General features: G+C 43.6%; 1 protein-coding gene across 8 annotated transcripts; it reads right to left on the reverse strand.

The window, feature by feature from the left end:
• Nucleotides 1–15,952: 15,952 nt before the first annotated feature.
• On the reverse strand, nucleotides 15,953–95,416 carry FGFR2 (fibroblast growth factor receptor 2). Of its 8 annotated transcripts, none has more exons than XM_071445987.1 (18): nucleotides 95,007–95,416; nucleotides 90,465–90,721; nucleotides 75,602–75,868; nucleotides 74,805–74,879; nucleotides 67,711–67,880; nucleotides 61,591–61,714; nucleotides 44,427–44,617; nucleotides 43,444–43,591; nucleotides 39,334–39,530; nucleotides 31,312–31,463; nucleotides 28,570–28,691; nucleotides 27,841–27,951; nucleotides 26,893–27,083; nucleotides 23,916–24,038; nucleotides 22,576–22,646; nucleotides 20,698–20,835; nucleotides 19,812–19,917; nucleotides 15,953–16,260 (listed from the first exon to the last, which is right to left on the reverse strand). In XM_071445987.1, exons 1-18 carry the CDS (start codon nucleotides 95,177–95,179, stop codon nucleotides 16,096–16,098), a joined length of 2,781 nt encoding a protein of 926 aa, XP_071302088.1. In that variant the 5' UTR covers nucleotides 95,180–95,416; the 3' UTR covers nucleotides 15,953–16,095. The 8 variants fall into 8 exon arrangements, with proteins under 8 accessions (XP_071302088.1, XP_071302082.1, XP_071302083.1 ...); XM_071445981.1 differs by lacking the exon at nucleotides 43,444–43,591 and adding an exon at nucleotides 41,729–41,873 and having other exon boundaries at nucleotides 31,312–31,462; nucleotides 39,327–39,530; nucleotides 90,465–90,718; nucleotides 95,007–95,413; XM_071445982.1 differs by lacking the exon at nucleotides 43,444–43,591 and adding an exon at nucleotides 41,729–41,873 and having other exon boundaries at nucleotides 95,007–95,413.
• Nucleotides 95,417–144,179: the final 48,763 nt, after the last annotated feature.

The following is a 144,179-nucleotide window of genomic DNA, read 5'->3' on the forward strand; positions in this document are numbered from 1 at the left end:
TGTTCCCCTGATGCCTGAAGGAGCTGGAGCTGAGGCTAGATGGAGTTCAGAGGAATAAAGTGAATATTTATTGAGTTGCCTTCAAAGGCCACACCCTGGCAGTGCACAGATGGCCCCAAGATGGAAGCAAAAGAGCTTGGTCATGAGATCTCATTTTTAGAAGTTTTAGTCCATTTGCATATAGGAGTTACCTGTCCAATTAACAGCTTCAAATAATGAAGTTTCATCCTCCTTTCTTCCTTGCCTGCCCTCCTCTTTTCAGTTGTTTGTGCTTTGGGCCTGAAGTTTGAGGAGATTGTCCTTGAGTCTCCAGCTAGAGCAGGATTGTTTTGTCTTCACCACCCTGTGAAAAGATCCCAGTAACACTTATAAATATAAAGCTAAAGCTGCACACCAAAAGAGAACAGAAAAACTTAAAACCTAAGGTATCACTCTGGCAGCCTGGTCAGAGCTGGCAGAGGTTTTTGAAGGCACAGCCCACGTGCATATCTCCTGTGCAGAAAAGATTCTTTGTTCCAAGCTCACTGCCTCTTCTTCCTCTCTCCAATTATCTGCACCCAGCTCTAACTTATGGTGTGTGTGCTCTTTGCACATTTCCTCTGCTTAGAGAAAAAAGAAACCAACCCCCCCCCCAAAAAAAAAAAACTCCCACACCCAACAAAACCACTACTTTTATGGCCATAAGCCAGGTCTTACACTAAAAATGAGATTTGTATTAAAACCAGCAGCTAGGTACCTTAATTCCTATTTTCCAGTGTCCTGTGATGTGCAGAGCAGCTATGAGCTGTGCTACATTTGGGGTGCAATATTGCCTTATTTCACAGGACCCTTTGCATGTACCCTCTGTGCCTTGGTACAGGGGTTTTGCTATATATTTATTTCAAGTCCCAGTGTAGCACAGAAATGGGGAAAAGCAGAAGCAAGGATTGAACTCTCAGTGTGGAAGGGGAGGTTTTAAGCAGGATCAGCCCAGGAGAGACTTTCAGGAAGAATAAAAGAATGATCAAAGTATGGAACTTCCTCAGGACTTGGTTTGTTAACGCTACCACGGGTTGGTGAACGTGAGGTATGAAAAACAAACAGATCCTTTAGCCATGTGAGCAGATTCCAGGAAAAATCACCCAGACTGAGCCTCTGCACACGGCAGAGACCTCACAGCTCCACGTTGCTGCTTGTCCCTTGTGGACAACCCCAGTTTGCATAAGAAAATATTCATCCCTATAACCGCCTCCTTCATCATCATTCCAAAAGTTTTATGGCTTTATGTGAGTATGGTGGCATCCCTTATCAGCAAGAATCACACTTTTGGACATGGCAAGCAGCAAGTTTTTAGGTTTTAAAAGCTGGAAGGAAAGTGACTTTGGGGAAAAGCCTCTGGGAATGGGGTGTAGGTAGACAATGGTGGTGGTGGTTGCTGTACCTAAACCTCAGCAGGTTCTCCTGTCTCTTCTCAGGTGCCCTTCCCTGTAAACCTGCAGGAATCCTCATCCCCAGGCTCAGCTTTCCAGGGAATGATGAGGACAGGAGAGGAGAGACAATTCCAATTCCTTTGTGGAAGAATTTTAAGAATTTAGGCAAATATTCACCAGAAACAAGCCAGAGAGCTTATTTCACCTCAACCATTTAGAAGATGGAAGGAGAAAGGTCCCAAATACCTCTGAGGTCTCAACAGTTCCTGAAATATCCAGAAAAAAAGAAAAAGAAAGAAGAAAAAGGACTTGAAAATGCAGGTTTCAAAAATAGCTGACATACTTTTCTCTTTGCCTATAGTAAGCACAAGCCACAGGAGCAAGTTGAAACCCTGCCCTTTCTTTGACCAATTATTCCAGTGAGGCAAAAAATTTTCTCCCTCCAAGGTGAATAAACTTCAGCCATAAGTTAAGTCCTGCTTAAATATTGACACAGACCAGTATATTCTCCACTACCCAGTGTTTTGTTAGCAATTAAAGTATTAGATAACAAGGCACATGTACACAGCTGGATGGAGAAACCTCAAATTTCTGAACAGCGGCCCAGTTTCAAGAGTCGGCATGGAGTCCAAATGACCTTTATCTTGCCAGTGTTAACAAATTTAGATTAAGTACACAGATACCAAATTCCTTGCATGATTTATCGACTGTGTAATGCTAATTTTTGCACCCATACCATTTGTACAGGCTCATTTTACTCAGCCCTGTATGAAGTACCACGTCGAGCACGTGGCAGTGCTGAAGATGAATAGGGAGGTTGGGTTTTTTTCTCGGACTGTTTCCCCCTCTAAAATAACCTGTGAACACCCTGATAATTGGAAATTCACAGAGCACACCTTGCAGGGCAGGTGGGCAGAGGGGTCACCAAGATGCTGCAGAGCAAGGGCTCTGAGTGGGATGGAGCAAGGACCTGCTTGGGTGCTGCCTAGAAGGTGAGGCCAAGGTCCTTCTGCATCCTCAGGAGAGAGAAAGAGAGATGACAGATGGAAACAGCAACTTTCATTCTGTAAATCAGAAAGGAGTGAGAAGGCTGACAGTGGAAACCGATCTGTCCTGCTTTATTCAAAGCAATGCTAAGCACTAAACAACTGGCTTTGACATGTAGGTAACAGTGAAACTCAGAATATTGCTCTACTCTCCAAGGTTTAAAGCTCTTGTTAGAAGCCTTGTTATGACATCAAATTCCAAAACAAATGCATCTATTTCCAGATGTCCACCAGTAGTACTTCAATTAAATCTGTGTTTGTCTATGTGCATCTATGTCTTTCTATTCAATGCTCTGAAATAATTACATTTTCATTTGTAGGTCAAGTCTGGCAGTCAGGATGTAGCAACATCAGCCTTCCTCCAAAAATAAAACCAGTTTTAAAGGCTTCTGCTTTCACACCCTCCCCTCATGATCATCCCAGCATCACTGTTCCCTGCCCACCACTTGCACCAGTACAGCATTTTGCAGTGGTCTGATAGAAAGTGCATTGGTGAAGTCCTAAAAGTTACAAAACTGAAAGCAAAAATGTGGGTGCAGCCATTGTCCAGAGCTGTGACTGTAGAACAGGATTCTCAAGGAGCCCTTGCTTGGCTGGGTGATCTCACACCACTCATTGCACAGGGAACTCTCTGCCAGCTGATCTGGTTCCTCACTAAGGCATGGAACAGCTCCTTGTATTTCAGAATAATTCATTAGTGACCCTCTCAGCCCTACAGCATTTCACTCTTCATATCACTGTATGAAAACCCAGCCCAGCTCTGTTTCATGGGGTATTACTCTTAAAGAACAGCAGAGCAGCCCTGCAGTTAAAAGTGGAATATTTATCCATACTCACATTGATAAGGAGAGGCAGTCATAAATAACATTTCCATCCTGGTAAAAATAAGGGTTTTAAGCATGGTGCTTTAGTAGCTGTGTCTTGCAGGCTGGAACATGCTGTGTCTCTGACTCTCCTTTCTCTGAAAACTCAGAATAATTTTTAAAATTAACCAAACACAGGTCTGTATAAAAAGAAATCATTGAGGTATACAATTCCCTGAATACAGCTGTGAGGTCAGGAGGTCAGACACATGCTGTGTGCCAACAGCAAAAGGTTAGAGTGGATTTTTAAATCCATTATGCTCAAGAGTATGTTCAAAATCATGAAGAAAAGGTTTGCTTCTTACTTGATATCCTCACAGCACATGAAAATCCTGAACACTAAACATGGATTTATATCAGAAGACAGCTTCTTTATGACAGAATTATTTTGTAATCAAATGCCACAACCAGATACCACAAGAATAACTTAATGATGTAGGAACACAGAGCTGGCACAAAATAAAGTACAGCTCACAACCTCAGGCTGTGTAAACTGATGCAACTTCCTTGGTTATCCATTTATACCTTTTTATTCATTTACTTTGGTAATTCAGAAACCCAATTTAAGATTTAATATGATCTCAGGAAAGAATCCATAACCCTCAAACATCTGCAGTGATAGTCAACTGATCAATACAATGATGGCATTCACATGAATTTCAGCAGAGCACAATTGAGGGCTTGTGCTGAGCTCTTGGATATGTGTGATAAAATATTTTGGTTTAAATCCCTCCCCTCTGAAAGCTAAACCTAATCTAGCAACTCAGGATTCTGGCTTCTCCAGAAGGATAAAGGAAAACAGATTTACCAGGCTGCAGTTGGGAATCTCAGTTTTCTGCCTCATGACAGTCAGTTATTCTAGAAACTCAAGTTTATCTGTCGGGCTTTGTGCTTATTTAGGAGTTGAATGAACAACCTGATTTCTCAACTGAATGTTAGAGACAATAAAGTGTTTGACAGGTTTCACTTCCTTGACTGCAGAGACTCCATGAACAGATTACAACCTGGGTTTGGATGCTCTCCTTAGGAAAACCACAGCAGGAATATTTTCTTGTATTTCTTTACTGCCCATCTTTCATCAGTTTTTCATGGAGCTGCTGAACTCTCTGTGCTGGAGCCATTTTCTGTGACACTGATCCACCCCTGTCTCCCCAGATTTATTTCTCAGCCGCTGCTGCCAGGTCATTGTGCCCCATTGCCTCACAGCCACACTCAGCCTGTGTGAGACAGCCTGGGGACAAGCCCTGGGCACAGCCTGCACAGCAGCACACAAACATCACCTGAAATAACAGAAACTGCCCCCGGTGCCAGCAGAAATCCTGCTGTAGAGCCCAAGTGCCCTTTTCCACTCCCACACCATCACCTGAGATCTGCCCCTCCTTTGGCATCACAGCCTGATTTCAGGACTGGTGTGACCACTCTGTGGATGAAGTGCAACCTTCAGCAAAAGGCAGGAACAAACACATTTTCTATGCTTTTTCTTTTTCCTCCCAGAATTATTCTCCTGCCATGCTTACAAGGCAAAACTGGCAGCATCATTCCCTTGCTCATTGTCACTGCTGTGATCTGACAGAAGTGCTGCACTCACTTTTTTCTCCTTTCTTTTTTAAGTGTTGGGCGAATATCTGCAGTACGAAAGTGGCAAATACAAAATTCAACTTCTGCTGATGCGAATTATTTTAAAGGCTGCTTTTATACGTGGTCAGGGACGGCAAGGCTACAATGCTCTTGGTGTGTGAGGTCCAAAGTAGGAAGAAAAAGTGAATTCACTTCAAAACCTAAGCAAATACTCATGGAATATTTTGGCAACTGTTCACCAGGTCTAGTCTGCATCACATTTTTAATCTGTGTCCATTTCTCATTGCCAAACCAGTGAGACAATCCTGCTGTTTAGTGTTGTCCAGAAAGGACAACATCTTTGCAATGCAGAATTTGGAAGGGGATTAAGCAAAAAAAAAAAAAAACCCTCCAGAATTAGTTGCCAATGGTAAGTGATTTATTTATATTTGTTTTCTCCTCCTTGGCACATTTTTGGCTTGAGCACTGTCTGCATGAGCACGGAGGTGGCCCCAGTCAGGTAACCCAGACCCATCCTGCCACTGAAATAATAATGATGAGAAAGAATAAGCAAAACATGTAAATAGAGCACACTTTAGCTCTAGCAAATAATTTACAGTATGATCAGGAGTGACTGAGAGTTAACAGGAGATAATAATTGCCCTTCTGCACTAAAGCATGCTTGCTCCCTCTCCTCATCCTCATGGTTTTGATTACCTTAGGATAAACAGATTGTTCAGGAGGAGATAAACTAAGGACAACACCTTTGAGTTGGGAGTCTGGTTTATGTCCTTAACCAGTGAGTTTGGCAACTACACTTTGTTATTTATGTCCCCTGATCCCAGTTTGCATGCCAGGATATAAAAAATCCCAACCAAAAAAAACACATATCAAAAAGCTTGTCAGTCCTGTGGTGGCTGCAGACATGGCTAAATGGCTTTGGATGCCTCTTTAAACCCCCACAAGTCCTCACTGGAGTTCCTTTATTGCTGCTGGCAGAGGAGGGTGCTTCATCCACTGGATCCTTTCAGACTCTGAGGTTGCTGACATTCTCACTGCATTCTGTGCCAAGTTTGTATTACTATATCTGTAATTTTAAAAAAAATGGTTTCAGGCATCCAGATATCCTGCTGGTCATATGTGCAATTTGGAAGCAAACATCCAATGAGAATAGTTTCTCTAAAGGCAGTTCCAGTAAGTTTGCATTAATTTAGGGGTATTTTGCATGTAACTCTTAGATCCTCAATGTCAAAACTACATTTTTTTTATACATTCATTTTCATCTTTATCTAAAACAAAATACAAATTGAGGAGCCAGTCTTTTCTGATACAAACAAGAAGCTGCTGGGCTGTGTATGGAGAGTACTTCTACCCCAAGAAGGCAATTACTCCACACACTTAATTCCAGCCTTATCAATTAACTCCTTTGATGGAAGGAATTTTATCTAGTGGAAACTGGACAGAGATTTGGTCTGAAAACTTCCAGCATTTTGCCAATGAACTCGTTGCAGGGACTCTACTGTGCATATCCAAGGTCTCCAACTATTTAAAATTTAACAACTCCTCCAACCAAGTGTAAATAAAACACAACAAAAACTGTCCAGCAAGTTCAGAAATCACATTGAAGGAGTAACCCCTCATCCATTGAACAACTTACCCCAAATCTTTCTTTACCAAATATTCTTTTAAGTCTAATTAGGGGATCTGAGCAGAACCCAAATTTCTCTTCTAGAGCAAGTCATTGCTCAGACATGCCAGTAAGGACAAGGATATTGTGGTAGTACATGAAGCTCATCAGAACCTTTCATAAAATTGGGAAAAAGGAAAACCAGGAGGTTTTTGTGCCCTATCTGCAAAGCTCAGGGACAGATGTGCCAGCAGCAGATGATGTTGGTCAGGGAAGGCTGAACACGAGTGGGCTCTTTTCATTGCCTGCCAAAGCAGAGCAGCCTTGGAATGTTCCTGTAGGAAGGGGAAGAATTAGAAGTGTCTCTCTGAATCCTGCTGTTCCAGCTGCTTCTCAGACTTCTGACTTCAAACTACAATCCAGCTGCTGGTATTTTCATTCCAATTAAGTTCTGAGTGTTTTTTAAACAAAATATTTTCACAGACTGACTATTAAACGATTTCATCATGATCTGATTTCAAGCAACAAATGCTTACTGAACTGCAGAGACCGAGTCTGAGAGATGAAGAAACGTGTTTTTGGAGATTATAAAAATGCTAAACGGATTTAACTTGGCAAGCAGAGGCCTGAGAGCTCAATTTGACTCAAGGGATGCCAAAGTATTGAGGGCTGTGGTAAACAGTAACCCAGACCTCCTCCATAAGCTGTCCATTAATAAGGGACCTGAGGGACACATTATAAAATTAACAATTGGAAAATTTAAAACAAATCCAAGATTCCAGCTGAGAGTGTGCAATGTCCAGGTTATATGGTCAATGCAGTAGCTGTCTTTAGGAGATCATCTTGCAGAGAACCTAGAAGTGAGTTTTTTTGTTCTAAAACAAAAGTGAAATGCATTTTTAGGAGGTAAAGTAGGAACCAGTAACACCAGGATGAGAGCTGCTTGCTACTGAAGCCATAGTGCTGATGTGGGTCTGGCAGACCTATCTTGGGGAGCTTTAACAAGGATGGGGTTCCCTTTTGGGGGAAAAAGCAAATGAGGGGGAGCAGATTTCCCCCATCATCTGCTTGTTCCCCTGGTGCTGCTGCTGCAGGCAGAGAAGCTCTGCTGGGTGGTTCTGCACCACGAAGCAGAGAAAGTGTCCATAGGGAGAAGAAAAGTCTTACAAGCAACAATCCTGCCAAGGAGTTGGATTTGGAGTTGCAGGGCCTTTCTGGGCATGGAGCATCAGGAGCAGCAGCTCCTGTTGGACTCCATGGTCCAGGACTCTGGGCAAGAATTGGATCTCGACCAGCACAAGGTGAACACTCACCATCTTACAGGGTCACTGCAGGATTCCAGAGAATCCAACACTTCTCTATCAGTTATGGGGAAAACATCACCATCTGGATTCTGCAGCCATTCCATCTCCAGGAGAATGCTGCTGGCTTTTTTCAGTGTGCTTGAAGCCAAGCATTGCACCCTCCTCACCTCTCTAAGAACAGCATAAAATGGGGATTTAGAGATGGAGACAACTTCTCCACCACTTTACCCTGAAACCATGGGAAGCTCAATCATATGGCTCCTAGCAAAAGGCCAATTTTAATGGCAGCAAATGTCCTTGGACTCTGCTGAGAGAGATCCTTGTTCCTTTTTTAATGGTGAGTCTGGAGCACTGGCTCCACAGCACAATCAGAAGAGAAGTAATTAAGACAAAGATGAGTTTGTAAGGAAAAATAAATACACAAAAATGGGAACTGGCCTTTGTTGACTATCAAACACAGAAGCAGGTTCCAGAAACACCATATGAAGTGACCTAACATATGGATCAAGTAGAAGGACAAAATCCTTTTTTTTTTTTTTTTTAAGTTGTTTGCTTATTGCTGTGGAAGTTGATTCCCTTTTTTTCTCCCCATTCTCAGAAAACTGTCAGGCTTTTCTCCACTGGGTAAAGAAGTTCCTGGGACATTGAAGCTTCCCAAGTGTGTATAGAAATATATTCTTTTGTTTTTTGCAAGAATCAACCTAATATGTGAACTGCATAGGAGCACAGGCACCATTACTTGAGTGTCTTTCTCTTTTCATATTATATGAAGAGCATATAGTAATATTCATATGTTTGTACTGGCAACAGATATAACAAAAATATTGACATTTGTTAATGTGTGCAAGCTCAAGGAATACCAAGCATTTCTCCTCAAAAGAAACACCATGGATGGAAGAATAAAATTTTACCTTTTTTCTGTTTCATTTCCTGTGTATTACAGCTGCTTTGAAGAAAAAGGATAGCTACAAAGAACAAATAAATAAATAAATGACTAAGTGAAATTAAGCTGCTTCTGGTTGATGGTGACTAAGGCTGTACACAGCAGCACAGTGGAAATCAAGAACTCCAGAGCTGATTAAGAAAGGGTTTACAAATGCAGCAGGCAGCTCTGTCATGTTTGCATGGAATCTTTGTTGTTAATTAATGAAGTGGGAATGTTCCCCCTGAAAAGGAGCATGCTGTTCATGTCTGCTGTGCCTCTCAGAGCAAAAGCAGACACTGGGACTGCAGAAACCACACAGATTTAGCGATTTACCACTCTGGCATCTGATGCTGCTTTTACCCCCGCTTCTACCCCAGGACTGAAAGTAAACCCTTACAAGCTTCTCTTGGCTCTTTTTTTTAAAAAATCCATTTAGAAACTTTGAGGGTATATTTTGAGAGGCTGGAAACACCCAGGAAAAACCTGGAAAAACCTGGAAAAACCTGAAAAAACCTGGAAAAACCAGCATCTTTGCTTTGTTTTCACTCCAGGCCTCTCAAAGCCCCAGCTCTAGTGACGTCTGAAAAGGATTTTGTGAGCAGAATCTGGAAGCTTCAGCCCAGCTGATTGATTGTGTTTAATTGCCTTTTGGTTTCATCAAGCCAGAGCCATAAATCTGCTCTGTGTCAAACAGAGGGAGTCGATTAATGGGGCAGTGGCTGTCTAGTCAGGTTACAAAGAAATCTCAATGCAAATACAATTTTTTTTCCTTTTTTACAAGAAATCTCCATCGCAAATACAAAATATGGGTGTTTGAGGATGTGTGGGTTTTAAACTACTGAACCAAAAAGTCAAATGAAGGGCAAGCAAAGAGGAAAAAAACCCCAAACACCCCACTACTTTTAACTCAAAATAATAACATTTTTCCTTTTTCACCATTTTACCATTTTAATCTGGTTAGTAACATTTTTATTGACCCCCTCAGAACCCTGTCATGATTATGTCCATTATGTGATTACCAAATATTTATATAGCATTACTCTCCTGATTTAAAAACCTGCAAACAGGTTTTTTTAATTTCTTTACAGAATTTCTTGTACAGACCTGGTGTGCATACATAATTAGAAATAAATATAGTATTTTCAGTGAAAAATATGACAAAAGGGCCACTTAACTCTAAAGAACAAATCAACAGATTATGTTTCATTGACCAGTTGATAAATAAATATTACAACTCCACTGACATGACTGAAGTCTTGGATTACATCAGCTGAAGAAGCCCCACCATTTGTTATAGCAGCTGTCAAGGAACAAGTCTTGGAAATTTTAAAGGAGAGAGAAAATACCAATTTGAAAAATATACAGGCAAATTTTTACTACTTACAATTCCCAGCAGAAACCCAAATGTTTGGGGTTTTTTTTTTTCTCAGTTGTCTGACCTGAAAAATGCAAATACTTTTAAAAAAGAAACTTACTGAAAATAACCGAAATAGACTCAAGAGAATAGGTAAGAATGGGGAGTATTCATGAAAGAAAAAGCTTCAGCTTTGTCACTGCAGGCCAGGATTTCCCCAGGAGGATTTGTGGTGGTGGAAAATTATTCTCAAGTGCTTTTGGCACCCAGGATTTGGCACATGACCCTTGAGACTCTGGGACCATGTAAGAAGATGAGCCCCAATTTCCCCAGCAGGGTCACACCTGCCCTGTCCAGCCTTCTGGACACACAGAGCCCCATTCCCATGGCAGAGCCCTCACTTACTGAATTTGGTATTCAGCAGGCAATTCGTGCATCTCTGGGCCAAGAAACTTTTGGAATAAGAAGTCCTGCATGCTGCTGAGAAACCCTAAAATAAATTATAGTTGTGCCAGGGAAACACATCTAGAGAAAATATTGCACCTTGGCTACCTTCTCTCAGATGTCTTTAAAACAGTTTTGGGGGAGTATTGATTTTTTTTCCCGCCATAAATTGTATTTCCCATTGGTTTCTGTATAATGGGCCATGGATTTCCAGCAGGACACCAGGGCTCCTGTTTGCTGGCCTCTTTCTCCACCCTCTCAGACAATTCAGAGATGCCCCAGCAGAAGAGAGGAGCTGCTCCCCTGCCACAGAGAATTGTTATTCCTCCCTGGAAATGAGGACTTGGGAAAAGCTTTCCCAGTATTTCACTATTTCAAGGAAAAGAACCTGGTCCCAGCACCCAGGGCTGGGCAAGGGAAATGGGACCAAGACACTCACAAACCACCCCAAAACCATCCTGGCCCCTGGCCTCCCTCTGGTTCCACTTCTCCTCTGGACAAATCCTGGAGAATCAGGAAAAAACCATCAAAACATTGGTTGATAGTCTGAGCAATATGGAAATCTTTGATCCTGCAAAGTGTATTCTTCAAGGAAACCTCATCTTCAGCCTGAACTGGAAACAAAACATTTGAAAAGCAAAATTATTTGTGGTAACTGGATGCCAGTTAGAGCTAGTCTGTTCTGGTTTGACAAAATCTAAATACTCCATTTCCTACTCTGACATTTTATGCCACTGTTTACTATTAAATAGCTGCAACTTAAAATGGCTTCATTTCCTTCTGAGTCTTTATCATTCTGATAAAGTCAAAATACTCCATCTGATAAAGTCAAAATTCTGATAAAGTCAAAATACTCCATCTTCTGCAGGGCACTCTTGCTCTAGAAAGCTTCTGACAAAACACTGCACAGGAATCCAATCCCAACATTTTTGGCCAGCTGTGATAATCACAAACAAGCCAGGACCTGACATTTACCATCCTTAATAGAGGGGGATCTCTCTTGTTAAATGCATCACTAAATTGAATTTACTGAACAATACATCCCACTGACAGCCTCCACTTGTGCCAGCACAGCTTTCCAGGACTCTGCTGCAGATCTGGGTTACCTTTGGCCAACAGCACAGATTTGCAAAATCACAAAGTTTCAGCTGGAAAGGACCCCGGAGATCATCTTGGCCAACCTTGTGTTGAAAGCAGGGCCTTAGATGAGGTTATCCACGGCCCTGGCAAGCCAAGTTCCTGAATATCTACAGCCAGGAAGATTCCACTGCTTCTCCAGGCAGTTCAGTCCAAGTGGTCCCAAAGTGAAGAAATTGCTCCTAAAATTCAGATAGAAGTACCCTGAAGTAACTGGTACCTCCTCCCCTTGTTCTCTCAGCGCTGTCTCCATCTTCTCCCTCCTCTAGGAGCTCTACAGAAAAGGTTAACAGGCAAATCTAATAAAAGGGGATAAAAAAGAACACTTGCTCCACAAAATCTGCTGCATTTAAGCTGCTTGTAACATTCAGGACTCGTGGCAACAAAATCTCAGGAGTACAGACATTTTCACAGGCAGTCTTTCCAAGAACAAACTGTTGGAGGCACCTTATGCCTCATCCCAACAACCTTATTACATTTACTGTGGAAAAATCAATGACTTTTTTCTAATTGTTAGATCAAATTATGCAAGTACAGAACTTCCTGATTATGGAATGGACAGATGACCTTTCAAAAACAGGTGTTGGTTGGATTTTTTTCCCCCCTTTCTATGGCTGGGGGTATTTTTTAATGAATAGCAACTATTTACTTCTTTTTTTTTCCTCAAGTATGTTCGGCCACTTAAAAAATGTAAAGAAAACTAAAACATAATAAAGTTACTAGGACCTGTCTTCTGACAATATTTTCCTTTTCCTAATCAGACATACACATAAAATTTCCTGCACTACAGAAAAATCTTTAAAACTCATCACTGGTATTAACCTTCTCTTGGTTTAATTTATCACGTTGAGATCATTGAACCTTTCACTAAAATGATGCTCTCTAAACCTCAGGGTTCTGTGGTGCTTTTTTCTCAAGGGCTAGACATGAAAATTGCTGCATTGTGCACACAGCCTTGCTCATCTTGCTTCCAGAAATAAAACAGTCAATTTGTTTGTCTTTAGACAAATATGAAACTCCCAGCACAGCTGAACTCTTTTGTAAAGGCAAAATGAACCAGATATTGGATGGTATAACATCAACAGAAGAAAGAACAAGCTGTATTCTAATCTGATGCATACAGCCTGTGCTATTTGGTATATTACAGCCAAAAATTGCAGTCTTGTCTGATATATATCACCCCTGCTACTGGCTAAATTACAGTAAAAAAGTGGAAACCCTCCAAAACAGGCAATATCAACTTGTTCACGGATTTGAGCTGTAAGAAACCGCATTTCTACATTATTGTTCCATATATTACACAGAGTTGATTCAAATGAATACCTAAGGGAAGGACAAAAACCAAGGAGATGTTGAAGGGAACTGATCACACACAGAACACAGCCCTCATTATCCACATGTATCAGTGTAAATCCACTTCCTGACAAAATGCACTGCTCCCATTAATGGCAACTTTACTTTCAGATGAGACAGCAATCCCAAATCCTCAAGCCTTCTATTCATGAACGACCCAAAGGTAGGATTTTGAACAGGTTTCAGTGCTGGATTTTATTTTCTGGTGCCTACTTTCCTCTTGCAACTCCACACACGGAGGATAATCTGCTTCTCCCCAAAAACTGAGGCTTCTGTGCCCTGCCCTAGAGCCAGGGTTTCCACAGAAGGAGATCAGACAACAGCAGAGGAGAAGAAAGTCTTCAGATAGCAAGAAAGAATAAAAACTTAATCCAGGGATTACAGTATAAAATTAGGAAAAAGACATAACAGACTTCAGATAACATTTGTGGAACTGTGGAATACCTCCAAGGTGCAAATCTAACTCTTTGAGAGCTAAGAAAATGAACATAGAAAACCCAATTCACCTGTTTGAAACAAAATCAGGGCAACAAATAAGTTTCCATTAATTAACAGCACCTTTCCACCACATTTCTGTACATTTTCAACTGTTTTTATAAAAAGGTACCAAAGCAGAAGAGATGCACTTAAATCCATTTCAATACAAGCAGAGCAAGATTCAAGATCCTCTGAGAGCCTTTAAAAAAAAATCTTAAAACCAGACATGTGTCATTACAGCCATTGTGGTTTCTGTCACAGTAGCCACCACTGCTGCTGATTGGAATAGAGGTTGTGGGGAAAGGAAATTATGGTTTCCAGTGAAAGTCAATGGGAATCTTTCAATCAGATAATTCTTAATTGAAAACCACCAGTTTTTAACAGGAATTTTTAGAAGAAGTTTCTTAGTGTTGGCATGGGGTTTTCAGTCAGAGTAGAAAGAGGCAGAAAGGAACCAAAGAACAGTTTGGTGTCTGAAGCACTTCCAGAGCACATCCAACATCCCTCTCCAGGCTAACCTGCAGCAATGTGACCAAAAAGTTCTGCCTCAAGCACAGGCTGTTTTGGGGTGTCTTCCTTCTGCTTTCAAGCTTAAAAAAAAAAAAGGAAAAATACAACAGAAGACTTTTGAACTCTTGCCATGACACCAAACTTTTCCCCTCTTTGCATCTGTTATGATTTTTTAAAAAATCTCCCATGCAAATGGTTGTCCAGCTCCCCTTGAATGAATCAGAAACCTCAATAATTAAAGGATACAGCCTAAATAAAAAGAGAACATACTTTGGGTCTGCACTATGAACACTTCAAGCCATTTTCCACCAAAGACTGTATATATGTTTACTCAAATAACCCATGCTATTCATGAGTAGACTTTTAAAAGACAGAGGCAAAAGCATTATTCCTGAAAGGATTGCTTTGTGATATAGGATCTATGATAAGGCCCAAAGGAAGCTTTTCTGGATGTGTTCCATCGCTTGATGTTCAGGAAACCATTTTGTATGACACAAAGGATTAGGAAAAATAAGCTGCATGACATTTATTTTGTAATTTTAACATTAATATCTGTAGAAACATTTTATTGTCAGTACAAAAGTTAACAGATTTTAATACTTATTTTACCCAATTAAAAAATTATTAAAAAAAAAAAACCAAAAAACAAAACAAACACACCACCACATTAAACAGTGAAATTTGCATTCATATTCCATGGCCATATCAATGTGAATGTTCTGAAAGTAAAAATACAAGATTCTGTAAAAAAGATGCAAACAACAGTGATATTCTAGCAGCGGCCAGTGCTACACCTACTGTTATGGAATGGTTCAGAAGGAAATACTGGAGTCAGCATGAATTAATCCCCTAAAAAGATGCTGATATTCCTATGGCAAGCTGTCATTATAAACAACTTCTCTCTTTTTAACTTAAGTTACAATAGAGGGATAAAGGCAAAAGATCCAGGCCAAAAGGTCTGGAACCTATTATCCAACTGAGGCAAGAGAATTGTAGATAATTTGATGCATGTGCAACTCAGGGTAGAAGCTCAGCTCCTTTTAGAGCAGTCTGTTCTGCTGTGCCTATAGATCAATCCATGTCTCTCCTTACTTTAAGAACCTTCTTCAAAATGTCCTTTATTTTCCTTTTTTTGTTTTTTTTTTTGGAGTGGAACGACTCTGCTTTTTGGACCTTAAAGGAAAAAGACTTTCTTGTTAAAGGATTTGGTTGTGATAAGAATAATCAGCTGACACTGCAGTTTTTAAACACAAATAAATCAAAAGTTTAATTTCCCCAAATTAGTTATATACTGTAAATATTTCTTTTCTTAAAGATCTGAAAACTAGTAAAGTCTGAGCAATATATCTACTAGTCCTCTGTGCTGCCTGCATAGAAATGCCATTTAAATTACAAAAACACAACAACCCTATAAACGATTAACTGTTTTGTACATTACCAATTAGTTAATAAATTAATGATATACCATTTTCCCTGAAAGCAAAGTATTTTCCACCTTTGGATGGTGAAAATTAAGAAATTCTGTGTAAGAACAGCATTTAGCAAATAGCTGTTAAAAAAGAGACTAATTTGCTAGGTGGATTGGGACATCCATTTTTTAAATCAATACAAAAAATAATTCATTGTAAATATATATAATATATATTTATACATATTTTTGAATATATTTACATACATCCAGCACCTATATACTGCATTTGTGCTCTGTAAGTGTGTGCCAACATATATTTTCTCCAAATATTACAAAATAAACAAGAAAGGCAGACCCAGAGTTTGCCTCAAGTCCAACTGGTCCATTGTACAAACAAAGTCTGTTGCAGCTCACAGGAAGCCAGAAAATTGATAGCAATGGGTATCTAGACACAGCTCATAAACATTCTTCTTTCTTGGGAACATCTGAAAGCTGCAAGTGATGAGAATCTTTATGTAGATTTCCTCCAAATTGGTTTTTTTTTTCCTTTTTTCCTCTCTCTTTATTTTTTTTTTCCGCATCTCCTATGTACAAGCAGAAACATGAAGGTCCTGGAGGAAAGCTTTAGCTTTGCATACGGTAGGTAGCTTGGTGCTCTTGCCTCTTTTGCTCCTCTTTTCATGTTTTCACACTCCCGTTCATGTGCTGGTACTTGGGGAGACAAGGTTCGTAAGGCATCGGGTCTGGGGAGAACACGGAGTCGTCCCCCGAGGAACACGAGCTCCTCGTGTCGGGGTAGCTGGGTGAATACTGTTCCAGAGGCCCACTGAGGTCCAGATACTCCTGTGGCAAGAGGAATAAAACCAGTTTTTAGTCAGGGAGGAGAGCTGACAGTGCAATGTCACCCCTGCGCAGATTTTGGAAGAGAGCAGTTTGAGAATGACGCTCGCTCACAGTGAATCAGCTGCGTTCAAAACTGCCTTGTTGCCTAAATACCTCATAAAACAAGGAGCTCGACTAGGGGAAGAAAAAACAAGCCAATAACACGGTATTTTCTGAACTCCAACATCACCAGCATTAGCTGTGTCAGTGGGAATAAACATGGCAACCACATCAAAAGAGGGCTTTTCACTCGCAATGATAAAAATGAAATTTCATCCTAAATAGAACCATTTTTCTTTAGCACATGGTAGTGATTTGGAGAGGGAAAGACGCTTCCAACTTTGTATGCCTTTGGTCACTTTGAATCTCTGTTTTATATTCTGTGATATTAAATTTGCGTTTCAACATGCAGTGGCATACGTGCAAAAAAGATCTGAAGGAAAAACAAAATCAAATTCACACGATTTGGGTTTTTGACACCACATATTTGTGTCTTGTGCGTCCCAGAGTAGCCATGACCAAAGCAGTCATTAAAAAAGGAAATATCATCTGCTGAATCCAAGTTTTGGGTTAAGGCTCTTTTGCTAGAAACAACAGTTTTGGCAAGAGAATAAAGTTATTTTTCCCCTTGAAATGTTCCTTCTCTTTTAACTTCTAAAGGCAGCTGCATTCATTTAAATGCAATCTCTTCATTTGCTAAACCACAAGTCATGATCGCACTGACGAGTCGAGTCTTCCACCTCAGTCAGTATTTTATGCTGCTGTGCTTAGGTTTGGGGTAATTTAGTCCTTTGGCTAACATTCCTTTTTTTTAAGTCAGAGATTCAGTCATTACCATCTTAGAGTTTAAAAATGGTCACCATTTTAAAAGGAGGGTGTGGTATGTTTTAAAATGCTGGAAAATGTAATAGGGACCAAAAGGAGGGAGTTTGGATCTATTGATTACTGACTATGTGGCTGCCCAGGCTCTTGAAAAATCCACGAGGGCAATCCTGTTACATATTTGTGGATTAGAAAATCAGCCCTATGTGAGCAGAAATAACCAGACATTTTCTAAATAGATAGAAGAAGAAAAGATCCCAGTCTCTGAAGAACCAGGACTTTCCCAGGGGCTATCAGATATGGCTCATCATATGAGAAGACTTGATGTAACTCAGATATTAACTCAGTACTGAAGATAGGGCCCTTATCCAGTGTCAACAGCCAGAGTCACACCAAGGGCCACAAGAACCAGCACCAGGTTGGTTTCTGGTGCTGACAAAGCACCACAGCCACGAGGCTGACTCCTGGTGACTTCTGCTCATGTGGGTCACAGAAACATGGGAATGAGTGTCTTTTGGGGAAAAAAACACAGCAAGAAAACACATTAACAACCCAACAAGCAATGATTCAACATGGTAAGGAGTGAGGTGTTACTATTTAAGCAGAAATCATTACTTGCACAAAAGCAGAAGAAATTATTGGCTACCCCAGCAAAATGAATTGTTGGGTAAACCAGACTGAGCCAGGGTTATTCTGGGGGGAGAGTGGGGAGAGGACAAGCAGAAGTGAGCCTGGAGGATCTGCACTTCAGGAAGACCATGCAGATTGCACAGAATCAGAGATCTCCAAAGGAGGAAAATGGGACACGTTGGAGCTCTCAGGAGGCACCGAGATGACGACAAGCGCTCGGGAACATGAAACGCGCTGCGAAGACAAGTGAAATGATTTGCTTTCTATGTCCAGGGTAAATAGGACAAAAGCAATAGCTGATGTTGAAAGATTAGAGATTAGGAAAACAAAGCAACAGGCTGTCCAGAGGCGATGCCGAAATACAGCAGTGGAGATCTGTGAGGACAAGTTACATAAACATCTGTCAGGAATGACAAACGTATAGTGGGCCCTGCCACAGGCCCATCAGATGGACTGGATGCGTTCCTAAGCTTTTTCCAGACGTTTTTTCCTATGATTCTAGTCTAAAGCAATTTACATAACCCTAAAGGCCTTTTCAGGTTAACTTTGAGATCATTCCAGGTCTATGAGCAGTACGGGGTTGGGAAGGCTCGACGGTTAAACACACGCAAGAAAGAAAGCAATATCCTTTCCCAGGCTTGGAATTGCAGCCCAGAACCTCCCTCTTGAATTTGCAAACACGTATCCAGTCCAAGCCACCCAGCACTCTGCAGTGGCAGCCAGCCCACCTCCAACTGGTCTTGTGAAATCATGTATGAATTAGGCAGGAGAAGATGCAGGGAGTACTGGATGAGGTGAAAATGGTAACAGGACACAGGGCTACATCCATGGCTCCAGAGAGAGAGCATATTCCTTCATATCTCGCCCTGAAGGTGCCACTCTTTTTAGAGAAAGCCTTAAAAACAGAACCCAGATAAATTTACAGCTGCTACTGAAGCCAAAGAATCTTTTTCAACCAGATCTGGGCAAACGATCATAAAAAATGCCACCTCTTTATTCAGGTTCTCCTGTCATCTCCATTGTGAAAAGGCTTTCCCAAAGCTGCTTCACAATCCATTTTTTATTTCTCTAACAATTCAAAAAAATTAGAACATAATAACGTTGAGGAGCCACATAGAGTGATTCAAATCTTTTTTTCTACAAAGAAGCAATAACAAATACCAAAATCTTGTTTTGAAATGGTCAAATCCAGTTGTTGCAACTTCCCTGTGTAACTGCTTTGTTCTTTTTTTGCTCCCATTAAGCATTTCATTTCTCATAAATAATAGGAGTTTGTAGAATATTTCTGGGACACCAAGTATTGTCTCTCAAAAGAAATTTCCACCAAAAGAATCAACATTTCCATCACTTGTGATTTTTTCAAAGGTGCACATGGTTCAGTGATAAGAGGACTGATTCCTGTGTGAATACCCTAATCAGTGTGTTCCTTGCTAAAACTAATAATATCTCAGACCTCTGAAAGAAAGCTCTTCAAATAAAACCTTCCTGCATTCACACAGCCCAACCTGAAGCAGTGCTAGGCAGGACCTTTGGATAATTGGATGGCTGTTTGCACATCCCCTGTGGGTCCTCATTCCCTCCACAGAGAGCTGTTGCAGTGAACCTAATTCACTCTCAGACACATCATCTGAAATCTGCCACTGACAGTTTCTCCTCTCCTGACCTACATAGCATGGCTGGGAGTCAAACTGAGCCAGCAAATGAGAACCACCAGAACTCCACACCCCTCCCTCACGTGCAATTCCTGCTGAAACACAAACACTGCCCCTCAACCTGCCACGTGCCTGTCCCTCGACACTAAAAGCATCCAGAGATGCAGCGAGAAATAAACAAAAACTCCTCAAAGATGTGCTTCTTTTTAGTTACATAATTCCAGGCACAATGGCAGGAGAGCCAGGATTTCATAGGATACATAGCTTAGCTGCGTGTAACCTCAGAGGACAATGACAAACAGAATAAGGAGTGAACTTGAGCGGGATTTCATAATTGAATAAATTCCATCTGTCCCCTGAACCATTTTTCCTGATCAGCAGCTTGTGGGGGGGAGACAATTTACCTACCTCATTAGTTGTGAGAGTGAGAATCCGATCCAAGTCCTCCACCAACTGTTTGAAAGTGGGTCTGTGAGAAGGCACAGCATGCCAGCAATCTCTCATCATCATATAGCTGGAAGAAACACACATTTGCTTGGCTTAATTAAAATCACACATCCTCCTCACAAACCTTTCCGTGCACAGTCAGTGCTGCCCTTCACAAGGAAAGCAGCAAGCACACACATGGGCCACTGAAAATCCCACTGAAATCCTGGCACTGCCTCACAGGGGCTTCCTACTCCTGTCTCTCCCTTGCTCAGTGTCTAAATTACCTTTTTGTGGGCCCAATTCTGTGGCCCAGCAACTTCAAAGGCATTAAATTACAATATTTTTAACATGTCAGGGATTGCAGTCTTTGTGAAGAGATTAAAATGCAAAAAATTTTAAATATAGTTAAGGTCTGTATTGGAATCTCTGAAATCACAGTCCCCACACCACCAGGAGATAATGCTGTGTTAACACAGGAATTCCAGGTGTATTTTGTTCTATATAAAAGCAGCTTGATGTACCTCATCTTTGATTAGTGGTATGTGCAACATTTATGAATTTCTATGTTAATAACATTAAAATCAAACAAATATGGGCGTAAAAACACTGACAGAGACTGGCTTGCAGATGATTTCTTCTTCCTGCAATAGGATCACAGCAGGGTGTGCAAAGAAGCATCCTCTGCCAAACATTTCCTGAAATCCTTCCCATACCTTTTCCTTACCCACCTACACCCTCACAAATACCCTGAATTTTAGAGTCAAGCAGCTCTGAAAGTGTTTGATTCTTCTGGGGGCATCACTAAACACATGAACTCAGTACAGCTGTGCCCTGCAGCCCTGGCACAGCAGGGCAGGGTCCTTACAGCTCATTGGTGCAGTTGGCAGGTTTATCCATCCGGTGCCCTTCTTTAAGCAGCTTAAAAAGTTCCTCCACTGGGATTCCTGGGTAGGGTGACCCTCCTAAGGTGAAGATCTCCCACATTAACACACCAAATGACCAACTGCAAACCAAAGAGAAAACTGCATTAGTAGACCTGCCTGGAAGCAGAGATCCCATCCCTCCTAGAGGTGTTTCAGCCAGGTCTGCCTGCCCAGAGCAGGACAGGGATCTGGGACGTGCATCAGATGGAAGGACAGCATTTAGGATGGGGACTAACCCCAGCATGTTCCCAAATACCCTCTTTGCCTCTGTCTGCTGTGCTCTGAGCACCCGGGGGCTACTGCCCAGCACTGCATCTTCACAGCCTAATGACTTACAGAGCCCTCCCAGCTCAGCTGGGGTGCAATTATGTGGCAGGATATTTTGGAAAAAGCAAGACTGTTCAAAACAAAAATATTTTGCGTCACCCTGCCTTTCTTTTACTTTTTTTTCCCCTCTCTTTTGTTGCTAACTTCTTCTGCTAGGAAATGAAGAGGGATAATTTTTAAGCCAGTTTTCTGCCTCATCCTGCCTGGCTGGCAAGCTGGGGCTCTGTGGCAGGCAGCTCTGCCAGGTGAGCACCAGCACAGAGCCTCAACTGGCTCCCCAGCTCCTCTGCAGCTCCCCCAGCTCTGCAGCACCGTGTTTTAGTAAACTGTTTGCACAAACTTACAATAATATTATCTTTAGCCATCTTCAAAGCCACCATGGGGCCAAGAGTCTCCAAGCCCCAGCTGAAATCCTCGTGTTCCCTGGCTGCTGAGGAGCTCAGGCTGACTCTCAGTCCCGAGCCAGTGAAGTGGTTTACTTCACAGTCACTTAAATATTTTGCCAAGATGTTATTTTAAAACACAAGTTTGATCCACCCTTAACCTGTGTATATAGTTTCCTTTGTAAATGATGTAGAGATTGCAGGAAACGCCTCAGCAAATGATTTTCTTAAGGAGACAGCGGCTTGGAAACTGCACCCAGGTTAAAGAAAGAGGAGATAATTCTTATTTTCTCCATCCTGCCTTTTTCCTTTTTAACCCTGCACTGACTTGCCTAACCTTTGGCTCCTCTGTTGGGAAGCATCCAGCCCTTTACAGTTAATAGCTTTTCTTGGAGAAATAAAAAACAGAATCTTCATCTGTATTGCATAAGAAATAAATGTCTACTTCAAGCACATAGAACTGTAATAGGAAGCAGAATAAACCCTGAGCAGTTGCATCAGCCAGTGGCTCTGTGCACACATTAAAAGAGTTTTGAAGTGTCAGAGTCCAGTGATTTCCTATTACATGTGAAGTACTGCTGGGAAGCAACTCCACTTCTGAAAATCAGAGAAAACTTTTCCAGCGTACCCAGCCTACGTTTTATTGCACCCAATCTCAGCACAGATTTTTATAAGAAGTTTTCAGGAACTTTCTTTTTTTTCTCATTCTTTTCTCTCTCTCTCTCCTTTTATTTTTTTTAAACCTGAAGGAAGTCCAGAGCATGTCAAAAGGCAAGCAAATTAGATAGACTCTTTGTAGCTGCACATCCGTAAATAAGTTCAAGGGGGGAAACTTCCGCAGTGACAGAAGGAGGTTAGCATTTTCCACCTTTCATGTGCTTTGAAGCTGGGCAGATTAGTAACAGAGCACTGGTTAGCAGTCTACCATAAAATCCTCACTTTCTAAGGGCAAGTCCTGTTCCATCTATTAATACGTGAAACAGAATGAAAACTCTTAAAGGTAAAGGACAACAGCAAAACATATATGAAATAACCCGAATTTTAACAAACACAAAGCAAAACAGCCCCCCCTTCCCATGCCCAAAACCCCACTGAAATCAGGCCACTTACACATCACTTTGATGTGTGTAAACTCTGTCAAACAGAGCTTCTGGAGCCATCCACTTTACTGGAAGCCGTCCCTGTGAGTTTGGAGAGGAAGAAGAATTAAAATGGCAGTGATTTGCAGGATGATTTCTCTAAGAGCTGTCTGCTAAAGCAACCAGCACATCATTTACCTTGAACATTTTCAGTGAGAGAACAGTAAGATGGGCTAAAGCACAGAGACTGTTATAAAAATGGATACAAGCACTGAAGATAAAATTAAAAGCAATTTAGAGTTCCCAAAAATTTCCCAGATTGCTTGCAAGGAGAATGATAGAATAAGCAGATTAAAATCAAAAGTATCATTCTGCTATGGCTCTTTAAAGATAAAAAACCCCACAATTAATAAACTTCTGAAAAACAAGCCTGCCTGCAAAAATGAATTGATTACTAAATCCAAAAATTTTGTTTTCCTATCCCAAAGCTCACAGTCAGAGCTGCCTGTTGCTTTGCACACACAGAGTTGGGAATTGCACTGGGTCTGAAATGAAGAATGTTCAATCCCCTCCAATGCTGCTGTATATTGTGGTTCTGGCTTCTGGAAGTAGGCAGATGTTACCATTAAAATGCCACTAATCACTTAGTGATTTTCACAAATAAGCCACTTAACATGATTGTTAATAAGAAGTCAGATTTATACAAATAAGATCTGTAGAACTCAATGAGTTCTGCACAGTTCCCATCAAAACCCAAGTGCAGCTCAGCAGGACCTTGAGAGATCCCCTGAGGAGGTGTCAGGAGCTCAAACCAGGTATCAATGCTCCATCCCAAATGTTTTATCTTCCTGATTTGGTACAGGCTAAGCAGCAAAACTGTGACAGTGTGGGGAGAAAAATAAATTTCCTCCATCTCCACTTTGAGATCACCATCACAACCTGTAACAAGCTAAATACAGGCAGAAGGCTGAATGTGACATCACCACAAGTAAACAGGATTTTTATTGTGCTTGTTGCTGGCATTGTTTGTATTTCAAGATCCTAGGCTGGGTGCTAAACCAGCTGGGATCAGCAGGAATATTTCCACTTATTATGACTGACTGGAGTCAGAAACACAATAAAAAAAAAAAAAAAAGGTTATTGTATTTTAGCATTTCTAATCCTCCAATATGCAGCCTCTTTGCTTATCTTTTTAACCAACTATCCCTGTAAGAGGAGACAGAAATGCTCATGTCCTTGATCCCTGTTTTTTTGTCTGGGATGAAAAGTGAGTCTGCTGTACAAGGAGCCCATTAACTTTACAACCACAGTTCTGAAATGAATCACTGAAAGAAACACTTGTTTCCAGAGATTAGAAAACCATCCACTTACATTAGTAGTCTTTTTATAATAATCTATATTGTTGATGTCTCTGGCTAAACCAAAGTCTGCTATTTTCATGACATTGTTTTCCGTTACCAAAACATTTCTTGCGGCCAAGTCTCGATGGATGCACTGGAAACAAAAAAAGAAGAAAAAAAACAGCCCACTGAAATAAACTGCAGCAAAAGTGGAAGTGCTTCAACACCACAATTAAATCTCCTTTATAGATTTTAACCTAAATTTCCAGGTGGGAAAACCACACATTCACTACAAGCCTGTGAAATATGATTTTTCTTAATTATTGCAATCCATCCCCTCAGCTGGTGTTTCCAAGTTGAACAATGGCCCTAAGAAGTGTCTTAGAAAGCCCTGGTCTGCTTAAATCTTATATTTTTGCTAAGGCTGAAGGCTGGGTGGTGACCCAGGTTGTGCCAAGCATTTTGTGATGTACTCTCCTTTGCATGTGCCCAGGTACAGGTATAGCAGTTTCATCAGAAATACTGTTAATGAACATTTTTATTGGGTGGCTTCTCTTAAATTATATTGTCTAACCAGAGATAAAAGCTGACATCCAGTCTGAATCAGTGCAACTGTTTTTAATAGAAAAGACATTATTATAATTGTGAGCAGCATGTCTAGGGTGTGTATAATTATTTCGACCACAAGATGATAAAAATGCAATTATGAAAAGGAAAAGAAAAAAAAAACCCAAAACAATCAGGGTTTGACTGTTTTTAAGATAGTTTTGATACTGAAACTAAACCTATCACCTGCTGGGAGATGTTTCCTTCATGCCAGCATTATCCTGACACTGAGGGGCCTCTGTGACTGCTCTGGGTGTTAGTCCTGTGTTCAAGTAGCTTTATTAGGGCTGATATAAGGTGGCAGTGAGGGCGTGGTAAGAAACACTGCACTTTGAATCCCAGCAGGGTGTTTTATTTATTTTCAACTTAAATATATATTTTTTCCCTCCTCAGTTTTGGATAATTCTTGACATTGTATGTTTTATTTCAATATGTGCATAGACACACTACAAAAAGCTATGTAACAACCAGTATTTTTTCTTGCTCTTTCCTTGCCCCAGCAAAATGCTGAGATCTCTTATCCCATTTAATGGGTAAAATGAAGTTTCTGCTCCTCGCTGGGTTAGCAATGGGGAACTGCCAGGAAAAACCTGCTCCAGCAATGCCTTCAGGAGCAGCCAACAGTGCAGGATTTCTGCATCCCATCAGTCCTCTTAACTCAGCATCAGCAGTGCTATGGTGGCAGAAACAACATGGGCCAAGCTTCCTACTTTTAAAATCATCCATCCAGCCTCGGAAATGGGATACTGGTTCTAAGTACAACTGCCTGTAAGGCAAAAACTTCTTGTGAGGCAAAGGGTAAGTGAACAAACATCACCTTCACCATTTTCTTTATTGCAGTCTCAGTGAGCCCCTTTATTGGACTGAAATAACAAGAACACTGCCCTTCTCACAGCTCATGCATGATGGCAATACCACGAGAAGAGCAGCTCTCTTATTATTCCAGCTCAGAAAATGGATCCCTAAGGGGAGAGGAACGGGTGAAATACAAACAGGAGTGGTGGGGTATCTGGAGCACAGGAATGCACAGCTCTACTCTGTGCTGCCCCTGCTCTCCCTCTGCCTTGGGCAATGCCTCTCAATCTGCCCAGCTCAGCACAGCACCAACCAAGTGCTTTTGCAAACAAAAAAGGCTGCAGTGGCTCCTGGGAGTGTCCTACAGCAGCACTTCAGAGCTCCTCAGGAGGACACTTGCTCTCAAGATGGCTGATGAAAAGATTTATGTTTTCCTTCCACATCAGCTCTGTTTTCTTGGGACCTGGCTCGCTGCCAGGCAGGAGTTGCAATAATTTCAGAAAGAGATATCCTGAGGTGTGTCACCTAATCAATACCCCTGCTTTACTCCATTAGAAGAGTTGTGCCTTGCTGTCATGCACGTCACCCTGCTGAGCTAAGATTTACTGTTTCAAAACAAAAAGAATAAAAGCAAAATTAAACCTGGATTCCCTCTCTTCCCCAACCTCAACAAGTGCAGAAAAAACAATAACAAAATCATGACTCCACACAACAGGAATGGAAGGTTACACTCAGCCCTGGTCTTTGGTTAAAAACAGCTCCATACTTGGGAGTGGACATGACTGGAAATCTGTATAAATCCCACTAACCACTCCACACCCTGCAGGAAGTACTTATCATTGCTATCTGCTGCTCTGGTTTAGCCTTTGGGTCCAAACATCACCCAGGGTATCCAGGATGGCTCGTCCACTAAGCCACAGTATGTTTACAGAGTTAGTTATACAGGGCTACTTAAGGTTTCATAACTATGACTGAATCAAAATGCTGGTTAAAAAGAAATGTTTGAAGACAGGCTTTAGAAATAATTGTCTGGGGACACGACAGGATAAATAAATTCTTTCAACCAGCTCACTTTCCTGAAACACCAGTTTACAGTAAAGTGTATCATTTAAGTGACTAATACCCTCCACTTATTTCTGCCTCTTCTGCCCACTCTTTTTGCCCTGCTGACTTGGGTCTTCTCAACCCTGCCTGTTGTTATTCTGAAAACCCTTTCAGCCACTGAAATCATTTGTTTTACACCACGATGTGCAAAGATTTGGTTGGTGTGACTGGAAACAGGAGGCAAGCAGAGGCTGCTGCTCATGGGTGGAGTGATGTGAGTTGTGTAACCAAGTGACCACCTGTGCTCCTGGACTCAAACTGCAGATACATGCACAGTATTTACTTCAAATGACCCACTCTGGGCTTTATTTCAGCAATACTGCTAAACAAAGATGATAAAACTTTAAAGTGCATGAATTTTCCCACTGATCTGCAGGGCTGTGGATTACACAACCTCCTTGAGGCAGCTCCCTCTCCCCAGCAAACTCCCGAACGCGAACGAGACGAGCGCAAAATCAAACTGAGAAAAAAAAAAAGCTCTGCATTTGCTGATTTCCACCTACTTTTTGGGAAGCCAGGTACTCCATGCCTCGTGCCAGCTGGTAGGTGCAGGACACCAGGTCTTTGAATGTCATCTGCTCCTCGGGCACCCTGTTGATGTCGAAGGAGTACTCCATGCCGGGCGGGCGGCGCGCTCGCAGGTACTCCCGCAGGTTCCCCTTGGAGGCATATTCCACTATCACATACAAAGGACCTGGGCATGAAAAGAACCGTGGCAAAAGCAGGGTCAGGTACCAGGGTAAAGTGGTTTTTATGTAAAAAAAAAGCTTTTAGTGTGCTATGATTAATTAAGCGAATCGATGAAATGGGAAAATGGCAAGTACCGCCTTAAAAAAATAAAAAATAAAAGGTTTGGATATGGGGAAGTGATTACCCAAAGCTCCACAGCAGGAGTGGCAGAGCCACAATTAGTGCCTTAAAATACCTAAACCCTGCCCCAGTGCCTGTTCCTTTCAGACCATGCCATGTACTGAAAAACAAATATTTTCAATCAAAAAATAGCCTGAGATCTCCAAAGGAAAAGCACTTCTTAGTTGGTTTTTTTTTTTTTTTTTAATTTCCAGAGCATTATGCCATTCTGCATCACTTTATGTAGCATAATTAGCTTTTCCAGGAGTGAAAGTACTCATTTCAAATTTGTGGGGTGCAAGTTCTCCTAAAGCAGGGCTGACAATGCAGAACAGCAGACTTGGGTAAAGGCCCTGCAAAAGGTCATTTGTTCCTTACAGCAAGGGATTAGAGAGTTTTCATATGATACAGGACCCTTTCTCATATTAAGGCTGCAACTATAATGAGAAACAGAAGTTAAAATATTGCTGTTAAGCTAAAGAAATACCTAAAAATCCTATCACGGCATGACTGCTTCCTTAAAACCTCTTGAAAAATTATGATTAATGAGACTTTCACAGACCTGTTGGAAAGTCCTGGTTTACTTTCTTTTCTCTACTCACCATCCTGGGTACAGGCTCCAAGAAGATTGATGATATTTTTATGCTTCCCAATCATCTTCATCATCTCCATCTCTGACACCAGGTCAGACAGGTCTTTTTCTGTGGCATCATCTGTAGAAGACACAGGTTCAGTTCATAAATTTTAGTGTGCCAGCCTGAGCTTCAGTAAGGCTCATCAGCTGGTGTAAAATATGTGTGGCTCAAAATGCAAAATACGGGATTTGTTTTCCAGTTTACACTGCACATCATATATTATGGGTTGCCAAAAAATAATCTCAGCCTCTTTGGTGGACTCTTCAGTGTTATTATGTAAAGTGGCAGCACAGCAAGACCAGACATAAAAAAGCTGTCCTTAGCTATCAAACCTCCAATAACACTGCCTTTCCTGCAAACTAACCTTACAATTAAATTCAAAATAAATTGGTACCAACCACCTGGACTGAACGGGCTCAGATCTACACAAGGATAGCCTCTGACATGAAATAAACTGAAAGCAGAGAGACCCACACGATGCTAATACATCTCCTGGCTCCCAAATACTCAGTGCTCAGGATAAACAGGCTGTCAAGGGTGCAGATTTACACCCCAGACTGCTGAAGGCTGAGGTCAGCTATGTGCTCTTTGACCCGCCCCGCAACGATGACAGAGTTCAGATGCCACAAAAGAAAATTCTCTGGCTGAGAGCCGCCACACTGCCCGTTCTGATCCCTAATCACCCAATTTTCTTACCTTTCAACATCTTCACTGCCACGGTCACTGCTTCTTTTGGCCTGTCTTTGTCAATCCCCACTGCTTCAGCCATGACCACTTGGCCAAAGCAACCTTCTCCCAGGGGTTTGCCCAGCGTCAGCCTGGAGGTGCAAACAGCAGATTAACACACAGCATCTGCTGCAGGGGTGCAGCCAGTGAAATTCCAGGGCTAAATATAAAAACCTTTCAACTAAAAACCTTTCAACAACTTGCTGCAGCGTGAGGGAGGGGTTCATCATATGGAAGCAATAAGGGCCTGGGTGTGCGCCGGTTTCCATGCGCCGGGGTGCGTTTTCTTAGGGGTGGTGGAGTGAGCATCTCAGAAAGGCACAGCAGTCACCAAACCCAGCTTTTGAGCTCTCCTCAAGCCTTGTGGGGAGGTGCAGTGTGGAGGGGCAGAGCTTTGAAAGAGCATCAGAGCACGGCTGGAATTGGGGAGCAGCCAGCGTCTCCTGTCACTGTGACAGGGCTGGTCATCTTGGTGTCCACACTGACTGCAAGGAGGTGACAGTCAAGTTTCAGCCACAGAGGGTCCAGCACAGTGGCTCTTTCTTGGCTGCAGGCTCTTTACAGCCACAAGAGTCTTGGCTGAGGGGACCAGAAGGAGCCTCCTGCCTGCAGAGCCCAGGGTCTGCTCAGAGAGGGGAGGCAGAGACTGGGAAAAATAAACTTGGTAGTAATCACAGCACCGACATCAAACCCTCCTAAAAGGAGCAGTCACTAAGTGGGCTCAGCAGAATGCATTTTGTGGAGCATGTTCCTGGTTGCAAAACCTGCTTAGATCTAACAGACAGACCTAGAGATGTTGATCTCAGCTTCATGAGGAGAAAGAGATGAAATAAAAAAAGAAACTTGAAAGCCTCTGGGCAAAATCTTATTGATTCCAGCCTAAGTGCTTAAGGGCTAGAGCCAGGCTCCTTTACTTGCAGAGAATACCTTGTGACATCCAGCAGCAGGAATCAGGGAGGATGCTCAGTGAGTGTGATGCTGATAATGTTATCCAACATAGGGGCCAGACTCAAGCATTTTTGTAAACAAATTTTTAAGGACTTGACTTTCCATGGTCAACAGGAGGATTTCACAGATATCACAAATGTTTGGACTCATTCTCAAACACATGGACACCTGTTTTCCACCATGAAGTACAGGGAGAGGCTGTCATGCCATCAGCAGCAAAGTTAGATGAGGGATAAGTGATTTGAAACCCTGCTTATCTGCTTGGGCAGGGGACAGAAGTGAGGTGGCTCCTCCTGAGGGCAGCCAGCTCACTCTGTGACATGTGGGCTCTGGCTTGGTGAGAATTCCTCGAGCTGTTTTGGGCTGGTTTCTAAAGCAAATGCAAGTTTTAAAAAGGTGCAAAGACTGAAGGGCAGCATATGCTATGCTGAGGTCACCCTGCCTTTTCTCCAGAGCTAAAAACTGAATTTAGGGTCTTGGCAGAGAACAAACATTTGCATTGGAAACTGGTTAATTTATGTGCTATTGCCCTGCTAGGACCAAAGTTACAAACCCCTCATTGTGTGCCTGCTGCCCCCCAGCCTAATAAACTGCCTCTAAATAGCCTCCTTTCATTGCAAATCTGCTCCCCCTACATTTGTGCTGAGCACTGGGTTTAAATGTTTAGCAACTCTAAAATTTTCCGCATTTAGTGGATCCCCCCAGGGCAGGGGCTGACAGGAGCACATATACAGACCCCCACTGTTGACCAGAATGCTGCAGGTGGCAATTACAGCCTTGTACTCTTGTTTTCAGCTAAACCAATCAAATAATTTCCAGAAGAGTTATCAGAAAGCTCAAAATGACAGTTTGTCTATTCAAAAGTTACACACCTGATCTTCCAGAGAGAACTGCCCATGATAAAAGGTGTTATTTTCTCAAAGTACCCTAAAGACTTCTTAAAGCTAGCACTAATTCTGATAAATAATCAAGTTCATAAAGGTTCTACCTTTGTTAACATTATCTCTCTTTTGCATGTCTTTTTCTATATTAAGGAATACGATTACAGTTTTAATTAGATTAGCCAAAGGTCATTTTGCCTGTTAGTCAACAGACTTTGAAGAAAATATTATGTAGCCATGTGAATTTGAATATATCAAAATTCAGCATGCTCTGCTTCAAACCCAACACTTTTAAGCCATAGAAATTGCACATGCATGCATACAACATGCAAAATATTCCCCTAAATTAAAAATAATCATCTCTATTAATACATGTCAATACAAACTCAACACCAAATCCTACCCAGAGATATGACAGAAAGAAAAGATTGTAAAATAGTATAATTTAGACTTTCTCTATCTCATACATATTGTACTACTTGTTTTTTAAAATATTAGCCAATTAAGTACTCAGCTAAGAAACATGGCAAAATCAACACTGCCCTTCAACAGTGCTTGCATGTGGATATTTTTCCCAGTTTGGATCACACCAAATTTTCCTAACTTATTTCCTAACAGAGGAGCTACATTTCAGCAGAGCATCTCAAAACCTGCAAGCAATCTGAAAACATCATCAGGACTGCAGGCAGAAGAAATTTCATTTCTATTTAACCAAACTGATCTCAGACAATTGAATTGAATCTTCAGAGCAGCTTCAGGCAACTGAGACTTTTCTTTAAACCAGAGGAACCCTGGGAGACATGAGGAGAGATGCTTGCCCCTGCCATGTGTTCAGGGCTGCTCAGACACACAGGGGTGGTGTCAGGGGAAGCAAGCCACGTACTTATCCCTTGGGAACTCCCACTTTGGGTCTTCTGGCAGTTCATACTCCGAGACTCCTGCCAGCATGGGGGCATCCGCAGTGGAGGAGAGGCGGGTGGTGATCCTCACCAGGGGCGTGTTGGAGTTCATGGAGGAGCTCGAGTCGGCCGACACCTGTGGTTGCAATGCAAGATGCAACAAGGAGAAAAAAAAAAAGATGGAGATGTAATCTTGGCCCAAAAGTTGAAAACCACCAGCAGCTGATACTAAGCCAGCTCAGAACCCTGGTGTTAGGAAGTGGCTGAATCTACAGTCTTGGTTCTAGTGCTCTGTTCTCACATTTAGCCTCCCCTGTAAGCACAGTACTGGCTCTAATGGCTGTCAATGCTGTCAGTCTGTCCCAGAAATCAAAAAACACATATTCCCTCAGAAGGTATTTTTGCATATCATATTAATTTTTTTTTAAGAGACTGGCAGTATTTACATCACTCCCCTCAGATATCCAAGTGAGCAGCTTATACCATGAGCAGAGGTGACCATTAAGTTCTCCTTTTCCACTCCTAGTTGTCCATGTCACCATGTCTTTTCCCAAATCAGCATACCCAGGTGGGGTCCATCTCTTCTCCCAAGGAAAAGCAACAGCACAAGAGTAAATGGCCTCCAGGGGAGGTTTGGATTGGAGTCAAGAACAGCTCCTTCAATGGATGGACTGTCAGGCTGCCCAGGGCAGTGGTGGAGTCACCAACCTCAGAGGGATTTGAAATATGTGTAGATGTGGCACATGGGACACGGTTTAATGGTGGTCTTGGCAGGGCTTACACTTGGACTCAACAGTCTTAAAGGTCTTTTCCAGCCTATATGATTCTATAACTTTCTATTTTCCAAGTGCTCAATACTGAAAGCATCAAAAAGCTATCACAACACTTCAGTTTTCAATTAACTACATTCTTAGCTAAAGACTCTACAGGAAATGTGGGGAAGAGGTCCTAAAAATAACTCAGTTTTGAACCTCTGGAGTGTGATTTCTCATCAGCTCCAATATCTTCCTTGGAGTACCAAAGGTACTTATTGATAAATATCCTGAAAAAAGAGGCTGCTGCTCCATCCATGTGATTTGTTTTGATGTGAATCGTCTGCAAGGCTCTTTCCTCAAGCCTGCAAGCAGCAGTCTGACATCTGCTGCCCTCAGAGCTTCAAGTGAATACTAACACAAAATAGAAATGCTTGTATTGCCAGTCTTCCCCTCCGGAGAGTGAATCCTCCTTCTCTCCTCACGATCGCGTCTTGGCCCAGCCCAAATCTGGCAGCCAGGCTGGGATGAAGGAGTCACAAAGCCACCACTGGCACCCATCCTCACTCCAGGCAGCAGGGGGTTCTTGTCTTGGGCCCAGCTGGAAGCCTGGAGCACCAGAGTGCTCCCACCCTCATCACTTGGATGAGGATCAACTTTGCCACCAGGTTTGCTTATGTAAAATGTCACCATGTTGCAGCTTTGTTCCACAAAATCAGATTTAAAAAGGCATCTTTCTAAAACCGGAGGTTAAGAGTGGAAAGAGGTTTCATAAGGCAGAAAATGTTAAGGGTTGCTATCAAAAAATTAATCTTGGTAACCAGATTTGCAGCTGACAGACCTTTCCTGATATCAGAAACAGCTCCTGCACACAAGATGTGGCCATGGAAAGAGAGAGTGAAAGTGCACAAACACAAGGCCACCATTCAAAAATGAAAGGTGGACTGCTTCTGCCCCATTGCCCCATTCATCCCACCATCATGAATGTTAATAATATTTACTTTCAGCAAATGTAAGTACCTGGCACATCCCTCTAGGAAAATAAATCCAGTGACCACTTGGGACACAAACAGAAAAGTAGTATTAAAGCAGACTATGGAGCTGTAAATAAATCAGTGAGTGAATATTGAATGGAGTCCTGAGAGAAAGAGAGAGAGAGAGAGAGAAAGAGAGAGAGAAAGAGAGACAGAGAGAGAGAGAGAGAGAGAGAAAGAGAGAGATGCTGCCATGCCCAGCCTGCAGAGGGGAATTCACCTGCTACAGCTGCACCAGTCAGCAGGAGAACCAGGGCTGCAATCTGATCTGCTTTTTTTTTTTTTTCCCCTTTCCTTCTCATTTTCATTATTTCACAACAGCTTGAAAATGATGTTTCATGAAATGAACCAGCTCAGCACCAAGAAATGTGCAAATCTCCAGTGTGGCAGCTCCTCTGCCCTTAACCCTCCTTTCCTGAATTCCACTTTTCTGCTATTTCTGGCCTCCATTTTTTCATCTCTCACCACAAACCTATCAATATTCTATGACGACTTCCTCCATATTTCCAAAATCTACTTAACTATTCTCCAGTCATTCTACTGAGATCTTTATTCAAATTTTGATTCTTATATTCTTCATTAATTAACATTCCCTTTTCTTCTGCACCTGTCTTTGCCATTACAGCCATTGTTTTCAAGGGACAGAAGTGAAACTACAAAATTTAGATACTTTAGGTATCAGAAATGGTCCAGAATTCTGGGTTTTCAGATTTTGTTTTTTGGTTTTACGTTTTTTTTTTCATGAATACTATCATTGTACTAGACACTGTCTGGATCTCTTCCAGAGTTTCATCTCTTCACTGGTTTTCACACTCACCATTCAGCAGCCTTAGCCTGGTTAAAGCCTATAAATATAAACTTGCAATAAACTGAAATACTCCAGTGATGCATTTTAAACACAGAGCTTAAATAGCAATAATGCACAGAAAAAAGCAGATTGAAGGCTCTGCCAGTTTCCCTTTTAACACTACTCCACGTGTTTACTTCACAGCAGAACTGTGTGATGGGCCAGAGATACTGGAGGTAACCAAAATGCATTAAATGATGAGAAATCCAGAGGAACTGCTCCATGTGTGGGAGAAGACAAATGGACTGCACTCCCAGGGAATATTCCCCTGATTGATTAACTGGAGCAGTACAAGGAGTTACAGCAGCTCAAGGGCCATAAAAATCTGCTCCAGAAAAGATGAAGCCAACCCAGCCTGGCCTGTGGCTGGGGGAGATTTTCTGGTTTGAAATGGCCTCTCACCTTTCCTGCAATAAGGAAGAATTAACCTTTGATCTCTTCCCTTGAGCATTTTTTTTTTCCACTGCCTTAGAGCACACTATAAAAGACTGAGGAAAATCCTACCTATTCCAAGGTCAGTAGACATGGTCAGCTTTAATCTACATTTAAGTGGCAGCTTTCTATATGCTTTTTATTCTTTTTTTCCAGCTTGCCACATGCAGCTCTGCTCTCCAACCCCTCACCATGCAGGTTCACCTGACACAGGTGAATTAAACATTGTGGGGCCCACTCAGGGCTGACGCCCTGTTTTAGGTGATGACACTGCTCTAGGGAGGGATTTCATTTCTTAATTCAAGGAAGAAAGGTGAAAGTCAGCTTGAGTTGAGCTGAGCACTGAAAGAACCACTATGGTAGATGTTAACCTCAACAGGAAGGCAGAGCCCCACCAGAAAATATTCCTTGTGTGCTCCCTCTGTGCTTTTAGCAGGCCAGAATTGAGAACAGAACCAGCCCCAGACAGAATTTAGCTCCAAATCTGCACTGGAGAAGGAGAAAAGCCCACTGCACCCAAACCTCACCCATCAATGCATGATTAAATCCCCATTTTAACTACACCTTCTTCCCCTGACCAACACACTGTGCTTAATCAGCTCCCAGTTAATGCTCTACAAGCATTTCTAAGCAGCAGAGCATTTAAAATAAACAAATCTTTGCTGGAATCTTTAAATGCCATGTGGCAAAATCAGCTGCAGAGCAGTGTGTAATTGTCTGTAATTGATTATGAAGGGTGTTTTCCTCCACTGATAATTCATACCATGTCCTGGAGCCTAGATCTGTCAGTTCTGGCACTCATGCTGGGACATTTTAGCAGGCATGCAGTGATTTCCTATAACTGTCAGCCTTTTTGAAGGCTCTGCAGTAAAAGTTAATTTGAAATCATATGCATATTTGTATATTATAATTAGTAAATAATGCTGTTAGCTGTTGGTAGGAGCAGCCCCATCTGAGTGACCAGATGCAGGAAAATACAAGGTTAAATGCACTACACAAAATTGAGTAATCCTAATGTTAAGTAGTGACATTTAAAACACATGCACCACCCCTCCATGAAAAGCACTCATTTGGAAACACTTATACACAAAATAATATCCAATAAGTACCACTAGACAAGACAGTGGTTTCCATAAAAAATCCAAGCATAAAGAAAAAATAAAATAAATATTTAAGGTAAATAGCATTCAACAATATCTTACTGACAGTTGTGTATTAATCTTTGTACATCATAGTCTATTCCTCTAAAAAAATTATAATTTTACTGCTCAATATTACATGAAATACTACATTACTTTCCTTTTTCCTGATCACTTTTCTTATTTTTTACATTTCTGCCGCCATCATCATTTTGAATTATTGAAGTATCATTTTGAACTATTCTTCTGGGTGAGCTCAAGCCTTGCTTTAAACTGATCAGTCTTTGTTCATCACAAATACACCCTTTATATCTCCATGAAGGATTAGACTCCACAACAACAATAGGCATAAATTAATGGAGTGTATTTTAAATCAAAAGCATGAAAAAAGGATCACTGCTTCCTGTTCAAGACACGTGCATGTTGAGGGGGTCCAAATTTGTCAGATTGACTGTGACAGCCCTAACAAAAACCTTTAGTGATGACAAACATTTGTACTTGACTTTGAGCAAGTCACAAGAGATGGGATTGTCTTTTTGTCTGCTTCAATTACAATTTATCTGTTAAAACAAAGGTTCTACCAAATAGATGTACATCCTATTGAAGGCTACTCTGTACTCTTCTGGTTCAGTGGCCCTGTCACTTAAAGCCTGTCCTGCAAATCAGCTTGTGAGGCTCAATCCCACAAATTTCTTCATCCCCTCCCTCTCAAGCTGGTACCTCCACACAGACCATGGGTAACACTTGAGGAAAAGAGGAGCTGCCTGCTGGATTTCCATGGAAAACCTGAAAATTGAGTACCAGATCCTGGTGAGGATGAGGATTGTAGGGGATGGGAGCTGATAATTCCTGACTTCATCCTGACCCTTCCTACGAATGCGAATGGAACTGAATTTTGGCAGGGAAAAAACGCCTGCGTGTGGGGAATGATAAAATCCTGTGGTAGCTCAGGCTAAGCAGTGCAGGAGGATCCAAACCAAACCATATGTTACTCAGCAAGACTCTTCTCCTGCTCAGACAAGATGGCATCAGAGCCGTGCACATGTCTCTCTGTGAACCAGGATTATTTTCCAGCCCAGATCCTCAGGGACCCTGACCCAGCAGCAGAAGAGCTTTGAAAACAATATCAAGAATTTCCCAATCTGTGGCCTCATTTCTCTGGAATTCCAACAAATCCCATCACCCAGCCCTGGATCCAGCCCCATTCTCACAGCCTACCTGCCATGAGCATCTCCTTCCCTCCCATCCTATCCCTCCCACACAGCACAAAGGGAAACCTCCCGTGATCCACAGATAAATAAAGGTTTAGTGACAAAACCCCACCAAGTTTAAATACAGTCCTCTGAAATACAAATAAACTGGAACAAAGTGAGCTTGGTGGCACAATAAAACAGGGTTGAATGATCCAGAAACACACACCCTTTAAATAAAACATCTGGATTATTTTTCAATTCTTCGCTTGTGACAACAGCCCTGAAATCCAAAACCAGATTTAAAAGATGCAGAGACTGAAGAGCTGCTGCAGCCTCAGCACCAAGGAGAAATGAAGGAATATTCACAAGCAAATCTTCAGGGACTGCTTGTCTCATCCTGCCTTTGCAAACTGACCAGTGAAATCATAAACCAGAAATACAGACTGCAGACAATACCTACAGTAGTTACGTTTTCTTCCATGCAAGCACAAAAGCAGAGAGACCTTCAATGAGCAACTGCTGCTAACAAAACAGTACCAGGAACAATTGGGAGCACTGGGATTTTTGCTTAGGGGTTGAAATAGCAGTTGCACTTTCAAATATAAATCTTTTTTTTAAAAAAAAGTATTCCCAGTTTTAAAAGCCAAATGCCATTTCGGCTAAAAAAAAAAAGTAAAAAAACTGAAATGAATTGATAAACCCCAACGTGACAAACATGCTGTAAGACAGTTTCTTCCCCCTGTGAAAACAATAGCTTTGGAGAAGGTCCATATTGCATCATTTAAGGATAAATAGCTAAACTGAGGGCAGTGGTTGGCACTGCTGTCACATGAAATGAAATAACACTCTGCTCCCCAAGGAACCATTTCCAGCTGACACAACTGAGCTCACACCAAACCCTAGGTATTTTTTAGACCATCAACTTGTCTCTGAGTCATCAGGCTTTTATATTCGGGCAGAAATCTAATAAATGTCTCCTATCTAAGCAGTTGATATGTATCTCTCTCTCTCTCTGGCTAAGCACACAACATCTGAAAGGCCTCCTTTGTCCAGAAATCTACACAGATTTCTAGCCAGAGAGATGTGTGAATATTGACCTGAGGGCTCCTCATCACTCTTTCTTACACACTCAGAGTGAAAAGTCCCTCTTTGTCCCAGTGATACTCAAGCAAATGAGTAAAATCATAAAATTAAAAAAAAAAAGAAATAAAGGAAAAAAAAAAAAACAACCCAAAGTGGCAAAGTCAGTCAGAAAAAAATAAGAATTAACATTTTTTGCTCATATGACAAGCCAAATATCTTTCAGATTGAAAAGCATTCAGGTGCCCCACCTCAAGATTCTGTAAAATACTGAATTTCAGAGGAAGGTAGCTAAAGCATTCCACACCCTGGTGTTTTTAACCAAGGAAATTCAGACACCATGAAACAAGGGTCCAGAAAAATGTTACGCTGTTCAGAATCTCCCATGCACCTCATTTCAAGCACCTGCCCATGCTGAAGAACCCTTTTTAAGGTACATGTATTACTCTGACAGTGACAATATTCTGGACAGGCTGCAAAACCAAATCTGCAGAAATCCTGCACCACTTACTCACGGTGCAGATGGACACAAAGTGAAGCCCCACATCCCAATTCCCTGAGCAGAGCCTGGATCCAGCCTCCCCAGACAGAGATTTTTTGGCTGCTGAGGTGAACCCCAGCCTCAGATTCCAACCTCCCCCCATCCTGCAGGGCTGAAACCTGGGGGTGCAGAGTCTGGCCTCAAGACCTATTGCAAGAAAATCAAAACCTATTAAACTCCAGCTCCTAAAAACACCACAAATCCTTCAGGAGAGGACAGTGTGTGGGAATGGAGGCTGTTTTGGCAAGTGGTGGCCTGTGATAAAGCCAAAGTCCTGTTACTTGTTCAACTGGTTTGTTGCTCGTGGCATCAACCCCTCCAGAACTGCTCATTGCCAGCCACAAACAATTGTAAAATGTATTTCATGTGATGCTGTTGTGTGCATTTTAAATCTGGCACTTGCATTTGTTTCTTGCTCAAAAGCATCATTATCTTAATCAAGCTGTCCAAGATCTGATATAGCATCTCCCCTATTTTTACTTTATTACAGTCTTTTTTCTATTTTGGGGTGTTTTCTGGATGCCTGGCTATGAAAGCCCCTCCCTTTAGTCTTCAAAAGTCTTCCTGAGAAATACCTCTCTGTATCTGGTACCTAGTTACCACAATAATAATCACCTTAGAAACATCATAAATATACAATTAAATAGGATTCTGTTCCAAAGCCCATTAAGGCAGTAACATTTTTTCCATTGACAAGCTGCGGGATCAGGCCCCAAAATACTCGAAATACATTTTTTCCCCATCTCCAGACTGCTAACACAGAACATATTTCAGTTTTTACATTTCTCCCTTCCCTAATAACAGCCCTCCCCTGATTTCCTTGAGACACCCATCGCCGTGCTAAGACCTCCTCTCCATCCCACCCGCAACCCGCTACAATTTATTAACCCCCTTCTTCTCTTCCCTTTCCTCAGCAGGAGGGATGTGCTGGCTCAGTTGTTGGGGTAAGAAAAAAGCTTTTTGAAACTCTTTATCTACTTTCTGTTACCTGTCTGCGCAGGGGGATTCGCTTGGTCAGCTTGTGGACGGCGGGCTGGCTGCTGAAATCCGGCTTCTTGGTGGTGCTCTTCATGCGGCACATGATCACTGTCAGCACCATGCAGGCTATCAGGAACACCCCTATGCAGTAAATTGCTATTTCCAGGTAGTCTGGAGAGGTTGGGTATTCCTTTTCTTTCTCAGGAGCTGGATGGGAAGGTTTTGGGAGGGAATCAGGCCACAGGGTTAGCAAACAGGGCAGCGTTCGGCACAGCACTTGGAGCAAAGTAATGGTAAAATATAAAATATAACCAATTCTTGTGTGATAGTCAGAGCACTGGATGTTTAGGCCATCTTGTAATCTGAGAGTAATTCTTTTTTCCAGATTACTGCTTTGATTTTTATCTGAGAGTAGCTCTTTTTTCCAGATTACTGCTTTGATTTTTCAGTCTGCACTGAGTGTGAGCTTGTGCATCTATGTATGCATACACAAACATACACATGTGTCTGCCTAGGTAGGCACACATACACGTTGAAATATTGCATCATTAAAGGACAATTTTAGAGGGAAGCAAAAACTGATCAAACTAGGCTCAGGTTCATTTTGTTACTTGAGTCAAAATGCAAAAGCACTGCAATTCGTGTGAACCACATAAAAGCACATCCAAAGATAAAACTGTGAATTAGCTAGCCTGAATGAAAAGTGTCTAAATTTGAAAATAACTGTTTGGGCTTGAGCCTGCTTGAGTCTGCCTGTTTATTCAAAATTTGCAGTAGGATCTCATAATACAGAGGGAAGGGAGGATGAATCAGTCCCCCATCATGTCTATAAACTCAGCTTAGGGGTTTCAAAAGGGTTTCAAGGAGCTGGCTGTCCAGCTGCTCAACCAGCTGTGCTTCATGCTGGGTGCCCAACTCCCCTGAGGTCCTTTGAGGAGCCCAGTGCTGGATTAAAAAGCATAATTGAGGTGAAAAAAGAATTGGCAGCGACACGTTAATTAACGAGCCCTCTTCTGCGAGGACTGTGGTCTTTCAAGTAACCTCATCAGTGGTTACTGGCCTATGAGATTAGATTTGGGAGGGAGTGGTTCTCCAGAGCTGTTACTCTGATTGAAACCATTTTGAAGCTATCTTCAAGACAGTTATATGTGCAAACAGTGTCCCTAATCCCTTATCTGGGATTCAACCCCCGGATAAACAGCATTCCACAGCCATCAGCGGTCACTCCGCAAGCAATGCACGTTTCATGCTGAAATTTTCTTGTGCCTTTCCAGGCTTAGAAAAACACTTTGTTTAAGAAAATTGGTTAAAAAAAAATGCTGTTCAAGCACTTGCAAAATGCAAACACTGCCAGCAGAAGCAAGCTCTACACAAGCACTGCTCTGCCTGCTTGGTGACACCTCACAGGCTCGGGGTTCAGTTCAGAGTGAGATGGAATAAAGCTGCCTTCTTCAATATATTTCAATAAAAGGTAAGAAATTATCCGCAGACAGTGGAAATGTTCAACTCCCACACTGTGAGGCTCAGCAACACACACATGCAGGTTTTGTACCTCTTACTTAGGATTAACAATTAATAAATGTTAAGCACAAGATGACCCAGCAAACCTCAGGTGGTTCATGTTTTTTTTCCAAAGGAACTCCTGAGGCAGCTGCCAACAGTTATAAATGAGAAAATTTGACTAATGTCAAAACCAACTACGGTTACATCTTCTAACAGCTGATAATAATTTTCAGGCAATAAAGCACATTGATGTTTGTTTCTTCTAAGGACAGAAACATCATCAACCCCAGAACAGCAAGACATGCTTTGCAGTAAAAGCAAATGACTACTTGTTTCCTTAGAGCATGCAATGTTTAAAGATGCACGGAGCCGATTCCCAAGATATGGAAGGCACTGCTTCTGTACATGATCCTCTGGCATTCAAATTGGAATTTCCATGAGAGATTTGCATGATAGGTAAAAGTGAATTGAAGCACACCTAACAGCTCGGGCATTTTAATGAGCCAGTACATAACTATGGCCAAATTAGTTCCAAACTTTGTAACGAACTCAATTTCATCCTCTTGACAAAGTTTACAATGATTTATGGGCTGATTTTCAGTTGTCTCATTGAAGTGCTAAGGAAATGCAGCTCCTTAGCATTTCTGATGATGTAAAAACATTTCAATTAAGTGCAATAGCCACACACCCCACACCATTTTTTGTTGTTGCTGTTTGATTTTTGGAGTTGCAAACACGTGACAGAACAACTCACTGGCTTGAGACAACTGCACTTAAAAAAACCAAAATCATTGTAAAAGTCCTTTTTTTTGGACACAGAAGCCGTGCTAATTCTGCAGCAATCAACAAGGGGAGGGGGGGGAAAAAAAGAGGAAAAACCACAGAAAGAGAGCAGTGTATACCTGGCAGAACTGTCAACCATGCAGTGTGAAAGGATATCCCAATAGAATTACCCGCCAAGCATGTATACTCCCCAGCATCCTCAAAAGTTACATTCCGTATATAGAGAACCTCAATCTCTTTGTCCGTGGTGTTAACACCGGCAGCCTAAAAAAAAAACAAGAGGGAAGCAAGAGAAAAAGCTAGACACTGAGAGAATTTTTGTGGATAGGGAGGTGGAGCCACAGGGCTTTGCACTTGGTAAAGGCAGAGGTGGAGAGATGCAAAGCTCCTTCCCCATCCACAATCCCTCATCCAAAAGGCGTTTACCAACAGGTCCCAGCTCACCTCAGAAAGTAATCAACACCCTTCACCAGACCTAAACTCACCACCTAAACATGCATGCAATCAAAAGACATGGAAAAATTCACCCACAAATCTTTTTTTTTTTTCCTTCTTCTTTTATGACAAGAGAAAGTTGAGAGAAAAACAAAGAGAAAACAAAGTAGGACAGAATGTGGGATCCTTCACGTGCAGAGACCTGTTTCAGAGGAAAGAATTTACCATAAAAGCATACTCTAAAATGATTAAAAAGGGGTGAATTCTGCTCCAAAAGACAACTTAGCAGCTGTCTTAGATTGTATGATCCTTGCATCACCCACTGCATTGCAGTTTTGAGTAGTAAGTACTACTGCACATTGTGAAGAGTTGCCAAATCTTGTTTAAATCTCAAACCTGGAAATATTTGATGCTTTGCCTAGAAGCACAGTGGAAAGTATCCCAACTCTTGCTCAAAAATCAGAGATCTTGTTCAGTTGTGGCTCTCACAGGTAAGACAGAAAATACTTCAAAGTTTTGAGAACCAGGAGATGAAAATAAAACATATTTTTCTACATCTTAAAGATTGAGGGGAAAAATAACTCTGCACGTTTCGTGGTTTTTACTGGTCATCTTCCAGACTTGTTGCTTGACATTGTGCACCAATCCAAGTATCAGTGATTATCCAAACTGATACAAATGGAGTAAATCTTAGGTCTGGAACTTCCCAGCTGCCCCAAGATGGGCACATCAGGGCATCAGCATCAAGATCTCAGTGATGGAGGATTAGAGAAATTAATGTTTGCTACTTTTGATCTCTATTCCATTCAAAAATGTTACTTTGAAATACACAATCAGGGAATAAATACCTTTTTATTGGACAATTTGGAGGTAAATTTAGTTGTGGGCTGCAGTCACAGGGTTGCCTGTCTTTATTGTTACTGCTGAGTAAAACCCAGTTAGTAATGGGTGAGTAAGACCTGGAAAAATCCTCCCACCTGCACAGTCACAGTGACTAAACTGACCTGACTTGTGCTCCAGGGGGTTTTTATGTGAACAGGTCATACATACACACACCTATGTGTATATATAAATACACACTGCTAGGCTGTAATTACATTATTCAAGGAGTACCCTCTGTGTGAACTGCAGAGTATGCAGAATTAGCAACAAAACTGCCCAACACACACACAGACACAAAGACACCAAGGAGAGAATAAAGATCAGCAAACAGAAACCAAAGCAGTGCTTCTGGTACAGAGGATATTGTGGGAATTTTTCCATGGCTGCTGGTGTAACACCAGCTGCATCACCAAAGGAGGATTACACATATACCACCAAGGCCAGAGAGTATCCTACAAGCTGCCTGCAGTCTCCCAAAGCACCATTTTTTCCAGCTTGCTTTAAAAAACGTTGTTACCTTGTACACTTGGCAGAACAGAGAGCCAGGCAGACTGGTTGGCCTCCCCTATATAATTGGAGACCTTACAAATATATTCTCCAGCGTCCGCCTCTGTCACATTGTACAGTGTCAGCACTTCAGCATTGGAACTATTTATCCCCGAGTGCTAGAACAGACCAATAACACAGGAGAACAAGGTCACTGCTGCCCAGAATGGACACCAATCTGTCTATGGTCCCACCACCAACATGTCACCAGAATATTCCACATCAGCCTCTAAACATTGAAGGGTTTGGGGGTTTTGTTATTGTTGGTTTTTGGTTTTTTTTTTCCCTTTTGGTTGTTGTTGTTTGGTTTTCGTACATCCGTAGCATCACACGAGGAGTTAGAGAACAGCAGCGTGGGGGGAAAGGAATCCACCTGGGCAGGTACTGCATGGGACAAGTAGGTACAGAGCCTGTCAGAGTCTTGGCAATGCCAGCCAGCTTGGAAAGCTTCAGTTTCCCTGGTCAGGCTTGCTCCAAGCTGGCAGGAATGACAGTACCAATACACTGCTCCAAACCAGACATCTCTGCAGGCTCAGCATCCAGACAGCCCAGTCCTCCAGCAAGCTTTTGGCAGCAGCTGCCATGTTTCTTTGAAATCAAGAGGCTGAAGAAACATGAAAGAAACGGAGTAGATTGTCCCAGGTATGTTTTGAATGCTTTCTACCTATACAAAAATGTCAATGATGCTCTTTAGAAGGACTTTCATTTTTTTTCTGAACAAGTCATGCCTGAAACATTCAGATATAAAGGACCTTTCATGGAAATAAAAAGGAGCAAAACAGTGTCTATAAGCTGCACAGTTAGCATTCAGACAAGCAAACATTTATCTAACTCATCATTTCACTTCTAACATAAACATCTCCACTTTCAAAAGAAGCTCAGAACTCGAATCCCTTGGATTTACACCACGCTCTAAAGAAGGCATCACCGCTGCCGGCATCTGCGAAGCCTCACCTTTAAAACCTGGAGATAAGGGAGCCCATCTGGCCCGTATTTACTGCCATTCTTCTCCACGTGCTTTATCCACTGGATGTGGGGCTGGGCATCGCTGTAGACCTTGCAGACAAACTCCACATCTCCCCCGACCACGGCGGAGGCGTTGGCGGGGAGCCCCGCCTGCAGGATGGGCCGGTGCGGGGAGCGCTCTGCTCCGGCAGGGAACGGTGCAGAGAGAGAGAGAGAGAGAGAGAGAAATAAGGATGCATAAATAAGCAGGGCTGCCAAGAAAACTGTAAGTGAACCCCAGCCAAAAAGCCCTGTAAGCCTGTTGGCTGACTCCTCCGAAATAACACCGCAGCCAGAGCGTGTAACAAAACCTGCAGTTCAAAGGAGATGGCTTGAGCGCTACACTTGTAATTTAAAGAATAGCCATTTGTGGGGAGGGGGGGAAAATAACCCTGCTTAAACACTTTGCTCGTTTTCCATGGTTTAACTCAGCCCTAATGAGGTAAAATATCTCCTCTTGGGTTTTTTTAAGCTACCGTAATTAAGTTACCTCTGAGTTCTCAAACGTCTCGACTCGGCTAAACCTCCACACATTAAGAAGAAACATTGTTGATTAATTTTGATAAATTAATTTATTCTTTTTGATTAAGAAGAAATAGTATTAACACAAATTAAGAAGAAATACTATTGATTAATTTTGGATAATTATTGATTTAAAACACGTTAAAATAAATCAAAAGGAATTTCTCAAAAGTAGCAGCAGAAGCCTCAGCGTGCAGGATGCACAAATGAGGCAGCTCAGCTTCCAAAAATGCTCCAATCAGTACCACCACCACTGCTCTCTGCTTCACCCAGACACAGCAGCAGAAACACTGCTTCATTCTTACTCTCACCAAAACACAGGCAAATACAGAGTTCTCTGGAAAACTGAAGTGTATTTAATGTGAGCCAATTCAGCTTCTAATCTATGCCCATGCATAAGCATTTCTCACACATTTTCAGTCAACCTCTCATGGGGAGCAGCTGAGGGAATTGGGGTTCTTTAGCCTGGAGAAAAGGAGGTTCAGGAGGGACCTTCTCGCTGCCTACAACTCCCTGACAAGGGGTTTTTAGCCAGGTGGGAATCAGGCTCTTCTCACAGGTGACAGGTGACAAGTGACAGGACGAGAGAGGAAATGGCCTCAGGTGGTGCCAGGGGAGGTTTGGATTGGATATCAGGGAAAATTCCCTCACCAAAAGGGTTGCCCAGCTTTGGAACTGCCCAGGGAGGGCATCTAAAAGTCATGTGTGTAGATGTGACACCTGGGGATGTGGTTTAGTGGTGGCCTTGGCAGTGCTGGGTCGATGGTTGGACTCAATGATTTCAGAGGGCTTTTCCAACCTAAACAAATTCTGTGAATCAGAAGTGAAATGCTCACTGGCCATCCCCAGCCTCAGCTCCCCGTTCTCCCCTGCTCCAGGAATTCTTTCAAAGATAAGTAAAAAACAGCAGACCTAAATATTTATTTTTAGAGGCTATATACTGTAAAAGCTCTGACATTACAAGCCAAATCAGCTGAATTTCAAACCAAGCGTTCCTTCTTAAACATACTTGTCTCCAATAAATTGTTTCACAAGCAAACATTGTGAGTATAATAGCAAATAATGATGCCATTGAACAATGGGATCTTTTATACAGTCCAATATATTTGGCATGCAGCAAACATCTACTGGGAATTTATTCACTGAGGCTATGCTGGCAGCACACTACAAAGCAGCAGTCTTATTTTACTTGTGGCAAAAGTGCATTTGCAATGCAGTTACTAAATTATTCCACGGCTATGTGTGTCATTTTCGGAGATCTAGGAACAGTTTCATATTTTTTAATTTGTAAATTGCAGTAGAACATATAAATTATTATTTTACGGTTCTGGAGAGAACTTTTAGTTTCTCACCTTATACTAAATAAGCTCTAATTCCATCTCCCTCATTCCTTCATTTGGGTACAAAACCAGCAAGCAAAAATCTCTCTTTAATAGAAACCTTACACCATCTTCCAAAACTTATTACAGCTGCCTTCGGTATAAAATGAAACCTTAGAGAATGTTATTTAAAATGTTTTTTAGAAGTCAGTAGGCCTCATGTTTCATTTCTCCACATCAGGGTTTGATTTCCTTTGTGACCTTATTCTCTGCCCTTTAACAAACCAGAGAATGAGGCCTGAAACATCTTGGAAAAGTTCCTACTATGCCAGCATCCACACACGAGATGTGTTTAGTTTATCCTGATAGCCATCAATGATTTAATATTTTATTGATGACTGTCAAGCATTTCCTCTACCAAAAAAAGAGGAGGCAAAGCAAAGGACTAAAAGCAGAGTTCTCACACTCTTGGCCCTCAGTTGCATTGAAAAAAATTAAAGTGTGTGCATACGGGTGAGTATATATGTATGGCCATTTGTGAGATTTCTTCTCTAAAGGCAAATGTGTTAAAAATAAACTTTTGTTGCCCTCCCCCACATGGATCAGTGTTCACCAACTCCTCCACTCCAGCAGAGGGGAGCAGTCCTGTGCCCACACAGGCAAACAGCACAGGAGAACAGAACCATCACCATGCAAATCCAGCAGGGCTTCATGGCAAACCTGGGGTCCAAGGAGCCCACAAAATACATTCAGGACTGGGGAAAACAGCTACAAGAAACTTCCACTAATTACCAATGACCAAGCTTAATTTTGTTCAGCACCTTCTCCTGGAAACCCTCATTTCAGGATGTTATCCAGAACATGCTGAAGTTATCCTACTTCTCTGCAAACCCACACACATCTAAGGACTCTGTTAAGCACAGGTACTGTCAAAGCCATATTCATAAATCTCACATCACTATTCAGCATTTAAAACACAAGCTGCACATTTGTAAGCAGATATCATCACTCAAACAACTAGCTGCACTAATATTAGATGGAAACAGTGTGTTCCTTTTTACTGAGCACCAGCAAAGGACTCAAAGTTGCATTTAAACAAATCTTCGAGGCTGCTGAAAGTGATATTATCATTACTGAATAATTATAATCAGGATCATCACTAAAACATCGTGACCATATACATCTCTAGTTATTTAAACAATATTTTCATACAAAACAAGCTGGCAACGAATCTCATAGCTCTGGAGCCTGATTTCACTATTCCTCTTGTTGATTAGTATTGAAGAAATACCTTAAGAAATAAATATATGCTGCCTGAACACTGACATTTCAGTGTTACAGTCTCACTGATGACACAATTTGTTATAAAATCAAGTCAAAAACATATGCTGTAATTCAGAAAATCACCCCCAAGATGTTTCATGCTGGTTCCCACTATAAAAGATAGACACCAGCTTGTAGTTTAGATACAAAACCAACATCATCCCCATCTGAGGAATTAGTTATCTACAAAACAGAGTCAAAATGATATATATGAGCTATATCAGATTCAAGGCTCACATGAGATATATCAGATTCAAGGCCACAAGCACCTAAATTTTACACCACCATAAAAGTGCCCAGGGCTTGAGCATTTCTGCTCACTTATCTGTAGGCAAACAGAGTCACTATCTGAAGGGATGACTGACAAAGAGACCTTGCCCAAAAGGCTCAGAGGAAGCTGTCATTTAGCCTGTTAATGTTAAAACTTCAAAATACCTCCCTCCAAGAGATAAAACCACAAAGAATCCAGGAAAGCTGGAAAATTCCAAGTTCCAAAAAAAAAAAAAAAAAAAAAGAAAAAAAAAAAAAAAAAAAGAAAAAAAGCTGGCACAATGGAAGGAGCTCCCCAGGAAGTTCCAAGCACTGCAGGAGCCCTAGAGATGGTGGGAGCCTGTCCTGGTACTGGAAATGATTGTAGGAGATTACACACTTCACAAGGAATCCTGAGAACTGGCTCCATAAGGAATTTAAGCCCCAAAGAGGGGATTCCTACAAAAGGGAAAGACTCTTCCCCCATCTTGGCTTTATTTGCATGGGATGGGATGGGATGGGATGGGATGGGATGGGATGGGATGGGATGGGATGGGATGGGATGGGATGGGATGGGAAGGGAAGGGAAGGGAAGGGAAGGGAAGGGACCATAGGAGGTGAAGATGCTGGGGTGTGGAGGTGGTGACAGGGGCCAAACCCACACTCTCAGAGCCAAGGGAGGCCAGCAGACACCAGCCCATCCCTCCCATGCCCTGGAGCAGGATGGAGCAGCCGTGGCAAGGGAGGCTGCTCGCCAAGAGGGGAGATGCAGGGCAGGAATTGCTGCTGTCAGAGGCCACTGGAGAGGGACTGTGGCTGAGAGAGTGGCACTGCTGCCACCAGAGAGCCTTGGCAGGGAGAGCAGACAATAAGCCCGGAAGGGGGGAGCTCCAGGACTTGGCCAGGCCAAGTCTCCTTAGCAACCTGGCTGTGCCAGGGGCTGAGAAGAGCTCTGGGAATTGTCTCTCCAAGGCTCCTTGTCACCCCAGCACAGACAGTTCAGGACCTTTCACGGGAGCTAAAAGCCAGAGCCAAAGCCCATTGAAGTCAGGGGGAAAACTCACAGGGAACTCAATGGGCTTTGCATAAGGCATCCGATTCACTGGAAACAAGAAAATGAAAACTACTCTTATTTTCTGCTTTTGAATGTGCTTGTTTCCTCTCCTTGCAAATGTGTGATTCAAGTGTGGGCTGGAAAAATAAAAGCTTAATAGCAAATGCAAGACCAAGCATGAGTTCTGGGGACAATGGAGAGATCCTCAATTAAGGGGGGAAAGTGAGGGAGGAAAAAATTACCTAATTTTTAGCTAGACACATTTATCAGAGCCTTCAATCACGGTTTTGAAATATTACTGACTTCTAAGGACTCATCTTGATGGCTGCCACTGAGCAACTACAGAGGCATCCCTCAAATGATGCCTCTGAGCACCAGTTCTGGATCAATAGCCCCTGGTAGAGGTTCTGTGCATTCAGTCACCACTAAATGAGAAATGAAATAGTTCAGCTGTCACTGAAAACACAGACCTGCCATGCCCTCTTCTTGCCCTGGTCAGCACAGCACCCGCAGCTCTAGTTGCTTATTCTGCCCAACTCCAAGCCTGGGAAACATTCAGCAGCAGCCTGGACCCTGTGAAAACACTGTCCACTCCCAGGCACCTTCCCTCAGAAGCTGCAACATCTGCTGCTTTGGAATATGCTAATTATGCTGGAAATTATGGGTCTCAGAAGCATCCTCCAGCATTTTAGGCCAGACCCTAATCACAGCCTCTTGCATTGGCTTTGGCTTCACGTTGTAAACTTGCAAGATTGAGTTGCAAGCCTTAAAAAAAACAAAACAATTAACCACAGCCTTTTCTTTGCAGGCTTGGACTGAAACATTCCTCCCCTGTGTTTCATCTTCACCAACGAGCAGCACTTTCCCACCATTTCCAATGAGGTGCCACCCATCTCTGGGGACATCTCTGGGACACCCAGAGCCCTCTCCTCCAGCAGTGTCACCCATCTCTGGGTCACACAGAGCTCTCTCCAGCAGTGTCACCCATCTCTGGGTCACCCCAAGCCCTCTCCAGCAGTGTCACCCATCTCTGGGACACACAGAGCCCTCTCCAGCAGTGTCACCATCTCAGGGACACCCAGAGCCCTCTCCAGCAGTGTCACCCATCTCAGGGACACCCAGAATCCTCTCCAGCAGTGTCACCCATCTCAGGGACACACAGAGCCCTCTCCAGCAGTGTCACCATCTCAGGGACACCCAGAGCCCTCTCCAGCAGTGTCACCCATCTCAGGGTCACCCAGAGCCCTCTCCTCGTGCCCTCATCCAACCATACTCATGGGATTTCCAAAACTGCTCCATCAGGAAGGGCAGTTCTATGGTAACTTTTCAGGTGATTTAACCACTGAAGGCAGGAAGGTGAAACCTCTCAGGTGTAGCTTCCCACAGTGCACCCTGCAACACCTCAAAGCTGAAACATGATTTGCCCTCAGAAGTGGCACTAGTGACCATTTCAGTCACAGTCTGAGGGAACAACTCCCTCCATGTGTGCAAGCCACTCCTTGTGCTCCTTTTCTGACATCCCTATGGAGGCTGTACATGTGGGTACTGTTACTGCTGGCTCTGATGTTGGTTTTGGTGACGTGGGTACCTGCTACAGGATTGGAGCATGTACTAAAGCCAAGGGGCCAGCCACAGGATATCAGTGCCTGATCAGCATCTACTGGGGTAGATATCAACCAGGAGAAGAAAGATGATAAGATTATGAGATCCTTGCTGTTCAGTGAGCAATGAGTTTCAGGTTTCTGTCCTGTGCTAGCTGACTGCAAGAGAACCAGTCTGCAAGGAGAAACACGAGCATTGCCATCCTTCATGAGAGATCCCACCTACACCAACTGCAGATCCATTCACAAGCACTCAGAGGCTGGATTAATCATTGTTCTCTGGATCAGAGAGCCTTTCTGAGGTGAGCTCCAGCAGCAACCCCAGAATGAGGAACTGCAACGTGGTTTTCTCCACAAATCCAGCATTATCCGAGTTCATGCACTGGACCCTGTTTGGAACCACACTTGCACTCCCTGAGGTGGTGATGATGGGATGCCAGCCCCCACAGGAATCTCATCCTTGAAGGCAGCTCTCTGCACAGGGGCCAAGCCAAACCTCTGCTTCCTCTCCCCAGCACAAAGCCATTGCTTAGGGGATCCTGTGCTCTCTGAAATCCTGGAAGCAGAACACTCCTAACTCCACTGTTTGCTCTGTGACATGGAGGAGGAAGGCTGAGTGCTGGCTGCTCTTTCAGAAGATCAGAAAGAACCAAGCAGGCGTGGCAGAACACCTCTGCTCATTAATGTCACACACCAGGCAGCCATGAGGCAGGAGCTGAGCAGGCTCCACCAGCTGCACATCACTTGGGGCTCCTCTCTGCACAAAGTGAGGCACTGTGTGTTGTTTACAGCCAGCTCAGAAGTGCTGCTCAGCTGTCATGTTCCATTTCAACAGACACACACACAAACCCCTCCAATCAGCACCTCCTGGGTGATTTACACACACCAAGGTAGGGCCCACAGCAAGTTAGGGATGATGCTCTCCTCCTAAACTCTGCACAATCACAAGGTGCTTGAAGGCTGGAAGGACTAACATCACTGTCATGGAACAGTAAGAGATAAAGACCATCCCTGGCAGGAACACTTGATAAAGAACAGGAGCCTCTCAGGCAGACTTGCAGAACAGCTCATGGATCAGACAGCACTACCAGTACTGATGATATCACACCTTACAAATTTTGGCATCTTTTAACCAGCAGGCATTAGCCAACAAATGGCTCATGCTACTCCATGTTCCAGTACAGCAGGAGTCTCCATGTGCAGCATTTCCTCCTGGCCCAACACCACCTGAAGAAATCATTTTGGTGGCCAAAGCTCAAAGGGGCATCATTGCAGCTGGAGCTCCAGTGAACCTGGCACAGGGACCTGGGGCCAACCTTCATCACCCTTATCTAAGCTCCCTTTGTCCTTTAATCTAGAAGCCCTTTACACAACTTTGAGGTACTTCTTGCTGCCTTGTGTCTCTCACTCTGGCCCCACCACCCAGCTCTGCTCTGGTTTTTGGGCAGTACCAGCAGTCAGCAGGGAGTGAGACAGCAGGGAACCAGACTCCACATATCCCTGCTGTCACTGAATACTTTCCCAAGTTAAACATTTGAACATCATTAAAGAATTCTAATGCTAAAGATTAAAGTTCTGACACATATTTCAAAGCAGAACCCATAGCAAAGCCTGTGCCACTCCACCCAACCTCCTTGAGACACTCAAGCCCTCCTACTCACCAGCCAAGTGAAAGGCAGTGCCTTTTAAAAATCTTTACAGAAGTTAAGCAGGTGTGTTCACACTCTTTGTCCTTGGCTTCACCACCTTCACCTCTGATTTTAAGTAATGGCACTGCTTCCCAAGCAGGCAAGGCTCCCACTGATGTTACCCATCTGTCTCCTTGGATAGCTCTACAGCAGAGCTTCAGCTCTGTGTCCTATTGGCATTTTAGCTAAAAAATCCATCTCTGCACACCTTTACACCTCTTCTTCACAGCAGAAGAGACAGCAAGCAAGACTGACCTATTTGGCTTGATACAAAGCCCACTGATGTCAATGAAAACAGTACCAAAAAAAAATTAAAAATCAGAATCAGAACTAGTTAAAAGCTGTCCTTTCAAATCACAGATATGTCTGAGGGTTAAAAGAGACAGGGACATCCAGCAAGCCTGAGGCTATGGCAGGAAACATGAATGCTCTTGTTTTAAAACATTAAATTATCAACAGGGTTTTAAGACCAGTTTGTCCTTAAAAGCAAAGCCCTATTGTCAGGCTGACAGCGTGGGCTTCATCAGCCCCAAGGAGCAGAAAAAGTCGTAGCAGCAAGAGTTGTACAACACTAATCTTGGAGCTCCCTTGCAGTGTCCCTCACACTGTGCATGCATAAGCAAATGCTTCATACATGCCTGAACAAAGGGTGGAGAGGCCTTATTTTAGTGTGAAAAAATTATGGCAAACAGAACAATGAGAGGCTACAATTTTCATTGATATTCTTTTCAGGGTACCCTAAAAGAAAAAGGCAACAAGAGAATATGAAAAACAGCTAGTGACTTCTCACAGACAAGTGGTAAAATTTTATTGTTCTGGCTGTTCCCAGAGACTGCATTAATTTTACACCCAGAGATATCATCCTTTGTGCTGTGCACAGCTCCCAGCACTCAGCTGCTGTATAATAACCAGAGACAATGCTGGGTCCAGCATCACTGGAATGGGCTCTCCAAAAGGCTCTGCCAAAGGTTTACTGCATGCCTGGCAAAGAGCATCCCTCCCACAGGGATATGTCCTCTCCCAGCTGCAGTGGCTTTAGCTCACCAGTGCACCCAGTGATGCCATAAAGCACATAGGGGGAGTTATTATTTCTGCTGGTATTGTGACCCAACTACAGATTTCTCATCTGCCAAATTCCCTTGCCTGAAAACAGCTCTGTCTTTAAAGTAAAATGGAAAAGATTATGTAAAGCTTTAAAAGCACTCCCTACATTTCTACACTTCTCTCCTCCTTTTCTTACACAGCACACTTGCTCTATTGAGCAATGCAGGTGTGAAATTATTGGAAGCACTGTGGAATTCACCCTTCCCCAGCTCCCTGCCAGACACAGCCAACCAGCAGCTGACTGACCATACTGACTGTGCATGTGTCAGGGCAGGAAAAAAGCTCCAGCAGGCAGAATTTCAGTGCTGGACAGTCCTGGCCCAGCCTCATGACACGTCTGTGTCAGCCCTCACTGAGCCCTTTGGGCTTCCCTTCCCTGGTGGTGAAGTTTGGAGACATCCCTCCATCTGCACCACATTCCCTTTGGCAACACACAATCCACTTCAGGTGCTGAAGACTGCTCATGGGAAGACCCTGACTATATATATTTGTCATTTTATTTCCAGTACTTTGGGTAAATCCAAGTAAATTTCGCAAGATGCAGCAGCGTTCAATGGCTGGCCATGCTTGGACACAAACTTGGTGCTCCAGAACTACAAAGCTGATTTATTAACTTTCCACAGCTCTTGTCCTGGTTCTGGCTGGGGTAGGTAATTTTCTTCCTGGCACTGTACAGTGCCCTGTCTGGATTAAGGATGAGCATCCTGTTGAGAACACATGAAACTGATGGTTTGGTGGTTGCTGAGCAGGTCTCACACTCAGTCAAGGCCCTGTCAGCTCCTCCTGCTGCCCTGCCAGGGGGGCACACGGAGCTGGAGAGGGGATACAGCCAGGAGAGCTGACCCCAGCTAACCAAAGAGATATTCTAGACCAAATACTCAGTGCATAAGTTGTGGGGAAAGCTGGCCAGGAGCCACTCAGGAACTGAACTGGCTGAGCACCGGTCAGTCAGTGGCGAGTTTTTCACTTCATCACTTGACTTTCTTGAGTTTTATCTCTCTCTCTTTTCCTTATTTTCTTTTTCATTATTACCATTATATTTATATTATTAAACTGTTCTTATCTCAACCCACGAGTCCTCAGTTCTGCCCTTCTGATTCTCTCCCCCATCCCATAGCAAGAGTTGTGTGGGGCTTGGTTGCCTGTTGGGGATAATCCACACCATTCCAGCAGCCCCATTTTCCTGCCTTTGGGGTGGTAAAACCCATTTGCTGGGATATTAACTCAAATATAGACATAGGTATGCTCATAAATATCCTAGGTGCACAAATATCAAAGGAAAGCAACTGCTGCAATGAAATGATGTTGGCTTGGTAATGCACATAATCCAATTGAATAGCAGAAACAGTGCTGCAGGTATGGACACTAAGGAATGCATGGAGATTCACTTATAAATGCAAAACACACAAAACAACTGATGTTTTGATCACCTTATTTGTGATGGTGATTAAAAACCTCCTACAAGTATATGTAATTTTAGACTTTTATAAGCATTTTGTAAAAATTATAGATTACTTTATTCCAACTAATACACTGTCATGTTGGGTTCTTCCCTTTGCTAAAGTTCTGACAGCATCAGTGTTTTACTTTCATGAAAATTCAACAATTTCAACATATTCATGCCACCCTTTCAAAGAGCAATCTGAAAAAAAATTAACTCAGTATCTTAAATTTACAGAGCAGTTCAATATTCAAACGTGTTTACCAAGCTCTCATTTTTTAATGTGCTTTTTTATGTTTAAATGGAACAACAGCTGTGGAAGCTGCACCACAGGAACGGTAGCAATCCAAAGATGACATAATGGCTTAAAACCCTCAAAAGCTGTAAATCACAGCCACCTCTGGATGCCAGGTCACACAGAGTGGTCTGCAGAGCAGAGAAAGGAGACCAGCACTAACCTTCTAAGTGCAACCTTTTTCTTCATTAGACACAGAATTTTACATTTTACTGATTTATTTGCGCTTCTCTACCGCCAGACTCCTCTCACCTTTCTCACCTTGATAACAGCCCTTAATTTTGTTTTTCTCCTGGATTGTAAACTTTGTGTTTGTCTTTAATATGTCATCATCCAACCTGTATCACAGTTCATTTACAACTTTTCTATATTTATATTCATTATTTTTAGCTTGGGGTTTTTTTCTGTTTTTTTAAGACATAGCTTTACCAATTTACTGCCAATTACACTTCCATTTTTTCATTAATAAAGCTGTGAAAAAAGCTTGGATCAGGTCAGAAAGCCCATCCTATTAGGCACAGATATGGCTTTTGGCATGTGCCAACTGCACATTAACAAGGCAACGGTCCTGTGTTTGCATCTTCAGACAACTCCTGCAAATTCCTACTTGCACTTCCACAAGTAGGATACAGCACAAATTAGAAGGCATGATTAAAAATTATAATAACAGAGCTGAAACAATATCCTGTTCATCACTCATCAAAAGAAAGAGAAATAACTGCCTTGGGGCTGTAATAAGACAGAAAGTGGGACAGGGAGACCAGTCCTCCCCAGCAGACTCTGCAGGAAGCATTCCAAACATGACAAATTCACTGTTCACCCAGCAGATGAAGTAATGACACCAGTATTTGTCCATAAAATGTAATTTAGCCAGACTACTCCAATGAAATCAGAAGCTTTAATGCTATAAAACTACAGGGTTGGAATATTTTTACCTTATTAAGGAAGTGGAGGGGGGAACCCATAAGCTTTCATTTTGCCTGAGCTGAACCATCACAGTGTGGGCTTTGTTTTCAGGAGCAAACCGCACAGCCCCCAGCGCTAAACAATTTGCGTAATTCCTCCTGAGATGCACACACCTTGCCAAAAGCCTGGTGCCAGGTGTAAAGTCCACACTCTGGGCTTATCAGCACATTAAATAAAAGCATCTTCCCTCTCAGCCTAGCCAGATACCCGAGGGCAGGCATCAGCCTGGATTCCTTCGCGCTTTCTGTCCCTGCCTCGTCTTGCCCCGCGCCACAAGCGCCGGGTGAAGACATCAAGCCAAAGCTTGTCCTTGTAAAGAGCCAGTCAACAACTACAAGAGAACATCTGCCAGAAATGCAAGTTTAGGCTTGGTTGTAATACCTGCCCTTAACTCCTGCCAGACATTAATGATGCAACACCCAAGGCATGTTATTGAGTTGGTGTCAGTTCCTTTTTTCGTATGTAACCCGAATCCTAAAAACAATTCTTTGGAAATTAAGGGGAGAACTGTACTTGAGTCAAACTAATTCTGAACTTTATTTCAACAAGCCTCAGCAAAAGGCAAACAACAGTCCATATGTTTCTATGAATTTGGGAATGACAAAATGGAAACATGTCTTTTAAAAAAAAAAAAAGTGCTCATGCCATGTTCGCAGCTAGAGACTGGGAGAGCACATGAAAGGCCAAAAATAAAACTTGACTAGAAGCAAAAGCAGAAGTTTTTCCTTCTGTCTAAATGAAGGGAAACATAAACAGTGAAGAACCAATAGCAAAATGTCGATTCCATTTTAGCAAGACTTTTAACAGCATGCCGTAAAAAAAAAACAAGAACAAAATTTATCCTATAGCAAATAGGATATCTTATAATATCCTAAAATATATCCTCTAAACCCACCAAGAGTTCAGAATAAAAGTGTTTTTCTGTACAGCCACCAGTAAAATCACTCATACATGAGATTTCTGAGGCACAAGCTTTAAACTGAGAGTCATTTAAAATGCTTTCTGGGTGAGAAGTTACTCTCACACTGGTTTTATATGAAAATATGAATTACTGTTAAGGGACAGCTGTGTTGTGCTCTGCCACCCCTGGAGCTCACTCCTCAGCAAAGAGAGCCAAAGGCATGGCTATTAGTCAAATTTGGAACTGCTTAAAGTACTGCTAACCTGGCTGGAAAAGGGCTTCTTTTGGAAAAAAAATATATTTGCAATATATTCATTTTTATAGCAAATAGCAGGGTCATCATATATTCTTTGTAGAGGTGTTGTGCTATAGCAGCTGCTTATAAATCCCACTAAATGAGGTAATGTGACAAACTTCACCTGAAACCAAACCATCTTTTGTCTCCCAGGATGACAACATTAAATAGGGCAGAAATGGCTACCTGGAGCAGGACTGCTCAAAGAGTAACCTTCTTTTTCTTCTGCTGTTGAAACCCAAATTCAATTAGCTCCTCCATGCTCAAACAGAACTGCTGCTGCTGAAATTGCACTCCAGCAATAATTGCCATCCAAGAGTGATCTAATTATATACAAGTCTCAGTGGCTGCATTCCCACGTTGCTTCCTACAGCCCGGATTCACTACAATGCAACTCATAAGTGAAAACCACATCGTTTTCAGTCCTTCTCCCTCAAGGTTGCACAACTTTATAAACGTGCGCTGAGAATGGAGTTAGTCTATTAGTAAGCTTGCCATAAAAACTCAAGTTTCTACCTACTGTTAAATACAAAGGAGGAGAAAAGGCACTTCAGCTGCATGTAAAAAAACAGCTAATGGGCTAAGCTGTACAAGGGAAAGAAAGTTCTTTTAATTAAGGTACTGGATTAGGATTCAAAGACCAGCTTTGCTTCTTGGCTCTGTCACCAGCTTCCTGTGTGACCCAGGGCAAGAAATTTCATCACTCCACAGCTCGGGTTTTCATCTCTAAAATGGACAGTGACATTTCCCTCTCCTGGCCTTGCTGTATTTCTGTTGTAAGCAATTCCTGTGTGCTGGCATGTTGCCCTGGACAATAAGTATCCAATATTAATTGATGGCTCTGTGTACTACTCTAATAAGAAGCTAAAATTGACTCATCTCCCTTTCACAGCATCCCGGTGGAGTTTTGTATCACCATCATTTGCCACTACTGCAAACACATCTGAATCCTTGAGCAAAGCCCTGCTTCAATCCCCACTTGGAAATGGAGAAGGAAGGAAAAGGCCATTGATTGGGGTATCCCAAACATTCAAAGAGTAACTTGGTCCAGCACAGAACATCCTGGCCAACTGGAATGGGCCATTCCCTGCTAACACAGTCACTGTGCACAAGTATCCTGTGCAGTTGAGAGGCTGCCAATGACTTGCTGCTTTTTTTTTTCTTCTGTATTTTCTACTCCCACTGTAAAAAAAAAAAAATCAGTGCAAGGGTTTTGCCAGGTCTGTAAATTTGAACAAGACCATCTGAGCTGACTCTAAAGAGCTCTTGCAAGTAATTACAAGGTAAAAATGAGAATACTTCACACCTACATTCTGACTGAAAACTTCTCAGCCCTGCTGGCTCCAGGCTTTTAATTGTCAAAAGAGTTCAAGGTTTGGAAAGTTATTGGCATATTCCTAACTAGCATTGTGTCACTATTTGGCACGATTTTTGCTGGGATACCTCCCAACTCTGTGACATAATCAGAGGGTTCTCTACATTACACCATATAGTCAGATGCTCATGTTAGTGTAATATGTTACCATGTTTAATACCATTTGCTATTACTTACACTTAATCAGCTCTGGAACCAGTTAAACCATATAGGAAAAGTAATTTCAGAGGCTTTCAACTGACAGTTTTCTACACAGAACTTGACCTAAAATTACGACCTGGAGTTCGTAAGATGCGGTCTACGTAGGCAATTGCCTCTAAACAAACATTCATAACTCTCCACAACCCTGTGGGAACTGAAAATCCATAGGAAAACAGAAACAGGGAACTGAAAATTCATTTGAAAACAGAAAAAAGGGCATAAAGTTAACTCTGTAGAACTGTCTCAGCTAGAAAAACTGTCAGAGTTTCCCCTTCTGGCCAGCCTTAATTTACTGCTTCAGCAATTTTATGCTCCACAATTACTGCAAACCTCCAGCAACAGAGGAATGGCCGAGCACTCCAACATCAACCCCCCTTTAGGTTAAAATCCCAATCTCTTGAGAGATTCACACTAAACTCAACCCAAGGTGCACATTCCCATGCACAGGTTTCCAAACAGACTCACAATTATACCCTTGAATGAAATTTTTTAAAAAGAGTAGTGAAATTACTAAGTATGCAGGACTCCAAAACTCAGGTTGTGACCTGCAAAAATAATTTTTGGACTTCTGGTTTCATTTCTTACAGGACACAAGCAGTGTTCTCTGGGTGCCATCAGCTGGGTACCCAGCACCCCAAACCTCTCATCATTTTCGAAAACCTCAATATTTACTTTCCTGCCTCTCTATAGGAAAGGACTAGACATTTAAATAAATGACATAATCCTTACTACCATTCCATTCATTCATGCAGGTCACTATAATTTACTGCCAGGAAAAATAAACTTCTGCAAAATATTCCTCAATGCAAGACATTCAAAAGGCTCAAAGCAGGAGAGGAGGTGAGAGGGATTCTAACAAATATTTGCTCAAGTGACTGCATCATCCATGAACACATTTGCTAGGAAAAAAAAAAAAATGGGTGAAGAAATTTATGGTCAACATGAAACACGCCAGGCTGGGACAGGAAAACGAAGAGGGGGTAGAGAAGGGGAATTTTTAACCAGTTTCATTTCAGCAAGGAAAGGTTTTCAGAGCCTGGCAAGCCCCTGCAGGCAGCCTGAGCCCTGGGTGAGGTGGCCAGCAGAGGACCACACCATGCAGGACACAGCTCACTACAACAACTGACACCCATCCCCGGCAGCCGTTGCTGCTGCACCCTCCATAAATTCTGTTTAAACAAGTGTTCAAACAAAAAATGGCTTTGCCAGCTCACCTCAACCATACCCAGAGATCACTCTGTGACAAAATATTGCCATGGCCATGAAAATCCTCACTGCTTTCAGTGCTGACTGCCCAAACCCAAGTACAGGTGAGGTGGGTGGTTCATGGGCTCTGAAGGACGAGGGCTGGTGGTGGGGCTCTGGTCTGATGGCATCCTCATCCCAAAGAGATCTTTCTCCTCCTCTGCTCCACAAAGACTAGCTCTCCTTGGCATTTTCACAGGGAATGTTTTCCTTTCGTGCCACCCAAGAAGCTGGCACTTTGTCTTCCCTTGGATTTGGGTGTTTATGCAGATTTAGGTGGTCTCAGATGAAACGAGACACTACTTTTAAAGACCATCCAAAACAATGCAAGGGATATATTTTTACTCATGCAAAATCAAGCAAGAACTAGGGAAATCGACATTTTGTCAGCACTTAAGCCCTATAAGCCCTTACAGTAAGATATAACACTTACAGTAAGATATTCTAGAAGAATCTATGGAGTTGGGCTGACTGTCACCAGCCAAAAATAGCATACAATAATCAAATTAATTTTTGCTTTTAATAGTGATTGATCAAAGGTTCTATTCACAGAGCTCATAATGCTCAGATCACCTCACAAAGGCAGAGAGAGCAAAGCCCATTCAAGACATACTTCAGAAACCATGGCTTGTATCCCTAAAGGTCCTACAAGAAAAGCCACACTGGTTATTTTGGACAGCAATGCCTTCAGAGTCAATAAAATTGCTCACACCCTTCAAGGCTAATCAAAAAGACTAGAGGTGAACAGAAATTATTCCTGAGATTTCAAGCTCTAATTTAGCTAACCACTTAAATAAAAATCTGTAAGCCTTATTAAAGTCAACAGGATTTAGGTATTAATAAGGTAATATTATTAAGCCTGTGTTTAATAGTCATGCATAATCACAGCTTTGCTACTACTTAAAAATTCACACAGCTGTTTAGAATTTGTCCTCAGGTGAAACACTTCTGAATTTTTATCATCTGTGTTTTGGGGACTGCTCAGAGCCCACCCAACAGGCTCCAGTCAGATTTCTGTTGGACTGCTGTGAATGCAAACTGCCCTTCCTGAAGCTCCAGATCTGCTCTAACTGCAAAGTCAGTATCTAGCTTTTCATTTAAAAAAAAAAAAAAATCATTTCAGCTATAAAACTATAATAACAGGACTCTAAAGGATTGGTTGACAGTTTTCATCACTGCAGTTATTAAAGTCTGTGTTAGTACAATTGTACAAGTAATAATTAAATTGTAATACTAATGATTGAAGTTGCATCAGCAAGTATTATTTGGTCATCATGGCAAACTTGTGGGTGGATGTTGCACATGGATATTACACTTTTTGCCAAGGCAGGGCTAGATTAATCCTACAGGCACGAGTGAGACAGATGAATATATAAAGTTATGAAGCAATTGGCTGTGCAGTGAAATCTCATCTTTGGAGTACTGTGAAATCATCTCCAAAATAAACGCGGAACGTATCAGCTCAGCTCCAAATGGTTTCATGGAGAAAGTCATTAGTGCAAAGCAGTATCCTGCCCATGAGAGCTGCACTTACCAACCACGTCCAGGTGGTAGGTGTGGTTGATGGACCCGTACTGGTTCTCCACGATGCACGTGTAGTTCCCCTTGTCCGACGGCACCACGCTCTCCATGATGAGGCTCCAGTGCTGGTTGCGGACCTGGGGGATGCAACCAGACAGGTTGGGATCTCCTCAAGCACAGTTTTACCCTCTCCCCTTCAAAAAGAACTGTTCCTTGAATAATTATCCTTGTGTAATTCACAGCTGGAAGCCTCTCCTGTGCTTGTCTGACAGTTCTGGACATTGAAATTATTTATGCTTGATCCAGGACAGCATGGCTGCAGAGTGAAAGCTTTCACACCCTCTGCTGTAAATCTACCTGGCCCCTGCTCCAAGCACTGCAGATGTCAGTGCACACTCAGTCCTCCCAGGCTGAGCAGGATGGCACCAATTAGCAGCAGTTGTCTTACTGGGCTTTACCTTTCAATCCACTCCAAAGTGAATGCACACCCTCAGGGCATTCCCCATCTGTCTCCAAACAGCCACCTGGTAACAACCACCCATCAGCAAGACAGGATGGACATGAACATGATCCCCTAAACATTTAAGTCTTCACCCCTCCTAAAAGCTCGATGACACAGCTCACATTTTAGAGAAACTGAGGGGTGATGTTTGGGATTCCTCCCAAATACCTCCTGCTGCTCTGGGGTACCCCAAGAAAAAATGAATCCTAGAGTCATGCTGCCTCATGGAAAATGCCTGAAAAAATCTTCATGGAAACAGAGCATAAGGATATACATTTATCTCACAGAATCCCCCTCAGACAGAATTTATTAAAGGTACTGATTCTGTTCCCATTTGAACTCCAAAGGAGCACTGGCTTTGGTCTCACAGAAAATAGGATTTAGCCCAGTGCTGGAAGGATACAGAGCCATCCTGTACACACATATATTTCCTGCATCAGAAGTTGGCTCCCAAAATGACCTTTTGCTGGCTATGGACTAATTCCTTGTTTCAGCATTACATTTTTGACAAAGTGCTCAGAAAGCTTAACATTTTCTGTAGCTGCAGTGCACAATTCTTCAACTGCAAAGTACATATTTCAGCAAATGGAATAACACAATCTGCTACAGTCATTTTAATCAGCCAAATGGAAAGCAGTAATTCAGTGCTGTACACCAGAAAAAATTATGGATCATTCAGTGATGCTTCCAGTAACCATACATTCTTAAAACATCATTACAACTATAGCTATGAAATCCTGCATCATGCCTGACTATTTTGCAGGTCCTCATCCAGCAGAAAAAGCTGCACAGGGCCACATCCCAGTGCCAAGAGCACTTGCTGGAGGTAAAAATGCCTTCAGTTCAAAGCTTGGAAGAGAAGTTCTCTCTATAGGCAGCTCCTGGCTTTCCTAGTTCCCCCAGCTAGTAATTATCTCAATAGCTGGATATGTCTCTTATTGCTCAGTTGTGGACTAATAATATTAGCTAATGATTGGCCATGTGGGCTCTGAAAAGTTAAGAAAGTGTGGGCAAGAGTCCAGCAGGAGAAGGTGCTAAGCTAGCATCAGAGAAATGTGTGACACAGCCTCAAAATCTCCAGCCCAAACTTAAGGCTTCTCTCCTCAGCCCCTCATGTTGATGGTCAAACAATTATAGTGGTTCCATCAAAATGATATCTTGATTTTTCTTCACACTGTGAAGAGCTAAGTGATAAGTTCATAGAACTAGAAAGAGTTTATCAGTGTTATTTTAACATCTTGTTGTTCTGCTAAGCAACCCTGAAAGTCAAAGTTTGGGTCAGGAAGAGCTGCATGATAAACTGTTGGTAAATAAATACAACAGCTACATATTTTGAGTATTTTACTTCTTTGTGATTTATTTTGAAGGACACTTGGTCAAAGTGGCCTGAACTTTCTGCCATTACAAGTTAAAACACTCTTCTTGGAATCAGAGTTTTTAACCAATCTGATTGTAAAACAGGAAGACCAGATGACAGTTCCACAAAAGTTAAAACAAATAAAAATTGTAAACACGCTGCAGGTAATTAATTTGACAGGAAAACACAGGAAATTGTTTATGTTCAATAAGAAAACTTAACTTACAGCCACAAGTGGATATACTGGATGGGAATATTAAAAAGCATTTGTGCAATTTCCCTTCTTGTAACTCCATGGACAGAGATATCTTTATAACAAAACAACAGCTTAAGCCACTTTGGGTTAAGCTAAACAACTGCTGCAGAGGTCCAAAGCAGCTATGACACATTGCCAGACAACTGGATTTATGGCAGGGATCTGGATCCAACAAGACTGTTGGCTTAGTGCTTTGTGGCTACAAGTGCAGCATTGCAAAGTCCAGGAAAATCCCCCTTTGCTGGGGATGAGCAGCCTCTTCTCTCACTGAAGATTTCCAAATTCAAAATTTCATTCTCAGACATGCAACAGTCCAGCCACATCCCTGCACCCACACAGCTTGAAACACAGGCTTTGGTGATGTGACTTTTTTATGTGAAATGCCACATCCCTTAGTCCAGGTGTTTTACTGACTAGTTATGGACACTCCTAGCACTTCATTGGGGGGGGAATCTTCTCCATCAAGGTTTTAACCATTTCTCCAAACAATCTCCCCAAAAGATTCGATTTTTAAACTGAATTATCTGTATGAAATGCATATAAACTGCACTCATAGCTTGGAGGTGGGAAACAAACCCTTGGAATCAAAATGCCAAGGAATATTGATCAGAGAACTGGGAAAGGGCAAGGAATTTTTCATATAAACTTTTTGCTCTTGGAGTATCCCGTAAAGAACAGTGGACAGTTCTGTTCAGTCTTAAAATGTGTGTCTTTACTGGAGAGATAATGTCATGAAAACGTCACTTAGCTAAAAATGGATCAATTTTATACTCATTTCAAAGGAAAGAAGGATTGGAAATGGAAATACAACTCTCCACAAAAGCAGCACAGTGCAGACTGTGAGAGGTACTGCTGAGACAAAGAAAACAAGTACAGAACACCCCTGGCAAAGGCCATGGGCCTGTGCAGTGCTCCTGTAATGATAAATTTTCTTACTCTGTATTTACCTGGCTGGATTTAAATGTGTTTAAGACAGCTGCAGTGATGAAGCTTATCCAAATGCATAGGGGCAAACACACAAGTGCTAATGCTTAAACAGTACCAGCTGATAGAAGTGCATTTGCTTTCTGGGTGGTGTACAGGAAAGAAAAGGCTCCTGTGGTCTCAGAGAGGATTTAGATTATCAACTCAAAGAAAATATAAAATGCCTCTAAAGGCACAAACAAGAGTTATCATCACTTCAAAAAAATCAGAGTAAAAATGAATTTATATATTCAATAACTGATCCTGTTCTCATTATTTTGAGGAGGTTGGGTATATCTTGAAAGATCATTAAAGGATCAATTTTGAAATTCACCACCCAGAATTAGTCACAGTGCAGGAATTCCGCCCTGGAAGCTATCTTGGCCAGAACATACACCCTCCTGCTAGCCTGCCTGAGTGCAAATTGACTCAAGACATTCCCCAGTCAAAGGGACAAAGTGCTACAGGCCCCTATCTGATTTTGATAAAAACAATACAGCAAGGGATTTCTCAGCTCTTAGCAGGAAAGAGGTGGCTGAAGGATTACTGGGAAGCTTTACGTTTTCCTTCCCTTCCCTTTGTCCCTTAAGGCTTCAAGGGATGATTGTCTCTTCTGTCAGATATGGCCAGGTTTGGATCCAGCTATTCTATCCCAAAAATTGTGACTATCTCCATCAAAAATGCCTTGCAGAGAGCAACACCCAGATTCAAGACAAGCTAACGTGCAAGATTTAGCACGAGCTGCTGTGACACCTGGTTAAACACAGACCAACACTGATAGACTCAGTCCTTCCTGAGGACTCCTTCATTAAAAGTTCATTGGCATGGTGATGTCAAAAAAATACAATTCTCTCTTTTCTAGTATAATTTTGCATGAGCCCACAGTGACTTCACCCTGCCCCTAGAACAGATGAGGACACAGCTCAAAAAAGAAAAGTTCTGGAGTCCTCACTCTTTAACACCCATTCACTGGGAACAAGCTTTCATCTTCAAAGATGATTATTCAAAATGACAGAATGTAGAATAAACATGGATTTGGTTGATTTGACAATGGTAAGTAAATCCCACAAGATAATTTAAAATGTAATGTCTTTGTGAGCAACAAGAAAAGTCTGAAATCCTCAGCTGTGTGCCCTCTTTTTTCCTTTGGACTAAAGAGATAGAGGAAGTTATGATTTAGAATTAGAGGCACAGACTTCACAGGTATCCAGCTGGCTTTAGGAGCAGGCATCTGTGGCTCCTTCCCACAGTACATACACACCTGGGAAACTGCACACATTTAACACACATGAGCAAAAGCTTAATTTGTGCCACTTAATGGGCACAACTCTAAATGATCTCACCCAGCTCCCTAACACTAGCAGTGCCAGCACAGAGCCTCACATGAGCTGATTTACCCCACCAAAGATCCCCCTCCCAGAGCAGACACCAGGTACCTCCATCCTGCCTCTCTAGACACACATTTTCCTTCATGGTCTTCAAGAGTGATATCTTCATTTCCCCTCCATCAGATGCAAAGTGTTCAAAATAACAGCCTGGTTACCACCAGAACAGTTACTATTATTTTCCAAGACAGGATTAGTTTGGTTGGGGATTTTTTTCCCTTAATTGGTGCTTTTTTTGTTTTTAAAAAAGCACTGAGAAGGGCAAAAATCACTGAATGGGAGCCAATTCGTTAACACTCCACAGTGTTATGAAAGGCAGAAGGTGTTGCCAGGTGTACACTCATAAGCAACAGAAATTTATGGTGTAAGCAAACATAGATGGAAAAGTCTACTTAGATAATTAGTGCTCATGCAGGGAGACTTTCTGGGCTCTGCTCTCTGCTAACACAAATGTTGGAAAAATTGACACTTTCTACAGTAAATCCAGCTAGAGAGGAAAGGAGACTGAGGCTTGTCCTCCTCTGCACTGGAAAACAGATTTTGTGCACCGGGCAGGACCTGAATCAACAGCTCACAAAGCAATGGCTCAACCAAGGCAGCCCCCCAGAAACACTGCAAACCATGGGGGCAAGGCAGTGGTGCAGGACTGGGGGGCAGCCTCAGGACTCAGAGCTGAGCTCTGTATAGTAAAGACAGCTCATTTGTGTCTAACAGCCATTCCAAACTGCTCGGAGCAGCTCAGCACAAGCTCCAGGATGGGGATTCCAACCCTGACACAAGGGGACTGCCTCAGAAAATTCTCCTCTTGGAGGAGGAGCTGCAGAGGTGTCAGGGACATGAGGAAACTGCCGAGAGTAGACCCAGACAGGAGGTGAAGGGGAGTCAGAAATGGCCATGCCTGAACAGCAATTTGCCACCAAAGTCACGCATTCCCAGCTCCTTGGAGGAAAGGGATCAGATGACCGAATCCTGACTTCTGACCTGACCCAGGCAGATACCACGAGGTTAAAGGTCTGTGCACTAACACACAGAGCAAGCTGGCCTCCCTAAAACTCTCTCTTAATCAGTAACCACCAACTCAGAATAAGACATCTAATCTGAAGCCATTTAAAATTCAAACAAACCCTTCCAAGTAATTGCTGCTACTTTCCCCTCAAATTCTTCTTCCCATTTCAGTTTCACAGGCCATAAACTCTATAGAAAATAATAACTTTTGACTTCCAAGGCTTCCTTTATTAAACTGCCTTACACTCACCAAAGCGGATGGCCATGTTTTTAACAATGCAGCCAAAAATGAATAGAGCAAAACAGTCTTAATCTGCTTTGCTAGGTCAGTCTTTAGTTTTCCAAATACGTCTCTATAAAAAATCCTTAGCTGCACTGCTAGGCTAGAAGCTTGAATTTCAGAAAAAAAAATAAATAATTAGTACTCAGTAACCGCCAAATAAACCACCCACCCTTCCCCAGAAGAAAACAACCACCTCTTTTTGCTTTCATGTTTGATCCAAGGCCATTAAAACATTTTCTGTGGACTTCAGCAAGTTTTTGGTAGGTTTTTGAGTTTTTTAGAGAGGGAGGAGGGCTGGTTTTGGGTTGTTTGGTTGGTTCTTTTTTTTTTTAACAGCTTTGGTCAAGAAGAGAAATCCCAAAATGCCATGGTGAGCCCTTACCTTGTAGCCACCAATGCGATGCTCCTGCTTGAACTCCTTCCCGTTCTTCAGCCAGCGCATGGTCGGCGTTGGGTTGCCCATGGCTGGGCAGCGGAACTTGACGGTGTTGGCGGCCGGCACGGCGTGGAGCCTCTTCTCCATCTTGTCCGTGTGTGTCCAGTAAGGTGCCCCTGTTCCAAAGGGACACATCCAGAAACATCAGCACTTGGGAAGGAAGCTCCCCCTCCAGCCCCTTCCACCGGCGCACGGAGCCGCAGGGACCCGCTTCAAGCAGGGTTTGGAAAGGGCACACGAGTGGAGATCGGCTGCTGCAAGTGTCAGCCAGGGTTTTGCAAATGGCTCAGCCTGCTGCTCTGGGTGTTTAATCTGTGACAAAATTCCAATAATTAACCACAGACAACTTTTGTTTTGTGTATGTCAAGTAAGACACAGGGACTTTGGACCTTGAGCTGAGTTACTGCGATGGTTCAAACTCAGAATTTTTGGCCCTCAGCTGTGAAGCCAGACAGACCAAGACAGAAGATGCCTGGAAGCATCAGCACTTTCCCCTTCTGTGAGAAGTCCCCCATTCTGACAGCAGCTAAAGCCTGCAGTGTGGGATGCCAAGGTGAACTGTGCATAGAAACCACAGAAATGTATTTACAAATGGAACATATTTCTGAAATCTTAACCCAAGCAGAGGAAACCACAGAAATGTATTTACAAATGGAACATATTTCTGAAATCTTAACCCAAGCAGAGGAAACCAAAGGAGTAAATGTGGATCACCAAAAAACATTTATCATTTTGGAGGGGTTTCCCACACTAATGAGCCTCCTGAAGTCCAAAGGGTCAGTGACATCCAAAACCATGGCATAAAGTGAGAGTGCCTCTCTCTCAACACACATTTTCTGAGGTGATTATTTTCCCAGACCCTGGCATGGCCCTCCTGGCTCTCACTCACTCCTTGCCATGTCCTGGCCCAGCTTGTGCCCACATGAATATCATGAGAAGCACATTTGTCATGTACCAGCAAAGGAAACACAGCAGAATAAAATTTACAATTGCCCATATGTGTTTACCCTCACAGAAGTAAACTTGGATACATAGACCCAAAGACAAAGTTATCCCATCCTCTGGATCCTTGCACAGCTTCATCTACATTTCTTAACGACTTCATGGCACTGCTTCAGTCATCTCACCATAACAGTTGGTTTTTTTTTTAGTTAAAGATTCAAGATCTATTTAATAGTAGGAAACATTAATTTCTTTTACAATGGAGTTTTCCTGAAGCAAATCAGATTAGCGTGGAATTTTTAGGACTAGAGGGGTCCAGAAAAATAACTCCATTTCTCTCAGCCCTGTTTCATTTCCTTCATTAGCAGGCCAACACTCCACTATAAATAAATTCTTCCGTTCCTCAAATATTTATAGCAGTTCTTACAATCAGTGCAAACTCAGAAATCCTGCTACCCCCCTCTCTAAATAAAAATACAGCTGGACAGAAAATACAGGAATAAATCCTTTAACAAAGTCTCTCTCAGTATAAAGAAAACATTCTAAAAGCAAGTCCTATAATGATGCTATGAACGATAAGTGTTTGGGTTTTTATTTTGCCTGAAGTGGCAATTAGTGTTAAAATTAATGAAGTAGAAAAGCAAAGCAAATTTATGCATGTAATCAAAATAGAAAATCAAGTAACTATTGAACATTTAACTACAACACTAAGAAATTGTTACGCAGACAAAAGTGAATTAGAGATGTAAGGAAAATCACTGTTAACATTATTTGCTAAAAGCAGGATCACATTAAAACAACAGAAGACTTTAAACAAAAGCCAACCAGAGGAATCAACTCCTACACGCAAGGGCCAAATTACATTACAAGTACACCAGGCAAAGGCAGAATTACATGCTGGTACTGAGGGATTAAAAAGCTGTTTTCCCTGGACTGCTCAAAGTCTTCCACAAGGCAGCCACTGCTGGGCCCTACTTGCAGCTCCCACAAAGCCAAAGCAAACTGGGGCACATCGAAGACCATCAACCACCCAAACCAGCTGTATCAGCACCCCATCCAGAGCAGAGGGCTTGCTTTAGCCCCAGGTGGGTACTGCCAACCCAGCAACTCTGCAGCCAGCAGGGTCACTTCTCACCACATCCATCACACAAACCCCTCTCACAGCGCAGGGCACCAAGAGCTCACATGCAGCCACTGGCCAGCACAGCCTCTGAGCCACGGGCTCACCCATGGCAAAGCTGCCCTGCAGCCCACGGGATGGAAGGGCCAAGCTCTGGGAAGCTCTCACCAGGCTGCAGACTGGGACCAGGGCTCTGGAGTCAGTCAGGGTGCAGCCACCAGCAGCTCCCCAAATAAAGCTGCTCCACACAGCCAGGTTTGTACTGTTATGGTCCAGCCCATCCTCTGGTTTTCTTGAAAATAACTATCCTTTCCATCAACAACCTGCTCCTGGAATATACAATAAATCCTGCTCCAATACAACAAATGAACAGAGGGAAATCTCTGACAGAGATGGGTGCAAAAAAGAGGCCAGGCAGATGCAGGCAGGAATGAAGAGAAGCAGCTCCATTTTGTGGAACACCCCAGAATGGGAGAAAGGCCTGTTTGGAAACCTTCTCTTCACACAACCCTAAGCATAACCTGCAATGCTCCTAAATTACAGGTCAGCTTGGAGAAAAACATGCAGGCATCACATATGGAAAGCACCATCTGAAAATGCTTCAAGACATCCTACATTTGGCAGCTCCTCAGCGTGTTCAAGGAAAAGAGGAAAAGGCAGCAACATCCACAAACCATCACACTTGCCCTCAAATCGTGCTTTCATCCAGTGATTGATCTGATCAACACACAGCATTCTTCTTTATAGATTAAATCATCATAACCTGAAACACCTTTTAGTGCTTCTATTTGTCTTGAGAGGAAAAACACCGAGCTTCACTAAAACTGATAATGAACACAGTAAATGAGTACCAGGGGCTGACTGCTCTCACGGGCCACGTCCATCACATCCCATCACTGCCACCAGAACAGGTGAAGTAGGTGGCACCACTGCTAAAAGTTCACAGCAACCACAGGGCAGACTCCAGCATGAAGCAGCAAGGAGCAGCAGGGGAACGGGTGGGAATTCCTGATTGCTCACAGTTCTCATTAGTGAGGAAAATATCCTGCTGACCCACACTGCACAGACATTACATCTAATCAGCCAAATCTCCTGCATGTGAAATTGAAATTAGGAAGCCCAGGGGACCACTTCACTTCAGGACTCTTCAGTTTTTATTTGGACTTATCTAATACAAAGAAACACAAAAGTAGTCAACTCCAAGCCTGCTTGACAAGCTCCTCAAGCAGGCAATAGAGCGCCATAAGTGACCACATCAAACCCCTCCAAGGTTTTCAGTACTATTGTATTTGACCTTTAATTAAAAAACACTTCTAGGCAACATCCAATTTTTGCTGCTCCCCTGAGTGGGTTTCCACTCTACAGGATTTGATGAATTTGAACCTTGTTTCATCCTTTCTGAAACTCTTCAAGGCATGAAAGGAACAGCATGTGGATTACATTTAGATACTTTTTGTTCTTGGTGCCAATTTACCATTGCTTGGCCCAGAAGAAATTGTTTAAAGGGCGATAAGGAAAAAAAAAAAGTCATAAAGCCTCCAGTTGCCTGACCAGAATTCAAGGCAGAGCAGCAGCATCTTCAGGGCTACCCAGAGGTCTACAGAATAAATTAGTTGGTGGACTTGATTGCAACCACCACGACAGCTGCTGCCTTGCCAGTATCAGGTCGGGAGTATAGAAATGCCTCAAATTAGGGCTACCTCTCAAAATCTCAACAAGGACAAGGCAGTAAGTGCCAGCAATGTCTTTTCCACTGCTGCCAGAATGATGATCATTAAGCTTGTAAAACCAAGTCCTTGGAGATGACCCTCCAAGAACCAAGCTAAGGCCCATCTTTAGGGTAACAAAGGGGAAAACTTGAGTTGCCAACAAAGCCATTTTGTGGAGAAAGGGGACTGTTTTGCAGTGGAACCAATCCTGCACCTTCCCCACGAGCACTAATCCCTTCAACAAAAGCTGGAAGTAATAAAAAGCTATTCAGGATGCAGTCTGGAACAAATCTACCCCAGTGTTTTTTCAGACAGTTGAAGTATCTGTCAAGCTGAAGGGACAGCAAACGCAGAGTGAAATCTGCTCTGTGTGCCTCTCACTGAAAAATACACACAGGGCCAGTGGTCAAATGCACATGGGTACACACCAGTGCCCTCCTCTCCCAAGGAAGAGCTGCTCCTCACATCTAGAGAGTCACCTACAGCCTCCACTGACTCCAAGAGCAATTGTGTTTTCTGGGCAGCCTCGAAAATTACACTAGATTTCCTCAACGGCCTCTCCACCTGCATTCAGAAACCTTGGCCTCCGAAATATGTATTTGCAACAGAGGCAAGGAAAATAAAACAGCTCAAAAGAATACTTAGCAGTGTAAATAAAACAGCTCTAAAAGGTTTGTTTTAGTTTTAAGTATGCAGGAATGAGAATGCCAAGGTTCAGCTTCCTGTTGAAGGCACTACAGCCATTTCCTGCCTCATCTCATCATAATTAACATGCCAAGACAGCTGGACTTTATCAGAATTGTTTCATCAAAAAGCAACAACCTTTGAAGACTATGGCCTTTTGTTTCCATCAGTAAAGGCATAACCAGGCCAATTTCCATTGCTTATCCTTAATGATCACAGCTATAATTTGTATGCAAATTATCAGTTAAATCATTTGAGATCTGCAAGGCTCATGATTGAGGAAACATTTAAAAGACTTCTGTAGAAGAGCAGCAGCCAGGGCCCATTGTGAGGTCGTGGACTTTGCCAGGCTCAACATTCCACAGGCAGGGAAGGTAAAGGGCATTTGGCCATTGTGTACTGCTCCACAGCACACCCAGGGAAGACACAGCTCCTGGTTCACTCCTCCATCTGCCTTGTAACACAGTACCTTCAATTACACGGGGCCTCTTGGATGTGATAGAGGACTTGGAAGAGGAAAAGAAGGCTTACAAGGCACACCACACCAAGTCCCACCCCGACTTTCACACATAAATTGCCAAATCACAACCCTCTTTCAGCAGCCCTGTATTAATCCAAGGGAGTTACTGTGATGCAACTCTTCACTGAACACAGAATGCTTGGAGGGACACGGTGCTGCGACCCTTCAGTCATCGTCCTGCTTCCAGCTCAGACCCTGGGAGGCTTTGCTGCTCCCCCAGCAGACAGTGGGCACCTTTTAAAGAGCAATCCATCAGGGAATTGCTTGTGGAATGCTCTGCTCAGGCCCAATTCTGTCTTTTGCAGTTTCCTCCCTTCCATCTCCACAGCTGCGCTTTCCCCGCCATCCGCGATGTTTGAACACTCACGCCTGAGAGGCATCTTTCACTGAGAGCAGGGAAAGTGTGCTGGCCCCTGCTGCAGCACACAGCCCTGTGCCAGCAGATGGACACTGTCAAGGGCCTTTCACCAGCTCCCCAATCAAGATTGATTAACAGTAGCTTAAAATGATAGCTCGTTTTACAAGAACGTCATTAGCGCAACCGCTGGGCACCGCTCCCTGTGGCTGGAAGGGCAGGAATCCTTCTGAGACCATTACAGAGCACAGCTGCCTTGAGAGCAGGTCCTTCACTTCTTCCAAAAGCCATTTATGCTCACAATGGATCACCAAAGCCACCACTGCAGATCAGAAGCATAATTGTCACCGAAAATGTCGCAAGCCTTTTTCTGACCAACACCAGTAAAGCTTTAAGGAACAGCAAACATCAAACATGGTTTCCTAACGGGAATTTCTAACCATGGCTCCATTTCAGGGCTGAGCTAACACTGCCTGGATTGGCGGGTTTTGCCTAGACAACCTCTTTTAAAAGCAGTGTCCCTTCTCCAAGCCCTCCAATTCTCTTTGCCACTGCATTCCTCTGTCAGGGCAGCCTCCAGCTGCCCGATCTCAGCCCCTTCCAGAGGCACCTGTGCATCAGCCCGGGGTTAATCACACTAACAGATGGCAGGGGCCAAACAGGCAGCTAGGAACTTATATCACTTTAAATAGCATCTAATGTTTCACAGCTTCAGGCCGGGGGCAGCCGCACACAAAAGGCACAAACGGGGCAGCCCACATCAGGCTTGTGCTTTTTCACCTGGACAAGTGCTCCAAGCTGCAGGGCAGCTGCAGCTCCTGACCAGGCTGAGCAGCAAATACACCCCCTGCCCACTGTGGGTGCTGCTCACTGACATCTCCCCCAAAGGATTTCTGCGCTCTCTCTGTTATTGAATTTAGCAGGCACCAGCAACAGCAAACCACCAGTCACCGAGGGGGTTTGGCAGCACTGCACAGTGGCATCAGGAGCCAAGATGAATTTTATATACTTTTTTTTTTCCTCTTAGAGAGTGCTCTATTTAGAGCTTATTAATAGCTTTATGAATTCTCTAAAGGGGACGAAGTTTAACACATTCAGATAGGTCTAAGACTCTTTTAGCCCATTTTCATCACACCTAAGTAACATAAAATGGGGGTTTAGCACTGAATCACCTTCTTTGCAACAAACCTTAAGGTTCTTTGCAGACAAAAGAGCCTCATTGTCTCCAAATTCATTCTCCTTGATGAGATTTCTGTTGAGATTAGGGATTGAAGGATTTACCTCATTACAACTTAATTTTTTTTAAGTTTTCATACCACCTTTTAACAAAATGAGCTGGGATCTTTGTTTCTTCTGTTAAGTTTCTGCTCAGATTCAGGAAAAGTTAAGTTAATCTGTCAGAGCCTAAACCAGACAAAGACCAAACTTTGATTCAGAAAGAAAGGAAACTGCAGAAATGCCAGCAAGAAGGGAAAAAAGAAAGTACAGACCAGAAAAGCACGTTCAAAAGAATATTAGTTTATTTTTATTTTTCTTTTCCAAGTTACGAGCTACGAGAAACAGAAAACAGAGGAGGACAAGATACAAAGATATTTGACAGTACATGCAGTTAACAACCAAGAAGCTCTGAAGACAGGAGTGCAAGAGATGGGACATAGTTTTCCACGTGGATCTTGCTAGTGACTTCTGGCAGTGACTTCTGTTACTTACTCATCTGGTTGCTGTCATTCACAAAGTCCTCGGACCCATCATTGTCGTCTTCATCATCCCCAGAGGAAAGAGCATCTGCACATTAAAAACAACCAAGTCTTTAAACCAGCCTAATTTTTGTTTTTTTACAGAAAAAAACAAATTGATAAGCTATATCTTGGACTGTATATTATGAAGAACAAGTGTTTATGTTAGTTGTGCAGAAGCTAAAGAAAAAGAAAATCCAGCCACAAAATGCTATTTCCATGTGAAATCGTAACAAAACTAGCTAATAGTCCTGAAGTGCTACAGACTTTCCCAAGGGAGTTTGCTAATTACAAAAATCTCTTTCTGCTTAGTATTTTAACTTCTGTTACAGAAATGCAGTTGAACAGAACTGAGCATCTCCAGAAAAATTTATCTCTAAACTTGAAGGATGTAGAACACACATTTTCCTCTTCTGATGCATGGGGCAAAAACCTGTATTCATTCTACTGGCTTTATCATCATCACAGCAACTCTGTCTAATTTAATTCTGTCAGAGTGGCATAAAACAGAGAGCTCTACAGCAGCTGGTAATCTCAGTAGAGCCCTTGGAGCAAAAAGGAGTAGACAAAAACTAAGCCCATTTCAGGGTCAGGACAAGGAGAAAAATCCCCAAAAATTTGGGGATACAATTTAAAATTTGGGGATAAAATTTACACCTACAGAACTCAACTCACTGTGCCCTAGTGGACTGTTTCATGTAAGGTCATAAAGTGTCTTAACATCACATCTTACAGCTTCTGCATGCAAAAACCTGCGTTTGACTCACTCACCTGTAACATTTACAATGAAGTACAGAGTATCACTGTCTAGGGTCCTAACAGCAGTGCAAGCATAGAGGCCCGAATCTCTGGCTGTGGCATCCTTAATTTGTAAGTACTCCCCAATAATCACTGTCCTATTGTCAGGCCCCAAAGGGAGCCCATCCTTAGTCCAACTGATCATGACGGCGTCTCTCAATTGACAGCGCAACTCAAGCGTCTCTCCTGGAAGTGCTGAGTAAACATCTGGCTGAGAGATTTGGTATTTGGTTGGCGGCTCTGCGAAGGTGGAAGGAAAGGAGGAAAAAATAGAAGAAAGAGAAGGGAAAGGAGAGAATTTCCAACACAGGTCAGTCAAGGCCCTTTTCATCCATGGAAATCAAGTTACGTTAAATTTAAAAAAAATGTTTTGTCCAGATTAGCCCAGTGTTCTGTGTTGTTAAACTGAAGTTATTTCCAAGAAGTTCACCACGAGTAAAGCTCAGGCACTTTTGATCAGTGTCTTGGCATGTCCCTTGTCCCCAGTGCCCCACCAACACATTACTCTTCTCATCAGTCACAGAGAGCAGGGGACAATGGGGGTTGCAGAACCTGGAGGCTTCAAAGGACTTGTAGGAGAAGGAGGGGTTCAAAAGGCGAATTCCATTTTCTGCCTTAGCATTTGGGTCCACAATTCAAATGAATAATTATCTTTCCCCACCTGATTTTATTTTAGGTTGCTTTTTAATTTTTAAAACCTGGAAAGTTCTGTTTTGAAAGAAAAGGATGCCCAAAACCCCCTTCACTTACTAAGCTAATAACCATGAGTTGCTATACACAGAATATATGATGCCTTTTATTTTTCTCCCTGTGCCCATCACAGTCTCTACATTTCCCTTCTGCACTACTAGCACTTCTCTCCATGGCATTAACTTTTCCCTTTAAATTCTTTTTTGCTTCATTACTTATTTCACAACCTCTCCCCAGTGAATACAGCAGAAACCCAGGAGCACAAGCAAAGCTTTCAGAGTCGCGGTACGCGCAGAAGTTCCGAGCGCGATGGCTCATCCGTCAGCTCCCTTTGGTAACAAGAAGAATGTCAAACCACAGTCTTTTTCCAAAAAAACATCCTTGGGAAACTACATCTGCCTATAGTTACTAGAGCTTCATCCCTGCCTTGCAGGGCCAGCTCTCAGCAGGGGGAAAGATCCAGGCAATCCAGGCTGTCTCCACAGTGCAGAGGGAAGGCTGCTTGGGACTCTGAGGGAGCACTGAAAGGTGGCTCTTTGATGTCCACACTTCCTTCTAAGAATGCCAAACCCCTGAAACCAGTGTTCCTCTTCCTTGGGTTGTCATTTTTTGTATCACACTTTCAACAGGGAAGCCTGAAGCAAGCACCACATCCTAGCAGGACTGGAGATGGGAGTCTGGAAATGCTGAAGTTCTGTCAGTAATTCAGTTTTGTGCAGCCCTGAAAGGAACAGAGAGTTGGACTTGATGGTCCCCATGGCTCCCTTCCAACTCAAAATATGATTCCATGAGCACCAGAATGTCCAGCGTGGTGGGGCACTCATGCATTTAGCTGTCAGGTTCTACTGATGGACTTGGAGACCCAATTTCTCTCCCACTCATCCTGCAATCCTGTCATTACAGGAATGTGCCATATCAAAGCTTCTCCTGCCTTTTTCATGAGGGCAAACATGTTTTCCCAAAGAACAGATTTGACACACACATCACACCAAGGTGGCACGTGAAACCCATCCCAACACAACCAGGTACAGAGACTGTGAAGCTTCTTGGATTTAGATTTTATAACAAGGTCTCTAAACTTCCTAGCATGCAGAGTTCCATCTCAAGAGTCTAGGACAGACTCCAAAACAGATTTATACCTCCTATAAACTAATTCAGTCTTGCTGATACAGTCATGAACCCACAGGTCTGCAATGCAGGTGTTTCACTGAGTGCTACATTATGCTCTTAGAAATCGAATTTCCAGAAGGAGCATGGGCTCCTTTCTACATATATTTCATCACAGTAATGAGTGTGTTAAAGTCTGCTTGAGAATTTTTTTTTAATTAGATTTTACTGTCAAATAAAAATGTATCTGATGCCGGTTACCTAATTTACTTTGAAGCTAGTAAGAATTCTTTGTAATGCTCTACCTGCAAAAAAATTTCTTTTACAGAGTTTACACTGTGCCAGCAATGTACTGGAGTCAAAAAATGTCTGTTAAAACTTCTTTAAAAGCCACCTTGGGTGATGATACCTCAAACCTCCTTTAAATGCATTAAAGCCTTCTGCTGAACAGTGCCAGGAAACTAACAGGATGAGCCCACACACAATTAAAAGGAAATTAAAATGAAAATAATTTTTGAATATCGCATCCCTGATTTCATCTCTTTTTAAACCACTAACTCCAAATTTGCACTGAGTCTTTCAACACAAATCCAAATCCAAACTTGAGAACAGTAATTTATTTCAAAATTACAATTTTAAAAATTCCTTTTACAAAGAAAATTACTGGTGCACTAAAGGAAAAACAAGTTTCAAACGGGTATTAGCATTTGGTATAAATTATCCTCCTCCATTTCTTTCACTTTAGAGTATCAGGGAAGATGCAGCAAAGTGTTGTCATGATATAATGAAGTCATGTTTGGAAATTGTGAATTATTTCAGGTAAGCCCTTTGTGTTGCCAAACTAGAATGTAGCAGCACTTAAGACTGTCACTTTTTATAATGTTTGCCTATAAACTTTTTTCCAGTGTGGGTTTGAAATGGTGCCCAAAAGCAAACAGAGAACAGGTGGGATTCTGAGGCATGAATCCACCCAACAGCTTCACTGCGAAACTCAACCAGTTCAAACTGTTCAGAAATTCCCAGCAGCACATAAACAACCTATGCTGCAAAGTTAACTCTCCCTGGGACACTGCACAAGGATTTCTGCACTGCTCTGAGATTTAGGGACAGATTTTGAACTCACGTCCATGCTGTATCATCAGTGGCTCCCCTGTGGCTGACAGCAGGGCTCTGTCCCTGCTCCACAGGCAAGGTGTGATGACCTGTATCACATCCAGCTCCTCCACCCCTCCTGGAAGCTCTGGACCCTCAGCCATCACCAGAGGCCTGTGAACCAGCCCTTTGCTGGGTTGGTCAGGTTAGACATGAAGAAGTTTCTACAATGAGGGTGGCACTGGCACAAGTTGCCCAGAGAGGCTGTGGATGCTCCATCCCTGGAAACATTTAGGGCCAGGCTGCACAGGGCTCTGAGCAGACTGCTCTGGCTGAAGATGTCCCAGCTCACTGCAGGGAGGTCCAAACCATCTAAGGAGGCACAGGATTCCTTTATAAGCAAATCCTGTAACTGTGGCATTGGATCCTCCTGCAGAGGTGCACTGCCTGACTGAATTGCACCTGTCTGTCACCCCTCAGAACACCAAACAAGCAACAAAGGCACATGCAGAATGACTCTGGGTGTTCTTAATCACTGCAGGACAGGGCACACTGCTTCTCCTATTATCTACTCTCAGCTACATCCTTATTTGTAACAGCGGTGCACACAATGTACTTAAACTTTGTAGGTGAAGCTGTTGAACAATACTGCCATGGAAAACCAAGCTGCTGTTAAATAAACAGCTGTGAACTTTTCCTCTGCCTGCTCATACAGCCTCACAGCATGGTTTATGCCATCCAGCCATCAAGTGGAGTAAAGACTGTTTGTATAAAAGCCATGACCACAATAGAGGACTGGGGACACTCTGACTGCTCTATTTCAGATTATTAAGATATGCAATTGTATTCCAAATCACGTTTCTGTTCCAAATTCGGTCACTGAGAGGTTTATACTTCCTTAGGTTTTAAATTTATTATTATCATTATTATTAGTCTCCATTTAATAAAATGTTAACAAAGAGCTGCTTATCTTAAGTCTCAAGTCATTTAGTTACTTAGTTACAGAGGCAAATAATGAAACGATCAGCTAATAGCTAACCCCAGCAAAGATTCCCACAAAACTCTCCAGAACACAAAAGCCTCAGACCCCATCAAGCCACTTTCACTTCAAAAGGCTTTAGTAAATAACTAAACACTCACCACAGTGTGCCCAGAAGGGTCAACAGACCTGACCTGTCAAGAATCCAAGAGGTTCATTGCAAAATTGAATGTCCCCACAGGGAACACCACGCTGCCAACCACCACCACCACCACCGCTGCTGCTTCTCCTGCCCCTCCTCAAGGCTCTCCTGTCATTGAGGGAAGTCCAGCAAGACCAAACTGGATGAACGACATGGAATGGGGATGTCAAATAGGTCTCATGACTTTGCAAGCCAAGCCCAAGGCTTCAGGCTCTCTGCAGAAGGCAGCCCAGGTATCACAGTCAGGTGTGCAGCCTTCCCTCCCACCTGCCAGGGACAGGATGATGGGACTCTCCCTTAATTTAAGCTGGCAGACCAATATCAAGAGGATCTCCATGCCCTCTTCTGACAATGGATGATAAAATCAGCCTGCAAAAGACACAGCCACCAGTTTAAGAATGCAGAGAGTCATTCCTGGCCATGGTGACCACCACCTCCCATTAGCCAACAGCAAAACAAAGGCTCCTTAGACAAAGGGGCACAAAACAGTGTTTGCAATTCATCCATCAGCTGCTCCAAAGCCATGGATTCCTGCTGTCCCATTTGTACTGCTACTATCAGCCAGCTGCCAGCTCTGCCCAGCTCTGCCTCTGCCAGGCACCATCAGGAAGTCTCTGTTCTGATAAAACACTTTCCTTTCCAAATTGCTACAGTTCCTCCCATAATTTTAAAACACTAACAGTTTATTATTTTTTAAATCCCTTGTCCCTGAACAAGACTCTACAGAGCACGAACCGTTTCCCCCCATCTGAGGTATAAAAATATTAGCTGCTCAAATCTGAAGAAAAAGATCTGGGCCTTGTAGAAAAGCTTCAAACACAAAACTTGAAAGAGCTATCCATGATAGTTATAAACATAAATACATAGCAGATTCTACATCTTTACTTGTTCCTTTAACAGAAACTCCTGGGCTGCTCTATTTGACAGAGTTTCACAAAACAAAGGGCCAGATTCTCTAAAATAACTTTTTCCTGGCATGTTCATTAGTATTGTTATCCTTATAGAATAAGGACATAATCATCTGACGGGTAAAGAGATGAAACCAGACCAAAAAAAAAAAATTATGCAAGGAACAGGAATAATCCTCTTGCCCTGGAAATGAACATTTGCAAAATAAAGTTGCCACATCATACGTGGCTGGTGCTCCAGCAAGTGTTGAGCTTCCAGCCACACTGACCTGGACCATGTCAACTCCTACTGAGTGCTACATATACTAAAACCATCTAAAAAAAGTGAATCTCCTCCAATTGCAATAACTTGCCAATGTCATCATGGGTAAGGGAAAATATTACACTGCACTATATCTTGTTTTCCTAAGCTTTGAAGGCTTAGAAAAATAAAAAATTCTGGTGAGCAACAAAGCATTTTGCCACTTGCTGGACTCCTTGGACAAGAAAAAAACCTTTGCTAAAACCAAAAATTACCCCCATGTGATTATATCCCATCTGTCTTGGGTCAGCAGGGAACAGTCCCCAGACAGCATTTGGCCCTGGCTACAGCCACCCAGACCTCATCACACCCAGCAGAGGAGGGCAGTGGGACCAAACCTCACGAGGATGTTGGCTGACACAGGGTGAGGGACATGAAAACTTTCATCAGGGCTTTGACCAAGCCAAGCAGTTGGGTGGATGTGTCTCACTCACCCCGTGGTTAAGGAAAGATTCATTCCCAAAGAGAAAGAAATTATACTTGTCTAGGCTTCGTGCAGAGATGAAAAATTCCTATAACCCGTAGCCTGCTTGCTCCTACCTGTCTTTATAGCCGTGGTTGTTGAGTTACGGCTGCACAAGCGCGCAACCTGCGTCAAAAACGCCGAGTATCACATGCTCCTGGGCTTGGCCCTGGGCTCTGAGCTGCTGGAAGCCAGGCCAGGGAAGACTCAGAGCATGCCAAGTGCAAAGCAAACAGCAGAGAGACCAGCGAGGCCACCTCCTGCTGCTGGGAACTGCCCTGGCACTTCCTCCTGCTTGTCCCCACTCCGCACGGCCAGCTCCTTGCAGGGTGAAGGGCTCTGTACACAGCAGCACCACAGCACTGGTCTCAGATGGGGCCACAAACAGGAAAGCACCAGGATGGCTTCTGCACAAAGACTTGGCAACCATGGAGGGAAAGAGCACTGCCAAACTTGAGAAGCCACACCAAACCCCCTAAAATTACTGTCCTGAAATTTCATCAGATTGATGAGAAACTGAAGGCCATCTTCAGGATGTGAATGCTTGGTTCCAGCATTCACCAAATCTTGACCATTTCTGTTCAAGTCATAAACTCCACCATCTGTCTAAAGTAACAGAGTGGGAGTCTCTGCTAAGTGAACTGAGGAGTACAACAAACCTAAGACACATGTAACACAATCTCAAAAATAATTAACTGCTCTTCAAACTCATTACAGAAGAGTCTTCTCATGTAACCTATTATACAATACAAAGGGGAAATGAATCACGTTTTGCCAGAACCTCAAATGAAAAGCTGAAAAAAAAATTAATCTTCTCTTTCTAAAAAAGCAGAATTTGAAACTAGGAACATTTTCTTATTGTTTCTTCTTTCAGCAAGAGCAGAACTTCAAATCTCCCTGACTGAACTCTGCACGTAACCAAGTGGCAGAGCAATTAAACCAGCTCCTGTTGTTCAACCCAGCCTTGAAGTGTGCTTGGGAAAGGCTCCATAATAAGATATACAGCCTTGGGAAAGCATACCAGCACGTATATTTGGTTGCAAAAGGTTTTTCTTTGGCTTAGTATTTTCTTCCATCTATTCCAATCTGTAGCACTTTTTCAGGTTCTTTATTTGCATTTCAAGAGCAACGTAAAACCTGAACAGAACGTAGATAGATCCAAACATAAAAACAGAATCTTTTTCTTCCAGTTTTGCCAAAGTCCATGCTCTGGACTATTACTGCTCAATGTGCAAAAGAAATAAATTACAACTGGGAGGTTAAAAATTGCACAATTCAATTTTGCAGTGTTAGTTCTGGATGCAGAGAACATCTATTCAGATTCCCTACAAGCAAGTCAGCAGTTGTTTCTTTTGTACACGGTCCCATTTTTACTTGACTATACAAATCCTCTTAATTTTAGCAGCTCGTCTGGAAGTCTCATCTTGCCTGTTCCCCCGAAATTCATCTCCCCCCACTTCCTAAAGCGGGATTTGAAAATAGGCACTGGAAACAATATCCCCAAAACATCCTCTCAGCATTTTTGAGAGTCCCATCCACAACACGCTGGGGTATAAAACACGGGATATTCTCCAAACACTTCAAAGCCTCAAGGCATACCGGGCTCCCTTTCAACCCAGAGCAATATTTAGGCAAGAGGCATCATAGCTTGTTTAATTCCAGCTCCACACAGAGGACAGTCTCCAGTGGGGACAAAGAAAGAGCAGCACAAGCCCTGAAGTGAGAAGCCAGGCTGGCTACCTGCCCTTCCAGGTGGCACACAATGCTTCACCTGAAATTCCAGACACCTCCATCACTCCTGATGGTACCAGTGGCTCCTGGGCACTTTGCCATACTAATGGAAGAGTGCTCAAACCTTCTGAATTGCCAGAAGAGCTATTACTGAGCTGTGGTTCACTGCAGATTTATTGGAGTGTCCCCATGTTAATCCTGCACGGCTGAAATACCTGTGCTACCCTGCTGAGTAAACAGTATCAGGGAAATCTGGGTACTTCAATACTGTAGTATCTCAGCAGCACTAATTTTCATAAATAAACAATGTTTAACAGAACATGCTCAAGAATTACTCAAAATTTGAACTGGGTGTGAAAAATTGTTTTCAAGAACTGTCAGGTGGCATTCAGGATTAGATGTCATGTTACTTTCCTTGAAACAAATTAAATATTGCAACACTGAGCCACTGAGCAGGGCACTTTCCAAACTTGCAAAGCCAGTCTCCCAGAGCAGGTTCTGCTCCTGCCCAGCAGCAGGTCCTGCCAGCAGCTCACCTCTCCACACAGCCCATCCTAAAGGAAGCCTAGCATGAACTTTTTCTACCCCACAACTTTTTATTACAGTTTAAAAACTAAGTTGTTGCATGGTGTTCTGATCAATTTCTGTCTGTCCAACCACAATGGAAGTTCTTACAGCCTTGTCCCCTGGTGGGTGCAGCCCACCAAGGCATCCCCAGCCACAGCATCCCACTCCAACCCCACTCAGAACCAGCCACAAATCCCCTGGGAGAAAGCCTAAGGTGTCACAAAACTCTTTTCCTACCTTTTCCTACCATGTAACAAAACTCTATTCAAAATAGAACAGCTAAGAGGAAAAAAAAAAAAAAATTCAAGCACAACCAAACTATGATTTTCTTGTTCTCAACCAAGCTCTCATGCTCATTTTTCTCCCTTCCCGTCCTCCAACACATTTCCCTTTCCAGTAAACCCTCACAAATGCAAGCCATTTCTTTGGTACAAAGGAATTTTCCCCTCTTCCCAGTTCTTGTGGCTTTGCTTGACAGGGTCAATGTCCCAAACTGATGAGCCAGTTCTTTTGTGGGGGAGGAAAAGCAATAATTACACACAACCTGCAACGAGTGAGGAAGGGAATGAAAGTAGGTCAGGCCTCAACTCCTCAGCTTCACTGGGGTTCACCAAATGCTTTCACTTACAGTCACTTTAAAAATACAATTAAAATAATAATAGCACAGCAAGTGAACAAAGCAGCACTGTAGAATTCAGCTTTCTGTCCCTTTCTTTGATATGGATAATTGCATTTGTGTGGTGACAAGAGGCACAAAAACCTGAACCAGCAGAAAATGAAGCCCACAAGATGCATCCCAGTATCAGGTGCTCTGATATTCAGAAGTCCAGGAAAAACAAAACCATTAAAAAAGGGTTCTTTGGGGAAAAAAAACACCAAAGAAACCACCAGTGATAATTAAGAGATGGGAAAGGACAATCTGGAGACATACATAATCGGTTTATGAATTATAAGGTGGTTTTGAAAGTTTTAAAAGAAAGGTCCACATTAAAAAAAAAAAATCCACTCCTCTTACAGAATCTTGTTTTGCAACTGTCCTGGTTGGGAAGCACAGTCCCCAAGGAGCAAATGCCAAGGCAGTTCTGCTGACGCTCCCAGCCCCGACTGAAACCCGAAGGGCCAAACTTCCAGAACAGCTCTGGCACTCCCAGTGCACGTTTCGTAATTATAACAGGAGCTGTTGGCTGCTGAACTCCTGCAAATCTGGTCCTTATTTAAGATCTGACTCTTACAAAGTCGCTCCAAAGTTGCTCAGTTGCTCCAACTTCTCTTTCAATCAGCTTAAAAGTCAGTTTAGTCCCTGGTACTGCAAGACGGCGGCTGTGATTTGGGGAGCAAGCTGTGCCAAATCTCCCCAAAAAAAACCCACTGCAAACACACCCTGCAATGTGCTGGACCTCAACTCAAAGGCCTCAGTTCCAAATCAGTCCCCAAATTGCTCAGAGGATGATTTTACACTGGGAGGCTCTGTGCCAAACCAAATACTGCCCTGTTTCCCACCACCAACACAAATCAGAGTCCTCTGCAGAAGATGTTCCCACTTGTCCAGCTGGGATTCATGGTCCCTTTTCAGCCTGAATTTTGCACTTCTTTAATTACACTGAAATAAATTTTCTCCCCTAGTCTAACCAGGTGTGCTATTACACACAGACAAGACATAACTTGCCGAAGTGGGTGATGGTTCTTTTAAAAACACAAGACTTAAACTGCTCAGGAGCGCTGCTTCGAAGAAAGTCTCTTTCACTCTAAAGCTTCAATTTTGAAGAGTCTCAAAATGTCAAACACTTGAAAATCTGACACTTCCAATAAGGAATTTTTCTCTATAAATGACAGAAAAAGACACAGTTCAGTATTTTTCTAGCATTTCCATCCAATCCAAAACTAAATACTCACTTTAAGAAAACACTAATCTCTGAATGTTTTTGTTTAAAGCCATTTAAAGATCATTTCTAGTGAAGCTGGGAAGCTGGAAATAGAAATAAGCTCATTAAGAGCTACGCTATGGTTATTATTAAAACACCACAATAGTCCATCTTCTCATGCATACACAACCTTGCATAACTGGAGATGTCAGCATTTTCATTGTAAATTCTGCTTTCAGAGGTTTCAAATTTGCCTGTAAAAAAGTTGTTATGGCCTGAAATTTGTTGCTATTTCCCTGCCAAGGAAGAACTATTTTAACATTAGGAAACTATGCATTCATTGGAGTCGGCCACTGGTTTGGGGTTTTATCTATACAAGTGGTTTAAAAAAAAGAATAAAAAGATAAAAAAACCTCACAACTCAGCATCTTCGAAAATCTTCTGGCTCAAAAAAAAAACCCAAAAAAAAAACAAACCCTCACTAAAGGAATCAAATTCCCAAAAGTTAATAACCATTATACTCCTTCAGAAAGCTTCAGCTGTATGGCAGATAAGCCTAAAACATGCAATTATTTCTGCTACTTTGCAAAATAGTAGCCACACTGAGAGACTACCAACTCCCAGTGTCTCATCAACACTGACTGTAAATAACAACCCTACCCACGTCCAATTAGTTTGAAGCTCAAGACCATGCCCCTGCTAAAGGGGTGCAGATTTTAAATACAGAATGGACACATTAAGACTGATTTAATCTGGCTGCTTGTACAATTCCCCAGAATCTCAGCTAGCAAATCCTGTACTGGGCCAAATAACTTACTGAACCAGATCCCTGAAAGGGCAGCCAGCCCTCACCCGAAGCTGTGGGGATGTCACATTCCTCCATAATGGGCTTTAATAATTGCCCTTCCATGAAATAAAATTAAAAGGAAAAGAAATTAAAAAGATAAAGCCGGCTCTGATTTAACTAATAGGTTTGAATTCTTAATTTAACTCACAGATATCAAAGCCGCTGTTCTCGTTTGAAAAAGAAAAAGCCAAAATAAAACAGCCAAAAGGGAGCCCTGGGTGAACCATTTGCTTTATTTTTTTCCTACCAAACTAGAAGCAGCATTCTGGTGGTTCTACACCACCTCTGTCGCAGGAAAATGATGGATGTGCAGGGTCCCCCCGGCCCTGTGACCTCTCAGCAGGGTGGCCCTGGCTGGAGACAACCCATGGGGACAGCCCAGGATGGGGAGCGGGACAGGGGACATCCCACCACCACAGCATCCCTCCTCCACACACTGGAGCACCTTACAAAATCCCACATCCTGACCCAGGCAGGTCACAGCAGCTAAAGAAGGAGCTCCAAGTGGACAGTGCTGACCACTGTGACCACAGGTGACAATAATCCTTAAGCACTGCCAACATTTACACAAAAATGAAGGTACATTGCTCATATTACTCAACATTTTTGCAGAAAGGAAGGTGCTGTGCTGAACATACTTATTTTTGGATGTTGTTTAGCGTCAGCAAGTGGCTATGGCTGAGTAAACCCCATAGAAAAACTCCTTATTCACTTCCACCATAAGCACACGTTACCCCTTAAAGGGGATCTCTCCCCTTCCCTGCTGCTCCTGGGATCCTCCCAAATTTAGGACCACTCTGAACTACTGTGTTTTCCACAGGACACAGAAATAGGCTGTCCCTTGTGGAAAGCTTAAATTAATCCTTTGAAATTTGACCTAAATTAAAAGAATTGAAACGCGTTGTCACCACACCGGGCGGGGGCTCCGAGTGGGTGCCCCAAGGACGGTGTCAAGGCATTGCATGAGGGTAAGAGACCAAATTAGCTCCCCAGCAGGGTGATAACACACAGCCTGGGCAAGGGGAGGTCAAGGGAGAGCTCACTATTTATCAAATATATGTCCAAACTAATTATTCAGTTCACAAAGTAAGCCTTGAGCCCATGTGTGCGGTCAGAGCCCTTGTGAAACGCTGGCTGCCATCAAAGGCCTGGGCACACACAGGCTCAGAGAATGGTGCCTTTGTACACGCTGGGGGAGGCTCGTTTCCAAATGTTTAAAAGCAGAAAATGTCTCTCTGCTCCCCTAGGACAAAAACCATGTATGTAAACACTTGATGTGAGATATAATCTGAGAGCTGACAGTCCTCACAGAAGTCCTACAGGTCCTGTTTCTGCTCACACAGCTCAGGAGCCCCGGGTTTTGCCATCACTGCTTGGGAATAAAGCACCACAGCTGAGATCCACCACGCTCAGGATCCCACAACATCAGCACCAACGTTACCACTCACAAGGGATCAAGATGCCATTTTCAATGTAAACACTTTCATACCGAGCAGAGTAATACCCAATGGTCACAGAGGGAGATTTATTTACTCAAGACTGACTGAGAAGAGCCAAAAAGCACAGCACTCCCTTAATGCATGACATCTTGCACATATCCATCAGCTGATTACCCTGTTAGATAAATACTGCTTCAACTAAAGCACATACTTCAGTATTTTTTACACATAGCCAGACACTCTGAAGAAAATTATTTCAAATGCCCCTAAAGTTACGCATGGCTGAGAGAAGGTATTTTCTCTGTTACACCCAAAGGAACAAATCTCAATTCCTGTTGATGTTGTGTACAGCTTTTCCAATAGTCTGAGTCACTAAGACAATAAACAATAACAATCCAAGCACCTTGTATTAAAAATAAATAAATAAATGCAGACAATTCAGGGCATGTCCGTGAAGGAAGACTCAGGAGCAGATCAGCAAATGTCACCAAAGGTCACGGCCCTGCCGACCTCCTCAGCTGGCATGAAATGTCATAGCCCTAATGACTGCAGCCAGCACCCCCACTGAAAATTTACATTATTGGAGCACCTGACCCCCCAGATTAGCTGGGTCCAAAACGTTTTGGCATCTACTAAATTAAAAAAGAAGTCTGCTCTGTCTTTGAAGAGTTTTTTTGAAGGGTTTTTTTTGGTTTGGGCTTGGAGAGTTTGTGGGTGGCAGTGATAGAACCCAGAGAAGGTGATTGTGTAAAAATTTGGTTGTGTTTTGTTTTTTCTTATCAAAGGGTTTAATAAAATACATAAAGGAGGTTTTATTTCCCAACTCTCAGATATAAATCCCACACAATTCCCTGTATTCTGCAGTATAAAAGCTCTTATTATGCCATTAACTTAGAAGCGTTTTCTGATTTTTTTCCTTCTTTCTGGTAATGATTTGGGTTCTCACATCTAAAATTGTTTCACATCAGTAACATTCCTGCCCAGGAAAGAAGTTTTAACTCTTTTTTAACAATTTACTCTTTGATAAAACCCAGATTCCACCCCTCAATATATTCAGTGTGTAAGAGACACATTCTCAAACTGTGCTTTCCAAAATAATATAAGCTATTCTTTCCCTGAAAAGCTGCAAAATTATCGGCCACCATTCAAAAAATATTACTCTTCTTCCTGTAAGACACTTCACCAGTCTTCAAATACATTATTTCTGACTTAACCCTAAAAACTAGGGGACCTCACTACAAAGCTAGTCTGAAACCAGAATTATTCATGATTTTGTCAATCTCCTGAAAAGCCAAAAAGGCACCAGATGTTCAATTAACAAATCATACAGTAAGTGGCAACAAGAGTTGGGTTGTTTTTTTTTTTTTAAATCTCATGTTACCTTTGAAAGAAAAAAAAAAACCCACAAGCATTTTTACTATCAACAATCTCTGTGGCTGACAGATGACAATATTGCTATTCTCTGAGAATTTTTTTTTCAGGAACGTTTGCTAGGGAAGAGGGCTCATCATCTCTAAATAGTTCATCCCCTGCCATCAATAAAAATGTACTTGGAGCGGATTCTAAAAATGCGTTAGCTGGTGACGTCTATTTTTAGAGGCAGTGGATAGAAGCAAATAAGTTTTGCATGAAGAATTATTAAATAAAAACAAAACTGCATCCATGGACATGAGTAGTAGAATGTGTAAAGGCCAAACTCTCTGCAGCAAGCTTGCCAGGTCAGAAATGCTCTGTGGGCTATTAGATCAGCTTGACAGCTGAGTTATTGGAACTGTGATCACTCCTCCAAAAGACAGATACAACCTTATGAAAGAAGCCTCACTTCCTCCCCCAGATGCTCAGAGAGCAGGAATGATCCAGCACAACACAGTAAAATCATTCTTCAACACAATCAGCCCACAACAATAAAAAAGCAGCCCCTCCTGAGCTCTCCAGAGAAGAAAACCACTTTGCAAAGCTTGAGGAACAGACAAACCTAGAAGAACATACCAACGAGGGCAGGCTTAAAATAGGAGATTTTATCAAAACACCTCTTTCAACGTGAAGGTCTAGACTGGCCTTTGCTCTCACAGCAATAAACTCCAGCCATTCTACTGAGATCTCAGCTTTCACACCTTCAGAACTTGTGATCCAGACAGTGAAAGTTTGTCCTGAGTACAAACACCAACAAAGCTGCAACAGCATTTCTGCAGAGTGCCTGGCAAAACTAAACATTCACAAATGAAAATGAATAAGATTCATTTTTCTCTGGACTCCTCAGGTTAAGACAATCCCAAAGAGCAGCAGCCACTCATCCGCTTCAATCCTTGAGACAGCAACACACAACAGCACGAAAGTGCCACGGACTGGTTTCCTTAAAGACCCATTCCTGAAAACTTTCATCTGTACACTTTGATTATACAACGTGATGACAGTCCCAAGTGAAATCACTGACACCACTGGCTTGCACAAGAATAAACAAACTCACGCTTGTACAAACACAGCCCGGGCGAGAGCAGGGAAAGTCAGAAACCGTAACTCTCCAGGGCTGCTCTGTTACTTGCCTTAGATTTACCAGAGCACACGGAAAGATCTTGACTTCTATTTCAGATGTCCAAGCATTTAAAATTAACTTCTTTTAAGGAATTAAGTATTTGAGAGTGATTTACCTTCGGGTTCCACCGTGGTGTCTTCAACAACTAAATTAAATGAAGGTCGAGCCAGGGAAAGTCCAGCCATGGTGACCACCACCAGGCAGATAAGGCAACCCGAATCCCAGCTGACCATCTTTTTAGAGTAAATCCCTGGTCCATTTCCATATCTCCATGTGGACTTTAATCCCATCTGAGCACCTCTAGAGAAGCATGGAGAGAAAGCTGTGCCTTCGGCCAGGGTAATGCCTCCTCCCTTGGAACGACGGCTGCTGCTGCGGGGAGGAGAGAGATTTAACACTGTCAGCAAAAACATCTCCAAACACAAACCAAAAACCTTCATAAAGCCTCAAACAGAGCTGAGGTGAGAGGGAGGGGAGCAGGAGGATGGGAAAAATAGTTTTCCAGCTTCAAGAATATGTGAAAAGTGAGTGACTTTTCATCTTCTGTTAGCAGTTTCCATCATCACCTGAGGCGTAACCAAGTCCTCCTTGTTTTCACAAAATCACTTCTCAGCACATATTGAGAGTTATTTTACTGACAGAAAAACATACAGGTTTTCAAAAATGAGAGGCACCCACATGTGCAGGCACATAACCTGTAATGCTACCAAATTACCACAATTATACAAATTATATTCTTGTTATTGTTTGAAGGTTTATGTAAGTTTGCCTTGTTTTTCATTCCTTCACCTAGGCAGTTCTGCAGACAGATGAATTTGCAGGAATTCAGTAATTTTCCACAAGAAAAACAGTTGAAAAAACATACTGCTTAGACTTGGAAAAATCTGTAAGACTATTTCAACTCAGGACTTCCAGCTCCCCCCATGGATGTACCTTCTTCTGACTCAGTTTAGTGTCCTTTGGAAGCCCCTGAGTCCTGGGCAGGTGAAAGGCTCAAGTCTTTGCAGTGATATTGGTTTGCTACACTGCATTAATTAAAATCTGTATAAAATATGGTATGGATTCCTGTTTCACAGGAGACCTGCCCAGCACCACTTTCCATCCATGCATGCCAAGCTATGTGCACAAAACTTTCTTTGCTCAGTCTCTCAATGGTGCTTATTGAGATAGACATTTTTTCCTCCCACCTCTGAAAAATATATCTTATTCACAATAAAACAAATTTAAATGGATGGAGTTAAGTGGTAACCCAGCCATGGTCTGACAGAGAAGTGGCACCAAAGGAACTGGCACTCCCTTCAGGGGACCCTGTTGTCTCCACACTGAGATGAGATGTTCCAGGTGAGGGTCAGAAGAGCATCCTCCTCAGAGGGTGATTTAACAGCTCAAGCAGAAAATTAGACCTGATTTTCCGCTTCAGAAATAAAAGTAAAACCTCAGTAAATGGATAAAAAAAAGTAACTGCAGCAATTGTTCTAATCTGGTCAATGATTCATCTTAGATGTGATGAAACTCAACTGAAATTTGGAGAGCGCTTGTCTGGAAGGGGAAAAAATAACACAAAACCTCTTTTTCCCTCCTGCCCTCAACACTTGAAAATTTAAAAAAAAAAAAAAAAAGTAAGGGAGTGTAGAGATAAAGTAAACCTCCAAACTCCTTGTCATTGGGATTTGCTGTGGTACCTCAGCATGCTGAAACAGGGACACCGATTCTCCTTTTATTAAGCCAACCATTTAAAAAGTTGATTCTGATTTTTATTAGCCTTGTGCTAGCTGCCACAAAGTTCACAAATGCTGTTGAGGCATCTTTTACGTTGGGTGCTATACGCAGTAACTTCTGGAGTCAGTAGAAACAGGTTTTGGATGGCATAAAGAAGTCACTTGAGGAAAACAACACAAGGTGAATCCCTGCTACTTCAGGGCAAGCTTTTCCCAACTCGGTTGGTGTCACCTCAAAGCCCCGTCCCTCCTGTAAAGATTTCAGCCTGGCTCCAGCACCCCAGACCACAAGCTAGCAACTACCATTAAATTTCCAGTGAAAACACCACCAGACCACTGCACAAACATTTGCCAAGAGCTTGCCCAGCCCTTCTCTAAATAAGCACAGAGCAGGTGTAGAGCTGAAGAGAGCTCTGTCTTTGGGCCCAGTCTGTGTGTGGAGCAGGACTGGAGCAAACCCCCCTGGATGCCACCACCCAAGTCCACTGCCCTCCTCGCTGTCTGGCAGCCACAGCCCTGCAGCTCAGTTTATCCAGCTGTAAAGTGGGTAGAAACCCCTAATTAACAGCCTGGGTGTAATGCTGATTTAATTTCCATAAATCATCCTGTAAACTCCGATTAAAGTCTACGTTGATAAATGCAAAATCCCATCATGGTTTTGCAGAAAGAAAACATACCAGAAGGCCAGCATGTATTTCAGACTCCAAGAGCATTAATTCCACTGACATTCCTGCAGTTTCAGATTTTCAGACTACACTAAGCCCCACTGAAAGCACATTTGTGGTTCCTATCCTCACCCTAAAGCCTGAAGTGCGGCACAAGGCTACTCGGCCACGCGTCTCCTCACCTGAAGATTTTTGTTGCCTCCTGCACCTCAACATCTGCCGGCAGAAAGAAGAGATTCTTCATCCACAGGGCAGCAGCAAACCCAAAATCCTGGCTTGTGAAGGTGCAGCAACGCAAAAATCAAAGTTCTGCACCCATCCATGGAGCCAAAGCACTCTACCACCAGGACAGCAAACGGGCTTCAAGGGTTGCCCTCTCCCAAAAGATGCGAAGATGAAACGAAACCCTCTCAGCGAAGATGAAACGAAACCAAATTCTTTTCGTAGTTTAATTGCCAGAGTTGCTGGGGGACGAGTCCCTGGAAAGACCTCCTGTGCTGGATAATTATGTACCTCTATCTCAATGTTTGGAACACAGCCCCAGCATGCTTTTTGGCCTCCACAATTCTGGCTTCCTGACTACAATACCATAATCCCTCCTGGAGTCTCAGACTCAGTGAAAGCCACACGTAGTGTTTATTTTTCCCCTTGAAAGGGAACTCTGTCTCTCTTCTCAGCCTACACTTTGGGGAGGAGTTGTCAGCCCCCACTGATTGATGGCTCTCCTTGCCACTCGCTCATCAAGTCAATTTTCACCTCGTCACATACCTGCCCAAATTTTCTTTGCCAAACTGACAAGCATGGGAAAGCAGACTGGTTTGGGAGCCCAACCAAATTCCTCCAAGCTGTACTTCAGTTTAAACACACTCGCACACACAAACAAGTAGTACTTGTTCAGCAGTGGCATTAATTAAATTCAATGCTCAGTGTTCTTTTTAATCTACTTGCATTGTTGTTTATAAGATGTTTATCACTCCCCAGGGACAGCACGATTTGTAGAGTATGTTAACCAAATCAATACATTGCTCACTGTATAACTTTTCAGCATCTTTCTCAATTAGGCGGGGAATAGCAAAATCTGAGTGAAATATGGATCTTCCCTCCACAAAGAAACCTCAAGCGCTCTAAAAGCTCAGTAGCTTCGTCAGAAAAATCCAGGTAGATGAAGCTTTGAAGCTAACAGCTTTATGTACACAATTCCACTGACAGAGGAATTGTGTATGGACAGAAAATTCAGAAATATACATCCGTCTATAAAAACATATATACACATATATATATCTAACAAGACTCATCAGCAGAGTTCAATCTCCAAGCAAATCTGAGCATCACAGCTATTAAACATTAATTCTGAAGGACTAATGGGAACCGGCTGGCAGCTTCAGTACTTTTTCATTGTTTGAACTTCTTTCATTTGCTTTCCAGGACTATCCTGTTTTTCTCAAGTCTTTTGCCACCAAGAGATCGGGGAGGGGGGGAAAAAAATCTGCATTTTAATTGACATTCCAGAGAGCGGGAGAAGTCCAGAGGCTGCTGATTGCTGTCTATTCAGCCCAAACAGGCTTTTCAGATGAAAATGAGAAAAGGCTAGTGGAAGATTTACAGGGATTTGGTACAAAGGAGACAATAAAGTTTTAAATGTTGATAGCGTTTCACACCAAACGCATAATGGGTCCCAGTTTGAAGGGGCCGTTTTGCATTTAAATATATATTTCATTGATTTCTCTCCCTCCTTATCTCAGACGGGGCGGTTGTGCTCCCGCAGCACGGCGGGGCAGCACCGGGCTCCGAGCCGGGGCCGGTACCGAGGCGGGGCTGAGCCCCCCTTCCTCCCTCAGCCCGTGCTGCCCGTCCTGCTGTCACCGCTGGAACCGTCCCCAGAGAGAGACACCCGCGGGGATGCGGGGAAGGCAGGGGAACAGCGCTGCTGCTCGGGCTTCCCCCGCACCGCAGCGGCCACCGAGTGACCACAACCCGAGCCGCAGCTGCAGCAGAACGGAGCCCCGCACCGGGGGATCCCGCACCGGGGGATCCCCGAGCCCCGCACCGGGGGATCCCGCCCCGAGCCCGCACCGGCACATCCCGCACCGGGGGATCCCGAGCCCGCACCGGGGGATCCCCGAGCTCCGCACCGGCACATCCCGCCCCGAGCCCGCACCGGGAGATCCCGAGCCCCGCTGCAGCGCGCACACGGTGCCGAGAGCACGGCGGGACCCCCAGCCCAGCCAGCCCTGCCCGGGGCCGCCCCTTCCCCGGCCCTCCCGCTGCCTTTACCTGCGGCGAGAGCGCCGGGCGGGCTCCGCTCCGCGGCGGCTCCCGGGCTGGGGCGCGGTGCCGAGCGGCGGCTCCCGGGACGGGGCGAAAGTGCCGTCACTGCGGCCGCGGTCACTGCGCGGGCGGCCCCGGCTGGCGAGCCCGCAGCGGCGCAGCGGCGCAGCGCCGCGCATCCCCCGCGGGACGCGCCCGGGGCAGGCAGGAGGGCGGCGAGGCGAGGCAGGAGCCGGCCCGGCGCCCCGTCCCGTGCCGTGCCCTGGCTCGGCCGCAGCGGCTACCGCCTCAGAGGGGCGAGCCCGCCGTGCCCGGCGCCAGCTGCCTCCTCCCCCGCGCGGGCATCGCCGAGCAGCGCGCCGCGGGTCCCGCTCCGCTCCATCCAGCCGCCCGCCCCGAGCCGCCGCAGCTTTGTCACGCCGACAGCCCCCTCGGGTGGGAGGTGGGTTTTCTCTCCCCCCTTTCCCCCTCTCGGCGCACTCCTCCGGCTCCTTCCTCCTCCCCCGGTCACTCCCCCCGCTGCAACCCGAGCCGTTTCCTGGACGGCGCTGCCGGGCTCTGCCAATCGCCGCCGAGCCCCTTCCCCCGCCCGGCCCTCGGGGCTGCGGAGCCGGGAGCCCGCACCCCGCCCGAGGGTCGCGGATGCCCCCGCGGCGCGGCCCCGGAACGCTCGGCAGCGCCGGAGAGGGGCGGCAGGGGAGCGGGGACTCCCCGCTCCGGGTGCTGCCTGCCCGGGGGAGCGGGACGGCTCATCCCGGGGCCGCTGCAGGGGAGGAACCCCGCGCAGCTCCCGGACGGGCGCTCCGCTGAAAGTTTTCCAGCGGGTTGCAAAGGAAAGGAAAGGAAAGGTGGGGAGCGCGGAAAGCGCCACCGCTGAGGGTGAGCCCGGGCTGCGGCTCCGGCACCCCGGCACTGGCCAGTATCTGCATCCTCACACGAAAATGGTGCCAGCTCAAAAGCGGTCCTCGAAATCTCTCCTGAAGTGTTTCTGGCTCAGAAGCCATGGCTGGCCTGTGGCCAGTTCCATCTAGAGAGGGTGGTCGGATAAGACCGCTCCAAAAGTCACTCTCATGAGCTTCTCAGTCCAAAGCTTGATTCCAGCTGCCCCGTGAATTGGTCTGAGAGTGCACATTTAATACCTGTGTGGTGCCCAAATGGGAAAAGTTGTCGAGAAGTTATGCAAACATCATTTGTATGGACACACAGATTTAAAACTGCATAATATGGGTATTCAGAATTCAATATAGCTTAGCCTGATCCTTGCTTAATAAAACATTTGCTTTAGATACCATCAACTAAAAGGTTTTGAATATGGAGTCTGTGTAATGCTTGCTTGTGTAGAGTCAGCTTGACAACAAAATCAATAAGTGGTGGTTGCCTCAAATTTAATCAGTGTTGATCAATTTAATGTTACTTTATTTAAGCTCTACTGTACATTTTATATGTTGTGTGCAGTATTGATCAAGGGGATTTTCAAGGACTGAGGGCACACATCACAGCGTAAGACTACACACACCTAGACACCAAAAACTTGAAAAGAAGTTTTCTGTAGAGTATGTGCTTACCTCCCAGCATGTATTTTCCCACCACTACTGCACTCTTTATGAGGGACGGCAGACAAATTTGTAATTGATTGGAAACACAGGTTTAGTTTTTTGGTTTTGGGTTTTTTTTTTTTGTTGTTGTTGTTGTTGTTGTTGTTCCTAAAGCAACAGACATCTGAATGTTCTAATTGAGCAGCTGAGATGTCACAGTCAAGACCCAATTTTCCCAGCACCGGGCATGTCCATCGCCCATTGAAAACATTGTTAACACATTCTCACATAAATTATTGTCTGGCACAGGAAGCTGCAATACCTTTCCCCATTCATCGATATCTTTGCATACTCTGAAAGAAAAGGAAGCATTCCACTAAAAATGACAAATCAGAACACCTATTTCCAAGGTCTGGAAGCACTTGTCAGAATTTATTCTTTTGGAGGATGAAAAGATAGCAGTCTATCAATAGCAGCCTTTTCTCTTAAATGAGCCACATTCTCCTAAAGTGGCCCACAACAGCCCAGCTCCTCAATCTGAGAAAAGCAGAAGCATGTTTGGAATTAAAGGGGTGGGGGGGGAGATCAATTCTGTCATCATATTTAGGCTTCAAGAGATCTCAGTGGGCCCAGGGAGCCTTTCATAGCAGTTAGGCTGCTGAATGAGAGCATAATCTCTTTACAGTTTTTTCCTCCTCCTCTCAAAGTGGCTGGGATCCTTTCTGTGAGCCCTCCTGCACGTGAATGGTGTGGCTAATAAGCCTATTAATGAGGTTCCACAGCAGAGTGTGAATAGGTAAATAAGCCCCAATCTGTTGAGGTTCAGGAGCAAGGGCAGTAAAGCCATCATGAACTAAAGGTGACAGTTTGAACTGAAATAGGAACAACAGCTCCAGGTTTCAAGCGAAAGAATAGACAGACAAGGCACACATTCAGGCTCCTTCTACCCCCTACCGAGTCCTATTTTCTCCCCCATTCTTCCTCCTTTATAAAATGTCTTGAGTAGTCACCCATTTTTTCAAAAGCTCTTGAGACGTCCTTTTTCATCCTGGCAATGATACATCAATAGGGAGGAAGGAAAATGAGGACACCAATGCTCCTTTGCCCCGCAAGTTTCAAAAGCAGGAACAGCGCTGTGTGCCCTCGCATATGGAAGCGGGGGAGGAGAAAGAAAGTTAAATTGAATCTTTCAGCCCTGCCAGCTCTTTGTCGCTGCTGTCAGCGCAGCTCCGGTCCTCCCTCCGCACACAGGCAGGGATACAGTTAATGTTCAACAGGGTCCCAGCCCTGCTCCAGCTGCAGCGAGGGCACAGCTGGGCTCGGCCAGATCCCCAGCCAGGGGCACGCAGAGGGGAGGAGATGGATTCACTGCTGCCCAGCATCTCTTTTACCTGGCAGGTGAAGATGTGCCTGACTTAGGGCCGCTCCTGGGCTGGACTCAGCAGAGCCCAGCTCATCCATAAAAGCCCAGCTGGAAGGGATGAAGGCAGAAGGTTCAGCAGGTGACAAACAGCTCGAGAGATGGGGTGAGATGGGCAACCAGCCCCTCCGAGTAATGTGGGAAAAGTCACCTCGGAAAAAAGCACAGCACAGAGCTGCTGAGCGCTCTCAGTTCTACTCCTCGCAGACTCTCTGACATTTCTTTCAAGTGCTGGAGATATCAGGGCAGCCAGAGCTCCGCGGGACCCGGCTCCTCCGTGGAATTCCAGCGAGGAGGCAGCCCCGGCTCCTGCACGGTGCAGACAGATGGCAGGGGAGGCCATGGGTACCCAGGGGAGGGAAGTTCTGCAGCACTGATCTGTTCTCCAGGTGCAGGACCTGCTAACGTGCCACAGTTGCATCTGATGAAAACAGGAATAAAATACAAGAAGTTAAATCAGCAAAAAAATGAAAGAAAATGAAAGCCCACACATTCAAGTCTTAGAGGTCTAAGGGGAAAAACTCTCTAGATCCAAATTCAGCCACACACATCACTGAGGGTTTTCTCCATGAAAGACAATGGGAATCAACAATTCTTCCCTGTTATTCCAACTGTCCCATCCAAAAATTTCTCCTGCCCATGCTAGATATGATTAAATGCTTGTCTAAGATTTCTTTTTATTTTTTAAATTTTCTTTTCTTTGAAGTTCTTCCAAAGCTAAGTGTCTAAACCCAAACTTTGGCAGCTAAAATATTTACCTGGTTTCCAAAGTGTTTATGGTTCTCTTTCCAGGCATCTTCAAACTTTTTTTTAGGGTACCAAGGAGCAAATCATAGGAACCCACTTCTGAAAATATTTTTTTTCAAAGACGGGCAAAGTTGGTCTATAGATTTTTCACTGTCTTAGGGAAAAGTCATTTCATACAAAAGCAACCCCATTCTAAAATAAAAGCTACTGCTAAAAGAGAGGCTTCCATAGTAGTTCTCTCCAGGTATTACTTCAAGAAGTTGCTGAACTGAAAATTTGAGATAACAATTAACTATTTTAATGAAAATAAATCCAATAGTTATCCATGAAAGTGTGAAGCAGATGGGCTACCAAGTTCTTTTGCAGGAAAACGTGTATGGGAAGGGGGAGCTGCAGTTCCTGGCCCATCAAAGGATAGTTTTACTGGGTGTTTATCAAACAAGGAAACCTCATTTTAGTTAACCTAGAGAAGGGGGCAAATTAAGTGCTTTTGTCTATCAATTTAGAATCTTCCTCTGCATTATGAACAGTTGAATATTCTAGGAAATACTTCTTCAGGCAGTAAGGCTAAGTAGTTGAGAAAAAAATCTTATTTTGACTGCTGCTTTGTCAATGTCTTGTAATGGCATTTGAGTATCAACACTCCCCTTGGATTGTTATGCCTTGTAGCCATGTAACCTTTCTGCTGCTCCTCTCATTTTGTGTGTCTTAAGGAAAATATTCCAAACAAATATTTGTTGTTTTCATTACAGTGTTGCAAGATATATTTAAACAGGAAATATGATGTGTTTTGAGCAGGGTATTACAATGGGATCTTGGACATTCAATGATTTCTGCCCTTCCCCATTGGCTTTCCTGGGAAAGGCACTTAATTTGTCTGTGTCCAAGATCTCCAGCTATGAAATGAGAATAATAGATGCTTCCTGTCTCCCACCCTTTATCCAGTTCATCTATTTAGATGGTAAGCTCCTCATCTCTGACCATGTTTTTATGCATGGCTTAGAACAATAGGGCACTGATCTCAGCTGGAACCTCCAGGCACTTCCATAATGCAAATATTGAATACTAACTAATCAAAATAAAAGAAAATCCTCAATTTATTATGTATTCCCTCATAAAGAATTTGTCACACACTGTCCTGGTAGAGCACCCCTGGTTCTTGGGGAATAGTATAATTTCTAAACAGAGGAAAGCAGCATCCATTGGAGAAGATCTTTTAGCAGTGAGCTCCTTTAAGCAGACTGCAGAGAAACCCTGTGAATAAACTTCTGAGTGCTGAGCAGGGGACAGCAAAACAGAGCCAGACTTGTAAAAACGAGAAGACAAAGGCTGCAAAGAAAATTTCTCCCTCTGTTACAGAACTCGGTTATGTTTTGCTTGTTGGCCCAAGCACTTCTCATTTCTGTTCCCAGCTGATCAATACCCACTGGTTTGTTTTACTGGAGCCCTGTGTCTCGCTGGACCAGCTGGTGGTTGTGGCAGCTTCCCCTGCAGTGTTACATCAGATCAGATTCCTCTCTGGTGACACCGCAGGGTTCAGCAGAGGTGCTCGACTTCCAGGCACAGCCTGGGAGCTGGAGGTGTGAAGTCAGCCTCACACCAGGGCTCGTGTTACAGTTTAAACCCTGGAAGGAGCAGGAGACTGGAAGGCAGGAGCCCACAGTGTGGGCACTCTATTCTTTCTGGGCAGGGTGCTGTGACCCAGCTGTCCCACAGCACCAAATCCCAGCAGATCCCTCCTGCTTCCCAAATCCTCTGCTGCAGTGCCAAGCTCTGTGTTTCCAGTTCTCTCTCCCATCGGCCCAGGTGCAGACACAGGCAGGCACAGTCACTCTGTAGCAGTTAAAAATATAAAATAAAAGTAATTCTCCTACTTCCCACCTTGGGTAATAAAGCACTAAATGCCTACAACTATTTCCCTGCCTCATTCTTCTTAACCCTCAAACATCTTTCAAGTCAGCATTCTCCAGGCAGTTAATATTCTTTCTCCTCTCCCCATCCTTTGCACATAATTTCTGTTCCCTATCTCCTAGCATAGTTTTCACAGGAATTTGCTTCTTCCTTTATGTGTCTCTCTCTGTGAAAGCCATGCCTTTTATCAGCTCCAGTCCCCACTGGATGGCCTCCTCCTCCACTTTGCCAGGTGATTGTGGTGCCCACAATTTCACTGGATTGCCTTGGAGAGCAGCCAGTGGTCTGCCCAAGAAAGTCTCCACATGACCAGAGATGCATCGAGGTTTAACAGCCCTCATTTGTTAACTCTGTAACCATGTTCACAAGCTGCAGTCCCCAAAAATGGGATGGCAAGGTGATGGTCAGGCAGATAAAGCCCAAAGACAATTTTGGCTTGAGGAGTTTCTTAAAGCGAAGTCACAGAAAGGTTTCCCACACTCAGACCCAAAGTGTCCTTTTTCCCTGCTCCCACAGACCCAGAAACACCCTTTTCTCCTTCATTCTTTTCTTTTTTAAATAAAGAGTTGCAGAGAAGCTTGCTTTGCATGAAATCCAGACTTGCATTACTGAATATTCATATGCATATGAATGAATATTCATATATGTATAAACACACAGCCATATTTCAGGGCTTGAAGAGAAGGCCTGCTTTTGATTTAGATAGCCAAGCTGAGGTCAGATTCCATTTCTTAAAGGACAGCAAAGGTCGTGTTGGTGATTGCTGGATGAGAAAAACCCCAAACCCCTCACGCTGCTCTCCTGATGCCAACTGAGCAGAGATCCTGCTGGAGACTCCCAGGGCTGCTGAACTCAGTGGGTCAGGAAATGTTTTGCACTGTGGGTACAAGTAAAGAGGCCAGAAACTTGATTACAGGGGAGACTTAGTTAAATATTCACTGGGATTCATTATGTGAAAACCACTAGAAAGGAACAAGTTGCTACAGGAAGGGTAGGGCTGTTTTATTCTTGCTTCTGCTGTGAAATGCTCCTGGTGGCTGCCGAGCCCAGCTGCTGTCCTCTAGTGGGAGGAATACAGCAGGTCCCTGAGGATGTGCAGCAATGCTTTTGCTGGTTTTTAATCCTGGTGCTCCTTTAATTTCCCAAGGAGACCTTTTTAGACCCAGCCCTGTCCCACAGGTGTCCCCCATGGGGGTTTCATGACAAATAGCCTCTCCTTACCTTCCACAGCTGGATGGGTCCCAAAATTTTGCAGGTCCTTTGAAAAGGGCCATGATGTTGATTGTTGACAAATGGTAAATCTCAAAAATCTCTTAAAAAGGGGAGGTTTTAAACAGGGCTCCAAATTTTTACTGGAATATTCAGCCTTCTTATCTGCAAATTAGAGCAGCAACACATCTGAAAGCAACAAATTCAATTTTGGCCACAGAGAAAAGAGTAGCAAGAGTGAGGAACTGTAGAAATACTCATCCCAGATTTATAGAAAACATTTTTAGCTCTAAAAAGAGTTTTTCATGGCATGCAAAGGGTGAAATCCTGTGTTGGCCAGCGATGCAGCTCTGCCTTAAAAACATACAAGGCAATTTCTCTCCTGTAAATTTTATTCCCTGAAGCCTTACATTCAGCAATCTACTTTCTGAGGGAAAAAAAAAAAAGAAAAGAAAAAAATAGGCATCATCAGTCCCGCCCTGCTCCACATGTAGCAACAAGCTCCTGGTTAATTCTAGAAAACAGAGAAACTGAAACATTTTAAACAGAAACTGCTGTGATCGCCAGAGTACAACCAAGGAGGGTGGGGGGGGGGGGAGGAACAAGCAGTGAAAAATTGAGCTAAAAGCAAAGGAGCTGCATTTGTAATTGTGTTCAACAGGAAAAACATCATTTACAGATAACAAATAATGCAGGTTTAACCCTATCTCTGCAAACAAACAAAAAGGCAGGAGCAGCTACCAGCAATGGGTTTCTTTCCATGCCACACGAGTGGCCAGGGGTCAAGAGAAGGGACAAAAAGGAAAAGAAGCTGAAGGAGGAAAGGAAGGTGCTCATGTGGTGCTCTCCCTAAAACTGTCATGGAGCCGTGACATGATGGGGAAACACAAAGTTTCTTTGGGTAACACAAGGTTTCTTGTCTTTCTTCATGTCTGCCTTGAATACCCAGGTTTCTGATTGTTTAAGGGGTAAGGAGCAGACCAGGAGTGTTTTCCAGAGGCATGTGAAAAATGGGGTTAACCTCCACTTTCCTCAGGGAGCAACTTGCAAAAGATCCCAGAGGAAAATCATGCTATGATCCCATGTGCTTAGAGACACACAGCTGCTTTGTACTCCAGGAAAATCTGTCTGGTCATTGGATATGTTAAATCCAGGGTTCAGTATTGAGACTTCCTTTTCTTGAATGCTGAGAAGATCACCAAACTGGCCAAGCAGAAAAAAACCTTCTGATGCCTTGCATCCAAAACTCTGGCAAATTTGCCACCCATATGGAGCTCTTCTGTTAATAGAGAGAATGGTGGGAGGAGGGAATTAACTTCACCAGAGGGAAAAACTCTTCCCAAATCCTCATATCCATGTTAGAATCATGGAATGGTTTGAGCTGAAAGAACCTTTAAAGGTCAGCAAGTCCATCTTCCCCTGCCATGGGCACCTTAAACTGTCCCAGGTTGCTCCAAACCCTGTCCAGCCTGACTTTGAACACTTCAGGGATGGGGCAGCCACAGCTTCTGTGAGTGCTGGGTCATGTCCAGTTTTCCTCTCCCTTTCCAGCCTGCAGCACAGAGCTCCAGCTGCAGAAGGGATAAGCCTGATGCTGGAGGAGAGGCAGGAGCCTCCAGGCACTGCAGACCCCACTCCTGGGGGGCTGTGCTGCCTCTCCCTGTGGGATCTGTGGGCTGGGAGCCGAATCTCATCACCAGAGCAGTGAGGAGAAGAAGTGCACAGCTGTTTGCATGATACATATCTTGGGAATAAATAAACCTCATCTCCAGTGCTGCTGCTTTCTAAACATCTATAGAGACGTGCATTCACTCCAAACATTCAGAAAATAAACAGAAAGGGAGCTGCTCAGGAAACCCTCCTCCAGCCAAAAGCCAGCCCTGCAAAAGTGTCATCTCTCAACAGAATCCAAAATCTCATCAGACTCTGACATTTGTCTTTTTAAGAAATGCTGTCTCCATTTTCTGACGCAGAGACACCTCAGAGGCTATAGGCTTAGGTTTCCTAAGCCTGATGAATGTTTTTCCACAAATACTGGGAGGCAGAAGGAGGTAAAGAATAGTTAAATGCAGCACAATTGAAAATGCCTCAAGCTGCAATTCAGATGGATTACAAGACAACCTCAGTAGTTTCAAGAATGTAACAAGAACAGCCCTAAATCAACATAAATACTTGCTCAACCATTTTCATCTCAGGATTAATGTCAGATTTTTTTTTCTTTTCTCTTGTGGCATTAAAACCATTTTCCAGCTTTTATTTTTTGGCAAAGTATTTGTAGTTACTGGGAAAGGGGGATGAGAATGGTGATGAGGCAGGGGCACTGGGGTCTGTACCTCCTCTGGAGAGTGGGAATGGAGCTGGGCAGGTGAGCTCTGGTGCTGGTGGGTGCACCTGAGGGATTTGCTAGGGTTTGGAGGGGAGACAGGCAGATGCCTCCTGCCAACCCTCCTTGTTTTTACCTGCTGAGTTTTGTCACAAGGCAGCTGTGACCATTTTCACTGCTTTCTTGAAGGTTTTTGTTTAAGTCCCCGTGGGCCATGCCCACACTACATTCCCACTCACACTCAGCAGCACTGACAGCCTCAGAAACCCTTTATTCTGGGGTAACTTCTGGAGATTTCTTTATACTCAGAGAAAAAAAAAAATCCCCAGACAGCCACCTGTGGCCTCTGGGATAAATTTCTGCTTTATGGTCGCCTGCAAGCTGGCCTGGAGACACACCCTTGCTTGCTGGAGTACAGATAAGCTTCCAAAGACTTCAAAGGGATTGCTGAAGCAGACTGTAGTGGATTTCTGCAGAAATGTAATGCACAGCATGTGTCTGAGGGGATGGAGAAGAGCTGGGGTGGTTTAGATTAGATAGCACTATTTGGCTTTCGAGGGACTTGAGGAAGTGAAAGACACGTAATTGTCTTTTAGAGTGTAATATTTGACTTCACCCAACATTGCAGCAAAGCTTGTAGATAAGCAGCAGAAATTATTTCCTTGTGAGGACTGGGTACCACTTCCATATGACAAATCTCCCTTAGAGCAGTTTTCCATCCAGGGTGTCATTGTGCTGGAGTAAGGCTCAGTTATACACCTGTCCAGTTCTAGAAATTTATAATTGAATTTATTATTGCTATAGAGCCCCCCAGGACCTTTTCTTTTATTCTTTATAGAATTACAGAGTCCTAAAATATTTGGGTTGGAAGGGACATTAAAGATAATTTCATCCCAACCCCCAGCCATGGGCAGGGACAGCTTCCACTAGACCAGGTCGCTCCAACCCCAACCAACCTGGCCTTGAACACTTCCAGGGTTGGGGCAGCTTCTCTGGGCTACCTGTGCCAGTGTTTCAAACACTCATTGTACAAAAAAAAAAAAAAAATATTCCTTATACCAACCTTCTTTTAGTTTGAAACCATCCCCTCCCTTGTCTGATCACAACCAGCCCCGCTAAAAAGCTCATCCCCAACCATTCTGGGCCATTGCTCATTGCCTCATCTACTTGAGGTTTACTGATGGTCTTTATTCATTGTTTGGTTCCACCTCTGCTCTGTGAATACACATAGACAGGATTTTACATATTTGTCAGGAGATTGTAGTCTGCTCTCAAAGTTTTTTCTTTCTATTTAAAGTCAATAATATCTTTCAAGAGTTAAACAGTAGGATGAGTTTCTTCCCCTGAAGGAAGGTACACCCAAATAACCAATAGCCAACCTTTACTCAGCTCCTCCTTAGGTGAATATTCCCTATTTGATATCAAGATTTATTTTCCTTGAAGAAATGTGCCAGACCATGCCAACAGCATGAAAAATCACTGTGAATTTGTCAGCAGGAACATTTGCTCTGGAGTGAGTATGAGCTTGAAGAGCAGAGCCAGAGTCAAGGCTGGGACTGAAGATTAACTGTTTGTTCCATTAAATAATTTACTGGCCAAAGACAAAGCAGTGTAAAGTGTGTGTGTCTCAGGCCAAGAAAGAAACATCTGCCCAGCAAAATTTACCTGCATGCAGTCCTCAATTGCAGGCTTTGAAATTCCTTGTATAAATCTCATCTCCTTGCCTATCCAGAGGGTTTTATTCCCACTCTCCCGGTGAGCTACACTCTTCAAATGCCACTCTGTGCATCTCTGCTGATGAAAGCCAAAAAGGCAGAAGAAAATAAGAACTTTCACAGCTGCCAGCTCACAACCCACCAGAGCTTTTCAGGTCTGTGCCTCACCACCAGTAAAAAGAACCTCTGTTAAGAAGATTTTTCTGTCTATTTTCAGTATACACAGGGAGATAAACATATGCAGTTTTCCCCAAAACACTCTCCAGCAAAGTACTGGTTTTGCTTCAAAAAGTGAAATTCTTGCTGGTAAATAAATTTCTCCAAATAAGTTTCTCCAAAGTGAGCAACTTTCCAAATGAAAGTGTGAATTTTTCTGTTCATTTCAGTAACTACTGGGCAGTAAGGTTGAAAAAGCAATAATTTGTGAAGCTGTGTTGTACACAATGAAGAATAATTTAGCCCTGGCAAAAGGATGGATCCTGCCTTTAGCATGCTGACAAATGAAAGAATAATTTTCCAGTATTTTATCCCTTGGACATTGCCTTCTTTTCACATGAGGTAAATTGGTATTTCAGTTCTCCTCTAGCCCTGCTTTGCTCACAGGTTAAAAAAAAAAAACATTTATTAGAATGAGCTCCTAAAGCACAAGAGAGGGAGTCTGACTGATGGAATTTTGGGGACATGGTCTGAGGGTTCATCAAACCCACTGGCCGAATAAATCTAAGTGTAAAATTATGGTAAATACTGGAGTCACTACATCTATGTCCCCAAAAAACACTTTCTTGTTTACCTACTAATTCCAGAGTACTAAGAGAAGGCTCATTATTCACAGACAACATAATTAAGTTTGGCATTCCCTGTAGACATTCATTCACCACTATCATAGAGACAGAGAAAAGTCAAGTAGACCTCACATACAGGACTTTATCTTCATTTTCCTTCAAGATCCTTGTACAGAAACAGCTGAAACCAGTACAAGGGTTCATCTAGATCATGAACAGTGGATTAATTTAGTTGATTTATACCATGCTGGATGAATTTGGAGGGTGCTCTTGGGTTGTAGGGGTGGTTTCTATGGGATTCTATCAAAGGTCCTTTTCTTACTTGCCTTTTTTTCCCCTTCTCATCACAAGCCTGTTGCTGACTGTTCAGCACTGCTGTGGTGACAGCCTTGGCAATTCCTGCCAGTCCAGGTATTCCCAGGGATTAGAAACTTTTCCATGCCCATACCCTCCCCAGCTCATCTGCAGGGGCTCAGGAGCCACTTGGGCAGGTAGCAGTGGTTTGGATGTCACTGCAGTTCAGCCACAGCTCCTCCACAAGAGGCCAGGAGGAGGAGGAGGAGAAATCCTGCTCCAGCCAGGGAGGTCTGTGCCCTGCCCACCATAGGGGCTTTTGTAAAATTCCCCTCTATGCTAAGAGAAGAGAAGAAAAATATACTTAGCAACTCCAAAAGTCACTACCACCACTGTATTTTGCATTCCTTAAATATCTAAGCACACAAGGATTGTTTTTGCAGGAAAATGAGTAGAAAGAGGGCTGCTGTGCAGTTCATTGCTTGGCCTGGGGTATTTCCTGGTGAATTATCCCTTAGCACTGGTGTTCCATCAGGCAAGCAGTAACCCATTCCCCAGGACAATAAAAGGGATCAGGAGGCTCTCTAAAGGTGAGACAATTCCCTTTAAGCCAAGTCATATTTAATGTCAGGGAGAAGTTATTGGAGGAATAGATAGAGAAGTAAAAGCACATCACAGAAAAATTCAGAAAATTCCATTTGTTCTCACTTTTCCTCCACTTCTTCGTGCAGGAAAGATTGAGTTAAGACTTAAAGCATGAAGGTAAGCAATGCTTTAGTACAGCATTTAAAACATTTTATTTCACCCAACTGGAGACTTGCAGCGTCTTGTCTGAACTCCTGCATTGCCTGGGTCAGGCACTTGCTACCAGAACCTCCAGCATTAAGACCATAACTTCTGGTTGAACCAGATTATTTAGAAAAAAAAAAATAACCCCATCTTAATTTAAGTTTTCAAAGAGAGAATTCGTCGTATCCCTAGGCAAATTGTTTCAGATATTAAATTCTCCAGTGGCCAAGAATGCACACCTTATTACTGGTCTGAATTCTTCAGCTTCAGCTTTCAGCCACAAAACCTCATTATAATTTTGTTTCATTAAAGGGTCCTTTCCCCACACCAGAACCCTTTGGCACTAATGGTTTGTCACACAGAGAATGGGGTGATGCACATACTGTCAGGGAGAGACTGCACGCAATAGCCAGTAAACTCTGCAAATTTGCTACATTTACAGGAATTTCCTGAGTAATCTAAATCAATGCCAGTTATCCAGTCTCTTGTTTAGGCAAATTAAACATCTGAAAAAAAATAAAACATGGTCAGTTGTGCTTTCAGCATGCACCAACAGCAGGGACAGCACTGCATCAAACGTCATTAAAATTAGATATTTATGGAAAGGTTTGGGTTGGGTATTAATAAAAGGTTTTTCACCCAGAGGATGGTTGAGCACTGGAACAGGAGCAGTGGTCAGAGCACCAAGCCTGACAGAGCTCAGGAAGTGTTTGAACAACACTCCTGGCCACAGGATGGGATAGCTGGGATGTCCTGCACAGGGCCAGGAGCTGGATTGGAGGGTCCTGATGGATCCCTCCCAACTCAGCACACTCTGTGACTCCATGAAGCGACAATACCAACACAAACCTGAAGCACTATGGCACGGCACGGCTGCGCTGTCCCCACTACCCCAAAGTACAAAAAGCCCTGAGCTGCAGAGTCACAATCCAGCAGGAGCACGCACCGCCAGTGGGCCGCTCCTGTGCCTGTCTGCACCTCACAGCTCAGGGAATTTCTGTTGTGTTTGGCACGGGAGATTTGAAGGCAAACAATGCAGCACCTGATTGTTATTTTCCACTGGCCTTTGGGAGGCTGCAGAAGGAGCAGTGGGGTGAGGCCAAGCCGTGCCGGGAGCGCCGCCATGGCTGTGGCATGTTGCAGCTTGACGGCTCTGGCGCGTGGGCCCTGCTCCTCCTCACAGGCTGGCTGGCAGCTCCAAGCCATGGCAGAGCACAAAGTTAACTCCCTGCCTGCCTCCTGGAGCACCACATGAGCTGGAAGGATGATCTGCACTCCCTGCCTGCCTCCTGGAGCACCACGTGAGCTGGAAGGATGACCTGCACCACAATGGTGCTGCTGCCTCGCTCCTTCCTCTGGTGAGGGCCCTCAGTGGGCTGTGGTGCACTGATGGCCACTTTGCTGGGTGAGGGAGGACACAGGTGAAAGAGCAAAGCCCCTGGGAACAGCAAGAGCTCTGGGTTTCCACATGGTGTTTGTTCCACATGAACACGTTTGGAGGCGATGGTTTCGGCTGTGGTCAGTGGAAGGATGACCTGCACCACAATGGTGCTGCTGCCTCGCTCCTTTCTCTGGTGAGGGCCCTCAGCAGGCTGTGGTGCACTGATGGTTGCTTCACTGGGTGAAGGAGGACACAGATGAAAGAGAAAAGTCCCTGGGAACAGCATGGGCTCTGGGTTTCCACATGGTGTTTGTTCCACATGAACACGTTTGGAGGCGATGGTTTCGGCTGTGGTCAGTGGAAGGATGACCTGCACCACAATGGTGCTGCTGCCTCGCTCCTTCCCCTCGTGAGGCCCAAACAGGCCTCAATGGGCTGTGGTGCACTGATGGTCGCTTCACTGGGTGAAGGAGAACACAGGTGAAAGAGCAAAGCCCCTGAGAACAGCAAGAGCTCTGGGTTTCCACATGGTGTTTGCTCCACATGAACGTGTTTGGAGGCGATGGTTTCGGCTGTGGTCGGTGGTGGTGACGTTGTAGCTGCCATCGGCATTCCCAGAGGAAGCTCTGCTCCAAAGCAGGGCCTCCTCGGTGCTGAGGCCACATCTTCAAGGAATTAAACTGCACTGGCAAACAGGGCCTGTGTCACAACACCCCCAATCTATACCTTCATGGACAGCATGAATTCAGTCAATGAGGCACTGGGTGCTCTTGGTGATAAATATCCCATTACCTATGATTCTTCTAAACCCAGTGATTTTGAAGAAGGCACAATTCATTTTTTCACTCAACTTCTTATTAAGATGTGTTTTGGCTCAGAGACAGCCCCAGCTTCAAGAGTTCTGCTGGTTTTGGGTTTTTTTTTCATTTTACAAAGGCATGTAGTGACAAGACAAGAGGGAATGGCTTCAAATTGACAGAGGGCAGGTTTAGATGAGATATTAGGAAGAAATTATTTACTGTGAGGTTGGTGAAACCCTGGCACAGGGTGCCCAGAGAAGCTGTGGCTGCCCCATCCCTCTGAGTCCCAGGCCAGGCTGGACAGGGCTTGGAGCTACCTGGGACAGTGGAAGGTGTCCCTGCCCAGGGCAGGGGTGGAATGGGATGAGCTTTAAGATCCTGTCCAACCTAAACCATTCTGTGATTCTATGACCAGTAAATTGTAAAGAAATGTGCTTTTTGGTCCTCACCCAACTTTTGAGCAGAGGAATGGACAGAGCCTAGCACTTCCAGCAACTCTTTCAGCAGAGAGCCAGAAAGGAATTCTTAGGGAAGCTGGAAGCATCATCTCAAACTGACAGGAGGAACATCAACATAGAGAGAGTTGAACAGCAGAATTCCCAGACGCTGAGTGTTGGGTTATTAGATACTTGGCTTAATAGTAATATTAGATATTAGATCAATATTAGATATTTTCATTAATATTCTTGGTGCAGGAAATAGGAGCACGTTGAATTTTGTTGATAGCCTAAGACTGGAAAGGACTGTCAAACACAGGATGATGGGAATGTCTATTCAGGGAGAATGGGATCAGATCAGACAAGAATAAAAAGAAAGACTGAATTCATTGGTACAATGGATAGAGTTGTGATGCTCAGGATTAATAGTGACAGTTATGCCACACTTTACCAGCTGGCAATGACAAGAAAATGTAGAACACATGGAAGTTAGAAAGTTTTGAGATATTGAGAGAGATTCTAGAGTAACTTTCTAGATAGTAGTGAGGGCAAATTCCTGCCTAACCTTAAGCTGACAGTGATACACAGAGGACTACATAAGGTTATGATGAGCTGATGATGGGGTTCAGCATCCCAGGTAGGAGCAGGAATTTCAAATTGTCTGCTGTACAAATCAGTGGGTGCCTTTCCTAATGAAACCCTTTTTGTGATTACTATCTCCACTTCCATTTACATTTTTTAGGGTTACCACTATAATCAAGCTGAACACCATGTCTCCATATATACATTTCTTTACAAAATATTCATTCAGAAATGTTCAAAGCAGACCTGGCTCCAGACTGAGGCCTTTTCTTACCTGACAGCAGAGATCTTCCTCACCCTCAGCAACTGACTGAGGAAACATTTGTCTACAAACAGGTAATTTGGGGTGATGATAGCCTTTGTGTATACAAAACACTGCTGCATTAAACACATCACACACTTCAGAGGGAAAAGGCAAAGTACATCAGGTCAGCAGCTTCTGAAGTTTCTGCAGCACAGCTGGATGAAAGTAAAAGCCACCCTTAACAAGGGGGTGATACTGAGCCAACCAAAGAGCACTAAGAGTGGAGCTGGGGTGTAGGTAAAGACAGGAATATGCTCAATTCTAAGAAATTTGCACTCAGTACATGAAGGCTCTATTTCTCCTCTGAGCAGTAAGATGTTTCCAGCAAAACCTGGGTTAGAAATAGAGATATTTGCAATGCTTTTATTACCATTATAGTTCATCCAAGATGATGTGTCTGGTTTGAAAGTCACAAAAAAACATATTCTTGTTAAAAATGCTGCCAAGAGGCTAAATGAAAACAGCCCACTGCTGAATCCCATGTTTGCAGCATTACCAGTGGGTTTTTTCAAGGGTGTTTATATAGACAAAGTTTCATTTAACAAGGCAAAAGCCGGAGCTCTCACATACTCCATTATTTCTCTGCAGGTCCTTCTCACCAGGGTTAAGTCTTTACACTACTTCCAAGCAAAGCAGCCAAGAAAAAGAAGAAACAAACGCTACTACTACTGAGCACAGAGGCCTCCTTTGCAAGAAATGTGATTTATGGAATGAAGTTCCTGGCATGTCTGCCGCCGGCTGTCACAACGTGTGCCTAAAATCCAGGGCTGAAATATGATCCCTGCTCCTTCCAAGATGCATTGTGGCTTCTAGCAAGTTCTTCTGGAAGCACAGGCAGCTCTTTGCTCAGGAGCTGGGCTCCTTCTGTGTGTTGTCTCTCTGAGAGCTCTTTGGGGGTGAGGACCCTCCTAATTCCCCACAAAGCTGGTGTTGGTGAGCCCTGCTTTGCTGAAAGTTCTGGAAACTGTTCCATGTAGTTTGGAGAACTGAGGCACTTGGAGAGACACAGAGCAAAGCTCGTCCTGGTATCCAGAAGAGGTTTTGTGTTTGTCCTGTCTCTAGCTCCCCACATTTGTACATCAGAAACCCAATCTCTGTGAATTGAACCATGGTGGAGGCCTCTTTCCTTCTGTTCACAAACTGGCAAGGAAGCAACAGCAGCTTGGGAGCTCTCTGGCCTTTGCTGGCCCTGTTGAGGTTGAAGGTATTTTCATTCTCTTTCTTTGGGTTTTCCTTTTCGTCTACATGAAGGAAATGCCTTTTCACCATTAAGCCTTTCCTCAGCTGCATTTTAAACCCAGAAAATATTTTACCTCTAGCAAATTTTACCCCCTCATCATTTTTCTGCTGTCTTCAAAGCCAGTGAGACAGCAGCATTTTTACCACCATGATCTGCCTCAACTTGCAACAACAGAAACCCCACCACTGTGAGACCCCTTTGTGCCAGCCTTTTCCCAGCCCTTGCTCACAGGTGATCCCATGGGAGACATCCCCCACTGCTGAGAGTGGAGGTCACCAGCTCTTGCTGGACTTCATTAGTGAAAACACACTGTGGTTTTGGATAAAACTTGTGATTTTGGATAAAACTCGTGATTTTGGATAAAACCCAGCATATCAGTTACACAGAGGAGCTGCTAATGTCCATTATCTGCTGATGAACAGGTATTTTCTAAGAGTGGGAGCAAACAAACCCACAAAACTTTCTGCAAAACAAAAGAGCCAACAGAACGAGTCAAACCAAGCCTGCCTGACCGTTGACTCTGTGCTTGCTTCAGCAGGTTCTGGCTCTGGCCCCACTCGAGCCACAGAGTTTTGAAATCCATGCGTTTCTTCGTTCTCATCTTTCAGCTTTGCAGTAGACATTTTTTTCCCCCACAAACGTCTCTGAGGCCGTGTGGGATGTGGTCCAGCTCCCATTAAGGTCAGTGGGAGTGCTGCCACTGCTTCCCTGTGGGTCTCAGCCCTATCCCATTGTATTACATTTCTAACTGCAATTGGATACAGATTATTTCAATTTTTTTCCTCTTCTAGTGCCCACAATGGGCAAAGTATTTTCCAAACAGAAAAGGTCCCACTGCATGTCCCTAAATCTCTAGAGGTACTGGAAAAATTCTTCTAATTAAATACATTTGACATGCGAAATCATAACTGTTCTCTAATAATTTCTTTTAAAGACTTCTCTCTCATGGAGCTTTTCTTAACTCTACAATAGCAGGGATTAAATCCTGATTCTGCTGAAGTTCATGGGAGTTTTTCCTATTAGCTGTGTTGAAGCCATATTGTCTTGCTTCATCTCCATCTTTAACACTACTGGGCCACTACTGAAAATGTTCTGACAGGAGCCAACATAAAAATGTCTGGTTTGGGTGACTGAGTTAATCTTCAGGAAAAAAAAAATCAAGTTTCCCACAGAGAGCAAAACAATAGATAGTAGGATGTTAGCTACATTGTCTGATGTGAAGTGTTAAGGGAAACAACAGCTACCAGGTGCCAGCCTTGACCTTTACATGAAGATTTGGAGATAGAAAGTTTAATGGATCATGGATATCCCAAAGTAGGGATTGCATGAAGGAAACACAAATTTACAGAGTTTGTGAATGGAGAATTCACTCTCTTCTCCATAACAAGCTGACCAGGGGGCACTTTGGAACTATTTGGGACTCAGTCTAGTTAGGAAGATTCAAGTGATATCTGCTAGCAACCAGGAAAAAAAAACTGACAGTGACTAATTTGGGGAAAGATATGGATTTGTTGTTACTGTGCACACATTGCAGTGCCACAGATGAATTTCCTGACACAGCAGTGCTGCTTTGTCACCAGTCAGCTCCTCCTGATCTGGAGTTTTTACTGACTGACAGAGCCTGCTCTGCTTGCAAGGGCTGACCCTAAAAGCAGGTTGTGATTGATGGCAGGTCCCTGCTGCCAGAGCAGCCTCTCCAAGTCACCAACTGTGCACTGGCCTCAAGTTTACACACAGGCTCACTCAGTATTTACTGAGGTCAAGCAGGCTGCATGCATGCTGTATTTACCAGAAAAATATCCATGCCTGGGTGTCATGAACCCAAAGGAGGAACTCTGAAACCGCTTCCTGCTGCTGCTGCTTGGAAAAGGGCAGAGTCTGGATGCCTCCTGCTCAGACACATCTTGTGGGAAGGAGCCCTAGCAGGGTTCCAGCAGAGCCAGCATGAAGGTGTGTGGGAGAGGCTGCTTCTGCACACTGATTTCTGGTCATACTCACTGCCATTTAGATCAGCCTTTAGGTTAATTAATTGCTGTGGCAAAAGGAGGAAAAAAAAAAAAAAGTTTGGGCATACTTGGAGAGACATAAAGAATGCCATTAATTAAAAGAGATGCCTGGAGCTTGCACAGCAATATCTAAAGTGATGAACATCACTGGGGATCAGTCTCTTCTCCCAAGTAACAAACTACAGGACAAGAAGAAATGGCCTCAAGTTGTGCCAGACGAGTTTAGATATCAGGCAAAGTTTCTTCTCTAAAGGGTGGTCAAGCATTGGCTCAGGCTGCCCAGGGCAGTGGTGGAGTCATCATCCCTGGAAGGTTTAAACATCTGGATGTGGCACTTGGGGACATGGGTTAGTGGTGGCCTTGGCCATGCTCAGTTAATATCAGGCTCACTGGAGGCTTTTTCTAATCTTAATGACGTTTTCATTCTGGGATTATCTGATGATTATATTGATGGCAAGCCATCAGCCAAATCAGACATCTCCAGGGAATCTGAGAAGAAGAAGCACACTTTGTCTATTTCTGTAACAATTTTAAGCCTGGAGAGCAGCACTTTGAACACCCACAGTGGTTTTATCTGTAGCTCTCAGGACAAATGCCACTGTTCTTGACCTAAAAAGCAAACCTGGAACCTGAACTCAGCAGAGCTTTTTGTTGTGCACAGTTATTGAGCACATGTGTAAACTCCATTGAAACTAATAACCTCAAAGATATACTCACTTTATTTGTTCAACAGGGATCAGGTCAGGGATGTACTTGAAATATCTCCAGAGTTTGAGGAAATGAGCTAAAATCACAGATCTGTCTTCTATTCTCATGACTAACACACTCATTAAGAAAATTCTTCACTTTTTCTCTGTCATCTTTTATAATAAAGGCTCCCCACAACAGCTGTAGACAAAATTCCTCTCCTGTTTAAGGGCACATAATCCTCAGCATGGGCAATATAAACAGGTTCAGCCACATAAAATAAATATGGATTTTGCTGGTACTTTTTCCATATCTAAGAAAACCTACACTAGTTTTTGTTTTGGTTTTTTTTTCTTTTAAATATCAAAAACATTTGGCTGCATAAGCAGCCAAGAGTGGTTATATACTTTGTAAGTATATTAAAAGTCAGAATAGTTGCTCATGAACATACTGAATGGATTTTACTCGTTTCCCATAATGGAGCCCAGGCTGGCATTGCTTTAGACATTTTAGTGCAGAAGAAATGTCAAGCATGCACTCATCCCCTGACTGAAGTTCAAATCAAACAAACCAGGCTAGACAAGCTAATAACAAGCTTTGTTCACTCCAGAATGGCAGCTATGGAAATATGCCTCATTTTATATATTATTACATGCACAAGCTGAAGAGGCCACTGAAAAAGCAAGCAGCATCGTTTTTCTTCTTTAAATCATCAGTTCCAAGCTACTTATCTAACCAAGAATAATAATTTTTAAAAAATCATGTTGTACTTTCAGCATGGATATCTTCATAATTCAGTTTTCCCTCTCATAAATTATGATTCATGTAAGTAGACTTTTTTTACTACTAGACACTGGGAACATGTGTGGAAACCAATATTACCAAATCTTGAAAGTGAATTAGAGCCACTTTTGGGGGTTAATTTATAAAGGCAATATGACATGCCTTAGTTGTTTGCAGCTCTAGTGTCAAAATAAAGAGCAAGAATAATTTATAGTTTGCTTCTTATATAAAAATTAACATTTAAACTTGAATTATTTTACAGCTATATTTAAGAGATGGTCTGGAGATGGGAGAACACTGAGAATGCTGCTGGCTCAGTCTTCAGGGGTGGTTTGCAATTTCCCTTTCCAGGAAGCAAAAGCCCCTTTTCAGCTGGTGTCTTACAGCTTTGCAGGGTTCCTGACTGAAATGGGAAGAAGGCACATTGCCCTCCATGTGCATCCCTCTTCTCTACAGGAAATAAACTGGAAGCAGCCCTGGCATGGCTGGAGATGCCTCCAGAACTGGTCTCTCAAAACCAGCAACCCAGTGCCTTGAAGAAGTACATACATTGACCTCTTCCCTTCTGAATTCCCACGCCTACATTCCAAATATTTACCCTAGCAAACATTGCCCAGCCTATGATTCCAGCTGCAATCAGCATCCTGCCTCCCTCTGCCTGGATAGTTTGGAGGCCTTTCCAAAGGCCCCTGGATGCCCAAAGCATCCAGACCTGCCTTCCTCCACCACAGCTTCTTATCACAGCAACACAAAAGGTCACAGTAACAAGCCTGCAGCCTCTCTCAGCAAAGGGAATAAATGTGCAAACAAAGCCATTAGCAGTTTCCAAAATAAACCCCTTTTCTCAGTCACCAGGAGCACAGAGTGCCATATATGCACTGCACAGAAATGCCTGCCCACGTGGCAGCTGAGCAGCTGTGGGGAGCTGAGAGCCAAAGCAAAGCTCTCCCTCTGACCGCAGAAATGCCGCCCCAATTAATTATTTTGATTCTCTGCGCTTAAAAGCATTGAAGATAAGCACGGGGAAATCAAGAGGGCTTTCACCTGCCAGCCCACTTTGTTGCCCTCTCCAGTTAATACCCACGTACAACAGGTGTCACTTTCAAAAAATGGAAAAATTTAAATAGCTGTCCTGGAGGACGTACACAGAAATTACCAGGGAACCATCTGTGCCACAAAACTTTCAGCAGAGACACAGCAGCCAGACAAAAAGAGAATCAACAGCAATAAAAGCAAATATTCTGAAGTAAGAAATGGCAAAAATGTTTGGGTCAGCACTGATAAAGATTTTTCCTGGTTCTTGTTTTCCTTATCAACCTGGCAGGAACAATTCACCCCTCTTACACTCCCCCAGTGCTCCAGGGCAGGGGACCCTCTCTCCCCTCTGGCATCCCTGTGGAACTCACTCCCGCTGCCCAGGAATGTCTCATTTGTCTGTCCTCTGTCCCAAAGTTTGTTTTCCTGCTGCTATGGTTCTCCTGTTGCTGGAATAAACATGAGCTAAAGTCTCCTGCATGACTCAGGCTCCATTTGCTTTGGTGGGAACTCCTTGGCACATCTGGGAGACTCAAACCAGGTCCTCCAAATCCCAATCTTCCCAAACCTGGCCTTGAAATTTCTTATGGATTTTGCAGCATGAAACCAAAGTTCACCATCCTCATTGTCTCCCACTTAATCTCTTACCTTCAGATTACAGGGCTCATGGAGCAGAAAACACATCTTCTGGTTTAAAAAACTGCTATCTTTTGGTCAGAAACAAACAAATCCATGTAAGGCTCCGTTTGAAACGAGCATTCAAACAGCTGAGGAGGAATTACATAATTGATAGCGGCAGGTATTAATGGGGCAAACAAATTTAGAGAGGCTGCAATTATACCCAGGTTGCACTTGTTTGAAATGTTAACTGTTTGATGAGACTTAACACCCAGCTAATGAGCTTTTAAAAGTAATTCCCACATGCAGCCACCTTCCTTTGCTCACAGAAGGGAAGAAGAGCGTCTGGCAATTGCCACGGCCATCAATCCAGGGCTAGCAGCTAATCCTGTTTTATTACCATCATTAGCCAAATACACGGAGCATCCACAGAGCAGCTGCCTGCTCTTCCTCTTTCTCTCTCTTCCTCTCCCTGCTCTCCAGCCTCTGCATCCTCACACACAGGATAATGCTGTCAGTCCACCCAGGTTGCTTCTCCCTGTTATCCATCCCACAGGAAAGGTGTTCAGGTTACACAGCTGGCCTGGGTGTCTGCCTCCTGCTCCTGCACGTACACCTCCTCCACCTGGAGCTCCAGGAGAGGCTTCCTCACAGCTTATTTAGTTCTGAAAACTGAGCTCCCTTTCCTAAGGCTGGATGTGGCCACTATTCCCCAAAAACTGTTGCTCTATAATCAGCAGCTCCGACCTGGGCTCACTCAGCCATCCTCACTACTGCCCTTACACTTTGCCCTCCCCCAAATTCTCTGTGATTCCATTAAACTTGCACTAAAATGGTCAAAAAAAAAAAATTAAAAATCCTTATAAAAAAATCCTTACAAAGTTTAAAATACAAAAGACTAACAGAACCAAGAAGAGAGCATGAACAGAGTCTGCACTCAGGGGGAGTCTGTGGGGATTTGCAACACCTGAGAGGTGAAAATGTGCAAAGATCTAGGCCAGGAAGCAAAACTGGGGAGGGTAATCCATGAACATTCAGTTTAGGTTATTTCAGGGGGAGGTGAGGTGAATAAATGAAAACCATCCTTAGAGCCTTGCATGAAACAGTTTGCAGGTTTTATTTATTCAACTTTAGCTGGCCCTTGGACTTCTTTTTTTTCCAAAAGACGTTTGTACCTTCATTAAAAAGGTGGCTAAAGAATATTCTTTGATACTGGAGTTATGCTACCTGCATGGCAAGGAGCAGGCAGCCTTCCTTCCAACCTGCAGCAAGAAACAAAAACCCAGCTCACACCTGCACCAAAGAAAGTAAACAAATGCACTGTGAGTTATGGGACCTTCATTCTCTCAGCTGCCTTTGCTTGTTTGCTTGCCCAGCTCCATTTCTTCATGGCGATGGGCCATTAAAAAAAAAAATCTTTATCTGCTATTTACACTCAGATTTTGGTTTTACAAAGTGTGTCATGGAGAGCACAAACCAACACCTTCAAGCCCAGGTGCCTACTGCTGGGTTTCTCATTGTGTGCTCTGCAGAGCCATCAGTTCCTCAGAGTATAAATCCTCATCAGACCATTTTTTATACAGGTGTGAGTTACCTTTCCTCCATTCTGGATGCTTTAAGCCAGGCATTCAGTTTTTGATACTTTCAAAGCCTGCCCAAGATGAGTCACTCTGAAAATTCCTGGGTGTATTGATCCCTGGGCAGTTGCCAGTTAACTGCCCAAGGATCAATACACCCAGAACTTTCTGAGTGTATTGTTCTGGGGCTGGTGTGGCAGGAATTCCACCATCCTGGTGCTGTCTGACAACCAGGAATATCAGCAGATGAAAGGAGCAGAGTGACCTTCCACCAGACTGCAGGGGACAGAAAAAAGGGAGCAGAAAATGCCATAAAATAACCTTACCACCATCATATGCTAACTTGGCTGGCTAAAAGCACTTTTTTCCTGCATTCTTCAGCCAGCATCAAATGACAGAACCAATAATGTTATCATGTGCCAGCCTGCACAAGCCAAGCCTTGCTAATCTCTCCTCACTGATTCTCTCTGCGCCATGCTGCCATCCCAAAGGGCTGAATTGTCCCTTTGTCACCTCAGGTACAGTCACCAGCCCTGGTACAACCCCACTCCCCCTCTCCAGAGCCCCCATTGTCCCTGGTTGTTTACTGTGGGTGCCTTTGCTGTGGGACAGCTGGTGGCTTGTGGCACTGGGCATTGTCCTGCTGCCCAGCAGGGCCCCAAACAAAGCTCAGCAGTGTCTGTGTGCACCAGCAGCTCGGATGGGGAGGGACAAGAGAAAGGAGATTGCTGAAGCCATGGTTTATCTTGCATTTCCTTCATGATATCATAACCTTGGAGAGGAAGGAGCTGTGTCAGTGTAAGAAATTCAGCTGCCTGCATCCTGCACTCCACCAGCCACGAGAGATAAAGGGATGCTCAGCCAGCCAGCAGTGCTGGGCTCTGTTTGCAATATATGTTCTATATATTCTCACATCACACCGTGTAATGCAGTGATCCCAGGCCAAAACCCTAATTCAAAACAACCAGAGGGTGGGGGGCTCAAATGAAAACTCTCACTGCTGAGAGTTTTCACACACTCAGCAGTGGCCTTGGTGCTGGTTGAGCCCCAGTTTCACCACGAGGGTCCATGATAAGGGATCAAGCACTTTGAAAATGCCCTACCAACCTTTCCTACTTGGTGGAAAGGTTTTCTGCAGTGTTTATTCTCAACTATGTAGAGAGGAGGAGACCAAGGGGCAAGGAGAGCCAGAGTATTTGGGGTTGTCAGGAATGGGAGAAAGCAAAAGCAAAAGCAAATGAATAAACTGCTTTACTTTTAGATGTGTGGGACAACTTTACAGACAGAAAGCCACAGGCACAGCCCTGAGAAGCAGCAAAACAAAACTCCCCATTACCAGAGCAGGAGAAAGATAATATTAGGCAGAAAGGAAGAAACTGAGAGATGAAAAGGTTGAAGAACTGGGTCATCTCATCAGTAAGGCAAATCCATACCTTGAATTAACTGCATTTATGCAGTCTATAGCAGTTTGTAATTATGTTTTGTAATTGTTTTATTCCTGACAGGTGGCATGATTTGAAAAGCATGTAAGAGTGGCTGAGTCAGATCCATCCCACATCCCACAGGACCAGCAGTGGATTCCTGGTTCTCCCAGCTCCTACCAACTGCCTGGGAGCTTTCTGAGCAGCTTTTTCACCTGAGTCATTGCATTTCACAGCAAGTGATGATGAATCCAGCCTTCATTCATTTTCTTAGTTAATTTTAAAAAATAATTTCTATTTCCGCCCTTCACAATATCCTGTGGAAGTGAGTCCCACCATTAATTTTGTGGTAGGCAAAAATATTTTTTCCTTTACTTGCCTCATGTGCTGCTTGATCTTTGTACTACTTATGTTTGTTTTTATTGTAACAGTCAATAACTGTGCTCTAATTGCATTTGCCTTATGGGCCTGATCAGGTTTTCCTCTCTCCTCCAGATCAGTAGGAGGACTGTTCAGCAAACAGCTTTGGAAAGAGGATATTTCCTCAAGGAATAGGCAGCAAGGAAGAAGGCAGAAAAAAGAGACATTAAGAGCAACGTAACGGAAAGAGCAAGACTCTGGGAATTGAAAAGGTGTGAGGCACGGCTTGGGGTTGAGTGATTGATGTGAGGTCTTAAAGCAAAGCCCAGACTGTGATGAGTTTCATTTTCATAAAAAACACTGCAGTCATTATGTGTGGCCAGGAGACTGCGCAGCACTAAATATTGCTGATGTTTAAGAGCTTCTTTTTAAGAGCTCAGGCCTTAAAATATCACGTGTGGGCAGCAGCAAGCAGTTATTTGTGGTGAGTGGTTACCAATGGACAGAGAGCCCAGCTCATTGCAACTTTATTTTCTTCCTTTGTACTGCTCTTCCCCAAAATGTGCCAAATAAAACACGTCCTCCCAAACAGACCCGCTATTATTTTATGGTCTCACCATGCTGGGTTAGAAATTGCAGTGTCATGAAAACATCCTTTAAATAAATAATAAAACAGGATATTCCTAAGACAGGGGCTTGCATCTGGAAGGAGCCTGCACAGCCTCACAAACCCCCCACCACAGCCACTGCTGGGAGAGGTAACAGCCCTCAGCAACGTTGCTCAGTGCTTCAGGCCAGCAAATGTGGAATAAATAGTACATGGTGTTTAACAAGGCATTTTCCAACCTAAATGATTCTGTGAAATACAAATTCCACTCCATTTCCAAGCTCTGCTTTCATCTGCAATGAAGAGCTTTTCCCTGTGAACATCCCAGCAGCCCATGAGAACACACAATGTGCCTTCTGCACCGTGGCTTGCTGATCACCCTGGGTGTGCTTTTGTACAAGGAAAATTTCTGCCCCACAGGTTTTACAATCTGAATTGCAACAAGGCAAGGTAATGAAAGCAAAAGGATGGAAAGAAGAAAATTAATCTCAAGACATAGAAATACAAATGTGATTATGTCATGACGCAGGTTCCAGACTGAAGATGGAGAGGAGAACCAGAAGCGTACCAATCATGATAAGAGATTTACAGTTTTTCCAGGAGAGGAAAAAGACTTTGTCTGATACATTCAAATGAGTCAAGAAATAAAAATAAATAATAAAAAAAAAGCAAGCTCAATGCCCAGTTGTATATATAAAAGAAATTTCTAAATTTTTAGGCTGGACACAGCATTAATCATGATCTAGACTGAGAACTGCTGCTGAGAGCACAGCCCCAGAGCAAAATGCATTTCCCCTCTCATGCCTGACTGTAAGTGATGCTTTCCTGGCATGAGCTGGCTTCCCTGGGGAAGTCTCCTGCCCCCAGCCATGGTTGGTGTGTTTGGGCATTGGGATCACCCCAGACAACATTCACTTCCAGCTGGGAATCAGTCAGATCACCAGGATCACAGTCCCACAGGCAGGGGAGAGCACATCCCTAGCCTGATGAAGCATCAGTTGCTTCTGTGCAGAGACTTAATTTTTTCTTAATAAAATAAGACAGCACCTGTGAGAGTCATGTACTTTAAAGTAAGTCCAATCATTTTGCTCCATTGCACGTCGTCCTGTGAGTTAAATCCATCATTCTGTGATTGAAGTAGATCTGATATGATAGGATCCAGCAGTAAACACAAATACCAGTGATTTCTTCAAGGAGTATCCCAGCAAAAAATACCTTCTCCTTCCATACTTATTACATACACTTAGGAAAGAAATGAAAAAAAAAATTTTTTTCATTTTACTTCTCTGACTTTTTCTTTGAGATGTGCAGTGACATTTCAGGTAAGGCAGCAGACCAGAGCACCATTTTCCCCATCATTATGCAGAGAACAGGGGCTGCAGTTTTAAAATTTAACTTTTTTTTTTTTTTTTTACCAGTGACAACAAGAGCAAGCAGACCATGCCATAAAGCTCCTCCATGTCTTCTTCCAAATTCTGCTGCAGCACAAATGCCAGTAAAAACAACAATTTTCTGCTGGGCTGTGTGGAGCAATATTCCCCTGGAAGCAGTGTTGAGGCTCTGGCTGCCCACAGGCACAGCCCTGAGCCATTGATGCTGCATACAAAATTTTCCTGAAGTTTTGGTTTGGAAAATAAAATTAATATATTTTCAAGAACCCTCACTAAATGAAGTCTCATTTTTGGAAGTGTGTGGGTTTGGGGGTTTTGTGTAATGATAATAACAACAATAATAGTAATAATTTCATTTGGAGCAGCGTATCAGAGCACTTAATTTAAGAAAGCAGCTTGTGATAAATGGGAAAGCTCCAGGGAGCACTTAGAGATCCCAAAGGAATGGCCAGGAGATAAGGAGCACAGGAATCTGCTCACCCAGGATGAGTGCAGAGGACCCAAAGCCTTTTAATGCTCTGCCCATATTCAGCGGTGGGAAAAGCTGAGCACATCCAGACCTTTAATTACCTAACTGTTCTCTTGGATTAGGCAGAGGTGGTGCTGGTGCTGCAGCAGATGGGATCTGCAGATCCCAGCTCACATCTGATTACAGGCTCAAATCTGTGGGTGCAAAATTAAAGGCTGAATTCCAACCAACTTTTAAAAGTTGCCTTTCAAGTGGTGAAACGAGAGCCTCCACCCATTCCCCAGCTGCTTGTGATTTATCTGGGCTGAAAGCTTGCCCAGCATCATTGGCAGGTAAAGAGGCCCTCAAGCCTGGTATTCGGGGCTAGAGAGAGTTAAGGGTACTTTTCCATGTAAAGTGGGTTTGGGAAAGGAATGCCTTGAATTTTGATGATATTGGCCTGGTTCTCAGCTCCAGGGCGGTAATGCAAAGCAGCACTACTGCATTCCACTTGCTGTGCTGAGGAGCAAGGATTAACCACAAGTGAGCAGTGGAGGCAAGTGATTAAACAGCAGGGCTGCCCTCCCTGTCCCTCCCCAGCCAGGATGAACAATGATGCAGCAAATAACAGGAAGGTTGCAACAGTCAGGCAGAAGCTGAAATGTTTTTTTTTTTTAAAAAATTATGAAGTCACTTTTCCTTCTTGGCTTGAGAGACTCAGACAAAAACTGTTTCCTTCACACTGGATGAGCTCTGCAGGGTCATGTCCATAGCAGGTATTTTCAGTGCTGAACTCCTGTTAACCAGCCTTTCCAAAACTGGGCCAGGACAACACCCACCTATCCTAATCCTAATTCTGAGCTCCTTGCAGTGGGGAGCAGAAATCAGGATGGCTTTGGACAACATTCTGGGAAGGCTGGGCACAGCTGAAGGTTGGCAGAGGAGACTCAGCTTCTGGGCAGAAAGCTGTGAGGAGCTTTGCTCAGTGCTGTGCAGAGCTCAGTCTTTCCATTCAGAGATCCAGGCCTGAATGCAGTGCCCAAATCCTCTCTCACCCTGCAGAGAGCCACATGCTTGTTTTCTTGGGAGGGGATAACACCAGAGGCTCTGGAATGGCAGTGGTTCCTGGCTCAGCAGCTCAGATATTGTCTCATGGGTAGGGCTGGAGGTGGAGTAAGGTAGAAGCTCTCTCAACCAACTCCAAGGCCATATCCAGGTTTTAAAACACAAATAAGACCTAGAGGGAAGCCTGCCCCAGCCCCACATAATATTCTTGTGATTCTCAGCAGCTCTGCTGCTCCTCTCCCCTCCTCAGCTGGCACTCACCAGGGCTGTCAGCTTGTTCACCATGTCAGGGGAAACCAAACTAGATCAAACTATTCATTCTGCCAAAAGGAGAGGAAACATCTCTCATCCCTTTGCCAGCAGCCAGCCATGCAGCTCCACCAGCAGCCTCCAGTGCAGCAAATCCAGCTCTGCCTCAGCCCTGTAACCTGGCTCCACTCCATGGGAATAGGGCTGCTCCCTGTGTGTTCATCCAAGGAGATTGGGAGCACCTGGCAGAGTCCCTGCAGCCATGTAGGGGACACAGTCCTCTGCAAGGTCTGCTCCATTGCTGAGGACTGTCTGAGATGCTGCTGAATATCCCAAGGTAGCATTTGGCTCCACAGACATGAAACAGAGCAATGAAATCTGGGTGCCATAGACCCAGCACAGTCAGGAAATGCCTAATGTTTGGGGAGCAAAGGACTGGCCCAGTCACTGCCCTCCCTGTGGAGAGATTCATCTGCTCACTCCATAAATGCTTTCCAACCCTCTGACATCACCAATGAAGCCCTCAGGTATTCAGAGAACCAGAGTGGTTTGTACTGGGAGGGAAATTAAAGTTCCTACACAGTTCCAGACCCCTGCCCTGGGCAGTCACTTTTGTCTCCAAGTGACAAACATCAGCAAAAGAGACTTTTCCCCTTTCTCTTTCTCCTGTTGACATCACCACTTCAGACAAAGGTCTTTTGGGAACTAGCTTCTCTTTAGAATTTAATCCTGATGACTCTTCAATCCTCAGGAGCTGGAGATAGTCCCTGGAAAGCCTCACCCTCAAATCCTGCATTTTGATTACATTATTCTCTTATATCAATGCTCCTTCAGTTTTCCAGGTAGACACCCCTCCTGGGCTGCCAGCAGGCTGGAAATGCATCATCAGATGGAGCAGAGGAGAAGGCGATGACTGAGGCTGTGGGGAGAGAACCACATCAGGACAGGAATCAGGAATCAGGAGGAGGAGTGGTCCCTCTGAGTCACTGCTTCCCCTGGCAGGATGGATTTATCCCAAATCAGGCTCCAAAGACAACACTGCAGCCTCTCCTCCTCCTGTGCCCAAGCCCAGTGCCACATCCCCAAGCCATGCCCACTGCTCCCATCACCTTTGCTTGCAGCCCCAAGGGAAGGAGGTATCCTGGTGGCCACACTGGGGTGGCACTGGGCTGGCCCCTGGCTGATGATTTCACTGGCCATTTCCTCGATAGCCATTATGATTTGGATGAAAATTCTGATTTCAAATCCCTAATTTTAATTACGTTTAATGACAGGCTTCTTGTTTCTCCCTGGTTACTCACAGTGAACTGAAGAGCCAAATTTCAAAATTAACGCCGGTTTCCAAATTGCCTTTCACACTTGCTGTTAATACCATTAGTACTTCACGTTATTCCCATAGATACATGACCAGGCAAACATACACAGTCCCTGCCCTGCAGAAATTTTGGTAGAACTTGAGATGTGACAGGGAACAAGCCCTGACAGCGTGGGGGCTGGAGTGAATGAGGTAATGAGTCTGCAGGCACGTGCACAGCACCGTGCATTTCTGCTGGGAGATTAAACATTTTTTGTTGTTGTTGTTATTTATTTAATTATTAAGCCCAGAAGAATTTCTATCAGTCCTCATGGGGTCTGGAACCATGGTTTTGATTCAGGTCTATTGCTTGTGTCTAAACTAAAAATGGAAAACAGATGGAGGGTTATTGGATGGCTGCAGCAGAAGCTGACAATCTGCTCTGTCCCTGCGTCGGCAGGGGAGTGAGTGCTGCAATATGTGGAATCCATCCCTAGCTGTGTGTCACAGGTGTTGATCCAGTGTCTCTGCAGAGAAAGGAAGCAGCCAGACTTACATCCTCCAGCCAGACTGGCTCTGAAGGTTACTTACAAAGGAAAAGAAGATAAAAGGGTTCAGTTCGTGTCCATCCCGAATCTTCACCAAACCTAAAACCCCTCAGTGCAGCCAGAATCAAAACCTGCTCTGTCTGCAGGAAATGGAAGCTGAGGTATTTAAGATTTAAAAACTCAATAAATTAGAGTATTATCAAATCCTCTGTTTTGCTGTAACTGTGTTATCAACAGAGCCAAGGAGAAGGCTGGTGATAAAAGACATAGGCTGAATGAAGAAACCAGTCTTTCAAGGAGCAGCAAATAAATCAGGTTAACACCCAGGGAAGGGCAGTATTGGACAATGCTTGTGAGAGGAGATGGATACAGCTCAGGTGTGCTTCTGCAGTGAAGGACAAGGAGGGGCTGAGCTACAAGGTTTTTTATCATGGATATGCAGTATCTCCTTAAACAGCTTAGGGAACAATATATAGTGCCAAAATTATTTGTGAAATCATCAAGGCCACAGAAAATCAATACTTTACACTTCTGTTAAATACATGTTGTACACACAACTCACCTTGGCAGCATTCATGCCTTGGGCTCCCTTTCAGACCAATCACTCTTTTTGAAATCTCCATATCCCAAGTTGTCATGGTGAGAATTTCACAAGTGCTTTGGATGTGACATAAATCCCTACCCAGCACTGCATGGGCAGTGCTGGGAAACCTTCCCCAACCAGGCAGGAGCATTTCCTGGGCCGAGCAGAAGCAACTGCACATTCTCAGGGTGATGCTGCCCATTTGGGTTTATTTAGCTGAAACCTTTGGAATGAGGGAAAGGAATTGGGATGTTGGTGACTGTCTGGTAAGACCAAAGTTCAGAATTCATCTCTGCCCCATTGAGAAACTGCAAAAGGCATTTCATTCTGCTTTTCAGGTCTTCTCTGTAAAGGAGGAGCAGTGGGATTCTTCCTCCCAAATGGAGGGAGATGCAGCGGCCAGGTCATCACCACGTGGTAGATGCTGCACAAATGTGGACAATGGTTGCTACAGAGAAGTGCTTTGAGTTGAGGTCCTTTAAAATTCTCTTACCAAATGAAGGCTGAGATGCACTTAAGGCTTGAGGAGGAAATTTAATGCAATATCTTCTAGAACTGTCTGTAGGGAGGGGTAGGACAGTTTCTCACCCATTGCTCTCATCAGGGTAGAGCCTGCACCATGGATGCTGCAGACCAGCAAAAGCTGCACATCCCTGTTCTCTGCAGAGTGGAATTAAAAGACATTTCTTGCACTTCAGGAATCGTGAACTTCAGCAGGCACTCCCTGCACTCTCAGCCTGCTGAATACCTGCCAAAAAAAGAAGCCTATCATTTCTGTAACAGCATGCATCTTTTGTTTGCCATGGTATTTTTCAGGGGGAGCATTGAATCTGCTTTAGTAAAAAATTAACATCTGGAGATTCTCAGTTTTGAAAGAGCAGGTGATGTGTTTGGCAAAGGACAAATCCATGACAAAGAATTTAATAAAAGAGGGAGACAGGATAGCTCATGGGACCATTACTCTAAACTTCCAACTGCAGTGTGAAATGGTGCTTACCAATAGCAAATGGTGGAGTACTCCTCAATGCTAATATCCTCTGCATCACACCACTGTCCTCCTATTTACATATATATTAAAATGAACACCACTTCCCTGTTTGTGCTTTCTTGCTGGAAACATTCTGGGGAAACAAGATTATTAATGGAAAATTCATAAAACCAAGGAATGACATGGAAATATAGGAGGGCATTTTTAAAATGTGAGTTCCTGACTCACAAGCATTCCCATTTTCTCAGGAATTCTGCTCCCAAGGGTTGCCTTTGTGACCAGTGTTGGGTGTTCACACAAACACACAATATATCCACAGTGATCCATTGCCTGGCAGCACACATGAGCCTGCAGGGAAGGGGAGTTTGAAAGTGTAAGACTGCTGTAATAAATAAACAGCCAGCCTATCTTAAGGATTTATCTTCCTTTATATAGTCTTGCAAAAGTTATGATATATTTAATTTGCCTGTGGATAACATACATGGCAACTGAAAAGTTCAGTTTTGAATTTCTGTTTTGTACTTGCTCTGGACAAGTAAGTACCTTGGCCTTTGTAGCCACAGATTGTCTGGGACAACCCAAGAATCAGATCAGGCTCTTCCATCCCAAGTACAGACAACTCCTTGTGCACTACAACACAAAAAAAAAAAGTAATTTTACCCCTCCTTTTGCAGCTTCTTTCTGCTTTCAAAGTTTAGACTGAAGCAACCCTTGTGTATTTAGGAGCCTTGAAAGCACGCAGGACATGTAATAAAGATTGTTTATAAACCAAATTCATCTGGCATCTCCTGCCACAAGTGAGGAGATTTCCTTGGTGGATCCATTTGGCTCCAGGTGCCTGCAGCCACTGCCATGTGCTGAAATGTGTCCAACCCACTCTCACTCACCCATCTCCCATGTGCTCTTCCAACAGGACACTGGTCCAGTGGCCACCCTCCAAAGAAGCTGCTCATTGTCAGGGGCCACCACAGCAGAATCACGCTCTTGCTGTCTTGAAGGACAGGTGAAAGCAGAGAAGTCAAGGTCAAGACTTTCCTTGTCAAAGGAAAAGGTGAGAATGACATTTTCTCTCTCCCCTTTAACTGGTTTAAGGGAGGAACAAATTAACTTGGGCTACAAAATTGTTCCTAAGCCTTGGAGACCGTAGGGAAAGAGAAGGAACATGTTCTGTCATCTGAAAAACCAAATGAAGTGAAATGCTAAAACCACAAGATTTGTTTACTACAGGAAGCACTTACATTTCCAGACCTGAGAGCAGTTTCTTCACAGCCCTGATTAAAATTACTCATCAAATCATTACACAGATTCAACTTCATTTCGTACGGTGAGCAATTATGCAGTTTGGGTGGAGTGGAAAATATCCAGAGTGTTATTAGTTGTGTTCAGCAGAGGCATGTGGTAAAATGTCTCCATTTTCCTGTCTAAGAGCTGAGTGCCAACGCAGACTTTTACCAAGAAAAGCAAAGGTGAGTGGGGATGAATAGGAGCTGGAAAAGCTCAGACTTTAAAACAGCAACACAGGAATGAACAGCACTGAAACAAAGAGTTTTTCAAGCACAAGTCTTGCTCCTTGTTCCTCCTATAAACCCATTTCAGAACCAAACCAGATAGACAAAATAAGTTGTGTGGTGCATGATATGAATAGCTTCTTACAGAACAAGCAGCTCTTTTTTCACAAATTCTCTTGGATGCTAGAGACAGGGTTTAGGTGAACCCTCCTGTCCTCAGCTCCTGCCCATGCCATGATGTGACAACCCCATTTGAGAGAAAAATCATGCATTTTGACTTTGATTAAGCTATGTTTGTGTCCTCCTCTAGCAAAGTCACAAGATGAGGTTCCTTACGATGCCTTTGAGTGGGGCTAAAGAAAGCTTGACAGGCAGCTCATTTAGGAAAGAGAAACACAGAAAATAGATCCAGTGCAAACTCAGGCATGGCTGGGACCTGACTCTTCTGGTGCTGCTTGTTTTAGTAGCACAGCTTGGACTGGGGCACTGTTTTTTAGGTAACTATTGAAATAAGGCACTATTTTTCTAATCCAGAGTGGATTAACATTTCACCTAAGGCATAAAGGCTTATTGTCATAAATCCATCACAAAATTACAGCAATTATAAATGAGAAATGCACTTGGAGAAAATGAACTTATTTTAGGCAGGAGGGGAATATTTACTAGGGCACCACAGCTGAAAAAACCTCATGCTGACAAAGCATGTTAAAGATTTCATGTAGAACTCTTATCATAGCCAGCTCGTGTTTGCACAGCCTTTCAGTCAAATGGGTTTTACTAAAGGATATTTGAACAAGAAAAGAACCCTTGAATCAGGCAGACACCACAGATGAAAGACTCACAATTTCGACAAAGCTCACACACACAAGCTTAAAACAAAAGCATGAAACTCCTCCAGCTTTATAGCCAACTTTATTCCTTTCATAGCACTGGCTTTCAAATACTGTGTGAAAAAAATGTTGTCATAACAATAAAGCGTGAATAGGCAAATCCATGTATTCCCAGTTGTTGTCCCAAGCAAACAAGAAAAACATTTCACACTTCACGATTAATACAATGTCCCTTTGTCCCAACACATGAAAGAGCTATTTAAAACAAATAAATAAAGAGATAGCTACATTTTCATGGAAGTCTGGATTTTTTTTTTAAATATTCAACGTATTTTCACATTTTGTTTTGCAATTGAATCCTTTCCACCAGTTCCAACCACACAATACCACCAGAAAATGCCAGAGGAGCTATAGAAGAGCAATATGTTGTGTGCTGCAGTTGCCTGTCATCAACTGAGAATATATTAAGGTAATTAAAAACCCTGCTAGGAAACCCTGGGGCCTCTGCCCTCGAGTGGTGAAGACTGGTGCCAATGCATTGACAGAATAAAACCCAGAATTTGCCCCAGGATGTCAATCTGTAAATAGTTATTGATATATGGCTTTATTGACAAACTGGCTCAGACAGGAACAGCTTCAGTCTCTTCCAGCTGGGCATTCCTGGGGTATCCACCAGCACAGCACCACCCTAAGCAGCACTTTAAAAGTTAATGTATGGCTTCAGCTGGGATTTTGGAAGACCAAGGCCCACAGAGTGACTGACAGCCCTGAAATCCTTCCAGCATTTCATGCTGTGACCACCTGAAATGCCATTTTCTGTGCATGGAATGGTGGTGGTGGTGAATTCCCTGGAAAAACTCAGCTCTTCTGCCCCAGGAAGAGCTGAAAACCCATCAGGCAGAAGTTTGGGAAGCTGAAGGTCCCAGTGCCAACGAGGACAGGCAGCGCTTGGCTGGTTGCACAGGTGTTAGGCTTTTCTTCTTTCCACAGACATTTAAATACAAGTTTTAGTGTTCAGTTAATAAATACACACTGTTCTTTTGTTATTACTCTGCTGCTAAGCCAAACATCGGAAGGGGGATTAAAATAAAGGGATTCTGCATTTTTCTCCTACCTCTCCCTTTCTTTTGTGCCTTTGCAAAGCAAATAGCATTTTACAGAGTCACAGTGTAGCTCACCTGGGTCACAACCAGAGCAGCCAGCTCTGTGCACAGAGCACAGCTCAATGCAGCATGTGTGCATTTGTCTGAGTGCTGTCTTGTTTCCTGATTTTTAACATTTTAAGTATTCAGACTTTCTTCCTAAGCTCACTCAGAATTTTTAGATAAAGATGATCCACGAGTACTGAGGAAAAAAAACCTGCTTGATTTACTACTCATTGTTCTCATTACCTGCCCCTGTGGTCCTTACTTTTATGCTCTACCTTCATGCTTTATGCTGCCCAAAGTAGCCAAAAATTACTATTGTGAAACTACACAAGCAGGCAAAGATCAGCATTGATGAAAGCTTGGCCTGCACCAATTCTTCATTCCTCATCCTTCATTTTCTTGCTCAATACAACCATTTTCTTCCTGGCATATTACTCTTACTTTACTGTGTGGTTAATGGCACATTAAGTCTTACAAGAATCCAGACTTTTTTCCTTGCTCCAACATAACATATAACATAACAACATAACATTTAAGATAACTTAAGAATGCCCAAAGAAGCTGCCCCATCCCTGCAGGTGTCCCAGGGCCAGGCTGGACAGGGCTTGGAGCATCCTGGGATAGTTGAAGGTGTCCCTGCCTGTGGCAAGGGTGGAACAAGGTGACCTTTACAACGTCCTTTCCAACCCAAACCATCCTGTGATTCCATGATAACAAACTTCATGAAGCAGTAGAGCTACAGCTTTTATGGCCACAAGACTTCATTAACATTCAACACAGATTTCCCCCCCACCAATTCTGAACTGGATCCAGGTGGAGGAGTTCAGAAGCTGGAATGAGCTGGCCCTTTTTGCCCTGCGTGAGTCACATCTCAGGGCTCCTCTGTCCCTCCTGTGTGAGACAGAAAGAGCAGGAATTCCCAGTTCTCTCCTCCAGGAGCTGTTTGTGGGGTTACAGGCAATTCCTCCAGCCCCACTACCATGCCCTCCTGCCCAGGCTGAAGCCTCTATGAGTTAATTAAGCCTCATCCAGGGGGGATGCGGAGCAGTCAGAGCCCCAGCACCCCAGAGCCCAGCCCCCATATGGGCAGCAGTGAAAGCCCAGCGCTCAATGAAGACACTGGGAGTTCTTAAGACATCTTTTGAAAGAGATTAAACAGACCACATTGGATTAGAAAGATGATGCCTGACACATTTAGTTTCCGTTACCTTTTGTGTGCCCGCTCAGCTCGCAGACCTGCACCAAACACTGCATTATAATGCAGATTTCCCCGAATCTCTCTGGGATTTCACAGAATCCCTAAGACCTTCCCAGCAGGAAACTCCATTCTTGCTCTCCCCTGCACATATCCTGCGTAAGCTGTGCCTAAGGGCCATCTAGAGGATGCTGAGCTAACCGAAAGCGAAGGGGTCAGGGGTTTGTGGTGAGAAAAAGAACTTTAATCTCGGGTGCCAGAAAGTGGGAGTGAGAAAAGCGCCTCAGCATTCCTCAGTTTTCCCTATTCCTCCATCTGCTGAAGTGTGTTGTGGAGTAAATGAGGAAAATTCCCAGGCTGGGTTGTGTGATTAGGAGAAATTATTTGTTGCCAGAGGAATCACTTCATCTAAAAGCGACAAAGAATAGATAAAGACTGAGCAAAATAACCCAATAAAATACTACGATGAAGCTCCCCTCAGCGAAAACATTTTAATGTACTTCTTTTCTGCAGTGCAATGCAAAGAAGGCTCTGATGATATTTCCAAGAGAAATATGTATTTAATAGCTCTCATGCACTTCCTTGAAGGAAACCACTCAAAAATCTGAACCCTGTCTTTTAAAAATGGGGGAAGGGGAAAGAAATAATCACGCAAACCATTTATCTCACATGTGCTGCGGAGAAGGAACAGCTTCTGCCCTCAGCCCACGACCACAGAGTTCTTTTGAGGGAGGTCTGCTATTCAAGCCATGCTGCTCTCGTATTTTTACTGGCACTGGGGAGGCAGGAGGTTGTGTGTGGAAGGGAAAGGTTTTTGTGCCTCTGCTGGAAGTGCCAGGAGAGGAGACACGGCCGCCACGCAGGCTCCAGCCCCGCTCCCACCAGCCAGGCTCACATCCAGCCCTGGCCCAAGCAGCCGATCAAACTCCATTTGCTTCAACCAATACATAAAAATATTATAAATTTATAAGTCAACCAGCTGGCTAAATCCAAGCTTAACCCTCGGCATCTCCACATTTTCTCCCCCAAGCGCTCCACCCAGAGGGAGTCTAAGCCTGGTGGGAGATGCTCCACAACTTTCCTGCTGAATGAGCCAAAGCAAACAGGGAAGGGGGAGCTTTCAGAGCCCTCCCCACAAGCCTTGCGTAAGGCAAACAGAAACAGGGCTTTCTACACACCTCAAAATCTTGCTTTTCAGACTTTCTGCTATTCTTTCTTGCCCTTGATTCATTTCACGCTCCAAGTGATGCTGGCAGGCAGAAATGTTAGTTTAGCTGTCATACCCTGCAGGAAAAAATAAAAAAAAAAGAGGCAGAGTGGTTCGTTTTCTCTACTCAAGACGCAGAAAGCTTGCCACAGACAAAGCTTTAAAAATAAAGGAGTGGACAAAGCTTTATTCATGGATTCATATTTATTCACTGCCATTAACTGAATTCAATGAGAAGTAGAGAAGTTCATTTTCTAGAGCTTCAAAGCCTAGGCAAAATCTGACAGGACAAAACAATCACAGATTTCAGTAGCTGTGTAAGGGACACTCATTGCATCTTCATTTGTTGATTCTACTCCTTTTGTACACCTTCACACACACATTCTGTGTTCCTCCTTGGCTACTTGGCTTTAGAGGCTCTTGAGTTACTGAAACCTCAAATAAAACAAACAGAATTTAGGTGTAGTCTAAGATGAACATAAATCTCTTAGATAAGGTGGGGTTTGCATGCTGAGAAACAAAACATGCTGTGTCTCATCCTTCTTGGCTCCCTTTAATAGGATGCTAATAAAATATAAAGAGATGGAGGGGTAGAGAATTGAAGGTGTTTCTGGTGAGCCAAGGAGAGAGCAGAGCTCAGAAGACACCTCTTCCAGCATCCCTAACCTCATGACCATTCCTGGAAGAAGATTTGGCACTGCAGTTGCTTGTACTGCCTTCCCATGCCCTCACAAGGTTCATGAAGCTTCCTTGATAAAAAAGCATCGTGAATTCATTTTATAATTGATACTAATATAGGTCCTGTGTAAAGATTTTCCTTTGATGTGTGTTTTTTTCTGGGTGACTGGTCTTTGTGAATAACTCTTGAGCAACGTTGCCCTCCAAATGCGGATTTTGGTTTTTAAGCTAGAGTACATTGCAAATTAACCCAGTGGAATTCACAAGGGGCTTACAGGAGGTGTCAGAAGCAGAGCTATTGTATCTGGGCTGATTTATGACCATCTTTAAGGCTCCACCTTGGCTGCACTTAGCTCAGGGAAACCTGCTGTAGCAGGGAATCAGACAAGGATGCGAGCAGAAACCAAAAAAAAGCAAGAGTTGAGACCTAACCTAACCTTGTTTGATACTTTTTGCTCCCCACAAAATCAAATAACAAAATGTGCATATGTGGAGGCTCCTTTCACTTGCAATTGCTTTGCAGGTTCAGCAGCACCATCTAGGACTGATAGTGAGTAGAAAGCTTTTGAGGATAACAAATTTTGCACTAAGCAGATACTGCCAAAAGATACAAGAATTGGTTTTTCAGCCCCTCCAAGTGCTCAGTAGGATGGACAAATAACCTGTATGAAAATAGCACCTGAACCATAAGTCACTTTTTCCACCAATATCCACAAGACCTTTCCAAGAGAAATCAAAACAAGCATCCACCTGTGACCTGCATGAAGGACCACTTGGCAAACCAGAGGGTGGAGGACTCAGTAAGGGGATCCTAATTCCCTCTGAAGGCCAACACCACATCTCCCCTCCTATATTTAATTGAATCAGCTTTGTTTTCCATAAGAGGTTTCACACTGACTCCTTATGGAAGGCTCCATGTTCCTGAGCCCACACTCCAGGGCATGGTGGAGCTGTGCCAGGAGAGAGCAGAAGAGAGAGGGGGAAATGAATAATGCCTTCCTGGGACAAAGGCCAAGATTTATTCCTTACCCTGGCCAAAAGGCAGGAAGAAAACTTACTGTTACCCCAGTGGGCATGGGCACCCCTGGGGACGTGGCACTTCTGCTCTGGAGGGGACCAAACCAGGATGCCACAGTGTGCAGCACAAATTCCAGCTCACCTGCTCAGTGGTGCATCTAAGTCCTGGTCAATTCACAGAGTTTACTATTTTCTCTTTAAAAAAAAAAAATACAGGAACGTCCATCTGAATCCTGATTTAATTTTCAAATCCAAGCAATGTAGTGGGAGAACAAAGGGCACCTTCATGGTCCAAGTACTGGGCAAACTCTCCCAGATCAATGGTTCAAGGAAGATTTAATTCCTTTTCTCTATCTATAGCCCCACAGAAGGCACCTATGGGAGCTCAGATTGGAGGGAAATTTTGCATTATCTGTGTATTTTCAAGGGACATTTGTTTGCTGCCATTCTGTTCCTTTAAGGCGCCATGGATGAAAGAAATACAAAGAAAGCTTTAGTCCAAATGGACTCTTGAGTTCACAGAATATGTCATGTGTACATTACTATTTTAAGGCTTATTTTTTTCCTTAAATAAATTGCCCTGTGGGAAAAGCTGGCTGCAAGTCAACACCACAGAAACCTAATTTTAACTCCAATGAATACGACTATTTACAAGGCCCCCTTTCTGCAAAGGAAAAGCCCTGCCACTGCTGGCAGTTTTGATGTGATATGAACACATATTTCTAAGACATTCAAATGGACTGGGCTTAACAAAATACAGTGTTTTTACTCATGCATCTTTAATGTTCAAACTGTTCTTGGCAGCTCCCAGTCAGAAGCACTGTCATTCAAAAGAAGAGAATGACAGACATTAATATGGAAACATTCAAGCTCTTAACTGAGCCGGAACAGTAATTATGCCATCCAATTTTATTTTTAAAGAGTGTTGACCTTGGTTTCCACGAGCAGAAAAAGATCCAAAAGACAAAGATATAAAGAAGTGTTCAGGAGAAGAGAAATGGAAGTTTTCTGAGCCTTGCAGAGCATCAGAACCCTTGTTTGAAACTAAAAATATCATTTCAGGGGCTACCAGGGGATTCATGGCATGACACAACAGTGAATCAAGTCTTTACTACAGGAAACACCAAAGCTCTGCAAACACTGTGCTGACACATCAAGGAAACAGCCATCGAGAGGGGAATTCAGCACTGCACAACCTACACCAGGCTTCCCCTAAATATAAATAAATTATAGCAACATGTGCTCCCTACGCTGCTCCCAGATGCTGGAAGTGCAAAGACCAAGAATGAGGAGCGAGGCTGGCAGGGAAAATCTGTTCTGAAATTCCACATTCAGGGAGCGTGGAGGAGGAACAGCTTTTAGTGAAACAGCTCACAGCACTCTGAGAGATGGGGAACAGCAACAGGGAACGCTGGAGCTGAAAATCCAAATTTTCACAGCCACAGGTAGAAGGAAGGGCCATAACCCCCTACAGTCAATGAAACTGTGCTTTATTACAGCTATAAAAGGGTGCAAGTCTTTTTTCTGAGACAATAAACAGATGGTTGTCTTATGCTCAGAGGCAAATGGGATCAGGTTCTTTAGTGCAGGCATTGGATGCTGCTGCTATGATAAATTATGATGTATTTGTAGGAGGGTTTGGCCAGCCAGGGTTGTATCCCAGTGAAGCAGAACCTCCTGCAGCATCAGAGTGTCCATCACACTCTCCTTAACAAATGGAGGGGGGACAAGGGGCAGGGGCATCCAACATGCAGAAGTAGCAAGGAAAAAATATCAAAAACCACCAGAAAGATTATTGAAATTAGATTTTGATCACCTTTATGATCTCCACTACACTTGTCTGTTCACAGTCCAGTGAACTGTCTGAGCTCACCCCTCCAGCCCAGCTCTGAATGACAGCTAGTGGGTTTTTAGTGCTAAGGGAGGGAAAATGCTTTCCACTGGCTTGAATTGGGCATTTGCAAACATTCTGTGCTGCCTGTGGCCCTAGTGACTGACAGTCACTTATAAACCATGAGGATAAACCCACAAGGTAAAACAAATGAAATTTTCCCTCTGTGGGTACATATGCTACTGCATATGTGTGTGTGCTCACAGTGATGCAGCAGAAATCTCTGTCAGGATCTGAATTATGTTTCCAAGTTGCAGCACACATTAATTTGTCAGGATTTGGAAGCAGGCACTCGTCTTGTCTAGACTAGACTATCCTAACTCCCTGACAAATGGCATTTTTTCCAGCTGCTTAAACAGCCTCCACAAAAGTCCTGTCTCCTTGTGCTTTCCTCCATCTGAGAGAAACTTGAAAACACTTCTGCCTCTCCCCATTTTCTTCCCTTTTAATCTTGCAGTTTACAGACAGCCACTTGAAATTGCATATGTGTACCAGAAGAAAATCACCAGGAGCCCAGATACTGGAGATCTTTGTGCCTGGGCTTAACCTGCAGCACAGAAACAGCAGCATTTCCCTGAAGGACACTACTCACACATTTAACATGATTAAGGATTTCCAGGATTGCAGCCTGAAGATGCAGCTTGTGCACAGGCTTGTTTTTAAACCCACACACCCAAAAGAAACTGAGGAACTGTTGCTCAGAGAGGCTCTTGTGGCACAGCAAGGCCGGGTGAGAAGAATAATAAAACCAAAGAAAGGGCAGAGTCAAAACTGAGACTTACTGACCTAAATTTTTTGGGAGCCCCAGCCATACCATGGTGCAAGTTATCACTTTCTGGATCTACTCAGCTACTCCTGCTCTTTGCCAGTTCCCTGGGGAGATGGTGGCATCCTCCAGGCAAAGCATTTCCAAGGCACCCTGGGCAGGGTTTGGATGCAGGATGTGAGCAGAAGTCAATTTTCATGTCTGGAAGTCTCTCTGGAAAGGTTTCAAGTCACTGCCATTTTTTTGCCCCAGACTGTCCTATCTAGGCAACCTCCAGGGAGTTTAAATAATTTCCTCATCATTTACTAATTCAAATGCATTCTTCACCTTGATGTGCAGCCCCAGTGAAGTCTTCTCTGAATTCCTAACTTCCTTTGAAGACATATCTCTATAATCAGCCTAAAAAGTTTCCTGACTCCTCCATGAGATGACAAACTTTTTAAATCAGCATTTCTGTCTGAGATCTCCATTGCAGCAAAGCTGGAAGGGAAAAGTCTTTGCAAACACCCCAGGAGCTTCCCATGCTATAGGAATGCAGTCATCCTTTTTTTTTCTTTTTTTTTTTAGTAGAAAGACCTTACCAGACACAAACAAAACAGAGCTTCATCTTCTAGTAGGTGTGTAAAGCAAGTACCAAAGAAATACAGACAGAAAAGGGGGTAAAGAGGAAGAAACAACAGAGAACTTTGAGAGTTTGAATTTTCAGGGTGGGTAGCATTACTTCCTTTGGATGAAGAAAATCAGGTTTACTTGTCTATAAGATTGTACTCAACAACACTACAGCAGTTTTTCACAAAAGTTTTTCCCCCCAAAATCCCAGTTCTTAACATGGTTTGGATTTGCTTTGTTCATCAAGCAATTCTTTATTACTGGCAAAGAGCTGAAGCTGCAGGAGGTGGAGAGAAGCAGTATTTTTAGGGAATGGGCATCTAGCACCTTGCATAAAACCCTGCTAAAGTTGCAGAGCTGTGCAGAGCATCATAAAAAGGTTGGTTTGGGAAGGACCTTAAAGATTGCCCATTTTGCTGGGGATGGAAGGGCACAAACTCTGTGTCAGAGACAGCGGATCTGCCTTTCCTGCTCCTGAAAAACACCATGGCCAGGACAGGAAAGGTTCTGCAGACAGGCACAGAGGAAAAGGAAAGGGGGAAAAAAAGGAAATAAAGGGGGAAAAAAGGAAATAAAGGGGGAAAAAAGGAAATAAAGGGGGAAAAAGGAAACAAAGGGGGGAAAAAAAGGAAACAAAGGGGGGAAAAAAAGGAAACAAAGGGGGGAAAAAAAGGAAACAAAGGGGGGAAAAAAAGGAAACAAAGGGGGGAAAAAAAGGAAACAAAGGGGGGAAAAAAAGGAAACAAAGGGGGGAAAAAAAGGAAACAAAGGGGGGAAAAAAAGGAAACAAAGGGGGGAAAAAAAGGAAACAAAGGGGGGAAAAAAAGGAAACAAAGGGGGGAAAAAAAGGAAACAAAGGGGGGAAAAAAAGGAAACAAAGGGGGGAAAAAAAGGAAACAAAGGGGGGAAAAAAAGGAAACAAAGGGGGGAAAAAAAGGAAACAAAGGGGGGAAAAAAAGGAAACAAAGGGGGGAAAAAAAGGAAACAAAGGGGGGAAAAAAAGGAAACAAAGGGGGGAAAAAAAGGAAACAAAGGGGGGAAAAAAAGGAAACAAAGGGGGGAAAAAAAGGAAACAAAGGGGGGAAAAAAAGGAAACAAAGGGGGGAAAAAAAGGAAACAAAGGGGGGAAAAAAAGGAAACAAAGGGGGGAAAAAAAGGAAACAAAGGGGGGAAAAAAAGGAAACAAAGGGGGGAAAAAAAGGAAACAAAGGGGGGAAAAAAGGAAACAAAGGGGGGAAAAAAGGAAACAAAGGGGGGAAAAAAAGGAAACAAAGGGGGGAAAAAAAGGAAACAAAGGGGGGAAAAAAAGGAAACAAAGGGGGGAAAAAAAGGAAACAAAGGGGGGAAAAAAGGAAACAAAGGGGGGAAAAAAGGAAACAAAGGGGGGAAAAAAAGGAAACAAAGGGGGGAAAAAAAGGAAACAAAGGGGGGAAAAAAAGGAAACAAAGGGGGGAAAAAAAGGAAACAAAGGGGGGAAAAAAAGGAAACAAAGGGGGGAAAAAAAGGAAACAAAGGGGGGAAAAAAAGGAAACAAAGGGGGGAAAAAAAGGAAACAAAGGGGGGAAAAAAAGGAAACAAAGGGGGGAAAAAAAGGAAACAAAGGGGGGGAAAAAAGGAAACAAAGGGGGGGAAAAAAGGAAACAAAGGGGGGGAAAAAAGGAAACAAAGGGGGGGAAAAAAGGAAACAAAGGGGGGGAAAAAAGGAAACAAAGGGGGGGAAAAGGAAACAAAGGGGGGGAAAAAGGAAACAAAGGGGGGGAAAAAGGAAACAAAGGGGGGGAAAAAGGAAACAAAGGGGGGGAAAAAGGAAACAAAGGGGGGGAAAAAGGAAACAAAGGGGGGGAAAAAGGAAACAAAGGGGGGGAAAAAGGAAACAAAGGGGGGGAAAAAGGAAACAAAGGGGGGAAAAAGGAAACAAAGGGGGGAAAAAGGAAACAAAGGGGGGAAAAAGGAAACAAAGGGGGGGAAAAAGGAAACAAAGGGGGGGAAAAGGAAACAAAGGGGGGGAAAAAGGAAACAAAGGGGGGGAAAAAGGAAACAAAGGGGGGGAAAAAGGAAACAAAGGGGGGGAAAAGGAAACAAAGGGGGGGAAAAAGGAAACAAAGGGGGGGAAAAAGGAAACAAAGGGGGGGAAAAAGGAAACAAAGGGGGGGAAAAAGGAAACAAAGGGGGAAAAAAGGAAACAAAGGGGGAAAAAAGGAAACAAAGGGGGAAAAAAGGAAACAAAGGGGGAAAAAAGGAAACAAAGGGGGAAAAAAGGAAAAGGAAAGTTTTTAAGAAAGGAGCTTTAACACCTGTTTGTCTGTGCCAGTTTCCTTTTTTCCCCTGGCCTGCATTTGGGCACTTCCATTTTCCTCCCCTGGATCCCTTGGCACGCGTGCCGAGGCTGGAGGGGACGGTGACTGGGGCTGTCCCTCTATGGGCAATGAAATCCCCCATGAAGAGAGGGGAAAACGAGGCATTGGGTGTCCCCTGTGAGCCCATGCGGGGGAGATGCACAACAGATGATGAGAAAATCCCGTGTGTGCGGCTGCAGATCGCGAATTCTCTGCCTGCAAGGATTGGGGACGCGGCTGCGCCAGGGGAAAAGCCCCAGCCGGGATTTGGGGCAGGCCAGCTCTGCCATCGGCTGTGATTAAATTGTTATTTCTGTCCAGCAGCTCTCTGACTCCTGTGCGCTCATTATTCAATTACCATTCCGACAGGTTTTGGCTCACTTTTAAAGCAGCAGTTAAGAACATACCCTGAAACAATGTGTTCAATTAACTGAAAGAACACGCTCCGCTCTGAAATTCACTTTTTTTTTTGCATCCAGTCTTATTAACACGTCCGAGAAGAAAACAAACTACCTGTGATTCTTCCCACCTTCAAAAGCTGTACTACAAAGGATTAGAGGAGTGTTAGCAAATCCTGATGCTTTCTCAAATGCCACAAAGGTTTACAGAATTAAGGAAGATGTAGGGCCAACTTCCACATTAAAGAAATGGGAAATAGGGGAGAAATAGAGCAAGGAATATGGGGAGGGAAATGCAGAGGATTGTTAGCCAGTTTCCACAAGGTGATCTTATAAATTACTTCTCAAGCCCACGTGTGATGTGGCATCAGAGGGCAGATGGGGTCTTACACAGGAAGCTATGATATGAAAATCAGGATTATGTTGCCTACAAAGAGGGCAAATTCAGGTTTAGGGTAAGCACAGTCTTTGGGAGGAAAAATGGGACAGTGAGGGGACCTGATATTGGCCTTTCTGATTTGAGTCTGATAAAAAAAAAACAAAAAGAAGAAAAAAAGAAGCAAAACAGAAGATATTTTACGTGTCTGACTGATTTAGGAGTGCAAATCCCATTCATTTCCAACCACTGCATGCCTTCCCAAATCCTGCTCTGAGCCTGAGGATGAGTGTGGATGTGTCTCAGTGTCAGATCAGATTTCCAGTCAGACCCACATAGCCCCAGCTGCCCAGGTACACAAAGTTAAGTGAATTTGCACTACATGCCATGAAACACACAATGTTGTAGCTTTCCTTTCTGAAACATTTCTCTAACAAAGTCAGCTCTCACTGCACACCTCATGAAGTGTCCTGTTAACTTCATTTTTTTTTTTTAAAGCTGTCTCCATCTGCTTTGTTTGCTTTAAAAAAGCACCTGAATCTGTTTACAAGTCCCACAGAAAACCAGGCTGTGACAATCCCATCCCTGCAAAGCATCCTCAAGGGGCAGGAACAGAGGAAAAGGTTACAAAAACACCTCTGGGAATCAGGAAACTGCTAAGAACCTATGAGGACCACGTTAAACTGGTGACTGTGGGACAGGGCAGCTGTGAAGGGTGAGGAAAATGGAGCTGTGAGGTGGCAGAGGACACAAGTCCAGCCCACCCTGCTCTCCTGGAGCAGAGCTGCTCTCTGAGTGTCCATCTGAACCCAGAGCTGCTCTCTGAGCATCCATCAGAACCCAGAGCTGCTCTCTGAGCATCCATCAGAACCCAGAGCTGCTCTCTGAGCATCCATCAGAACCCAGAGCTGCTCTCTGAGCATCCATCAGAACCCAGAGCTGCTCTCTCAGTGTCCATCAGAACCCAGAGCTGCTCTCTGAGTGCCCATCCACACCCAGAGCTGCTCTCTGAGCGCCCATCAGAACCCAGAGCTGCTCCCTCAGTGCCCATCCACACCCAGAGCTGCTCTCTCAGTGTCCATCTGAACCCAGAGCTGCTCTCTGAGCATCCATCTGAACCCAGAGCTGCTCTCTGAGCATCCATCTGAACCCAGAGCTGCTCTCTCAGTGCCCATCCACACCCAGGGCAGCTCCAAGGGGAGAGTCACAGGTGCCAAACCCCTGAGGTGGCTTTAAGTCAACACCAAGCAAAGCTGCTTACATAGAAAGAGCCAATTCACTTAGCAGGAAAAGGAAAAAAAAAAAAAAGAGTATTTGTTCAATTGTGTAAGGATTGCAGCGTTTGGGCTTTTAAAGGTACATTAGCACTCCTGTAGGAACAAGTGTTTACTTTTGCTGTCCACCTCATTTTCTCCATTACTGAAGATCCCCAGAGTCTTATCTAGACCCCAGTGGGTTTATTCATTAACTCTCAACATTCCATCTTAAAGCAGAGTTTTAAGAAGCCTCTCCACTCCTTACATACCAGATCCAGGGCCATAAAGAAATGTGTGAAAAAACTTTGCTTCACAAAGACAACATATTCCTGCTTCCTGACCCATGAATTTGAATAAAACCCCATGTTTCATTTTGCCACAACAAATTCTTTATAACTTGTTGGGAAAATGACCACTTTCTTTGAAGCATTGCTTTTCCAATGCAACCCAGGGTTTTTTCAGTCAAAAGCAGTCAAGTACTACTTTCCAAAGCAAAGTTTATGTTAGGATTGTCATTCAGGAGCAGCACAAGCTAAATTAAAATCAATGCAATCAGACTCCTTGGTTCGTTCATATGCTATTGCACACCAGAAATGTAACATTCAATAATTTCATGTATGTACCAGGACATTCAAATAAAGGACATTGTCCATGAGAACAGTGTCTAGAAAAATCACTGCAAATCCAGTATTTGGTAACATATTATTTCCATTTCATATTTCCTTCCTTCCCTTAAATCATTTACAAGTAATTCAATAGTCAACAAACAGGAAATACAGATCACAAAACCAACTTGCTATTCTGCATAACATTTTATCCCTCAATCTGTTTAAAA

Source organism: Agelaius tricolor, unplaced genomic scaffold (assembly GCF_023055355.1).
Source record: "Agelaius tricolor isolate 1412-34295 unplaced genomic scaffold, bAgeTri1.0.p SCAF_22, whole genome shotgun sequence".
Taxonomy (NCBI): domain Eukaryota; kingdom Metazoa; phylum Chordata; class Aves; order Passeriformes; family Icteridae; genus Agelaius; species Agelaius tricolor.

Coding starts and splice junctions, on each gene's coding strand:
- FGFR2 (XM_071445980.1), bottom strand. CDS start 95,179: ATGCGCGGCGCTGCGCCGCTGCGCCGCTGCGGGCTCGCCAGCCGGGGC. Junction 24,039..26,892: donor AGTACCTGGCTTCCCAAAAA/GTAGGTGGAAAT, acceptor TTTTGTTTCCAG/TGCATCCATCGAGACTTGGC. Junction 20,836..22,575: donor TACACACATCAAAGTGATGT/GTAAGTGGCCTG, acceptor TTTGGTTTGCAG/TTGGTCATTTGGTGTGTTAA.